General features: G+C 47.0%; 1 protein-coding gene and 1 pseudogene across 3 annotated transcripts; one reads left to right on the top strand and one right to left on the bottom strand.

Moving 5' to 3' along the window:
• LOC136656112 (zinc finger protein ZFP2-like) overlaps window positions 1–12,199 on the bottom strand; it is a 16,227-nt pseudogene extending 4,028 nt beyond the window's left edge.
• Window positions 12,200–16,050: 3,851 nt separating this feature from the next.
• Window positions 16,051–116,545, top strand: FAR2 (fatty acyl-CoA reductase 2). Of its 3 annotated transcripts, XM_066632096.1 has the most exons (13): window positions 16,081–16,158; window positions 64,221–64,267; window positions 69,891–70,111; window positions 81,478–81,653; window positions 83,799–83,978; window positions 89,718–89,895; window positions 90,773–90,817; window positions 98,424–98,542; window positions 104,083–104,150; window positions 111,017–111,188; window positions 112,358–112,487; window positions 114,273–114,400; window positions 116,043–116,545. In XM_066632096.1, exons 3-13 carry the CDS (start codon window positions 69,923–69,925, stop codon window positions 116,203–116,205), a joined length of 1,548 nt encoding a protein of 515 aa, XP_066488193.1. In that variant the 5' UTR covers window positions 16,081–16,158; window positions 64,221–64,267; window positions 69,891–69,922; the 3' UTR covers window positions 116,206–116,545. The 3 variants fall into 3 exon arrangements, with proteins under 3 accessions (XP_066488194.1, XP_066488193.1, XP_066488192.1); XM_066632097.1 differs by lacking the exon at window positions 64,221–64,267 and having other exon boundaries at window positions 16,051–16,158; XM_066632095.1 differs by lacking the exons at window positions 16,081–16,158; window positions 64,221–64,267 and adding an exon at window positions 16,800–16,900.
• Window positions 116,546–144,179: the final 27,634 nt, after the last annotated feature.

Here is a 144,179-nt window from a genome sequence, read left to right on the forward strand (position 1 = left end):
TAGAACACTCCTGGCCCTGGAATGTTGCACCGCTCGCTGTAGCTCCTGCAGCCAATCTTGCCCTTCTTTCTCACATGCCAAGCCTCTGAGCACGCTGATATCTGGCTTTTCATTTGCTATCTTGAAATACATGCATACTTGTCACATGCCAAACAAGCAAAAAAGAGCATAATATAATGTTTTAATAATGTGACATGGCTTTTGATGCACATTTTGCACCACTGCCCAGGGCAGATGTCTCTGCCAGCTCCCCTTACAGCAGAACCCTATGCATATCTACTCAGAGAGTAACAGAGCAATCCTATCTTGTGCTGGAACAGGCAGGTCAGGAGGCCTTTGCTGAATCCAGTGCAAGATTGGGGCCAGAAGGGGCTCAGTGAAAGGCAAGGGGAAACTCTTCCCCTTACCATCAGGTAAGCCACCACAGTCCCAATGGGTCTCCTTGGACTTGTGCCACCTCAGGAGGTGGCACAAGTTCGAGGAGAACAGAGTGGCTTCAAGCCGCTCCACGGTGCTTCGGAAACAGGGTTGGGATCTGGCATAACTTCCCGGTCCCAGCCCCACCTCCCACTCCCCACCTTGGAACACCACCCTCCCACCTACTCCCCACCCTCCCCAGACCCCTGCGTTGGCTGAGCTCAGCAACGTGGTCGGCGTGGAGGCTGGATTCAGCCTCCGTGGGCTGGCGTGCATCCCTGTGATGGCCCAGCAGATTCCTGAGGAGGCACAAACGAGCGCCAGCCTAGGTGCAGTTAGGATTGCACCCTTAGTCCTTTTATGTTCAGTGGGGCTTACCCCCAAGAAAGTGGGGATAGGATCGCAGCCTCAGTCACACTCACCACTTCAGTCACAACTGAAGTTTCCATTCTCTGCCCACTTGTGGATTTGACTGCCATGAGGCCATCTGCTCACTTGTACAGTACCTGGTGCTGGAGGGAGTCCCAGTCTCTCTCCAAGCAGAAGATCAGCCTGTCAGGAGGACAGAATAAACATGGTCAACTTAGCCTTCTTCCTTACGCAAACATGCCAGTCTTCTCTATACATGGAGTTCTCTGCATAGAGCGTGAGTTCTGGGGGGCTCTTACCTAAACTAGGTGTACGCTATACGCTAGGTGTAGCTCTTGTACACCTAGCCTGTACCACTTCGGACTACAGGTGGAGGACCATGTGATAGAATGCTTCATAAAGAAAAAAATCTCTGCACTCAGAAAACCAGCTCTTCAGGGAAAACACTTAGAAAATTTTCATCTGCATGACTTTCTCAATGATGGACTTAGCTTGTGGAGTGCTGCAAAACAACAGTGGTCCTGTCCTTGTCTGAGAAGATGGACTAGATACTTCTAGTATCTAGTGGGCCTCTTCTATGCATCACAGCCCAAGACGCATTCATTTGCTCCTGGCTGCTAGCATTAGGCCATAGCACGGAGAGCAGATGCAGTCTTTTTCTTGGGTTTGCAGACTTTCCATACTCTCCGGAGTTTTAGACCTCCCATAGCTATAAACTGTCCAGAGTCAAATCTCTGTGTTCGTCATTTGCTGTGCCCAACTCCAATAGGCAGTAATCTGACATTTAAAGCAGGCCAGAATAGAAAATGCTTTGCATCTTAAAATTTCATTTATATTCCTTTTCGTTCCCAAATTCCTCTTGGAATAGATGTAGCAATGAGTCATAGTCAGCTTAGTCTCCAGGCATTGTGACTCAGGGTGGCCCTGTTGCAATGAAACAGCTGGAACAGCAAAAATCCTGTATTAGTTTAGAAGACTGCTGTGTGGCAGCTAGACGCCCTCCTGAGGGTGAGAAAGAGCCCCACTGTTCAGAACAAAGCAGGAAGACGGTCCAAAGTCGAACAAATATGGATGCATATGTATGTAGCTGCATGTATATGTATGTACACATCAGGGACGAGCAGTGGGTGGAGAGGCAGGTGAGGCAGAGCCTCCCCACTGGAGTCCTTCGAAAAGCAGCAGCACTGCTGTGTGAGGCATGCAAGCACTCACAACCCATGCGCTCGGGAGATGGGCAAGCAGTGCTTGAATTATGGTCCATAATTCTGTGGCCATAATAGCTGTGGTTTCCCTTAATGAAATCTACAGGCCACACCCCCTGACTTGCCCCAGTTTTAGCACCTCTCACTGGCCCTCCTAAGCCATCGTGAATTGGCCAGAACTTCCAGCAACAGTTTAACATACATGGTGATTTCTCTCACCCCCAAACTGGATATTTCTACACATGAAGCAAGTTTCCCATTCTATTCACCTATTCACCCCGTTATCCCAGTTCACAGATTAAAATAAAATAAACTCATCTAAGAGAGAGAATGGAATAAGAGGTAATGATTTGAATTATTAGGGGTTATTCCTAGTCTGACTCCTTTAGGTAGTAACTGGTAAAATCTGGAGAGATGTAATGTGATGGGCTTTCGAGAAGACTGTTGCTGATATTCCAGGTTTTCATGGCTCAGACGCTTCTTGCTATGGAACAAGTCAGCTATTGTGCAAAAGACCTGCTGATCCCTGCTGTCCAATCAGAAGCAGCTTGGTGCGGTCATGCCTATGATTCTCTCGGTCTCCATCAGCAGTATACAGTCACAGTGTGCGGTTTGCTGTCTCAAGCCAGAGACGCACCTAGCCACTGAGAGGGTGCAGTCTTGCCAACTGGCTGGTTTGTTGCTGCCGCTAACCCTCTAAGCCAGTAGGTATATGACTTTTCACCCAACACCCTGAAGCAGTGGTATAGCTAAGACGGTGCAGGGGGTAGCAGTTGCACTGGGCATCAAGCTTTAGGGGGGGGCAACAAGCTGAGCTGGACACTAGTGACCAAAATTGTGAAAATCTTGGTATGTATGAATAACACCATCATGTTATATATCATTGGAAAGGTAATTTAATGCAGAATGCAATGAAACAAACTGCACCGGAATATCTGTTTTCTATCAAAAGTTATGGTCAGTTAACCAGAAAATGAAAATAACTGCCTTGTGGAACAAAAAGTGGATTTGCTTAACTCAAAACTGACCTGTGAGACTGATTGTTTTGAGAAACAGTGACATATTATCATGTTATTGACATGTGGCAATGACATGTTATTATGATACAGCATGAAACCAATAAGGTGTTAATACGAGTTCAGCTCTCATTTCCATGTATCATAAGACAGTTACCCCTGCTAATTGATGCTTATTGATGCTCCCCTTTTGCTACTTATGTAATTTGCACTTGTCATGTTGTGCTAGGAGGGCTTTAAGGCCACAGTTTATTTCTAGAGGAAGAAATGCATTGTGTTTGCCTTGCTCCGCTGCAGGCTATGGATACATGCAGAGCTTGGCAGGGGAAATAGTTCAAGAGCAACTTGCTTAAAATGCAAGGCAAGATTTGAAACTACGAATCTCATTCCTCTGACCTTCTGAAACCCACTCAGCCATTAAAATTGGCTTGCGCAAAGCACAGTTCCTGCAAGAGGATGACATTTTGCATTTCCTAAGAATAGAATAGTCCTCTCTGTTCACATGTTAGCATTGCCCCCTTCCACCTGATGGCATTTATGATGGGCAGATTAAAAACTCACAGTGAAACAGAGTGGGCATAGCTTTTGTCTGCCCAAAATGTCCACTGAACTCTTCTGACCCATGCCAAAGAGTTCTGTCAGGGTAGGCTACTATGTTGTTGGCAGCCTTCAGTCTCGAAAGACTATGGTATCGCGCTCTGAAAGGTGGTTCTGGAACAGCGTCTAGTGTGGCTGAAAAGGCCAATTCGGGAGTGACAATCCCTTCCACACTGGGAGCAGGTGCAGTCTGTCCCTGGTCTGTCTCCCTGGCTATGGGCCTTCCTTCTTTGCCTCTTTGCCTCAGACTGTTGGCCAAGCATCTCTTCAAACTGGGAAAGGCCATGCTGCACAGCCTGCCTCCAGGCGGGCTGCTCAGAGGCCAGGGTTTCCCACCTGTTGAGGTCCACTCCTAAGGCCTTCAGATCCCTCTTGCAGATGTCCTTGTATCGCAGCTGTGGTCTACCTGTAGGGCGCTTTCCTTGCACGAGTTCTCCATTGAGGAGATCCTTTGGAATCCGGCCATCATCCATTCTCACGACATGACCGACCCAATGCAGGCGTCTCTGTTTCAGCAGTGAATACATGCTAGGGATTCCAGCATGTTCCAGGACTGTGTTGTTTGGAACTTTGTCCTATGATGAACTTAGGCTACTATGATGATATGAATATAAGGTAGAGGGAATCTAAGATTAGTGCTGTCCCTATTTGTAGGCAACAATCCTATACACACTTCCCTGGGAGTAGGTTCTGTTGAACTCAACTTCCTTCTTGTGGGCAGCCCAATCCACCATGATTCGCCAATCAGTGGTGCTAACGTGGCATCCACTGAATCTTGCAGGGACGTTTTAGACCCCAGAGGCCTCCTTGGGGTAAAGGAACACTTGTTACCTTGCCCCAGGGCAAGCCCCTTTGGACCAGGTGAGTCCATTCAGACCTGTGCCAGTGATATCAGTGGCACAAATCCGCATTGACCCATGGAGGTGGATCAGGCTGGGGAAGGTGGTCAGGATTAAGTGGGGTGTTGCTGTTGAACCTACCCCCTTCCTGGGCCCTATGTGCCTTTCTCCCCACCCCCTGCCACCACCCCATTTTGCTCACCCCAGCTCTGTTCCACCCTTCCCCGCCTCCCTCCAGCCTTGTATGGCCTCACCTAGGTGGTGGGCAACTAGTCTGTCGCTATGTGGACATGGCTGTTTGCCACTTCTAGTGCCAGCCAGGTTCAGCTGCAGCAGCAGGAAAGCACACTATGCTTGTGGAACTCATGTTCCACCAGCATAGCACACCCTTAGGATTGGGCCCTAAACTTACTTCTGAGTAGGCATGGATCGGATTGCACTGCCAGAAAGCCAATATTGACTTGACTGAACAGATTTTATATTGTATGCTTAAAGAGTCACACACTTTCAAACCATCTTGTGTGAATGTTCTATGCTCTTGAGCATGAATGGCTATGCAAAATTTCCACATTTGGGAGCTATGGGACAAAAATATGAACTCATAAGAAAGAAAAACAGCAGACTCTGCACTGATTTTGAACAGAATGTGAAAAGATGCTGATAGTGTTGAGCTCCCTTAGGCCAGCTTGATCTACTAAGGTCACCAGCTTCCTGACCCCAAAGATGTTTCAATGATTAGATTGAGTGTAGTATAGATGATGTAGCAGGTCATGTGGGGGAACACAGAGGGTCTGCTCCTGCCATCACGTCTTCACAACCTGAAGGCAGAGCGGTGTGAGCTTTCTGAGGTGCAAATCGACCTGTCTGTTCCCAGCTAGCCTTCCAAACTCCTTCTCCAAAACCTTCCAAACCCCACGCCAAACTTCTTCCCATTGAGGAGAGCTTGATCAGCTTCTGAACACAGTATGGAGGCTGTAGTGGGCCCTTGGCTAAGACCGAGTTGTGCTGATTAAATGCCTGAACAGCTCACCGCTTTAACATTCACTTGCTATTTTGGATTCAGTTCAGCAAAGGAAAAAGGCTGTTTGGGAAAATCAAAGCCAAGGACAACTTTACCTCTCCATTAAAGTGAGAGGGGAAAAAAATTGTTGAAGTCTTCAGTTAGGGACTTTTTGTGATCATTTCTGGCCTTCAAAGCTCTTCACGGTGCGGTTCAGGAAATTGCTTGTGGCTTCCAGTCTTTAGCGGAAGTGTTTTGAAGGTATTTTTACTTTGCATTTGTCCCCAACTGTACTTCCTGGGCGTGGAATGTAAAATAGCAGTTTTTGCCCCTGCATTTTCACAGAACAAGACACCGACTGACCTGTTTGGCACACATTGAACCATATCTGTGTTGCTGTGGCTCCACCTGTACCTCAGACCTCAACACTTTTTCCTGATATGTTATCTTTAAAGCCCTCTTTCTCTTGGCAAACACAACAGTGTGGGGGAGGGGTAGGAAAACTGGGGGTCCTTCCAAGTCCTGGCATTTTTCATAAGGATAAGAAGATCTTAAGCCAGATCCAGCTTTCATACCCAAGATCCCTGTTTCTTCATTCACAGAGGTGGACTTGCCTTCCTTTTGTCCTAAATCAGTACACTCCCACGAAAAAAGTTGGTACCAAACTTTTTGGCTAAAAAGTTGGCCAGTGGAGCAGGTAAGGAATGAAAGAATGAGGAATGGGAAGGCTGCAGGAGGGGATGGATTCACTGGCAATGGCCTTCACTGGACCCTATTGTCTCATTTTGCAGCCTCACCACCAGGGCCCATGAAAGGGGACAAAGGGGTAATTTTTACCCAGGCCCAGAGTCAAAAAGGGGGGCCAAGAGCCATCGAAAGAGGTCCAGAAATCTCCTGAGATCTTATGTTTTCCTATCTCACCTGGTCTCACTACCCGCATGGGATGCCGGGTTCGCAGCTGCTACTACTGCTACTGAAAGCCATGTGTGCTGGGCCAAGGAATGCATACATGACACTCCTAAACATGGTGTCAAATCTGGGAAGAAACTGGCCTGCTACACTAGCTCTATGTCTTGTGGATCTGCTTACCACAAAGGAGTGTAAAGGACACAGCTGCTGCACAAGCAAATTTTGGCATGCACAGGACACTTTCCATTCTAGTGGGAGCCTAAATATGATGACGCTCATTTTCTGCATGGCTGCCCACCCCTACCGCAGGATGCGGTGTGTGCCCCTTTGGCACTACTGCATCCATGCTGGACATTTAGTTAGGACTTGTGTTGGCAACCTTCAGTCTCGAAAGACTCTGGTATCGCGCTCTGAAAGGTGGTTCTGGCACAGCGTCTAGTGTGGCTGAAAAGGCCAATCCGGGAGTGACAATCCCTTCCACACCGGGAGCAAGTGCAGTCTGTCCCTGGTCTGTCTCCCTGGCTATGGGCCTTCCTTCTTTGCCTCAGACTGCTGGCAAAGTGTCTCTTCAAACTGGGAAAGGCCATGCTGCACAGCCTGCCTCCAAGCGGGCCGCTCAGAGGCCAGGGTTTCCCACTTGTTGAGGTCCACTCCTAAAGCCTTCAGATCCCTCTTGCAGATGTCCTTGTATCGCAGCTGCGGACAGTTAGGACCACAGTTAGGTTAGGTTAGGTCGCAGACCAGTTAGGACTGGGCTGTTGGTAACAAGCTCTTCCAGTGTAGGGTCCCCTGGGGTGCAGCAGGCAACTGATCCCCAATCCTGGTAACAATCCTTTGAATCAAACTCTGTTGCTGAGCCACTGCTTTGCACTTGTTGCCTTCAGTTGGTAGATCTTGGGTAGATCTAATAAAACAAAACAAGAAAGATCTAACCAAGAGAATCCTGTGAGCCTGACCTCTATTCACCTCTGCCTTTGAAACATAAGACCTGGTTTAAACAATACACTTTCCTCATGGTTAGAATAGATGATTGTGCACATGCTATTTTGAATTGTTTAACTGAGTTGTCGTGTGTTATTTCCTTCCCTTTCATCTTTGATTAAATTTGATGCCCCTCCTCCTTCTGTGTGGTAATTATATCTTTTAGACCACAGACAAGGTTTGTCATCTTACAATATACTGTTCCCTGTTATTATTATTAATTCAATTTGTATTCCACCTTTCTCCCCAAAGGGCACCCAAGGCGGCTAAATTTCCCTTTTAGATTCATGTGCAGATTACAAAAAAAGATCCAAATAAAACTTGTTCATTCATTAACTTTCATTCATTCATTTATAAAACAGATTTTGTCTTCAGCTTGCAAATGTGCATAAAATATATGATGTGGCTTTTGTACTGAAACATTTGGAGACCCCTGTCTGAGATGCAAGCCCCCTTAACCCCCTCAGAAAATGAAATGAAACTTAACCAGCAACCAGAAATTCTTACATGTTTATTTTTAACGAACAAGAGATTTGGATGACTGGTGCTGAGACATCAGACAAAGCTAGACTCACACATAAGAACAGACTAGGGGGGGAGAGTCAGAATAAGCCACAGAACTATTCCTAGTACCCATTTTAGGCTAAAAACTGTTTTCTGGAAAAGGGGCCCAAAATATCAACTTCACAGTGAGGCAGAATGACCGAATTCGCAAGGTCAATTTGGGAGTCATATTGTAAGTCACAAAACACACCCTATTCCTGTGTTTTGGTAAATGGTTTCCTGGGGGGAAAAAGGAGCTGGAATATGACCTTCCCAGTGATCTGATCCCCAAAAGTAGGACAGTCAAAGGGATCAGATGACACCAATTCCACAGGTAAAGCTAAGGTAAGGCCTAGAAATTACATGAAGTGGGCGATGCATTCATTTGCCCTGGTTCATTGTCAGAAAACAGACACAGGGAGAGAGGGGACAATATCCCAGGGGCCCAGGCTTCCTGGGGGCTGGGCCATGACTATACAAACTATACAGTTCACGTTTATTACAAAATAAATGTGGGTGTCTCAGTCTTAGCCTATCCAGGGCTGTGTTTCTACTATAGCTTTAATCCACTTTCACTTCTGTTCCCCCAATGCATACTGGAGACTGTTGTTCATTAAGGGTAGCTCTACCAGCTCTCAGATTCCCTAACAGATCCCACCCCCTCCATGCATTGGGGGAACAGAAGTGTTTGAAAATGGATTAGCGCTGTGGTGGAAATGCAGCTCTGGTCTTCTCCATAAGCACCAGTATGAATTAGTACAATTCAAACAATTCCACAGTTCAAACATGGCAAAGTGAAAGGTGCACCTTCAGACCAGAACTACGAGTTTCCAACAATGGGTTACTCCCAATTTGGTTCACAGACTTCCCAGGCCCCAAGGGTCAGCTCCAGCCCTTGTCCTAGTTTAGTGTGTGCCCAGAACACATGGCCTTGGATCAAGTCTACGTGTTTTGGCATTGCTTGAAGGAGGAATTAACAGCATTGAATACAAATATAGGTCTGGAGCATAGAAATTAAAAGAGAAAAAATCAAAAAAGGCCAGACAAGTTTATTTTACCTGGGCTTTGTTTCTAAATCATTGCCTAGTAATGACAGAGATGGTGAAAGCCAGTCCTTGGGTGCCCCTGCATTATTATTAGAAAAAAAAAGCAAATGAGGAGGACTTTGCTGAGGTGGAAGAAAAGAAACGCAGTAGCACTGCTCAAAGTAAGGAAATGATCCTTTTCTGATCAATGTTTTTATTGAGTTTCAATCTTGCTCATGTTAAGTTAAAACTGCCAATTACAAACTTGTTTTTAAAAATGTAGCAACATCTGGTTTGTAGAAAAATTTAGGAAGTGGGGAAGCCCAACTGGGCATCTTGTCCCAGGCCCAACACCAACTCTCAGTGGCTCTGGCAGGAACATCAAATGCTTCTTGGGGGAGTCACCTGCCTGCCTGCCTGCCTGGTTCATGTGGTTGGAAGGACCAAGATCTTGGACCAGTGTGATTTGATTTAGGATTGGGAAATTACCCAGAAAGTCACACTCTGGTTTAGTTTTGTTTGTATCTTGACTTGCACACCATCCTTTGCCTCCCCTCCCCCCCATTTTTTGCATTTTGGGGTTTGGATGCCTTCACTGTCTGGGTTGAGCTAAGACCACAGACCAGCAATTTCCAACCCTTTTCTTCTGATAGCACACTGCCCTCAATGGTCTTCTCTATGGCCTTCGCCTCTTGTGATGTCACTTCTGACTTCTGGGAAACTCTTCCAGGTTCTGCAGTCATGTTTCTAGAGCAACTGTCTGTAGTAACAAATTGTCTGTCCCTCTTCCAGCTCGGTGAAGACAATTCGTTACTACAGTCACCCTAGAAACAGAGTCATAGAACCCAGAAGAGTTTTTCAGTGATTTTCAACTAGTATGCTCCAAACTCCCACAGCACACCTGTGAACCTTTCATAGCTATAGGCTATATAGATGCAGTGGTTCTCAAACTGTGGGTCGGGATCCGATTTCTGGTGGGTCTCAGAATGCCAATGCAAGGGAGGGCCGCTGTAAGATACAGGAAGCTGGACTAGATGGGCCTATGGCCTGATCCAGTGGGGCTGTTCTTATGGCACACCAATGTACCATGACTCACCAATTGAAAATTGCTGCAACAAGCCCTAGCCATCCCATCTGCTGGGATTGGCATGTGCCAGTCAAGTGTATTGAAGCCCTCCCAATCAGGTTAAAGCAGTGTTTCTCAAACTGTGGGTCGGAACCCACTAGGTGGGTCATGAGCCCATTTCAGGTGGGTCCCCATTCATTTCAATATTTTATTTTTAATATATTAGACTGCTATGTGACTGCATTTAGGCAAATGTTACATATCTGTACTTTTAACAGGTTACTGTGTATATATTTCTAACAATGATAGACACTCCTGGTAAGTGTGCTTAGATTCCAGCCTAGGATTGTTAAAAATTTTCCTGCTTGATGATGTCACTTCTGATAATGACATCACTTCTGGTGGGTCCTGACAGATTCTCATTCTAACAAGTGGGTCCCGACATTAAACGCTTGCAAACCATTGGGTTAAAGGGTTACTAGGGATGCCCAGATGATCTTATACCATCCGGTTGGACTCCCATTAAACCTAGGCTTTTTACAGCACCAGCTCATACACATTTACAAATCCTGGGGGCAGGAGGTTTTGTCTAGAGGGTAAAGCTGCAGTTATGCCCAAAGATATCATCTGAAAGTCACCTGTTCAAGATCATTGGAAGCCCCGGGAACATAAGAACATATCTATCTATGGCTTGTAACCCGTAATGGATTTTTCATCCAGAAACGTGTCCCATCCTCTTTTAAAGGCATCCAGGCCAGATGCCTGGGGAGCAGCAGAAACCAACCAGGGGAACCACAGAATCCTTTCAAAAAAAAAAAAAAAACCACCGCCCAATACAATATATAGTACTGTAGCCCTAATGAGGAGCTGCGGCCAATGGCCCAGTAGGTGAAGGAGGCACCAGTCTAAAAAGTTTGGGAACCACTGCCCTGTGGGCTGAACCAGCTCTTGTGGCCCTTGGCACTCCCCTTCCCAACTGAACCTAACACTCACCCAAGGGATTCAGCAACTGGGCATAAGCAATGGACGCATCTCTCAACCTATGCCGCCATGTCTGTTCAGGAAGGCGGCCATGATGGAATGGAAGAAGTCCGACCCCCAATGGAGGACTGCTTTACCTTTCAGCTTGTAATAAATGAAAAGGCAGATCCAGCTGAACCTTTGAGAAGGTTCCACAACTGTCAGGTCACTCATTCCAACTCCACCCAATCAGAACCACAGCTATCTCCAATCTTCCTAATTAAGGTGTCCTTGGACTCATCACAGCTGTGCAGGGATAGGAATGTTGCCACGATCCTGTGCAGCTGCTATCAGACTGAGATAAGACATTCCTTTCCCAGCACACTAATGACCACTTTCAGAGAGATGCAAGATGGAGCAGGATGTTCAAAATGGAGTCAGCCTAAAGCCTTCCTTGCCCCCACTAAAGCCTGATTTTTACCCACACTTGACATCCCTCTCTTATCACTGGAAAGGGAGAAGGGATCACTGACAGTACAGAATCATCAGATTCAACAGCCATCAAGCAGGCAGGTCTTACCAGCTGCTCTTTAACTGGAACCCACAAACCCTCACTGTGTCCAGTTTCCCCTTTGCTGGAGAATGAATTGGAAAAATGGGTAGATAAGAGCATAAGAACAGCGCCACTGGATCAGGCCATAGGCCCATCTAGTCCAGCTTCCTGTATCTCACAGTGGCCCACCAAATGCCCCAGGGAACACACCAGATAACAAGAAACCTCATCCTGGTGCCCTCCCTTGCATCTGGCCTTCTGACATAGCCCATTTCTAAAATCAGGAGGTTGCACATACACATCATGGCTTGTAACCCGTAATGGATTTTTCCTCCAGAAACTTGTCCAATCCCTTTTAAAGGCATCCAGGCCAGATGCTGTCTCCACATCCTGTGGCAAGGAGTTCCACAGATCAACCACACACTGAGTAAGGAAATATTTTCTTTTGTCTGTCCTAACCCTCCCAACACTCAACACCCTGGGCGCAATACTCCAGGTGTGGCCTTACCATCGATTTGTACAATGGCATTATAATATTAGCCATTTGTTCCCAGTGAATTTCTAATGATCCCCAGCATAGAATTGGCCTTCTTTACTGCCAATCCTATCCCATTTTCCAGTGCAGGTGCTGCTGTGCCAATGGGGTATGTACTGCTTCCTGTGTTGGGGAGGCAGTCACAGAGACCTCCTCAAGATGTTGTTCCCTTACCTTGGGGTTGCATTGCGGCTGCACTGGTGCTGGAAAATTGGATAGGATTGGGCCCAAAGCTGGCTCTGAAGCTCTTTGTCTGTGGGAGGAGACGGCAGCCAGAATGACCTGTGACCTGAGGTTAGAGAAGCCTGCCCATGTAACCGCCTTGAATAAAGCCAAAGCAGCAATCCAGTGGTCAGGTAGGCAGTATATAAATACTGGTGTTGTTGTTGTTTATTTGCAGAATCAAATCCTACTGGAATAAGTGGGGCATGCTCTCAGGTAAGTGCACACATAATTAAGCTTCCACGGAAGGAAGGTTTGGCTGCAATCTTATATACCAGTGGTTCTGAAATTTTGAGGGAGTTTTACTTCTCAGTAAGTTCTTGTGGGGGAGGGGCTAGGGCAGCGATGCGATCCTCAGGATCGTGTCGCTAAGGGGGGGTGCTTTGCACGTGCTTTCAGAAGGCAGGGCTGCAGCAGGCTACAGGAGGTGCAGGGAGCCCTGTGCAGCACTCCCCAAGGCTTGGAACGTTCACTAAAAGTGGGTACAAAGCACCTCCTGCAAAACGGGTGTTTGTGCCCACTTTTAGTGAACATTCCAAGCCTTGGGGAGCGCTGCACAGGGCTCCCCACACCTCCTGTAGCCTGCTGCAGCCCTGCCTTCTGAAAGTAAGTGCAAAGCACCCGCCTCGCCCCCCCCTTAGGGACGCAATCCTGGGCATTGCATCGCTGCCTCCCTCACCTTGCCCTGCCCCTTAAAGGGATGGGGGAAGCGTTACACGAACTGGTGGGTCGCGACCCACCAGTTTGAGAACCACTGCTATATACACTTACCAGGGAGGAAATCACTTTTAACATCATGGGACTTACTTTTGAGTAGGCATGCCTCAGATGCATTGCTAGTGTGTTTCTCTGGTCCAACATGACAAGTTAGAGCTGCTCCATGGGAAGGGCTCACCCACACACCCTGCAGCATCACACATGAGTTGGGAAGAGAGGGAGGAACTCGCTAGAACAGGGACAGCATTCAATTCGGGAATTTCTTGTATTTGCTGTTTGCATTTTGATCTCCTTGCCAACCTCCACCAATAATATTCTTTGTCATTTCTGTTTGCCCCTTACCTTGTTTTGATCCTCTTTATGCACACACACCTTATTGTTTTCTCCTTTTAGCTTTTGAATAAACAACTGCATTTTACTGGTAAAATATATCAGTAAGGTAAATCATTGATTTACCTGCCCAGTGGAATAGCTAGAGGGGGTGAAAAGTGCTAAGTTTTGCAGGGAGCCTCACCTCAGTGGGCAAAACAGAGGCATACTTCTGGCATTTTCTAGTGAAGGAGACCAAGCTAATTCTTAGTTCCCATTGGTATAGATCAGTGGTTCCCAAACTTTGCACCAGGACCCACTTTTTAAAGTGTTGGGACCCACCTAGCTTTACAAGCCTTAAAAAAAAAATGTTGGTTCGACTCAGTTGGGCCATTGCTTTGGCAGCTACACTGGTTGCCAGTTCGTTTCTGGGCTGATGTCAAAGTGCAAGTTTTGACTTTTGAAGCCCTATATGGTTCAGGACCAGGTTATTTGAGGGACTGCCTTCATCCATATAATCCTACCTGTCCTCTCAGGTCACCTGAGGGGACCCATCTGATTGTGCCACCACCAGTAGAGGTGAGGGGGGAGTGGTGGCTAGGAATAGAGCCTTCTTGGTGGTGGGGCCTCACTTATGGAATTCCCCTGGAATTAAGAACGATTCCCTCTCTGAAGACCTTAATAGCTGTGATCCTGGGTGTTCGTTTTAATGGCTTCAATGTTTAAATTATTTTTTTAATATACATTGAATTGTATTTTTATGTTTTTACATTGTTAGCTGCCTTGAGTTCCCTTTGGTGTGGGAGAAAGGTGGGATAAAAATACTATCTCTCTCTCTCTCTCTCTATCTCTCTCTCTCTCTCTATTTATCTAATCTATCTATCTAATCTATCTAATCTATCTATCTATGTGAATGTGCCTCAGCTCTTAGCAAAGGCCAGGTGAAGGGGAATGCAACGCTATCAGAATGGTCCTGATCCAATGCTCATAAATGCTCCAGAAGGTGGTTCTCCCTCCCACTATAGTAAAAAGAATAAAAACAGAGGCCTGAGCTGCTGGTAAAGGGTAACACTTTTTTTAGGTTTGTAAAGCTAGGTGGGTCCCAACAGAGTGTCAGTTTAAAAAGTGAGTCACAATGCTAAAATGTTTGGGTACCACTGATGGTTTGGTTGGTCTCCTTCACTGGAAAATGGGTGTTGGCCTGGAAAACAGGTTGTAGCGCAAAAGTTTTGTGGTTGTATATATCACACCCAATTAGTTCAATGGGACTTTTGATTCTGGTTGGTCCACTTCACAGAGAACTTGTGGCCCAATCCTACCCAGTTTTCCAGTACTAACAGGGTATATGCTGCATCCTTCGGTTGGGGAGCAGACTCAGGGGCCTCCTCAGAGTAAGGGAATGTTTGTTCCCTTAACTGGGGCTGCATCAGTGCTGGAAAGTTGGATAAGATTGGGCCCTGGTTGTTTCAGCTCCTTTTCCCAGCAAAACTGTTTAGAGCCCAGAACAAAGAATCTGGGGATGATTTATTCCATCCATTCTACCTAGTTTCCACCAGTCCAGCTTTGCCTGATGCCACAGTATTCCAGTCTACTGTTTGTTTAAAACACGTTCTTACTATGAAAGGAGTTGATTAAATTGTAATACTTCATGGATGTCATTTCCAAAAAGAAAAAAAAAAGTTCTCTTGTGTATCTAACATCTCAGGCTCTTGCACAAGGATACGTTGTGTCTGTTCTGGCCAGTTCCAGGTGGGTTCAGGCTGTGAAGGGGTTAATAAACCCGTAATATTGGATGGGCCCAAAGCTAAAACATGGTTCTCCTGTGTCTGTAATACATTCCACTGTTTTATGCATTTGTTTTATTTATTTAGGGCCTGTTCTGGCCCGTTCTGGTTTTTCCGTGTTCCCAGTTAATGAACATAAACACAGCGGTGTGGACAGATTTTTCCTGGGCAAGGGTTATGACTGTGGTTCTCTGTCTCCAGCTGATCTACAAGTTTTGCAACTGAGGCAAGCAGTGGCCTTCACAGTTTGGAGGCGTGTTCTCAGCCAGCTTCCCCATGCAGAAATATTGAAAGCCAGCTTTTCCAACAGTCCTAGGGAGGATTTCTTCAGAAGCTCATGGCAAACCAAAACATGGACCTAGAACTAGAACCGGGGGGGGGGGGCACCCACTGCAAGAGAGGAGATTTCCATGAGACATCAGCAAAAAAATTCCTGAGGGTCAGGGTGGTTGGGCAGTGGAAGGAGAAAGGTGGTGGACCCTCCCTCACTGGAGATATTCAAGCGGAGGCTGGACAAGCACCTGCTGGAGTTGCTCTAGTCCGGGAGGATTTCCCGCCTCAGGCAGGGGGTTGGACTAGATGAGCCCTCCCTGGACGAGTCCTCTTCCAACTCCACGATTCTCTACATTTAAATTAGGACTTGGAAGATGGTTGGAACTGCCAGGTCAGCGCCTTGGCACAGGGGGCGTGCGGCAGAAGGGGTGCAGAGCAGGGGGTTTCGCAGTGCCTGAAGGTGCTGTGCAAGCGGCCCCTCCCCTGCGGAGCCATCCTGGGTGGGGGGAGCCAAAGGAAGCCGTGGGTTCGGCAGGTGCCAGCGGCCCCTCCCCGGCAGGACTCAGTGCTTTGCCCCCTCGAGCTACGCCGCCCGGGGGATGCCGGCTCCGAAGCCAGTCTCCCTGCGTTCCACGGGCCTCCCTCCCAGGCTCAGGAGGGCCTCCGGGGAGGGGGCTGGCGGGGCGGCTCCCTGGCTGGCTGGAGCAGGAGGGCGGCGGCGGCATCCTCCTCCTCCTCCTCCTCCTCCCCCGAGCCGGAGAGGCAGAGCGCCGATGCAGGCGCAGTAGCCTCCGAGCCTCGCCCGCTGCTGGCAGGGACTGGACGCCCGGCGGGGCTGAGGGTAAGGCCGTTCTCCTGCCGCGGGGCGAGGGGGCTGCGTGCCGGGCGGACACCGCCCCCCTCCCAGGCCCGGCCTCCCGCGGGCTGAGCGGCGGGGGCAGAGCCGAGCCGAGCCGAGCGGCCGGCACGTGGCAGCCTGCGCCCCCCTGCCCGGGCCCGCGGGGACGGAGGGATGCGCAGGCAGGGAAGGGGCCCCGCTGCGGGGCGACCCTCAGGCTGGAGCCGTCGGCCAGCGGCCCGACCCCTGGGGAAGGAGTGCCCGGCTCGGCCTCGCCCGCTCCGGCTCGGCGGCGGGAGGGTCGCTCAGCCCCTCGTGCCCCCGGGAGGTGGCCGGCAGGCCTGCCGGGGCACCTGCGGATCCTCAGCAGCCCAGCGAGGGCCCGCCGTGCGGCTGCAGGCGAGCGAATGCTGGAGGGGCGCGAAGCCCCCAGACCTGCCAGGAGCCCCCTCCCCGTCGGAGCCCCCCCCCCGGGCAGGTCTTCTGCACACACCTCCCCCGCCCAGAATGGCTCCAGCGGCAGGGGCTGCTTGCCTGCTGCAGAACTCAGCGCTCTGCACCCCCTTGGCCATGCCACTGCTGGGCATCACCTTGAGGTGACCCAGCAGCCCTGGCACCGCTCGCATCCACATGCCCGCCGGGCATTTTGCAAACCTACACACACTGAGGCTGCAGCCTATCTGGGAGCAGGCCCCTTTGGACACTGTGGGACCCACAGCACGATCCTGGGCACCCCTACTCAGAAGTAAGTTCCATGCTGTTTAGTTTGGGCTTGCTCCCAGGAAAGTGTGCAGAGGGTGGCAGCCCTAGCTGTAAGGAGATACGCATGGCATTGTCCCCTGTCATATCTGCACAAACTGTTGTGAGCGCCCAAATTGAGTGAACTTTTAACCGTCCTATGTGAATGTTGACCATCCTGGTCAGATTTTATGTAAGGGTCAAAATAGGACCAGTTCCTCGCTTTTGGACACGTTCTAGTGAAGGCTGACAGTTGTGTTTGGGTGACTGCCAACATCCAGATGCTAGTAAAATTTGGCTTGGATTGTCAGCACATGTGAATGTCAACATTCACAAAATTTAAGACGCTTACTGTACTACTGTTACATAAAGTACATATATCCAAGGAGAGTTAGGGCATGATAAGGGCGCACTTGAGCAGTTTTGGGTCCTTGTGATTTCAGTGGGAGATTTAAGCATGCACCCAAAACTCTCCCATGGAAACAAATGTCATGGTTTTAAAAGTGCTTATCTTTGGTTGGATTGTGGCTTTGGTTTTGATGTAGTACGGCAAAGAAAACATAAAAGCAGCAGTGTTACATGCTTCAGCTCTCTCTCTCTCTCTCTCTCTCTCTCTCTCTCTCTCTCTCTCTCTCTCTCAGTGCAAACTGTCAACAGTGGAGGCAAAACTAAGCATTTGCAGGGAATGACTTACAGCCCAATCCTGTCCACACTTTCCTGGGAGTAAACCCCATTGGCTCTAATGGGACTTACTTCTGAGTTGACATGCATAGGCTTGGGCTGTCAATCAGGGCAAAGGTAGCCAAGAGGACAGGTGAATGCAGAGCTAAGGATGAATGCAGTGAATCTGGAGTTCTGCACCCGGTGTAGCCAGAGAGCCTGGTGTGCAGCTCATCTCATTCCCATTACTGTTCATTACTGCCTGCATAGCTGGAAATATAGCATTCCATGAAACTCTTGTTCAGAGATCTGGATTTCAGATTCCAGGTAAGATTCTGAGCAGGTTAACTTGGAAGTAAGGTTCATTGAAATGTGTTTTGGTGTTTGTTCACCACACATTTCAAGACAAAAGAGAATTATTTTATTGGCTTTAGGCAAAAGAAAGAAAGAAAGAAAACAAAACTAGCCTCTAACTTGGAAGAAACCAGACAAAATGATCACAGCCTGTACCTGGAGAAGTGCTGAATCAGCGACCTGTCTCTTGTTTGGGACTAGACCTCCCAAGGATCTGATCCACTGGGATGGAGTGGGTATTAAATGCCACCCATACCTGCTTCGGGTCCCTTGACTAGATTTGGTTCTGCCTCCTCCCCACCCACTATGCAGGAATCGAGGCAACTAAAATGGAAACAGTGGGCTCAGTGTTGTGTCACTCCATGCTTGTGCTAGCTTTCTGGGGCTCCGTGAGACTCCACACATGGCTTTCTAAGACTCCTTTTAGGAATGTAAAGGACTGTATAGGCTGAAAAGTTTGAGGACCATTGGTCCAAATAATCTAAGCGGGACCGGGTAGGTCTTTGCAATGAGTGTACAGCAGGACATGGTCAAAGAAGCCAAAGGGCCGTAAAGGAAAATGTTCACATCACAGACATATGGAGGGGCTCGCAAAATCCAAGTGTTCATATGCTTATTCTGTACTAGGCAGAACAGGAACTTGGTAGATTGCAAAACACACACAGAGAGTGAGATTTGCACTTTCCTGGATACCAACTCTCTAGAAAGGGGTATACTGCAGAAGCAGTTGTTCTGTGTGTCAGAGAGTCCCACGAAACGGAAGATAACATAGAGGCAGACTCCTTCACTGAGTCTCTGTGCGTGGCAACACCAGGCCCAAATTTAATACTAGGGACAAACTATTGCCCCCTCCCCCCATCAAAATGCTACAGGTGATCTTGTGATGGAAAAAGAAATCTGGAAGGCAGTCAGAGGAGAAAGTGTTGTAAGAATGGTTGACGTCCATCTACAGATCATCACATAGACTGAGTAAATGACGAAAACCAGGCATTCTGAAACTGTGAACAGTCTTATCCTTTCAGAATCCTTGGGGAACACACTGTCCTACCCTGTCTCTGCTGTACTCTTGTCCCACCCCCTCGCTTCCTGATTGCATTTGTCTTCACAGACACTTGCTATTTGCAGGGAGGGCTTCTCCCTATGGTTGGAAATGCACACTCACCATCGTTGGCAATCATGGGGAAAGATAAACAGTGTTTGGTTGTGCAGGTAAACACTGACTACAGGGCTAGTGAGGAGGTGGAAGTTACCATCTAAGGAGGTGGGACGCTGGTGCTCGCCGCGTGTTCTGTCAGCACAGAGAGGGAACATATGAATAGGCTGAACAGATCTAAGTTCCAGATGCTCTAAAGCAGTCGTTCTCAAACTTTTCGATCTCTGGAGTCCTTGACATCCTAAAAGAAGTTTCAAGGAGCCCTGGTGGTATATTTGGAGTCTTGAGAAGCCCCAGAGAACTGGCACAAATTGGGCAGGGGGCAGATGGCAATCACTTATGGTGTGCTCATGAAGGATTCTCAGGGAGCTCTAAGGCTCCTATGAACTTTTAGAGATGTTGCTCTAAATGACTGTGCAGTTGGTCATGAAACCAGGGGAGGTTGTGGCTTCTCCTACACTGGAGATCCTCAAGGAGAGGCTCAACAGGCACCTGTTGGAGATGCTCTAGGAAGATTTCCTGCTACAGGTGGGGGGTTGGACTAGATGTCCTTGTGGGAAACTTCCAAATGTTTGATTCTATGAAACTGCCAGAAAGAAGGCAGTCCTGAACACAGTCCTAAATCGTGCCCAGGATCTTTGTGCAATGCAAGTGTTTGGAAATGGTGACTAGAGTGCAGTCAAGCTCATCATGGAAAACAAGTGAAAAATTGTGTAGAACTTCCAATGTAGTCACATTTGACTTCAGAACTGTGTGTGTGTGTGGGGGGGGGGGGCTTCTCAGAAATGAGGGAACTACGAAAAGGAAGCTAACCAAGGAAAACAAGAAGATCAGATCTCTGCTGGATGCCTGGAACTTATTAAAAACGACAATATGAGAAGCTTAGCTGGAATGCCTGTCATAGATTAGGAAAGGTACCAGAGGTCCAAGAGCACACTTGGTTGACAAGTACAGTCAAGGAAGCTGTAAAAGCCAAGAAGTCTTGTCCAAAATAGGAGAACAAAAAGGGACCCAAACTTTGGCTTAGAAAAGGAAGCTGATGATCAAGGTTGTGGGAAAATAATTTGTGGAGTATATTGCCAAAAACATTGGCCAATAAAAGCTTCTTTAAACACATCAGAGGCAAAAAAAAAAAAAAAATGTAGCCAGGGAGAGGTTGGTGGATCACAAGGCAAGGACAGGTGTGCCAAAGGTAGATAAGACTGCAGAGAAGCTGAATGGTTTCTTTGTGTTTTCACCATAGATGCGTTACCATTTTCAGAGACAGAATCTGAGAAACCGTGTCAGACAGAGGTGACAAGCTGTGACGTTATTAGGGATTGTTGACAAATTAAAAATGAACGCAGCGCTGCTCCGAACAGCACCCACTAGAGAGTCCTTAAATAAGTCACTTGTGAAATTGATGATTTTCGAACAAAAATATGTGATTTGTCCCACCATACCAGAAGACTGGAAAATAGGCAATGCCACACCTGTTTTTAAAAGAGATACAGAGGGGAATTCAGGGAACTTCAGGTATATTAAGATAAACTAACTTAAGGTATATAGTGCCATTGTACAATTCAATGGTAAGACCACACCTGGAGTATTGTGTCCAGTTCTGGTCACCACATCTCAAAAAGGACATAGTGGAGATGGAAAAGGTGCAAAAGAGAGCAACTAAGATGATTGCTGGGCTTGAGAACCTTCCTTATGAGGAAAGGCTACGGCGTTTGGGCTTCTTCAGCCTAGAAAAGAGGTGCCTGAGGGGGGACATGATTGAGACACACAAAATTATGCAGGGGGTGGATAGAGGGATGTATCCCTCTCACAAGGAAGTCTTGTCAGAACCAGAGGACTTCCACTAAAATTGACTGGCAGGAGAATTAGAGCAGACAAAAGAAATTATTTCTTTACCCAGTGAGCAATTGATCTTTGGAACTCCTTGCCACAGTATGTAGTGATGGTACTGCATTCTTTTCCGCCCTCCAACCTGTTTCCAGTGTGCTCTTCCTGTTAGCGTTTGCAGGCCACACAGAGTCAGGGAGATAGGGGCAGGAGGCCTGCAATCAGACAAAGATGTAATTTGCACAATAGGGGGAAATTTGTGAACTGCTTCTTGTAGGGTTCATTACTGTACATGGTCTACTGAATCTGCAGTAGCAGCAGGAACCTATCCCTTGTGGATATGGAGGGACGCCTGTGTCAACCCACATAATGGTCCAGCAACTCTGAAGAAGGCAGGGCTTGCTTGCTTATGAGGCTCAGTCCACAATCCTATACAAACTTTCCTGGGAGTTGTTGTTGGCGTCCTTCAGTCTCGGAAGACTAGGAGTCACGCTCTGAATGGTGGTTCTGGAACAGAGCATCCTCTCCAGTGCGTGAAGCCTGGGTAAAATAGGTATGGAGGATAGGCTGTTACCCATGCAGCAAATCCCCCCTCTCCATGTCACTGAAATGGTCCAATGGAAAGGCAGAGGCCAATACGGTTGGTTCCAGTGGCGTCGCAGGAGTTGCCAGAACATGACTGTGTTCAGCCATGAACTGCCTCAGGGACTCCGGCTCCGGATTTTGCCTCGAGGTTGACTCCTGAAGCCTTTTCCTTAACTGGATGTAGCCACAAGGCAGTGGAGGTTTGGGATCAGAGTTTTCCTTCTCTCAGATGAGCCGCCTTCCCAGGCTGACGAGTCCCATCTACCCGGTGGCTGTTTAGTCGCCTCTTACGACAAGTACAGCCAAACTGAGGGCCTATTCTTATCCCAAGCCCCCAGGGGAAACCCCCAGGCTTCCTGGGAGTAAGCCTACTTGACCATAATGGGCCTTACTTCTGAGTAAACGTGCATAGGATTGCACTGTCAGTGTAGCAGCTTCCTCAGCTGGTGGACTGGCGCAAAATGGCAGATTGGCAGGGGGTCTGAACCTCATGCCTGACCCCACTTTCTGCAGGGCATTAGCCTGATCTGTCCTTGCCCTCTGCCAGCCGCCTCTGTTTCACCTTCTCCTTTTTCTGCTCCCTTATTTTAACATGAGCAGAAGTGACATCTACTGATACAGTGTCATAGCTAGTGGGGGTGCAAAGCACTAAGTATTGCAGGGAGCCTCACTGCAGTGTGCAAACAGCCCCTTCCCCTTCAGAGCCATTCCAGGTGGGGTGGGGGGGAGCAAAACAGGCATGTGCCTCTTCTTGGGACTTCTCTGGCATTTGCCTCTGACGGCCTACTGTAGTTTTACTAAGTTAACTTATTAAGTAAACTTAAGAGTTAAGTTTACTTGAACTTATTATTATTATTATTATTATTATTATTATTATTATTATTATTAATAATAATAATTATAATAATAATAACAACAGTATTTATATACCACTTTTCAACTAAAAGTTCACAAAGCGGTTTACAGAGAAAAATCAAATAACTACCGTATTGGCTTCTGCCTTTCCATTGGACCATTCCAGCGACGTGGAGAGGGGGCATTTGCTGCCTGGGTAACAGCCTATCCTCCATACCTTCCTTACCCAGGCTTCGCGCACTGGAGAGGACACTCCAACTTCGCCATACGGCATCGGCACAACACGGGAAGCAGCAGTTTACCGGTTATAAGTCTTTGCTCGATTGGCGTAAGGAAGGCCCATAGCCAGGGAGACAGATCAGGGACAGACTGCACTTGCTCCCAGTGTGGAAGGGATTGTCACTCCCGAATCGGCCTTTTCAGCCACACTAGGACGCTGTTCCAGAACCACCATTCAGAGCGCGATACCTTAGTCTTTCGAGCCTGAAGGTTGCCAACACACCCATGGCTCCCTGTCCCAAAAGGGCTCACAATCACAAAAGATGCAAAAAGAACACCAGCAGACAGCCATTAGAAAAGACACTGCTGGGGTGAGGTGGGCCAGTTACTCTCCCCCTGCTAAAAAGAGGAGCACCCACTTGAAAAAGTGCCTCTTACCCAATTAGCAGGGGTTATCTTTGTACTTATCTTTGTAGAACTTCCTTTATGTGCCAGCAAAATGCCTCTGAAGATTCAAAGGGAGGCAATTGGAGGACAAGCACAGGGTAGCAGGTCCTTACTGAACAAGGCTTCTCCCTCTCTCCTCCCTTACTTGGCTTGTTGTCCTCTACTGTGACCCATTTGGATCTTCATTTGTCCCCTGCTTCACATGTTCCTCTGGCTCCTTGTCCTTGTCTCACTCCATCCCCCTCTGCCTTGACCCACCTGCTGTTTTGCTTTCGTTACATGCCCTCCTTCTGCAGGGCTGTCTCCACACCAGAGCTCCCTAGGTTCTGCGAAGCATGGCTTCTACTCCATCAACTGAAAGGGCAGTTAAAACAGACGTTCCATTCCATACCTGTGACAGTTCTGTCTTCCACCCAGCAATGCTGGAAATGATTGTTGTCATGGGCAAGGTTCTTGTCTGAAGGCTGTCGAGCTGGTCTCGGATGAGATAGCTCAACCTTGGATAGTGGACAGTCCATAGGGGCTCAGAGAGTTAGCATATCAATTCGTTTGGATGTGTTGACGTGAGTTTATCATTGACTTAAACTTTCACTTATGTTTTAAGTTCACTTACATTCTTTTTTTAAAAAAGAAATGAGTTTTATACCAATTTTGGGATGGTCCCAGAATCTCATGCAAACCAGTTCCTGGATTGAAGCCTGCAGGACATGGTGAGATATTCACCACAAGCTTCTACTTCTACAGAACTGTAGAATCAACTACAGAATCATCTACAGTTGATTTTCTGTAGATGCTTTTCTTTTTCACTGGGATGCAAAACTATATTCTTCATTTTTATGTTTTGGGATCAGACCGAAATATAAAATGATCTAAGCTCCCTAAATACTAGAAGCATGTCTTTGAATTACTATTGTTTTAACTCATTATATACTATACTTTGATGGATGCATCACAATGTACTGAGAAGGGCTAATTAACATAGGATTGGTCCCTCTGCAGTATTGGAAGGCTAGACTGAGTAAGCAAGCACCAGCAAGTATATGGAGTTTTTAAAACCATCTGCTATGGCATTCCCCAAAGAATTCTGGGAACTGTAGTTTGTTGGGAATACTGAGAATTCTTGGCTAGGGATCCTTTGCCACTTTATGGAATGCCTAAGAGAAAACTACTCTGAAACCACTTTGGGTCTTTCATTTAGGCGTGTCTCTAGTAGTTGCACTTCCAGTCTGGAAAATTTATGCATGTGGGGAGAGATTGCTCTGTCTGATGTCTCATTTTGCCTTGGATCTCGTCTGTTAATATTGCTAACAGTAAGTGGTGATTAGCACACTTCCCTTTCATGGCAGGTCTTTTCTTCACATGGGGTGTCTCTGCTGTGGGTTTCTATCGTGGCTGGGGTAAGCCATGGGATGGAGCCTCCATCTCGGGTTGGAGCCTTTTTCCGTAGTGGCCCCAAAGGCTGGGGACTTGGCCCTTTCCATCTGGCAAAAACAAACCTTTTCCACTCTGTTTGGCTTGGTGTAGGATGAGTCAGCTCTATTTTGTTTTGGTTGCTGTGTGCTTTTGATCGGTTTGATTTGCTGGTTTATTTAAATATCTCTTGCTGATTTTATCTGGTTGTAAACTACCGTGGCTCCCTTTTTGAAAGGGGAAAGGCAGTACGTATTTTTTAAAAAATAAATACATAATTTGAGCCTGGATTCTGTTGGTCCCAGCACTGTCCACAAGACCACATACTGGAGTCCCTGCTCCACTTCTAACCCCACCTGGTCACACAAAGGTATATTTTCATCTGTGTAGTGTTGTGGTTACCCCTGGGGGCTGGAGATAAGAATAGGCCCTCAGTTTGGCTGTACTTGTCGTAAGAGGCGACTAAACAGCCACCGGGTAGCTGGGACTCATCAGCCTGGGAAGGCAGCTCATCTGAGAGAAGGAAAACTCTGATCCCAAACCTCCACTGCCTTGTGGCTACATCCAGCTATGGAAAAGGCTTCAGGAGTCAACCTCGAGGCAAAATCCGGAGCCCCTGAGGCAGTTCATGGCTGAACACAGTCACGTTCTGGCAACTCCTGCGACGCCGCTGGAACCAACCGTATTGGCTTCTGCCTTTCCATTGGACCATTTCAGCGACATGGAGAGGGGGGATTTGCTGCATGGGTAACAGCCTATCCTCCATATCTACTTTACCCAGGCTTCGCGCTCTGGAGAGGACACTCTGTTCCAGAACCACCATTCAGAGCATGATACCATAGTCTTCCGAGACTGAAGGATGCCAACAACAACAGTGTTGTGGTGCATGTTAATATATTCAGTAGGGAAAATTAAAAAGTCTAAGGACCTTCTAGGAACAGAACCACTGTATGGCAAGGATGCCCTCGGATATGCCCTTCTTGATTTCCCTCTGCTGATCACTAAAATATAAATCATTCTTGTTTCTGTATCCCTAGGAGGCAATGCCTTGTTCTGTTTGCAGACTTCTGTCTAAAACAGGGGTGCTCACGCTTTTTTGGCTCGAGAGCTACTTTGAAACCCAGCAAGGCCCAGAGATCTACCAGAGTTTTTTTTTACAATGTTCGCGCCATCATAACATATAACATTTATGTGTACAATGTATGTTGGTGTACCTTGAGCCCCACTGAGTATAACAGGACTTACTCCTGAGTAGACATGCCTAGGATTAGGCTGTGAGGCTGCAATCCTAGCCACACTTACCTGGGAGTAAGCCCCATTGAGTACAATGGGCCTTACTCCCGGCGTTTCCTCCCAGAGGCACCTGAAGGGGGGGGTCGGCACTCCGCGATCTACTCATTTTGCCTCGCGATCTACAGGTAGATCGCGATCCACCTATTGAGCACCCCTGGTCTAAAGTATATTTTTCCAGTAGTCATGAGTGATAGAAACTTGTTCTCTTACCCTGAATGAGGCACAAAGATGTCTTTAGCTCTTCCACAGTCAATTCCTGTGGCGCCTTCAATTTATTCATAGGCACAAACCGCTGCTTTTCATTACTGTGCCCACATTTCCTGAAGAGCTGGGTTTGAGAGCTTCTTGTTGGTCTTCCTGCTTTCTCTGAAACTCATAACTGTGATGCACCCTAATAAAATATTTCTCAGTTGTTACTGAAGACCGTTTAGTGATGAGAGCTCATTCACTGGCCAGTGTCTAAAGGGGTAAATTAATTCTCTGGTTCAGATGCTGCTTGAGTCATGAAATGGGTGACCATAAGCAAGCTACTGCTCTCACAGCTTTATTCCCACCCCATGTCATCTCTCTCTCCCCCCCCCCCCCGGATTTGGAATAAAATAGCAGATAATAAGATAATGAAATATTTTATAGGCTTGTTGTAAAGTGTTTAAATAATGCATAAAAAATACATGGAACATTCTGAAGTACAGATACATTCCATTATTATTTATTACATGTGGGGACCCACAAGATGTTTCAGAACATCCCTTAAAGGAATGTAGTCCTGTAAGTCCCGTAATTCTGTAAAGTCCTGTAGTCCTGTAATTTAGTCCCTTACAGGAATGGTCTTCTTCAGGTCTCCTTGTTGTGCTGCTCAGGGCTTCTGGGAGGGTAGGGAAGACTTTGGGGTTGGGAAAGGACACCTTTTTCCAACATGCCCCAAACCTTCTGAGTTATATACAAGTACTTTATATAACTGAGTGCCGAATCCTGTCCTCCCCCCATTGCTGCTGTAACTGCACTGAGAAAGCACACACTTTATCCAGCAGCGGGGGTCTGGAGTCTTTAGAGGGGAAAGGAGTTGTAAATCCCCTTGCCCACGCCAGCATAGGATTGGGCTGTCAGGGTTTGCTTCAATCATGGCATTGCATGATGTCTGTATTGGCAGTAACTGTAGTTAGTTCTAAACCAGGATTGCATTCAAAAGCAAAACCTGACTGTGAGGTAACCTGGATTGGCACTAGCGTGGATGTCAAGGGTTAAAACAAGCCATGATAGGAAGAGAGAAGCTCATATAGGGTGGAAGAAGCACCTAAGGCAGCAGCTCATCTCAGTTGCCTCACTGAAGAGGGTGAGGAATGCCAGTTTTGCACTGGCTCTGGCAGACATCTCTTTCTCCAGCTGACTCAGAGTGACTTGTCTCTCATTCCTGGACAGTCTCCCTTCCAAGCAGCTGTAAGAGCCAGATGTTTCAGCTTCAGGACTTGAGCTATTTCAGCCTGTACCTTGAGCTATTCTCTGTTAATTCAAAAATTGTATCCTGTTAGTATCACTGAAAATCCATCAGCCATCCTTTGGTCAGCCATCCTTTCCCTCATGTTGGCCTTCCACCTCTCAGGCAGGGACGTGCAGTGGGTGGGGAGGCAGGGGTCCTTCAGAAAGCACCACTGCCATGTGAGGTTTGCAAGTACACACAACCCACATGTGGTGCAGTGCATGGATTATGTGTACTTGCACAGTTCACACAGCAGTGACGCTTTAAAAGGACTCCAGTGGGGAGGCTCTGCCCCCCCCACCTCATGCACCTCCCTGCTCTCAGAGTAAGGTTGAGGTACACTGACTGAGAAACCGACTGTGCTGCTGGTGTTTGCCAGCACTGAGTGGTCGAAATCAAACAAATGAAGGCCTGCATTCAGAAAGAGGGTCACACTGGTGCACTGTATTGGAATCGCGGAAGATCTGGCGAGGAGGTAGATGTGGTGTCAGCAGTGGCCCCTTTAAGGGGAAGGCCTGGGCATCCAGCAGAGTGTGCTGCACAGCTGCAGCCACTTGAAGGCAATAGGGCCCTCAAGGATATAAGGAACACCTGAGGCAGGAAGGCTTTGTGGGTTGTAGAAGGAGTGTAGGTTGGAGGAGAAGATGGGACGGACGGACTTGGCTTATTGACTTTGGACTTTGCCCTGGATACTCTGACTGACTTTGTGACTAACGGACTGACAAATGGACTACTCGACCAGGCTGCGGAGAGCTGGAGAGCTGAGATGTGCTGCTATACCGGGAAGGACTGCTGCCTTAGGAACTGGGTCCCTGCAGTTTAAACAGGCAAGCTACCCTGGTGGTGGAGTCTAGCAGTGCTGCTGTAGAGAACTGGGGCCATTGTTGGGGAACGAAAGGGGAGCTAATTAGCTTAGAGTGGGCATAAGTTCCCTAAGAGAGACTTGGAGTGGGAATCTGGCAGATCATGCACTTTCCGTGTGGTAACAGAGAGCACATTCACTGCATGGTTCTGTAAGGATATGAATTATTTTTATGGGCCCAGAACTCATTGGGCAAGCTCATAAAAATTATTTAATAGCAATGCAGAATTGTTCCAGTGAATCAGCAGGAAAGGAAGACCATCGTCTTGCAAAGTAATTATTTAGCTGCTCTGAATCAACGAGGTGTCCCTTTTGACAGTGTCCTTTGAGGAGGCACTCGAAAAATGAGAAAAGTCAATGCCCTTCCGTCATGGTAACAGACGAGTAACTAGAAAAGCATCTTCCACAAATTGTGCTTCCAACATATAAAAAAGTGCCATTCCTTCTGCGCAGAGTAATGACCTAATCCCACATGCTTCACACTTACCATTCAGCAGCAGAGCTTCTTTCTCGGACAAATGACAGAGATCTCCCATTAGCCCAAGTCCAGCACTTTGCTTCTTTTGCAAGAACTATATTCTTATCCCCACCTGCTGAGATGGTGTGGTGAGAACACGTGCCCCCAAATGATTTAAAACTTTTCTAACTGGCGCTATATACTTTTAACATCTGGCACGGGAAAAATGTGTGGCTGGATGTTGAATGGATGTGGGCCTGTTTTGGTTGTCATCCTGCATAATTATTATACAAAACAACCTTCAACTACTCCTCATACGAGGAGAAAAGTGGGATGAAAATTCAGTATATGTTGTCGGCAACCTTCAGTCTCGGAAGACTATGGTATCGCGCTCTGGATGGTGGTTCTGGCACAGCATCTAGTGTGGCTGAAAAGGCCGATTCGGGAGTGACAATCCCTTCCACACTGGGAGCAAGTGTAGTGTGTCCCTGGTCTGTCTCCCTGGCTATGGGCCTTCCTTCTTTGCCTCTTAGCCTCAGACTGTTGGCCAAGTGTCTCTTCAAACTGGGAAAGGCCATGCTGCACAGCCTGCCTCCAAGCGGGCCGCTCAGAGGCCACGGTTTCCCACCTGTTGAGGTCCACTCCTAAGGCCTTCAGATCCCTCTTGCAGATGTCCTTGTATCGCAGCTGTGGTCTACCTGTAGGGCGCTTTCCTTGCACGAGTTCTCCATAGAGGAGATCCTTTGGGATCCGGCCATCATCCATTCTCACGACATGACCGAGCCAACGCAGGCGTCTCTGTTTCAGCAGTGCAGACCTGCTAGGGATTCCAGCTCATTCCAGGACTGTGTTGTTTGGAACTTTGGCATCCTGGTTTGGCATCCAACTTTGGACTGGTTGTTTGGAACTTTGGCATCTCTATATTCATAAATTTATATGAATATAAATTCAGTATAAATATAGTATAAATTCTCCCTAGAATTTCAGAATTTAAAAATCTGTATCACATTAACATTGAAAGAATCTCATTCTCTACCTCAGTGATTTTCAATCAGTGTGCTGTGGCACATTGGTGTGCCACAAAATGTCTACAGGTGTGCTGTGGGAGTTTGGAACACAGTGGCTGAAAATAGCTATTTTGGGTTCTGCAACTCTGTTTCTAGGACAACTGTCTGTAGTATCAAGCCATGGGGTCAATGCATTTTCGTTGTCAGCTACCAGCTTGTTGGTTTTGTATCCCACCAAAAATTGGGTCGTGACCCACAGTATGAGAACAAAAGGTCAGATTTATCTGGAATGCATCCGAAAGATTATGAGGCCTAGGCGGCAGTGCTGTACACAACACTTTCCTGGGAGTAAGCCTTATTGGACGCAATGAGACTTACTTCTGAGTAGACATGCTAAGGATTGTGCTGCTAGTTTGGTGCATGCTCTGAATCTGTGCCTAGATGGGTACTAGGCTTAGGGGCCCACCCTTCAGGTACCCATAGAACCGCTGTATACAAATTGTGGACTGCTAAGTGTGTGACAGACCACTCCAGTTTTTGCAGTTCCAGGCAAGTAGTTTTGTGAAGCTCGTCTGGTGGACTACTATCCATGGCTGGTAGCTTGCCTTCAGCTTGGTAGATCATAAGTTGTACAGGCTACAGCAAGAACATTCATCTGGCTTTTAAGGCAGAGGAGAGAGAGAGAGAGAGAGAGTCCGTGTGCGACACGGTTTCTCTTGTTCAAGGACAAGCTGCTGATTTGCTCGATCTGATGAATAACGCTTTCTGGTGCAGTGCCTCTTTTGAAGGTTCAGGCTATAAGCAGCCGAAAACGGAAAGCGGCCTTTGGCATGGTGTTCTTTGTGAATGCCACTGAACTGCAAATGGGCCTTCAAGACGCTCTTTGGGGCACAGTATTGAGTTGCAGAATAGTACAATTGACCCAATAGTGTTCCAGGCACGGAAGGTTTCATAAAAGAGCAACCTGGTGGGCAAGTCTTTGTCCCATGGGGTGGTTCTCAGCCTTTAGGTGGCCACAGAAATGCAGGATAATTGTCATTTTCTCTGGTTTTTAGCGGACACTGCCAATAACTATGCAGGGAATCATCCTGACAGTTGATGGGCAAAGGAGGATCCCCTGATGCAGCCCTACAGAACAGCCCCACCTTTGCCCAGAAAGCACCATCCTATGCCTCAACCCCCACTTCTCAAAGAGTTGCTGGGAATGGTGACAGGCCACATTAAGTGGGTGATCTTGTAGTTGCAAGAAGGAGGTTACTGTTAATGTTTGTTTATGCAGCATCGCCAAGTGCATGGCACTTGCCCCAGAGTGAAAATATGGGACCCTGTCCTTAAAGCTTTCAGTCTAAAAGAGAGACAAGGGAGACAACAGAGGAAGGGGAGGGAAATGGGTGCAGGGAAAGACAGGGGAAGAATATCCCATTATTTAGCATGTACTCTTTGGGTCCAATCCTGAGCTGGGCCAGCACTGACACTGACCTCCAGCGCTGGCGCTGGGTGTCGCAAACATACTATAAGACACTCCCACAAAACCCTACGCCATCAGCACCAACCCAGCACCAGTTGGCACTCAGCCCAGTGTCAGCCAGACACCACCCACTCTTGGTGGTGGTGGGGGCTCCATGGCGAGGGGAGGTGTTCCAGAGTGGGGGAAGGCGGGTTGGGACTGGTGGAGGTTCCACCAGATTCTGAATTCTATGTCTGAGTCTCTCTGGTGTGTGCCGGCAAAATAGCTGGCACCAGCTTGAGAAGGCCATTGCAGGGCTTGGGACTTTCCCCGGCAGAAGGGGATGAAAGTCCTCTTTCCCCGGTGCTGCAGGATGCAGCAATAGCTGCTTTGGCACTGCTGCACTCAGGATTGAGCTGTTACTTAGGCGTAGTTACAGCTTAGTATGGGAACAAAGCCTTCCAAAGGGAAAAAAGGTAGATTTTCAGGAGGGATTTGAAGGAAACAAAGAATGCTTGCCTGTTTCATGTATAGATTAGGGAAAAAATATTTGTTTATTACAGTATTTCTATATTGCTTTTCTCATAGACTCAAGGTGGTTTGCATCGGCAGGCTGAATATAAACCCCATTTTTCAGCGAGATTTTTACGAACATGATTCCATGAGAAATCTCGTAGGTGCCTCCATTTCTCAGATGTTTCCCTTCCCAGGGCACTCTTCATCCTGGCTGCCAGGTCTTGTGCTTTCTAAGCTCTCACAGGCAGCCACTACCAAGCTTCAGACTGGCTTCTCATGGATGTTGTCTGTTTGTTTGTTTGTTTTGCCAGCTGACTCCTCCAAACAGATCCAGTCTCTCATCCAGATACGAATATAAATGAGTATCTTATTTTAGAATAAGAGTGAAGAGGGGGTTTTGTTTATCTTTGGTGGCCTTCTGTTCACCTTGGATTGCAGTATGTTAATGAGATATTATACCTCAGCCATGAATTTACTCAAGTGGTAGTTTGACTTGGCTTTTAAAGAAAGATGCATTTCCTCCAATATTTTAAAATCTCTTGGATAATTTTCTAACAGGTTGGCAATCAGTGAATATCTGGCTGCAAAATATTGATCTTGAGTGAAATGAAAAAAGATGTTCACTCAGGAATTACTCAGGAACTTTAAGAGATGAGGAGATTATTTACAGTCTGTTGGAATAAGCAAGATTTCACTCATGTAGAATCTTATCTTTTTTCTTTCTTATAAGTGCACGGTTTATTTCTGTCTTACAAAAAGATTTCCAGTGAGGCTTCTGAAGTAAAACAAACACAAAAATGGAATAATCAAATCAGTTATTGAAATTATCAAAACAAAATCAAATTATTCCTTCTTTAATGTGCTTGTTTCAACCTTGATAAGCTGGATGTTATATGGAAATTCTGCTGTTGCAGCATCTGTTGATAGTAGAGGGCAGTGCATGAACAGAAGGACATGAAGAAGAGTCCTGCTGGGTCAGGGGTTTCATGTTGTCCAGCATTCTGTCTCCAAATGTGGTCAGACAGAAAAAAGCAGGGCATGAACAGCCCTCCCCACTCCTCTCTCCCTGCCATGATCTGGCAGTTGCATTCAGTTATCAGGCTAATAGGTGTGGATAGGTCTGCCTTCTCTGAGCTTGCCTAATCCCTCTTTAAGCCCATCTTAGCTAGTGGCCATCAACAGAGCTTGTGGAAGGGAATTCCATAAGTTAATTACTGGAATTCTATGGTGTGACAACATTCCTTTTTCCCGTCTGGATCCACTGCCAGTCAGTTTTGAATGTTCAGTGTTATCAGAGAGAGAGAGAGAGAGAGAGAGAGAGAGAGAGAGAGAGAGATTTCCTATCCACTTCCTTCACACTTCAAACAGGAAATACTTGCAACAAAATATTGCATTTTCCAAAGGCTAAATTGACCTATTGGCACAAGGACCCCAATTCCTTTTCCCTTCCCCCTACCCAGTTCAGCTGCTGTTCCCTCCCCTCCCAGTAGACCTCAACATTCTGTGATATCTGAGATTGAGGTCCTGTGTGCTTGTTCTGCATCAGGCTTTGAAAATTTTTGTTTCCTTTTTTTATCTTTTCATTCAAAAACATACCTGCTTTGTTGTACCCCAAGCAGTGGCACAGCTAGAGGAGCTGCAAAGCACTAAGTTTTGCAGGGAGCCTCACTGTAGCATGCAAGTGGCCCCCTCCCCCCTTGAAAAGCCATTCTGGGTGGGGGAGCAAAAGAGAGGCAAATGCCTCTGTTTTGCTCCCCCCAACTAGAATGGCTCCTAAGGAGAGGGGGAAGGGCCGCTTGTATGCTGCGGTGAGGCTCCCTGCAAAACTTAGTGCTTTGCACCCCCTTTAGCTGTGCCACAAACCCCAAGGCTGAAGAGAAACCTCTGCCTTATTTGTGATTGGCCCTATTTTGCATGCATAGGGCATCAACTTCTTGGGTTTGCTATCCACAAACAGAATATCTTGTCTCTCCTCCAAACTCTGTGGCCTTTCATTATAGGAAGAGGTAGGAGAAAATGGTTTTATTTTTCTGCATATTTTGGTGTTTTCCAAAGGTAGAAGGTGCAGAAAGCTGTATTATGTGTTTTTATTCAAAATTTGCATATATGTATAAATTATAAGCACTTTTAAAGTGTACTAGGTAGCGGATATAGGTGGTAGAGGGTCAGCAAATGCAGCCATAGTAATTAGCCATGCCTCCCCCATTAAACAATAAATACAAACAAAATAAAATGGTTTTATTTTTTTCAGATTTCAGTGTTTTTGTAAAAAAAAAAATTAGAAGTGTAGAAAGCAGTGTTAACATGTTTTTATTTCATTATCACTGTTCTTTCCAACCTCCACTTATAGGGTGCTTTGTTTGTTTGTTTGTTTTTACAAAATCATGATTTACCTTTCTATGTGTTCACAGCATAGACCAGGGGTGCCCAAACCCCGGCCCGGGGGCCACTTCCGGCCCTCGGGGACTCCCAATCCGGCCCTCAGGAAGCCCCCAGTCTCCAATGAGCCTCTGGCCCTCTGGAAACTTGCTGGAACCCATGCTGGCCCAATGCAACTGCTCTCAGTGTGACGGTGACTGTTCAGCCTCTCACGTGAGCTGTGGGATGAGGGCTACCTCCACTACATGCTGTTTCACATCTGTGATGCAGCAGCGGCAGCGAAGGAAAGGCCAGCCTTGCTTTGTGCAAGGCCTTTTAGAGGCGTTAAGTTACTGCAAGACCTTCATTCATTCATATAAGTTCCATCTCTAATATATTCATTTATGTAAAAAATTTTAAATGTAAATTAATTCTTTTTTTCCCCGGCCCCCAATACAGTGTCAGTGAGATGATGTGGCCCTCCTGACAAAATGTTTGGACCCCCCTGGCATAGACCATAGCTAGGAAAGCAATTGGCTTTTTTTGAGCCACTGAGGAGCTAGATCTGGGGACAAGGACCACTCCATGACCTCTTCCCAGCTTCAGCAGGCAGAACACCTGGCTGGGAAACACAGTGACCTCTAATTCTCAAGCATCATTCCAGCTGCAGAGATGGTGTGTAGCCTCTTGCCTCCTTCCTGTGTTCTCCCCCTCCACTGGCTAGAGACAGAGAGCAAGAGGGACAGCAGCGCAGAAGCAGGCAGTTCTTCCTGCTGCATTCCCTGTTTGAGGAGAGAGTGGAATGCAAAAAGCTCCAGGGCAGGAGCAGCACTATTTTCTCAGCACTGTGATCCTCATCAGTATGAACACCATTCCTGCCTCCTGACAGCCTTAGCTGGTTTGCTTGCTACATCCAATCAGACAAGAGAGGCTGGGGAACAGAAAGCAGCAGCTCCTTTCGGACAGGAGCCCAGCTGTTTGTGCTGTGATCCCGCTGGAGCACAGACTCCTAGTGAATCTCGGCTGTCATTTCAAACATAGCAAGTGGCTGCAAATGTGCATTTGAAAGCGTGCAGGCTGTGTTTTCTGAAATCTCAGGAGCTGTGGTAGCGGGGAGGACTGAATGAAATGCCTAGTGTTTGAGAAATACGACAGATTAGATTATGGTCAAAGTGCAGAATAAATGATGCAGAATAAGAAACTGCTCAATTTGCAGCCATTTTGCAGATTCTAGAGTACAGCCGTTTTGGTGTTTCCAAAATACCAAGTACCAATACTGTTCTGGCAGTTCTGGATTATCCCCACCTGGTTAGGTCATGCTTTTGTGCTTCTCACTTAGTTTGTCATGGCCTCTTCCCCAAGATCTCTCTCTCTCTCTCTCTCTCTCTCTCCCTCTCTCTGTCAAAGCCACAGTCATAGCTCATAAAAACAACCTTGTAGTGCGTTTGTTTCCTGTGGCTGGTCTCACCATAGCAACACACTTTTGATTTGGAAGGAAGGAGCCATGAACTTTGCCTGTAGAAAAAAAAAGTGCTGGAAAGTATTACTTTCTGCTGCTCATAATGCCAGATATAAGTGGGTGAAATAATTCAAGCTGTAGGCGCCGAGTAGCCCACGTTAGAAGCACTTTTCCTTGCTATTGATTTCAGTGAGAAGGATTGGTGCAAGCACTTAAATTTTGCACTGAAGTCAATGGGACTTAAAATCTCTGAATTAGGCTTCTCTGAATTAGGCTGCAATCCTGTACACACTTTCCTGTGAGTAAGCCTCTTTGAACACAAAGACCTTAATTCTGAGTAGGCATGCTATGGATTGTGCTGTTAGACTGTGGCCTGTTGTAAGCAGAGCAGAGCCATCAGTTGATTGATGATTTTTAATTATTTAAACATTAATTTAAATCTACCAAGATAAAAGCAGTTGTTGGTGATATTCTAGATGTGCTGAAAGTTTGTGGTGGGGGCAGAGACTTGCACAAGTCTAAAAACATTCTAGTGGGAAGTGTATTTTACATTGTATGCAAGAGTTTGGTTTTTTTGCTATTTTATTGTACATCATTTTGTGTGCCTTCATGATAATGGGTTTATATGCCTTAAAAACACCATTAAATACGTAATCAGTGTAATGGAACTCTTAATCCCACAGTATCTTCTCAAAATTGTGTTTATAGGGGGCTATCTGTAGAATACGTTTCTAGATCAGTGTTCCTCAAACTGGTGGGTTGTGACCCACCAGCACATGTAATTGCCCCTGTCCCTTTAAGGGGCGGGGAAAAGCAATGGCACAGGTTTTGCCTTGCGCTGTGCCAGGGGAAGGCACAGCTGCCTTGCGCTGCTAAGGTTTGTGCTGCTGTGGGGAAGGGAGGCTACTTTTAAACTTAACTTACATGCTGCTAGGGTCCTGGGGTTGTGGGGAGCCCCACAGAGTGCTCTGCAGTCTCCCTGCTGCTTGTAAAAAGTGAAAGTTGCTTGTAAAAAGTAAAAATCAAGACCCACTTCTGGTTTCATCATGATTGCAACTTTCACTTTACACAAGCTGCAGAGAGCCCTGCAGAGTACTCCGCAGGGCTTCCCCACAACCCCTCCCCGGACCCTGGCAGCACGTAAGTTGTTTAAAAATAGCCCCCTTTACCCCGCAGCGGCACAGTCATGCGGATCGTGTCGCTGCCTTCCCCCCTCCCTCGCAAAGACTTATCTCAGGAGATTTATTCCTGAGAAGTTTGAGTACCAGTGTTCTAGATAATTGAGTGCTACTAAATTTTATTCATCACTGGGAAGTTATAACTAGGATTGTGGAATTGGTACACAGACTTCAGTCTGTCCACAAAGTTGATACGCAGACCCCGACTTCAATTCCAACCCTACGCAGAATTGCCTCCGACTCTGTGACTCTCACTCCATACTCCTGGTTATAACTCAACACTGGCAGCACCCATTGCCTCCTCAGTAGATGTGACTTAGGAAGTATGGAAGGTGGCAAAAATAATTGTATTGCTTTAACTGCATGTAATAAATTAATCTGGCCTGCTGAGGGATCATTCCAGCATTGTCTCCTTTCATTTTTTGTTATGAACATCAAAGCAACGGAACAGGAAGCCTTTGCTTGTTGTGGATGTTTTTGAAAAATGTTGTGTATATCCTGTGTATGGAGAACTCATATTTTGAACATTTTCAGTATGATGAAGCTCTTCTTTGTGTATATTTAATGTTATAATCAGTGGCGTTGCTAGCGGGTAGGCAAAGCACTAAGTTTTTCAGGGAGCCTCACCACAGCATGCAAGCTGCTCCTCCCTTTCTCCTTCAGAGCCATGGGGGGGAGCAAATTGGAGGCTGGAATGGCTCTGAAGGGGAGGGGCTACTTGTGCGCCATGGTGAGGCTTCCTGCAGTGGCGTCGCTATGGGGGTGCGGGGGGTGCGGGCTGCACTGGTTGACGTGCACGGGGTGATGCGCTAAAATCAGGGTGGTTAGGAGTAACCCCATCATATTATATACCATTGGATGAGGAATTTGGAGCGGAATGCAATGCAGAAAACCAGAGTGAAATAGCTCCTTTCCTTCAAAAGATATGGCCAAAAAACTGGAGAACAAAAAATGGATGGATCCCTATGGAAAGTGAAAGTGAGCCATATCACGTGTTTACTCGCGAGTAGGCAAACATGTCTTAGTCCAGATGAAAGGGCAGGCTGAGAGGAACACAACAACACCAGAATGGTCCTGATCCAATGAATGCAGCCCCCCAAAACACCTGAGAAGGAAGTCCCTCCCTCCAAGCAGATGAATGTATTGAGCCCTATGGAAAGCAAAACTAAACCTCATGGTCACGTTTACTCGCGAGCAAGCAAACATGCCTTGGCTGGTGTGGAAGATCAGGTGAAGGAGAGTGCAAGGCTACCAGAATGGTCCTGATCCTATGCACCTGCAGCTAAACAAGAAGGCAGCCTTCTCCCCCCCCCCTCCCCACTAAAAAGGATCAAAACAGAGGCCAACTGATAAGGTTTTTGAGACTTGCAAAGTCAAGTGGATCCTGACAGTGATCTGGTTTGAACAGAAGTTCTTATATTGAACTGGGCACTGGGTAGGGCTGAAAACCTTACTGATTTTGGAGGGGGGCGGGTGTTATTGCAGGCAGGCTGCAGAGGAAATTCACTTGGTGGAACAGGGCTGGCTTCTGCTTATTTAATTGTTTTACTTTAACTATTTATACTTATTTATTTTAATTTGCCTGATGATATCACTTCCACCATGACATCACTTCTGGTGGGTCTGACAGATTGTGAGCCCTTTTGGGACAGGGAGCCAGTTAGTTATTTGATTTTTCTCTGTAAACCGCTTTGTGAACTTTTAGTTGAAAAGCGGTATATAAATACTGTTAATAATAATAATAATTCTCAGATTGACAATGACAGTTTGTCATTCTAAAAAGTGGGTCCCAGTGCTAAAAGTTTGGGAACTGCTGCAATAACGTGTTAGTAAGTTGATGCCCTGGGGCGGGTGACACCACTAGTGACCAAAATCACTAAAATCACAATTTGGAAGAATAATACCGTCATGTTACATATCAATCAATGCGTAATCTCATGCAGAATGTGTTCTATCTTTATTCTTTCAAAAGGTACAGCCAAAAAACTAGTGGGGGCAGAGTGACGGTACATCACCACGCCTACCATCTGGGGTATTGCCCCGCCCCCTGCATGGGGGGGTGACATGCTGGCATCCCGCACCGGGTGACGCGAACCCTAGTGATGCCACTGGCTCCCTGCAAAACTTAGTGCTTTGCCCCCCCTTTAGCTGTGCCACTGGTTATAGTATTTCAATAAATACATGACTGAAACCTTTACAAAAGCGTCTGAAACCTCAATTTAGGGGCTGTTTTATTCCTGGCATCTATTTTTTTTCAATCTCTGCCAGTCCTGTTGTAAGATGAGCTTGCCTGAAATTAAGCCCTGCCAAAATGATAACCTTTTGAAAAAAAGTTAAGTAACAGCCCAAGCCTATGCGTGCTTACTCGGGGGTAAGTCCTACAGCCTGCTTGCAGTTGCTTCCTGAGAGATATTTGCTAGGATGAACTTGGTGCCGAGAAAGTGCTGAAAATATTTTTCTGTGGGACAGGAGGAGATGATTGACAGAAGGATTTTTGCCTGTTGTTTGTTTTCATGGTGCAAGCAGTTTTAAATGCTAGTTCATGTGCTCACACATAGGACCGTTTGATTTCTGTAATACTCAACTCACAGCTGAATGAGCTGAGCTCATTGAAAAACTTTGCATTTGAAATGATATGGAAGTTCTAACTGTAGTGTTGTGGCTGCAATTACCTATTCATTTAACCTGTGATGAGCATACTGGGGGCCCAATCCTATCCAGTTTTCCAGTGCCGGTACTGCTGTGCCTATGGGATATGCACTGCTTCTTGTATTGGGGAGGCAGTCCCGGAGGCCTCCTCAATGCATGGGAACATTGTTCCCTTACCTTGGGGCTGCATTGCAGCTACCCCGATGCTGAAAAGATGGATAGGTTTGGGCCCTTAGGTGAAACAGTTTTCAGTAGTGAAATCCTATGCACGGTTATTTAGAAGTAAGTCCCACTGGCTTCAATGGAGTTTACTCCTAAGTAATTGTGTATAGCAGTGATTTTCAAACAGTGTGCCGTGGCACATTGGTGTGCTGAAAATGGTCCACAGATGTGCCATGGAAGTTTGGGGGAGGTTGATTTATTCGTAGGGCGACTGGGGATGTGAACCCCCCACTGGCAGTTCGGTGTGCCTCGTCAGTTGTTGAAAAGCTGAAGGTCTGCCTTGTCCATTTTAGCGCCTTGTCAGCGTTCCATGAAATGAAAAAGATGGAACATTGTTGGTGTCCTGTATAGGACTGCAGACGACAGAGTAGGAACCTGAACAAACAGTATGTCAGCTGGCTCCTGTGGGGGCTTTTTGCCTTCCCTGTAGCATATGGCACGATTTGCTTATTCTGAGCCATCTGGATATGTTGCACTAAACCTTTTCCCCTGTCCAACTGGCAACTCCAGCATTGCTCAAGGCGATATCACAGGTGGTTGCTGTACGCAGAGGTGGGCAGGAAAGACTTTGGCAAAGCAGAGGACTGGGTTAGGCAGTCATCAGATAGATCCTTTCTATCCCATTTTCTGATTTGTGAGTTTCAGTCCTCTCTCTTGGGCACATGAGAGGCCGAGGCTCTGTCCCGTTGTAAACAAGGCTCAGTAAGAAACAAGAGGCAAGGCAAGTGAAAAGCACATCCTTCTCAGGCATTCATATGGTTGGATTTACTGTGTAAAGCACTAGAGGGAAAAACAAAGGAGCAAGTTGTAGCTGCCACCTCTCAATTTCTGCTTTGAGTCTAAAAAATAAAAGAATACAGGCAGATTCCTGTGTCTGAGGATCCAGTATCCACAGTTTCAATTATTTGCATCTTCTCCCCCCCACCCCGTGCACCCATTAATATTATTTAAATGCTTGCCAGATCGAACTTGTTCTTGCTTTACTGGTCACTATAAGCACACAAGCATATAGTGAAGCGCAGGTAGGCGCAGGTAGGCTGCCGGCAGCCTGAATACTTGAAAAAATTAGAGTGAGGTTAACAGTAGTTAACGGCTTCCTGTTAACCTCAGTCTAGTTTTTTCAAGTGTTCAGGCTACCTGAATGGTTTGAGGAGACAGCAGCCTCCACCATTCCAGCTGCAGCCACTGATGGTCAGTCACTTGTCCTGCAGCGTGATGATGTGAGATGGGTTTGACAAAATATCAACGTCCGGAAAGCAGTTGGCCCAGATGGAATTCCGGGATGGGTCCTTAAACACTGTGCTGCAGAGCTGACTGAAGTTTTGCCAATATTTTCCATTTATCTCTGTCACGGTGCTCTGTCCTTACTTGCTTGAAGACATCTGTTATAGTGCCAGTTCCGAAGCAGACAGTGGTTGCTTCTCTCAATGATTATCGACCTGCGGCTCTAACTTTGGTAATTATGAAGTGTTTTGAGAGGCTGGTATTGAAACATATTAAGCCTGGTCTTCCACTCATCTTGGATCCTTGTCAATTTGCATGCAGGAGTCATAGGTTGACTGATGATGCCGTCTCTATTGTTTGACATACAGTCCTGCGTCATTTGGAACAACGGGGTACATACGTACGGCTGTTATTTGTGGATTCTAGTTCTGCTTTTAACACCATTCTAACTAGCAGGCTGTTTTTTAAAATGACTAGTTTGGGCACACAGCAAGACATTTGTCTGTGGATAAAGGACTTTTTGACAAATAGGCCACAGTCAGTGAGGATGGGCTCTTCTCATTCTTCCATTCTGATATTAAATACAGGAGCTCCCCAAGGCTGTGTGCCAAGCCCCTTCCTCTATTCCCTGTATGCACATGATTGTAACCCATCACATAACACCAATGAAATTATAAAATTTGCAGACGGTACTGCAGTGGGGGGCTTGATAGCGGGAATGATGAGTCTGCTTATAGGAAGGAGGTACAGGAGTTGTTATTGTGGTGCAAAGAAAATAATCTCTCACTTAACGTCAAAAAAACTAAAGAACTTATAATTGACTTCCGGAAAAAGAGGGATGTACACACACTGTTATACATAAATGGTGAGGAGGTGGAGAGGGTTGCTAGTTTCAGGGTTGCTGTGGGTTGCTGTGATGTATTCACATCACAGAGGACCTCTCATGGACTATTAACACCAACATGTTGATACAAAAGGCACAAAAGCGGCTATATTTTCTGAGGAGGCTTGGAGGTTGAATTTGTCACAGCAGCTGCTTGTGTCCCTAGCATGTATGCACTGCTGAAACAGAGACGCCTGCATTGGCTCGGTCATGTCGTGAGAAGGGATGATGGCCGGATCCCAAAGGATCTCCTCTATGGAGAACTCGTGCAAGGAAAGCGCCCTACAGGTAGACCACAGCTGCGATACAAGGACATCTGCAAGAGGGATCTGAAGGCCTTAGGAGTGGACCTCAACAGGTGGGAAACCCTGGCCTCTGAGCGGCCCACTTGGAGGCAGGCTGTGCAGCATGGCCTTTCCCAGTTTGAAGAGACACTTGGCCAACAGTCTGAGGCTAAGAGGCAAAGAAGGAAGGCCCACAGCCAGGGAGACAGACCAGGGACAGACTGCACTTGCTCCCGGTGTGGAAGGGATTGTCACTCCCGAATTGGCCTTTTCAGCCACACTAGACGCTGTGCCAGAACCACCTTTCAGAGCGCGATACCAGAGTCTTTCGAGAATGAAGGTTGCCAATACCACTGAGAGTGTCCTAACCTATGATATCTTGGTGTGGTATGGAAATTGTTGTGCAGGGGACAAAAAAGCTCTGCAGAGAATTATTAAGATCGCACAGTACGTCATCAACCTTCACCTACCAGCTTTGGAGGACATCTATACATCTTGCTGTCTGCAGAAGTCACATAGTATTCTGAATGACCCCTTCCATCCGGCTCATAAGTTCTTTGAACTGTTGCCTTCGAGCAGACGATACAGAACTATGAGAACAGCACCACACGACTCCTGAACAGTATCTAAACCACAGCCATAATTACGTTGAATAAGGCGATATAGTTGTTACCAGGCATTATGGTCTGTTATACTGTTTTATATTATGATGCATGTTGTATAGAACGTGTGGGTGAGTGTGTAGAGTGTGATTGTTGGGACTGTAGTATATATTTATGATTGTATCTCAAAGGTGCATAAATTTCGTTGTGCTGTAGCACAATGACAATAAAGTTACTACTATTACTACTACTACTGTCACCAGGATGCAGCCTTTGCATCGCTATAAGCTTCTGTGCTTATAGCAACCTGTCAAGCAAGAACATTTTTGGTCTGGTAACCATTTCAGTAATGTTAGGGGGTGTTGGGGCTGCGGCAACAGGGTTCCCTGTATCCATAGGGGGTCCCTGGAGTGGATCCCTTCTGGATATGGGGGTACAGCTGTACAGCAATACCTTGATTTCATTCCTTTGACTTTGCTGTTTTAGCGGTTTTCAATCCTAACCCTATTTCATATTTCGTCCACATGCTTTCTGTCTGATTTCATGCAGCCTTCCATGATGGTCATCAATGTTCTTATGTTTATTTTTCTTTTAGTCCTGTTTATTTAGGTTTCACATGCATTGCATGTGTTAAGTAGTTAGCTATTTATATTTTTCACTGACCAAAATAAATTTGCAAGCAGAGTAAGGCTCTGCTTTGACATTCATCCATTTTTGACTTTCATCCATGCTCTGGTTGCGAACCAGACCAAAGTACAAGGTTTTGCTGAACTTGCCAAGATTCTGGCATTGGTGTATTCCAGGTATGACTGTGTCAGGCCATTTTGCTGGGCATAAGAACATAAGAACAGCCCCATTGGATCAGGCCATAGGCCCATCTAGTCCAGCTTCCTGTATCTCACAGGGGCCCACCAAATGCCCCAGGGAGCACAACAGATAACAAGAGACCTCATCCTGGTGCCCTCCCTTGCATCTGGCATAGCCTACTTCTAAAATCAGGAGGTTGCACATACACATCATGGCTTGTAACCTGTAATGGATTTTTCCTCCAGAAACTTGTCCAATCCCCTTTTAAAGGCAACCAGGCCAGATGCCATCACCACATCCTGTGGCAAAGAGTTCCACAGACCAACCACACGCTGAGTAAAGAAATATTTTCTTTTGTCTGTTCTAACTCGCCCAACACTCAATTTTAGTGGATGTCCCCTGGTTCTGGTATTATGTTAGAGTGTAAAGAGCATCTCCTTATCCACTCTGTCCATCCCCTGCATAATTTTATATGTCTCAATCATGTCTCCCCTCAAGCGCTTCTTTTCTAGGCTGAAGAGGCCCAAACGCTGTAGCCTTTCCTCTTAAGGAAGGTGCCCCAGCCCCGTAATCATCTTAATCGCTCTCTTTTGCACCTTTTCCATTTCCACTATGTCTTTTTTGAGATGCGGCGACCAGAATTGGACACAATACTCCAGGTGTGGCCTTACCATCGATTTGTACAACAGCATTATAATATTAGCTGTTTTGTTCTGGATCCTTTTCAATCTGGCTTCAGGCTGAACTTCAGAACTGAAACTGCTCTAGTCCCTGGGTGGATTACTCTTGCCATCCTTGTTGATCCTGCTGGCCCTCTCAGTGGAATTCAACTCCATTGACCATTGGTCTCTCTGGGAGCCTTGGCTGGGTTGGGGGTTGGGGATCGGACACATTTGTTCGCGCAACAAATTTATCTCCATTACTATTGTGTCTTCTTCTTGACAAGTCAGTGTAGAGTATGAAGGGAGTTCTGTACAGAGGAGTCTGAAGTCCTGTGCGCCTTTCTCCCTTGCGTTCCAAAAGAACAGGAAGCAGGTTTTCAAAGAGTTTACTGTACATCATTTTACATGTGATTGAATCTATAGCATTAGCCTGGTCTCTCTTCTAAAGAAGTAAGTAATTAATGGCCATGTTTTGGTGATAACATTGACTTCTGTGGGTTTTGTTTTTTTTAACTCCAAAGCTTGATTTGTCTGTTTTGAAAATTGGTTCTGTGAGGATGTCCCTCAGCTTAAAGGGTCCAGCATGTTACTTCTGTTGATGTAGGGTTGATGTAGTCAAGAAAACTTGACTAACGGCCCGACCCGAATAGGGCCTTACTCTGCCAGAAGTAGTTTTCCAGCAGCATAAGGCCCTTTAGAACTGTTGCAAAGCACGGCACGCCATTCAGTGTGGTCTGGCTGCAGCTGCAAGCGGTGAATTCCATGCACCAGTGGACCATCCACATCCCCCGGCACAGGTAAGTCAGCCCCAGGGGTGGTGGGGAGGTGGTGAGCGGGAGGAACAGCGCAGAGATTGGGGCAGGGAGGAGGGAGGATGAAGGTCGGGAAGGAGATGGTAGTGGCAGTAGTGGTACCACCAGTATACTGAACCTGTCCCCATTCCCGGGTCCACTCAGACCTGTCCCAAGTATATAGGTGCCACAGGTCTGAGTAGACCCATTCAGGGAGTGAGAGCCTACCTACCCGCAAAGAAGCAAATGTTCCCTTACCTGGAGGAGACCTTCAGGGTCTGAAACTCCACAGTGGGATACTGTGCGTGCCCATTGGTGCAGCTGCATACCTGTGTGGGAAGTTATGCAGGGTTGGGCTGCTCATTTGTGTGCAATGTTTCCACTGCTGGAACACTGTATTTTCATTTGTCCCTGCAGCATCTGATCTTGGCTGCAGTGTACACACTTACCTGGGGATGAGTCTCTTTGAACTAACTGCAGCTTCTAAGTGGACGTGCATAGGATTGGGCTGTCAAGTTGTTTTCTAGCAAGACTTCTGTGCTTTAGAGGACATGCATGGGAAGCAGGAGTACAAGAGCTTTGCTGAGCGTTGGAGTTTGTTTTCTGTTCAGAACTGGCCTGAATGAGCCGCCAGAAGCCATTGTCAAAAACTGGACAGTATTTTCTTCCCCCACCAAAGAATTGTTCTTAATTAGTGGTGGCTATGGGAGTGTGAAACGTCCTAGAAACATTCTGTTGCTCTTGGAGCTTCCCACACATCTGGATGGTCTTTCCCAGTGATTTCATGTACAGCGACCGTCAATATCCGTGGGGATCGATTCCGGGACCTTCCGCAGATATTGAATTCCGTGGATAATTAAATCCATGGTTGGAGGGCCTCAGAATACCTCAGCTCTTCCGATGCAAATGAGATGCTTTTGTAGTCTTCCACATTGGTTCTGGAATGGTACTGAAAACCCCTTTTTAAAACTTTCACAAACATTTGGAGTGGTGGAATGGACTATTGGCTCAGAAACTGAGCTATGAATCAAGGGGGTTCTTGGATCAAATGTCTCTCCCGTGAACTCACAAGGTTGCTTGATGGTGATGATGATGAGTATTTCTTGCTCCCAGTGTGGAAGGGATTGTCACTCCCGGATTGGCCTTTTCAGCCACACTAGACGCTGTGCCAAAACCACCTTTCAGAGCGCGATACCATAGTCTTTTGAGACTGAAGGTTGCCAATGCCAATACCATTTCTTTATAGCTTTTCAACAAAAGGTAGTTCATAAAGCGGTTTACAAAGTGAAACAAATCAATAAATGGCCTCCTGTCACCGAAGGGCTTACAAATTGAGAAAAAGATGCAGAAGAGACACTGGCAACAGTCTCTCTCGAAAAGATGCCGGGCAGGGTTGAAGTGCTCTCCCCCAGCTAAATATGAGGGCACCCCTGTAAAAGGTGCCTCTTTGCCCAGTTTAGGCAGCCATGTTTCTCAGCCTTGGAATAATAATACAATGCAGAAAAGTCAGTCCGTCAGCATTACAATAATATCAGGAGCTTGAGAAGCCCTTTCAGCACTCCTAAAGCACCAGGATGCTTACATGCTGCTCTCATTTTATTGCTTTTCTCTTGTATTCTAACTTAGGATGTTAGACTTGGATTTTATAGCAAACATTTTATTGCAGACAAACATTTGAAGTGTCGACTGCTTTGGATATTCATTAGGTTGGAAAGCAGGCTAACATTAAAAAAAATTATAGGGGACATATTAAAATTCCACATTTTCCAGTTGACCTGATGTCTGTTTTCAGATCTTTTTCCGTACCTATAACTTTTCTGCTGCGTGACCCACAAGACACAAAGCCCAGCCTTCTCAACCATCAACCCTCATGAGTTCTGCATGTGCAGAACTTGCCCAGGTTGCCTTGTAATGAGGACAGAGTTCAACAAAGCTGTTCTATCCTGGCCTGTTTGTTTTCAGGGAGTGGGGCATCGGCTGTGCTTATTGCCAGGTGTGTGAAGTGGCAACAGAGGGATATTGTGAGCAGGCATATAACAATTTTAGGCAGCTTGCTGGAGGCAACACTGTTATGTTAGGAATAACGCTCCCTTTTGCTCCATGGTAATAGTTGGTTGAAACAAGGTGAGCTTTGGGGCTTGACAGTCCTAGAGGCCTGAGATCGCTTGCTGAGGCATTGTGTGTTGCCTGTCGTGGCATCTGGAGGTGAGGTTTCCCTTTCGGTGATTTTATAAGACCGCTTTAACTGTTGGTTCCCAATGTGTGAGCTGTGGCTTCCCAGGGCTCTGCAGTGCACTCGCCAGGGTGCAGGAAGGGCACCCTCCTTTTTTAATGTGCATTTTTGCTCAAGGACTCCTGACTCAAAATGACTTAGACTCGCCACTCAAAGGACATTTTCATAAGAACATAAGAACAGCCCCACTGGATCAGGCCATAGGCCCATCTAGTCCAGCTTCCTGTATCTCACAGCGGCCCACCAAATGCCCCAGGGAGCACACCAGATAACAAGAGACCTCATCCTGGTGCTCTCCCCTACATCTGGCATTCTGACTTAACCCATTCCTAAAATCAGGAGGTTGCACATACACATCATGGCTTGTACCCCATAATGGATTTTTCCTCCAGAAACTCGTCCAATCCCCTTTTAAAGGCGTCTAGGCTAGACGCCAGCACCACATCCTGTGGCAAGGAGTTCCACAGACCGACCACTCGCTGAGTAAAGAAATATTTTCTTTTGTCTGTCCTAACCCGCCCAACACTCAATTTTAGTGGATGTCCCCTGGTTCTGGTATTATGTGAGAGTGTAAAGAGCATCTCCCTATCCACTCTGTCCATCCCCTGCATAATTTTGTATGTCTCAATCATGTCCCCCCTCAAGCGTCTCTTTTCTAGGCTGAAGAGGCCCAAATGCCGTAGCCTTTCCTCATAAGGAAGGTGCCCCAGCCCCGTAATCATCTTAGTCGCTCTCTTTTGCACCTTTTCCATTTCCACTATGTCTTTTTTGAGATGCGGCGACCAGAACTGGACACAATACTCCAGGTGTGGCCTTACCATCGATTTGTACAATGGCATTATCATACTAACCGTTTTGTTCTCAATACCCTTCCTAATGATCCCAAGCATAGAATTGGCCTTCTTCACTGCCGCCGCACATTGGGTCGACACTTTCATCGACCTGTCCACCACCACCCCAAGATCTCTCTCCTGATCTGTCACAGACAGCTCAGAACACATCAGCCTATATCTTAAGTTTTGATTTTTTGCCCCAATGTGCATGACTTTACACTTACTGACATTGAAGCGCATCTGCCATTTTGCTGCCCATTCTGCCAGTCTGGAGAGATCCTTCTGGAGCTCCTCACAATCACTTCTGGTCTTTACCACTCGGAAAAGTTTGGTGTCGTCTGCAAACTTAGCCACTTCACTGCTCAACCCTGTCTCCAGGTCATTTATGAAGAGGTTGAAAAGCACCGGTCCCAGGACAGATCCTTGGGGCACACCGCTTTTCACCTCTCTCCATTGTGAAAATTGCCCATTGACACCCACTCTCTGCTTCCTGGCCTCCAACCAGTTCTCAATCCATGAGAGGACCTGTCCTCTAATTCCCTGACTGTGGAGTTTTTTCAGTAGCCTTTGGTGAGGGACCGTGTCAAACGCCTTCTGAAAGTCCAGATATATAATGTCCACGGGTTCTCCCGCATCCACATGCCTGTTGACCTTTTCAAAGAATTCTATAAGGTTCGTGAGGCAAGACTTACCCTTACAGAAGCCATGCTGACTCTCCCTCAGCAAGGCCTGTTCGTCTATGTGTTTTGAGTGATTTTCAAGTAAGTCATGACAGCCACGTGCTCTGATGCGCGAGTCAAGTTATGGGATTGGAGACTTGTGACTTGAGCTTAGTGACTTGGGCGCATCCCTGTTGTTTAGTAGCCATAAATAATTGCAACTCTTTTAATAACAGTTTTGAAGAATGGAGATCTGCCAACTTGGTGTCTCAGCATCATTACTCATTGTAGACCCTCAGGTGCTGGTGGTGGTGGTAGGGAAACACTTCATACATTAACACAAGGGGTGCTGTTTGGGACTTACTGCTTTTTTGGAACTGACTGCATCTGTGTGGCTGGGTTTCCTAAAGCAAGTCCTCTGAAGACCCCTGGGCTTGAATGGAATAGTTGGGCAAGTGCTAATCTTTCCCACCACAGTAAAAGGGATTTCAAAGTACTGTGCTTGTGCCAGAACAAATATCCCTTGCTGTGAGCTTTTAATGTTATCTGTGACATGGCCAGCGACCTGGCTTGTGTATCGGGCTCTGGCGCAGCAGCTTATCCTCCGACGAGATTGTTGGAATGAAGTTAGGGCATGGGAACATATGGCAATTTGGGGCTTATGATGTTCAACCCATATCAAAAATTGGATTAGAGCAGTGATTTTCATCCTTTTTCATCTCACAGCACGCTGACAAGGCGCTAAAATGGTCAAGGCGCATCGCCAGGTTTTTGACAATTGACAAGGCACCCCATGGTGCCAGTGGGGGCTCACATCTCCCATTGGCCGTATTAATAAATGACCTTTCCCCAAATTCCTGTGGCACACCTGTGGACAACTCGCAGCACACCAGTGTGTCACAGCATAGTGGTTGAAAATGGCTGGATTAGGGACTTGCTCAAATGTGCCAGCCAAGACTGCCTTTGTGCTGGTCCTGAATGTTTCTTCGCTGAAAGGTCATGTGTCCGCCTCTGAAGTTTCTCTGCCAGGAGTGCACAAGGCAAATAAAGGGCTTCAGTACCCAAATAGCAGCCAGGAAAAGGGAAGCCAACTCCAAACAGGTGCAGAAAAGAGAAACCGTATTATAAAATGTTCATTTCAGCACAATACCTTCTTTAGAGTGCAAACAACCTTCCATCCAGCCTTCCTTCCTTCCATGCCAGCAAGCTGCTATGACATCTCACTTATGACACCTTGCTTGTGGCATCTCACAAATATGCTAGCATTCCAAAACATTTCTGCTGCACTGTAGTTTGTGATCAAGTCTCACAATTGCTGTTATTTATGTAGTCCCAGCTGTCATGGCAGCCCATCACTCTTCTGCCGTTAGTGAATAAAGCAAGTGTGGTGCTCAGGTGACCTAGATCAAATTCTCCCCCAGTTGTGAAGTTCAACTCCTTCCTTGGCTACGCATCTGTTCTGTGCCAGGCTGGAGCTTACAGAAGTGCACCATCCAGGCATGACAGTTCAGGTTAGATAGGTTGCAAGTAGTTGGGACCACAGAAAGCTGTCTGTGGGACCAGTTACGGTTCAGGTTGAATACAAGGCAAACCAAGAAGCAGAGAGCTTGGAATGTATTGTGGCTCTGCAGTACGGTGTGTGTCTCACAGGAACATCAGAAAAAACCTCATTGGATCAGGACAAAGGCCCATAAAGGTTCAACTTCCTATAGTTCACGGGGCTTCCCCATGCTTCAGAATAACTCTGAGCATGACCAAAAGTTTCCAGCATAAACTGAAAGTGGCTTCCAGTTGCCTCCAGGAGGCCTTCTGAGAGGTCACATGAGGCTTCTGAAGGGTCAGAAGTCACTGCAGTGTTTTGCTGATCCCCTGCAGATTTCATTACCCATGGAATTAAGTAGCCACGGGAGTGCCTGGAGCAGATGCCCCTCAGATACTGAGGGCCCACTGTACTTCTCGTGGAAATTGGACCTTTTCTTGGGGGAGTTACAGTGCCATGTCCATCCTGCCTTCTGTGTCCTCCTATTGAAAGGGTGGTTTTCAGGATTTTTGTGTGTTTGTATCACCATGATATTCCAAATCCTATCTTCAGGGATCGCTGTAGCACATCGGTTTACAAGCTTTCTGGTGGGTGCACAGCACAGTGCTGAGGATGTTGTATGTGGCTTCTGGATTCTTCCTTCTCTGTGTAATTGGATACTGTAGTGTCATGGCAGTGTTTCCACACTGAAGTACACAGGTTGGATTTTTCCATGCATGCTTTCTCTGAGGACATGCCACACCCTGATTCGTGGTTGTCGCTGGTGTTGCCACACTGTGGAAGCATCTGTCAGTGTTGCTGCATTCTTCGTAATTTAAAGCAGAACTATGAGGACTTCTGCTCGGAGTCCATAGGATCCCGACTAGGTTACAATTGTTCTATAAGTAATTAAGGTAGCACATGTTCCTGGGAGTAAGCTCCATTGATGCAATGGGACTTACTTCTGAGTAAGCATGAGTAGGCTTGTGCTGTCAGTGTGGCGGAGTCTGACAAAGAGATGTGGGGAGAGGTTTATATTTGTCCCTTGGAATCACTGCATTGTTGATTCTTGAGATGTTTTTAGCACTGCTGCCTCAGCTGCCGTTTATGCAAAGAATTACAGGCTTAGACTTCCTGCGCATTTGTTTTATAGCTGACCTTGAAAGCATCAAAAAATAGTAAAATGTTCCACTCTAGCGGGTGTCATTACAGACTGCATATCTCCTGTTATTGTGAAGGGTTCAATTGAACAATGTATTTCAATCCCCCTCATTTTAAGAACTTTTTTCCCATTAATTGAAGAATTTCTCTAAATGAGCATTGGGTGCCTGATGTTAATGTGAAAGAGGAAGTGACAGGCTGCGCATGCAAGGTGCTAGGGCACATCTGAATGACACCAAGTTGGTGAAAAAATCTCACTTAACGCTGCAATGCTGCCTCCTATATAGATGCAGCAGTTAAATCCAGGAGATATTAACCAATAAGGGCCTTCTTATGCAAACATCCAGAATGTTTGACGGTAAAGACGAAAAAAATACATTACTGAGGCGGAGGGGAGACTCCAGAGGAACTAACCGTGAAAGTCAATCATGACTCTACATTCCCCTGTGTTGCAAAGCTGTACCCTTGTAATATGAGACGTTTGGAGAAAAAAGACAGCCCGGATGATGTAGTGCAGAGGTTTTCCTACGGGGGGGGGGGGTTGCTGAGAAGCCCTGCCGCTGGCCTCTTAAGGGGCAGGGGAAGGCAGCATCGTGACCCCCAGGACGGGAGGGAATTTATGCATCTCATAGTCATTTTCCAGTATGAATAGGCTACAGTGGGGAGAGGCAGTGGCCTGCTTTATTTAGGGATTGCATTTATATGGATTGCGTTTATAACATACTTGATATGGAGTGTGTGCATGTGTGTGTGTGTGTGTGTGTTGGGAAAGCTAATGGGTTGGTCTGCATCCAGCTGTTTCAGCTTCATGCTCCTCTTTTTGCACCTTGAGTTCCTGGTGATGATTTGGGGGACAGCAAGTGTCTTAGCTGTCAGTTCATTCCTCCCACGCATAGCCTTATAGTGGCTGCTGGCTGCTTGGCCCTGTGATGCATTAGTGTACCGGGGGGGGGGGCGTTGTCACAGTAAGTACTGCACGCACCGCAGCATGTCATGCAAGTGGACCTTCCCATCGCTGTTGGAGCCATTTTGGGCAGTGTCAGCAAGTTGCTGTCGTTGCCCAGAATGGCTCCAATAGCGAGTGGGAGGGGCCGCCACATAGCGGCACCTGCAGAATTTCTGACAGTGCTTCCCTGATGGCTGCACTACTGCTGTGACGGTTGTGCTTGATGAAAGCTTTGCAAGTTGACTGAAAGGCTCATCCATCCGTACAGGGCTGCTAGCATTGGGCTCAGAGCCTGCTGCCGCCTTTACTCTAGGGATGGATTATGCCATTTGCAACATTCACCCCAGCATGCACCTACACTAAAGATCCAGACCAGGGGTGTCAAACCCGTTTCATACCAAGGGCCGAACAGCATTCACGGCGCCTGCTGAGGGCCGGAAGTGATGTCATTAGGCATGAAATGATAAGAACAGCCCCACTCGATCAGGCCATAGGCCCATCTAGTCCAGCTTCCAGTATCTCACAGCGGCCCCATGAAACACCCCAGGGAGCACACCAGATAACAAGAGACCTCATCCTGGTGCCCTCCCCTGCATTGGCATTCAGTCCTCTCTGGCAGATTTGCCACCACCACTCCGATGAACAGCCAGAACAGCTGTAGGGCAGCAGCAGCCCTACAGCAGTGGTTTCCAAACTGTGAGCTGTGGGTCTCTGGGGACCACAGAATCCTTTCAAAAAAACCCACCGCCCAATAATATAGTGATATAGTGCTGTAGCCCTAATGAGGAGCTGCGGCCAAAGGCCCAGTAGGTGAAGGAGGCACCAGTCTAAAAAGTTTGGGAACCACTGCCCTATGGGTTTAACCAGCTCTTGTGGCCCTTGGCGCTCCCCTTCCCAACTGAACCTAACACTCACCCAAGGGATTCAGCCTCTGAGCATAAGCAATGGATGCATCTCTCAACCTATGCCGCCATGTCTGGTCGGGAAGGCGTCCATGATGGAATGGAAGAGGTCCAACCCCCAATGGTGGACTGCTTTATCCTTACCTTTCAGCTTGTAATAAATGAAAAGGCAGATCCAGCTGAACCTCTGAGGAGGTTCCACAACTGTCAGGTCACTCATTCCAACTCCACCCAATCAGAACCACAGCTATCTCCAATCTTCCTAATTAAGGTGTCCTTGGACTCATCACAGCTGTGCAGGGATAGGAATGTTGCCATGATCCTGTGCAGCTGCTATCAGACCGAGATAAGACATTCCTTTCCCAGCACTAATGACCACTTTCAGAGAGATGCAAGATGGAGCAGGATGTTCGAAATGGAGCCAGCCTAAAGCCTTCCTCGCCCCCACTAAAGCCTGATTTTTACCCACACTTGACATCCCTCTCTTATCACTGGAAAGGGAGAAGGGATCACTGACAATACGGAATCATCAGATTCAACAGCCATCAAGCAGGCAGGTCTTACCAGCTGCTCTTTAACTGGAACCCACAAACCCTCACTGTGTCCAGTTTCGCCTTTGCTGGAGAATGAATTGGAAAAATGGGTAGATAAGAGCATAAGAACAGCCCCACTGGATCAGGCCATAGGCCCATCTAGTCCAGCTTCCTGTATCTCACAGCGGCCCACCAAATGCCCCAGGGAGCACACCAGATAACAAGAGACCTCATCCTGGTGCCCTCCACTGCATCTGGCCTTCTGACATGGCCCATTTCTAAAATCAGGAGGTTGCACATACACATCATGGCTTGTAACCCGTGATGGATTTTTCCTCCAGAAACTTGTCCAATTCAGGCATCCAGGCCAGATGCCATCACCACGTCCTGTGGCAAGGAGTTCCACAGGCCAACCACACACTGAGTAAAGATTTTATTTTGTCTGTCCTAACCCTCCCAACTCTCAATTTGAGTGGATGTCCCCTGGTTCTGGTGTTATGTGAGAGTGTAAAGAGCATCTCCCTATCCACTCTGTCCATCCCCTGCATAATTTTGTATGTCTCAATCATGTCCCCCCTCAGGCGTCTCTTTTCTAGGCTGAAGAGGCCCAAACGCCGTAGCCTTTCCTCATAAGGAAGGTGCCCCAGCCCTGTAATCATCTTAGTCGCTCTCTTTTGCACCTTCTCCATTTCCACTATGTCCTTTTTGTCCAGGTGTGGTCTTACCATCAATTTGTACAATGGCATTATAATATCATTATATTATATGATGTAACCATTCACTAAAGATTATATGATTATATATATGATGTCATTAAAACAGTTCAAAACCAAAAATAAGCACTTTTTCTCACTTAGGAACTCATTAGCTGCAAATGACTGAAGAGAAAATACGCAAATCTTGATCATATTTCAAGATATGGGAGAGCCCAATTTTCGTGTGGGCGACTGTTTTAGTGGTAACACCTCGGCGCTGCTCAGGAGCTGAGAGCCTGAGGGCCAGATAAAAAGCTTCCGTGGGTCGTATCCAGCCCCCGGGGCCTTATGTTTGGCACCCCTGATCTAGACTTTGTTTCCAGTGGAGGTGCCTGTAGTAGGCAGTTGGCAGGAGAATGGCCCTGGAGTTTTTCTAGTACAGTATCTGCATTCTCCTGCTATCAGGACCATACAAAATGGTCTGGTGGGGCTGCAGATGACGTATCACATTCTGAGATGGGACTTGTAAATGCAGCTGCACCGTGTACTTAGCAGTTCACGTTTGGTAAATAATACACTTGCAGCTTTGGTTCCCCAGTCCATAAAACGATAATTAAATGTGTTACTCGCACAGCAAGGTCCAACCGTGACTGTGACACCAGGTTTGGGAAGGGGGTGGAAGAGGATTGCACTTGAGGGGCTTGAGCTAGACGGCATATTGAGTCTTGAACTCCTGATTGGGAGCAAGGTTCATGTAGGGTGCTGTCTTATAGGATCAGTTCAGGAGCTGAAGTACAATGGGCCCTTGGTATCCATGAGGAGTATATTCCAAGACCCCCATGGATACTGAATTCCACAGATAACACAGGCCTACAAAACTGAGGGTCAGAGAAGTTTTTCCCAAACTTTATGGTGGTTTAATATGAATTTGGGGTGCCAGTTCCAAAAATGGCATCCATTTTGCCCTATCGTGTCTAGTTTTGGAGATACAGTATAGCCTCATGAGTGAATGGTTCAAGCAGCTTCCTCATGAGGAAGCCATCGTGTAGGCATTGTGTAACAATGAAGTAACAGTGAAGCAAAATGTGTGTTGGCCTGTGTAATTAAATCCATGTCCGGAGGTGGGGGGGGGGTGTGTGCTGACAAACCAGAAGTGCCTTTTTGAAGCATGTTGGGGCTTTATTCTGTGCCTAAGCCCCGCCCTATGGACAGCTGTAAAGAGCTCGGCTCAGTCTTAATAAATGGGACAAAGATTCCTATTTGGCTGGGGGAGGAGATAAGAGGACCTTCTTTAATTGTTTTAACGAACTAGAGATCTCTAAACAGATCCCAAACTTTTAGCACCGGGACCCACTTTTTAGAATAACAATATGTCCGGGACCCACTGGAAGTGATGACATGGCCAGAAGTGACATCATCAAGCAAATTAAAACAAATAGTTACAGGATGCGGTGATGGCATCTGGCCTGGGTGCCTTTAAAAGGGAATTGGACAGATTCCTGGAGCAAAGTCCATCACAGGTTACAAGCCTTGATGGGTATGTGCAACCTCCTGATTTTAGAAGTGGGCTACCTCAGAATGCCAGAGGCGAGGGAGGGCACCAGGATGCAGGTCTCTTATCTCTTATTGTCTGGTGTGCTCCCTCAGGCATCTAGTGGGCCACTGTGAGATACAGGAAGCTGGACTAGACGGGCCTATGGCCTGATCCAACAGGGCGGTTTAGTTCTTATTATGTTATTAAATAATTAAAGTAAAACAAATAATTAAATAAGGGGAAGCCAGCCCTGTTCCAACAAGTGGATTTTCTCTGTAGCCTGCCTGCAATTATACTCTCCCCCCACACACACACACGCACAAACAAGTAAGATTTTCAGCCCTACTCACCTTACCAACTTCTGTTTTATTCTTTTTATGGGGGGGGAGGGGGCTGCCTTCTGGAGCATTTGTTGTTTCACTTTCATTAGATGGGACCATTCTGGTGGCCTTGCATTTCCTGTTGTCTGACCTTCAACAGGAGCCAAGGCACAGTTGCTTACTCGCAAGTAAATGTGACCAACTAGCTTAGTTTCACTTTCTGGAGGAACTTCCTTCTTGGGTGATTTATGGGGTTGCGTTTGTCAGATCAGGACAATTCTGGCGTCATTGGATTTGTCTCAGCCTGCCCTTTCCAATGGACAAGGGTGAACTTTACTCATGAGTAGGTGAACTTGCCTTAGAAACACAAGATATGGCTTAGTTTCACTTTCCATAAAATTCCATGCATTTGCCTTCTCAACTATCAGCTTATCAGCTAAAGCTTCATGACCCACAGTTTGAGAAACCTTGCTCTAAGACATGCTTCCTTTGATAGACTGTGAAGCTGATTCTATACTGTTCTTGCTCTGTTGCACAGCAGAGGTAGAATGAAAGAGTGCACTGAATAAATAGGCATTTTGCAGCAAATCAGTAAGAGGCTTGAACAAATAGCAATTAGCTGATACAAGAACTGTTTCCTGAATGTAATGAAACTAGGGAGTGTCTGCTGTTTGACCAGCCGGCATTGCGAATAGAAGGACTTGGGCAAATGCAGCTGCACAAAGAGCCAAGTGACAAGTTATTGCGAACAAATGTGCAGAGTCCACACAACATTCTCACTGCGCAGGAGGTGTCAAAAAAAATACTTATTCTTGGTTGTTATTGTTACTTTAAAAGGGGGGAAGGGAAATTCAAATTTGCCTCCAGTCAAGGTTAAAAAATATCTGGTGCATTGTTAGAGCATAATTACGAAAGGCAGTATCCTGAACAACTGTAAAAGTTAGTTACCTTAGTTTTAAAATATTTTTAAAAATAATGCAGAATAAAATACTGCTGCTGATACACTTACAAATGTGTATGTTACTGGGGGGGGAGTACGCGCATGCCATTATGCTGTTTGTTTCTGTTATTAAATGTGTGTTCATTTGATTTTTCATTAACTGAATCACATTTATTTCATTACTAATTCCTTATGGTTTTATTCATTTTGGTACTTCATTCCCATTTATTTTCATTTCCCTTTGCCTTCAGTAGGAGACCCGGCTAATTTTAACAGACGGCATGCGAGGAAATGGCTGGTGGGTGACAGGGAGGCGCAAAAAATAACCACTTGTGCAGACAGTCTTGCCCCAGTCAGTCCAATCCATCTCACTTTGGCTTCTTTTTTCTAACGTGGAGATAACTTGTTTGTTTTGCCGTTGTTACCAAATTCCACGTTTTTATGAGCCGCTCTTTCAACCTGAGTATTTTGGGCCACTTCCAATAATGAATTATGTAGAATTGATTATTTATTTAGCAGCAGTGAAATGTAAGCTTAATGATGTTAAGTGGTTTGGCTCAAGTAGCACAATAATTACTAGTGACCTTACAGCAAGGCCAGTCGTGGAACGCAGGAGTCCCAACAAGGCTGGCTTCATATCTGTGGCACGGTGGCTTGTCACACCAAATGCAGCCTGGTAACATGTTTCTCTGCTTCCCCGCCTTAACTCATGATACACAACCTTCCCTTGCAGGACTGGCGTGCTGCTGCCCTGCTTCTCACACTCCATGGATCAGCAATTTTCAGTGTTTTCCTTCTCATGGCACATGTAGTCTTCTCTATTATTTTTGTCTCTTGTGATGTCACTCCTGGCTTCCGAGGGACTTTTCCGGGCTCTGCAACTCTGTTTCCAGAACAAATATCAGTACTAACAAATTGTCTGTCTTTCTTCCTCCACCAGCTCTGCTGGACAGACAATTAATTACTACAAATAGTTGCTCTCGAAGCAGAGCTGCAGAACCTGGAAGAGTTTTTCAGCAATTATGTGCTCCAAACTTCTACAGCACACCTGTGAACCTTTTGTGGCACACCAATATGCTGTTGCACACTGGTTAAAAATTGCTGCTCTAGAGTCTGTTTTTCCCCCACATCGGCACTGGAACCACTGTGTAAATCTAGACTTTGCATATGGGGTCAAAGAGTCAGTACTTCATTTCTAATTTTCCCCACACTGCACTAACTTTCCTCGCTAGGTTTCCAAGTGGTGTCCCAAGATCTTGGGATGCAATGCAAAAGGCATAGGAGGGTCGCAAACATGCCATAAAGCATGTTTGCGCCTCTGTTGGCGCATTTAGATGCGCCAACGCGCGGAGGCAGGCAGAGGCCTCTGCGGCAGCTCCTGCACCGCCGCTTATGTCGGCATGCTCGTGCCAACGCAAGCGGCAGAGGTAGGCGTGGGGGGAGGGGCGTTTCTGGGTGGGAGGAGGGTGGGCGATGGGCAGTCCTGGGGCTGGGTGTGCAGGGAGCTGGGGCGGGGCTGGGACCCGGCGGTTATGCCAGATCCCAACCCCTGTCCCTGAGAGAACGGAGCGGCTTCTAGCTGCTCTGCTCTCCTTGGACTTGCGCCACCTCCAGAAGTGGTGCAGGTTTGAGGAGACCTATTGGGGCATGCAGCCCTTACCCAGAGGTAAGGGGAAGAGTTTCCCCTTGCCCGTGGCTGAGCCACTGTACCCAACAAATCTGCGTTGTATGCAGCGCAAGCCTCCTGGCTTGCCTGCCCCAGCGCAGGTTTGGATTGCGCCCTTAGTCTGTTACAGTTTCTGTTGCGTTTTTACCATGTTCTGCCTGCTTTCCCTCTCCTGATGCTTGTAAATAATCCCTTCAACAAACTGGGTTTGTTATTTTTCAGTCAGCTTTGGAACGAGTCTTGCCCTTTTCCGGGCCAGGTCTGGGATGGGCAGCAAATGTCCAGCGGTTAGTGGCATCACTGGCATTTGTGCCACTGGGGTGGGAGGCCAGTGTGTCACCCCTATGACTGACTTCCTCCCATACAGTGGGTGTCGCAGTGCCCCAGGCAGTGGGCATGGTAATGTACCATCACCTTGCCCCACTGGTTTTTTTGGCTATGACTTTTGACAGAATAGAGACATTTCAACGTGGTTTATTTCACTGCATTCTGCATGAAATTACACATTGATTGATATATAACCTGATGGCATTATTCAAAAATATCAAGATTTACAAAATTTTGCTGGGTAGTGATGTCACCCCCCCGTGCATGTCACCCATTGCGACCTGCACCCCCTGCAACCTTACGGAAGAGCCCTGCTGGATCAGGCCAAAGACCAATTAGTCCAGCTTCCTGTATCTCACAGTGGCCCACCAAATGCTTCGGGGAACACACTAGACAACAGACATAACTTGCGTCCTTGTGCCCACCCTTGTAGTGATGCCACTGCCAATGGTCACAATCCACACATGCGTCTTTGCTTCAGCATGTGCTTAGTACTATGCATATCTCTGAGCATTTGCTGTAAGTGTATAACAGGGTTTTTTGCCTCCACGTACGTTTTGGGAGAGGTCCCATTCTGCACTGAGGGGACCATCAAGAACACCAGCCTTTCAATAGTAGTTGCATTTACAATAACGTAATGAGGAGTGGGTTGGAGTTTTGCAACTGTTGGCCCTCTGTGGTTTCATGTTCAAGAATGTGGTTTTCACTTCAAAATGGGGTCAGAAATACAGGAGTACACGAGCACCTGTGTGCACGGTCGTGCAGGAGAGCTTATCGGTGCATTTCAGTGCAGAGTTTAATTTTGCAGGTTAGAATGTATTTTGGCCTGCATGCTGCCTTATGTATCTTTATGCATCTTTATGCATCCTTATAAACCAAATGTCCAGTTTAATTTGTGGAAATATTGTTGTTTGCTTGACAAGTCTGTATATTCCAGCAACCCATATTTTAATCCCAGCATACAGCGATCACAGGGCAAAATAGATTCATGCAGCTTAGTGGTGATAATAATAATAAAAAAAAAAGATTATGTGTGGATACAAACAAACTCAGCAGAGAGAAAATGAATAGCAGGAAAAGGAAAAAAAATAGTATGAAAAGAATGTCATATCCTGCATGTTGAAATACACAAAGTTCTTATGTCTTTATTTCTTTTCTCTGCCAGCCTCTTTTCTGCCAGACAAACATCAAAAGCAGAACACTGTAGTAAATCCGCAATGAAATATACATTAAAAAATGTAGTAAGATTGCAACCCTGTGCGCATTTTCCTGGGAGTGAGACCCATCAAATTACTTCTGAGTAGACATGCTCAGTAGACATTGGGCTGCTAGTTGTAGCACAAGTGTTGCGGAACAAACTGCCTCCAGTTTCCTTCTCTGACCAGGACAGAGAGTAGGTTGAGTTTCTGACACACTTGGCTGCTAGATCCAATAACGTCCAGGGGGATCAGAGTGGGCTCTTAGTGACGAAGAAATCTTGTGTACCATTTTATACTCTTCCCGTTGAAATAGTTCCAAAGAACCAAACCAGGCAACCATGCCTCTCTCCCCCCCCCCCAAGATACTTTAAAGCAATGGCCTAGCTAGAGGGGGTTGAAAGCGCTAAGTTTTGCAGGGGACCTCACCACAGTGTGCAAGCAGCCCCTCTCCCTCCCCTTCAGAGCCATTCCAGTGAAAAATGGAGGGGGAGGGGCTGCTTGCACACTGTGGTGAGGTCCCCTGCAAAACTTAGCGCTTTCAACCCCCTCTCGCGACACTGCTGGTTAAAAGAACACTCTGTCCTCTCTTTCTGTCCAGGTCTTCTATATCTGACCGTTGTAGAGACCATGTAAGAACATAAGAACAGCCCCACTGGCTCAGGCCATAGGCCCATCTAGTCCAGCTTCCTGTATCTCACAGCGGCCCACCAAATGCCCCAGGGAGCACACCAGATAACAAGAGACCTCATCCTGGTGCCCTCCCTTGCATCTGGCATTCTGACATAGCCCATTTCTAAAATCAGGAGGTTGCGCATACACATCATGGCTTGTACCCCGTAATGGATTTTTCCTCCAGAAACTTGTCCAATCCCTTTTAAAGGCGTCTAGGCTAGACGCCAGCACCACATCCTGTGGCAAGGAGTTCCACAGACCAACCACACGCTGAGTAAAGAAATATTTTCTTTTGTCTGTCCTAACCCACCCAACACTCAATTTTAGTGGATGTCCCCTGGTTCTGGTATTATGTGAGAGTGTAAAGAGCATCTCCCTATCCACTCTGTCCATCCCCTGCATAATTTTGTATGTCTCAATCATGTCCCCCCTCAGGCGTCTCTTTTCTAGGCTGAAGAGGCCCAAACGCCGTAGCCTTTCCTCATAAGGAAGGTGCCCCAGCCCCGTAATCATCTTAGTCGCTCTCTTTTGCACCTTTTCCATTTCCACTATGTCTTTTTTGAGATGCGGCGACCAGAACTGGACACAATACTCCAGGTGTGGCCTTACCATAGATTTGTACAACGGCATTATAATACTAGCCGTTTTGTTCTCAATACCCTTCCTAATGATCCCAAGCATAGAATTGGCCTTCTTCACTGCCGCCGCACATTGGGTCGACACTTTCATCGACCTGTCCACCACCACCCCAAGATCCCTCTCCTGATCTGTCACAGACAGCTCAGAACCCATCAGCCTATATCTAAAGTTTTGATTTTTTGCCCCAGTGTGCATGACTTTACACTTACTGACATTGAAGCGCATCTGCCATTTTGCTGCCCATTCTGCCAGTCTGGAGAGATCCTTCTGGAGCTCCTCACAATCACTTCTGGTCTTCACCACTCGGAAAAGTTTGGTGTCGTCTGCAAACTTAGCCACTTCACTGCTCAACCCTGTCTCCAGGTCATTTATGAAGAGGTTGAAAAGCACCGGTCCCAGGACAGATCCTTGGGGCACACCACTTTTCACCTCTCTCCATTGTGAAAATTGCCCATTGACACCCACTCTCTGCTTCCTGGCCTCCAACCAGTTCTCAATCCATGAGAGGACCTGTCCTCTAATATCTATCGCTAAGTTCAGAAGTATGCAGTCAAGGATGATGAATCAATATGAATAGACAGTTTGTGAAATTTGATCGAATTTCTGAGTTTGATTCAAGAGTTTTCAATGTTTGGCTCTTGGTTGTTCCCAGAGCCAAAAGATAAGTAATGCGTAATCTATAAACCAGCTGATTCGCAGCAAAGAGCAGTTTCATTTTATTCTACTTAGCTGAGTTTGGTTGACTCAGTGCTGAATGGATGCAAGTGCCCAATTGAGAACCATCCCTCAATGCCTTTTGTTGATTGACTTCTTGTAAAGCAGATCTGTGTTTCCATGAATAATAGATGCAGTTAGAAAAACACTGAAATAGCAATTCATGCGTCTTTGAGAGGCTGTGCAAACCTCCTACGTGACTAGTTGCCTCTCTCATTTCAGGGGGAAAGTTGTTTTCCTGGCTTAAATGATCAGTTAGGCTGCAAAGATGAAGCAAAACCCATTCTGCATTTAAAATTTGATTTAAAATTTAATGCTAACCCAAGGATATTCAATGTAAAATATATCCAGGGGTCACCTTTACCATTTTTATTTATTGGGGGAGGGGGTAATGAACGGACTGCATCAGTATATTAGCTGCAAAAAACACGTTTTTATCATTCGGGTCTCTTCTCTCTCTGTTAACCCTCTTTTTGGAATTCTCTGGGCTAAGCCCTTCTATTGCCCAGGCCTGGGGCAGTGGGGTACAAGGTCAGTCTGCTCAGCATTTTGCAGCTGGTTAGGGCAGGTGGGGGGGGCATGATGCTCTGGAGCAAAGCACGTGTTGACTTGATGTCGGGGTCAGGAGAAGGGAGGGTCAGCAACCTGCTAGTGCACACGAGGCAGACTTTCTCCAGTTTTAGTCCTCAAGGCATTTATATCCCAGTTGTCTGGCTAAACATTCTGTTTTTAGCAACTCATTCCTCCCCCTCCCCCGCTCACTGCAAGTTTCATTTTTGGCACTCTTCCCTACTCAAACTGGGGCACTTCTGGTCTGGTTTACTCACTCAGTTTGGTTGAGTTAGTGGGAAGGAGACCGGGCATTTTCTTGGTTAACCCAACAGAAAACAGATGTTAGAGTGTTCTGCAGCTGCAGCCCTTATCTGTGGACCTGTTCTGGAAGAAACTGCCCGTAATTTGTGGTTTTAGATTCTAAGGACCCAACCTTCTTTTCCAGCATCGATGCTGCCACAATGCAACCCCAAGGTAAAGGAACAAATGGCAGCCTCGCCGCCACAGGATGGGCAGCACACACCCCATTGGCATGACTGCGTCGGCGCCAGAAAATGGGATAGGGCTGGGCCCTAAGATTCAGAAGTGATTAAAATTTCTATTACGATGAGAGAGCTTTGTAGGAATGCCACTGGACTTGCAAAATCCAGTGGCAGTAGACCTGCTGTGTCACTTTTCTGGAATGGATTAAGGATTTAATCAAGGACTAAACGTTGGTATTAGAAGCACTCCCTGGGGAGGGGGCAGCCAAAATGTTACTGGAATGGCAAGTTATGGGAATTGGGAGTAAGAGGCAACACAATGCATTCCTCTGCAAATGTTTTACTAAATGTACCTACTCGTGGAAGTCCATCTTTCTTCAAGACCTGCCTTTTCTTATATTTGTATGTACTAGTTTTTTGACAAGGTGCCTGAAGCTCTGAGTAGCAGGGATATGCGCTGGGTGGAGAGGCAGGTAGATGGGTAGCCACCGGGTAGATGGGACTCGTCAGCCTGGGAAGGCAGCTCATCTGAGAGAAGGAAAACTCTGATCCCAAACCTCCACTGCCTTGTGGCTACATCCAGTTATGGAAAAGGCTTCAGGAGTCAACCTCGAGGCAAAATCCGGAGCCGGAGTCCCTGAGGCAGTTCATGGCTGAACACAGTCACGTTCTGGCAACTCCTGCGACGCCGCTGGAACCAACTGCATTGGCTTCTGCCTTTCCATTGGACCATTTCAGCGACATGGAGAGGGGGGATTTGCTGCATGGGTAACAGCCTATCCTCCATACCTACTTTACCCAGGCTTCGCGCACTGGAGAGGACACTCTGTTCCGGAACCATTCAGAGCGCGACACCATAGTCTTCCGAGACTGAAGGATGCCAACAACAAACAGGAGAGGCAGGAGAGACAGAGCCTGCCGGAATCCTTTGAAAAGCGCCACTGTGGGAGGTGTATAAGCAAACATAACCCACAGTAGAGGCGCTTTTCAAAGGACTCCAGCGGGGAGCTTCTGCATCGCCTGCCTCCCCGCCCACTGCATGACCCTGCTTCGGGACCTACCTTTTCTTTATATTTGCATATACTTGTTTTTGTTTGTTTGTTTTTTGTCAAGGTTCCTGGAGCTCTGAGCAGTTGTACAGTGTTGGACACAGAGGACAGGTGAGTGTAGCATATCAGAGCTGGCTAATTGATGTCCATGAGCGCCAGTCTTTGAAGCCTTGACAATGACCTCTGTCGCTGCTCCCCCAATTCTCTCCCCAGTTGCTCTCCCCAATTCCACTCATTGCAGCGTAGTGCCTCTCTGCTACAGGAAACAAGCACACCTTTGTTCCTGTACAGCCAGGGCTGTAGTGAAAGTTGAAATCATACACATTCTGTGGGTGTAGAATGGGCAGATCACTTTATGTTCTAGAGCAGGGGTCTCCAAACCCTAGTCCGGGGGCCAGATGCAGCCTGTGGCGAGCCTCTATCCGGCCCGCGGCCAGCCTCTTGTCCCCTGAAAGCCCCTGGCCCACTTTGCCAAACATGACTGGAACTACACTCTGGTTGCATCTGGAGGGTATTCTACGGGCCTGAGAGGTTGAATGAATGAGCCCATTCATTCATTTATTCACACATCTAAGTTCCATCTCTAATTTATTCAAAACTGTGCCAGACATTTGATGAGGCCCTCTGGCCAAAACGTTTGGAGACCCCTATTCTAGAGGCAAATAACATTGGCTCCACAGCACCAGAACAAGCAGGTCATCTTATTCAGCATTTCCACTGCCGTTTGAACATTGTGCCTTGAACATTGTGCGCACACAAGCCTAACTTACAACCCAGTTGTGAAGGGCAGGGAACATGTGTGACTGGATTTTTCTGCACTGAAGTGATGCAGTGGCGTAGCTAGAGGGGTGCAAAGCACCAGGTTTTGCAGGGAGCTTCACTGCAGCATACAAAGGCCCCCTGCCCAGGAACCAATCCAGACAGTGGGAGCAAAACAAAGGCGTATGCTTGGCTCCGAAGGGGAGGGACCCTTTGCGCACTGCAGAGAAGCTCCCTACAAAACTTAGTGCTTTGCACCCCTCTAGCTACGCCACTGAGTGTATGCACTGTGCATATGTCATAGCGAAGAGACATTTTAGGTTTGATCTGTTGGATTGAGAATGCAGAATAGGTGATGATGAAGAGCGGTCTGGCCATATCAAACCAAAGGTCTCCAACTCCAGTCAGCCAGAGATCACCTGGGAAGACAAAGGACCACCTTCCTCCCATGGGAAGCTACCTGAACATTAAATCTCTCTCAGAGGCCTTGCTTAGGTTCCTCCACCTTCTGGAAGACAGGGCTGGAGAAAGTGCCTTCTCATCATGTGGAATGGCCTCCCCAGGGTGGGTTGCCTGGCAGTCAACCTCAGAGGTGTAACTAGGGTGGAGCCTGAGGGGCACTTGCTAAGGGCCCTATGCCAAAAGGGGTGCATGACTGCCCCCAGGCAGTTATGGAGGTGCTGGCGGCTTCACCCCCCCCATTCCTTTTCCTGTGAAGAGGAGCTTCCACAAGAGGAGGAGCAGGGAGGGCTGTGAAGCCACTGCAGTGAGCACCCCTCCTCTGGGGAGGACCCAGAAGTGATGTCATGTGATGTCATGACATCACTGCTCTGGGTGCCAGGTCATCTGCACTGCCGGATGACTTTTCTGCCCCAGGCAAAGACCGTTTTATGTGCCTGGGTCTTCCAGCGTATGGCTAGGCTAATTTTAATATCTTTTAATAGGCCTCCCTAATTGATTGCTGCTGGTTTGTATTCTTTTGTTGCCGTCAAGTCTGTGCTTTGATTTTCACAAGTCTGTGCTTGTGATTACTCTGAGAATTTTTGAAGTGAAAGCTGGCATAAATTCTTCTTAAAAATGCATAAAACTGCTGTGCATGGCATGAAGACCACAGTTCCCTCTTCCTCTGCCATTTAGCAGCTGGCATGGCTACCTGGGGCTAGAGCAGCAATTTTCAATCTTTTTCATCTCATGGCACACTGACAAGGCATGAAAGTTGTCAAGGCACACCATCGGGTTTTTGGCAATTGACAAGGCACACCATGCTGCCAGTGGGGGGCTCACATCCCCCATTGGCCTTACTAATAAATTACCTTCTCCCAAATTCCTGTGGCACACCTGTGGACCACTTGTGGCACACCAGTGTGCCATGGCACAGTGGCTGAAAATGGCTGGGCTAGACTGTGTTGTATAACAAAATGGAGATGGGAGTCGGATTGAACATAGTAAGGAACTTCTGTTTAAAAAGAAAATCAGAACAACACGTAGAGAAGAATATGTATGAAACCATGCTGAACCAGGCCTCAGTAGCCAAGCAGCTATCCTTGTGTTTTTCCCTGAGGCTGGCTGAGCCGAGCTACAGTTCTCTCTCCCTGAAGTGAGGCTTCAGGGCCCAGTCTTATCCAACTTTCCAGTACTGGCATAGCCGCAATGCAACGCCACAGTAAGGGAATAAATGTTCCCATACTTTGAGGAGGCCTCTGTGACTACCTCCCCACTTCAGGATGGAGCACACAACTCATTGGCACAGTTGCACCGGCACTGGAAAATTGGATAGGATTTGGCCCTCAGAGTGGCCCAACTGAGCCCAGATTGCCATCTCTTGCAGCTGTTTATAGTCCTGCTGGCAGGACGCCTTGCCCATATTTGGTTGCATATTTAGTCAGGCCACATGTGGGCCTGTGGTATTGTGTCCCGTTCTGGTTGCCACCTCTCAAAAAGGACATAGTAGAAATGGAAAAGGTAAAAATTCATCTTGCGAAGCACGGCCATAGAAAAATTCGTCTTGCTAGTCACCAGAAAAAATCGCAAAAACGCTTTCGTCTTGCGAGTTTTTTGGTGTGCGAGGCATTCGTCTTGCGAGGCACCACTGTATCATTAACATGATCAAATTAGCCTGCAGCACTGTCCCCTCACAAGGGAAGAAAGGTCTTGGGACGTGCTCAGGATAGTGGGAAACTTCACCCTTGCAAGAAGCAAGACGTGCTGCCCTTTGAAAGTCACCTTGCCTGCAGGTTTTATTGCTTGTTTGATTTGCATTTGAAGTCTTTCTAACTCCAAATTTCCAAACTAAGTGCAACATGCCCCTTGGCTACCTAACTCCTGTCTCCCTTTCCGGTAAAGCAGAGTCTGAGACCTGGACAGGCATTTAAAGAAAAGGCCTGCAAGCAGGTTTGCAAAAGGCACTGTGCAATGTGCTCTGATGTTACAGCCAAGCTGATTGCAGTGGTAAGACTGAGAGCACGGGGAATACATTTTCCCACCTGTTTGGGCCTAATCTGAATCGCAGGCCACTCTCAGGATTTTGCTGACGCTTTAGGAAAGGAGCAGTATTTGCTAAGAGGGTGGCTTGGTACAGTCAGTGTGTTTGTACGTATGCATTACCAAAAGGTTTTAGGAGTGTTCCTTCTGAAAAAAAGGAACACCCTTAGACAACCGGTACTTTTCTATAGAAAGGCTATATAAACCTGTCAGGAATTTTGTGATAGCCTCAGCCTGGTTGACCTGGGCCTTCTCTGAGTGGAATCCTATTTCCCTTGAAGGATCGAATACGTACCTTGGAGAGTCTCCTAAATCTACCTGGCAGTCACCAGTTGGCTTTTTCCAGCTTCACAATGTGTGTCATCTGGAGCTTTTCTGGAATATGACCACTATGATACAGTATTTCCTAGAAAACCTCTAGGAAGGTTACTGCAATGCTCCATCCTCAAATCCCTGTGCATTTCCCTAAAGTGTTTCCACACACATGTAGGAACCAGTGGCGTAGCTTAGAAGGGGTCCAAAGCACTAAGTTTTGCAGGGAGCCTCACCGTGGCATGCAAGGGGCCCCTCCCATTTGGAATCATTCCAGCTGGTGAGAGCAAAATGGAGGCATATGCTTGGTTCTGAGGAGGAGGCGCCACTTGCACTTTGCAGTGAGGTTCCCTGCAAATTTAGTGCTTTGCACCCCTTCTAGCTGAGCCACTGGAGGGAACTTCCCTGTATTTATCCCTTTGTTTTTTGAAAACATGCAGCCGTGTCAAGTGACACTCATATACAGCCTCTTTTGGTGGATGTGCATAATGTGACGGGGAAAACTGTGGGACTGGTCTGTAAGCTGATTTTCCTATCATATTTCATAAGAGCCCGAAGAATCAGGCCAAGGGCCCATCTAGTCCAGCTTCCTGCATTTCACAATGGCCGACCAAATGCCCCAGGGAGCACACAGACAACAGACACAACCTGCGTCCTGGTGCCCTCCCCTGCATCTGGCAGTCAGAGGCAGCCTGCCTCTCAAACCAAGAGCTTGCACATACCTACTGTGACTTGTAACCCGTAATGAACTTTTCCTCCAGAAATTTGTCCAATCCCCTCTTAAAGGCATCTAGGCAACATGTCATCACTACTTCCTGTGGAAAAGCGTTCCACAGACTAATTGCATGCTGGGTAGAGACATATTTTCTAACTCTCCCAAAACTCAACTTTCATGGATGCCCCCTGGTTCTGGCATTATGTGAGAGGGGAACGATTGTCTCTCTATCCACCTTGTCCATCCCCTGCATGATTTTGTATGTCTCAATCATGTCCCCCTCAGGCGCCTCTTTTCTAGACTGAAGAGGCCCAAACGCCGTAGCCTTTCCTCATAAGGAAGGTGTCCCAGCCCAGGAATCATTTTTGTTGCTCTCTTTTGCACCTTTTCTGTCTCCACTATGCCGATCAAGCAATGTAAGCAGTGTGGTCATTTATGGACAGGTTGAAAAGCACTGGTCTCAGGACAGATCCTTGGGGCACACCACTTTTCACCACTCTCCATTGTGAAAATTGCCCATTGACACCCACTTCTCTGCTTCCCGGACATCAACCAGTTTGTAATCCAGGAGAGGACCTGCCCTCTATTCAACCAGAAAGCTGATGTAGGGTAGTGGCTGACAGTGCAAGAGTGTGCATCTCTACTCAGAAGTGAGCCCCTTTGAATTCAGTGGGCTTCTTCTTGAAAACTTTGTGAATCGCAGTCTAAGGGCCCAGTCCTATCCAGTACTGATGCAGCCGTGCCAATGGATCATGTGCTGCATCCTGCTTGGTGCGGGGCAGTCACAGAGGCCTCCTCAAGGTATGGAAACATATGTTCCCTTACCTCAGGGCTACATTACTGCTGCATCAGTGCTGAAAAGTTGGATAGGATTGGGCCCTTAGAGACTGAGCTGCAAATCAGGACTTTTCACTTCTCCCATTATCTTAGTTGGTGGCCTTGGGTAAACCATTTCCTCTTAGCATTAGTTCTCCAGCTGCAGTAAGGAGATAATACTTACTTACTTGATAGAGTTGTTATAAGCGCAAGATCAAGGTAATGCATGTGAAGCCCTTTGCAGCCTCAGAAAGTACTGTAGAAATATTCAGTTTTACGATGTTACAAGGTGTTCAGATTCTCTTCTTTCTGAAATCTTTCCAAAATTTCTGAGTAATTGCATGGATCTGAAAGTATTGAAAACGCTCTCTCTCTCTCTCTCTCTCTCTCTCTCTCTCTCTCTCTCTGTATGTGTGTCTCTAAACTGCAACACAGCCGAGAGGTTGGTAGTGTATCCTTGAAAATTTTATAATAGTAGGAATGTTACCTAAGAATTCTGATGGAACCAACTTTACAAAATATCTGGAGTCAGTGTCTTTTTGGCATCTTGATATACTGAGATACATTGTATAAGTGCCTGTAGGACCATTCCATATCCTGGCTCTGAAATGACTAGCATCTAAGTCTGAAACTCTTTCATCTTCCTGTTAGGTAACGCCACAAAGAAACTGGAAGAAAGCGTCATGTCTTCAATTGCCACTTACTACAATGGGAAGTCAGTACTTCTTACTGGAGCCACAGGTTTCATGGGCAAAGTACTGATGGAGAAATTGCTGCGCTCCAGCCCGGATGTGAAGGCTGTTTATATTCTTGTGAGGCCCAAGTCTGGACAATCGATGCAAGAACGAGTGGTGGATATGGTGAAATGCAAGGTAAGGAGTTTGACTTGAAACAAAAATCTATGACAACAATTTTCAGCGTTTTATTTTTGTCTCACGGCACACTGACCTCTGTGGTAAGAACATAAGAACAGCCCCACTGGATCAGGTCACAGGCCCATCTAGTTCAGCTTCCTGTACCTCACAGCGGCCCACCAAATGCCCCAGGGGGCACACCAGACAACAAGAGACCTGCATCCTGGTGCCCTCGCTTGCATCTGACATAGCCCATTTCTATCACTGCAGAGAGCTGCCCAAACAAATGATCTTTCCCTTTTTGTCCTCAGGAGGAGCATGTAGAGATTCATTTTTGTTGTTGTTGTTCTTATACTAAAGCTATGCGTGATGGAACTTCCGCATCTTTATTTTTCCCCAGCTTATTGTGCAGTCAGGAGTTACTGGAACACTTTTCCTGATTAATGACCTGAATCAGCAGGGCAATAAAATGGCTGCAAAGTCAGCTACATCATATGGCTCCCTCATCTTTCCTGCATGCTTTGGGGGATATCCCTTAAGTCTGTTTAGTTTCCGTTTCCATTCAGCTGATATCACGAAGGTATGAAAGAGGTTTTGTTCTCTCCAAAATGTTGAAAGAAAGAAAGAAAAAAGAGTCTGCCTTTAATTAAGATCATCTTGATACTTGCATGCTATAGGAGAAAAGCAAAACTATACCTCCACTGTAGTTTGCATGGAAACTGTAGCTCTGTTATCAGGGAGAAAATGGTTGCCAAAACGACATTGAAAGTAGTCTTTGTAGGTGAAACAATACTGTTCACACTGACATTGAAATCTTCTCCTGAATGTTTCTTTTACCACTTCTTTAAAAAAAACACACAAAACTCAATCTTGGTTATGTTAACGTTTAACTAGGGGCTGGTTCAGGAGCGAATATTTCTAACCATGAACCAGCTCCATGCTGTAAACGGTGTGCCTTCGTATGATGCACTCACGTCCGGGTCTCTCCCTGCTGCAGGACAGAGCACAGGTGAGGCCCAAGGAGCCCTGCTGCCTGGCCACCCAGAGAGCGCCACAGTGAGCCACCCAGCCAGAAGCAGCTCTGCAATAGGAGGCTGCGCTGCAGGAACATGCGGTGGGCGGGGAAGCAGGCGAGGCAGAGTCTCCCTGCCAGAGACCTTTGAAAAGCACCACCACTGCCATGGGAGGTGCTCAAGCACTCTCAACCCATGTGCTTTGAGCATGGGTTGAGTGTGCTTGAGCGCCTCCCACAATGGCGGTGGCACTTTTCGAAGGACTCCAGGGGGGAGGCTCTGCCTCACCTGCCTCCCCACCCACCGCACGTCCCTGCTGCACTGAGCCTAGCGGGCAGGGAGGCTGAGGCCAGAGCTCTGTGAAGCTGGCAGCGCCAGCAGTGTCTTGTGGAAGGATGGAGTGGCTGACGTCGCTCCTGCGAGATTGAAAGGAGCGTTGCTACCAGCCACAGGATTCCAAGGGAGCCAGGCAGCTGCCAGAGAAGGTCATGCCATAAGCAGCAGTGGCTGGGTGATCAGTGGAGCTGTCTCCCCACCGGAGGACCCCTGACCTGGACCACCCCTTGTCTGGAGGGAGCCATGAGGAAAGCCTTGGTCCCCAGGAAAGCCAGGCACCCTGTGAATAAGGCCCTGACCTGACCTGGCCCTTGCCCTGACAGAGCCCATGGGAGCTCCCAACACCTGGGAGGATGCATTATCCAGCCCCCACCAGAAGAGAGGCCTGCCAGGGCAAGACCCTTGACTGGCCTTCTGCAGGGGATAAGACCTAGTGGTAGCAGCTGCGAGGTCCCAGGCCTGAGCCCCTGAAATCTGACAGCAGGAGAATCATCCCATGTCGCAATCAGGCCGCGGCTCCCTGACTGTCCGAATCAGCTTCCAGGAGCCATTCTGTTCCGCAGGGGCATGTCTGTACCTGGGAAGAAAGAGCAACATATTAAAGGGGTGTTAAAGGGGGGTAGGCAGGCTCTGAGAAAGAACAGAGGTCTCCATCCCAATGAATGTACAGATACTCGCCAAAGTAAATTGCCTTTGTGGCACTTTAATCAAGTCCAAGTTGTTTTTTCTACACCAAGGGAGGCATCTGGTGGGGCAGCCACGTCGCACTGATCCCCCATAGATACCGCACTCCTCCCTGATGCGGGGACATTGGCTGCTGTGACCTTACACTCCCTTTGCCCAAATCTCTCCAGGTTCCGATGAACCACACACCCGCAAATGCAATTACAGAAAATGCTCTGAATTCCCCTGGACAGGAGGGGAGGGGTGAGCAGATGCCATTTTCAATCACAAGGCTGGAAAATAGGTTTAAGCAGGCTGCTTGTGATATTATTAGCACAGTATATTGCAATTCCCAGTGTTCCTGAGGGCTTGTGAATATGGGTGGCCTAATTCACGATTCTTCTATATTTGGCCTTAGATTCCTTCACACGCACGTGAGTGAGTGAGTGAGTGAGTGAGTGAGTGAGTGAGTGAGTGAGTTCAAAATATGGGCAAGACTTGGGCACTTGTTCAGCTTGTGTTCTGTGGCTGTGTATTTAGTATATGCAACTGTATGTAGTGACAAATGGTCTGTCCCTTTTCCTCTGCTGGCAGATCACTAGAATCAGAACAGCAGAACCTGGAAGAGATTTTCAGCATTTCTCAACTACTATGCCCCAAACTCCTGCAGCACACCTGCAGACCTTTTCCAGCACATCAGTGTGCTGCTGCACTCTGGTTGGAAATCGCTGCCTTAGAGGAAGGGTGCAGAGAAGTAGGAAGAGAGGCTCGAAAGAGAGGACAGGATGCAAGTTCTGGATAATGCCTGGTGCAGTGGTTCTTGAGTAGCAGAGCGTTGGGTGGTATGGGGGCACTTGGCACAGTACCAGTGGATAGCTGAGCAATTTGTGAGCAAGCAAGTGAATAGCATAAGAACATAAGAACAGCCCCACTGGATCAGGCCATAGGCCCATCTAGTCCAGCTTCCTGTATCTCACAGCGGCCCACCAAATGCCCCAGGGAGCACACCAGATAACAAGAGACCTCATCCTGGTGCCCTCCCTTGCATCTGGCATTCTGACATAACCCATTTCTAAAATCAGGAGGTTGCGCATACTCATCATGGCTTGTACCCCATAATGGATTTTTCCTCCAGAAACCTGTCCAATCCCCTTTTAAAGGCATCCAGGCCAGATGCCGTCACCACATCCTGTGGCAAGGAGTTCCACAGACCAACCACACGCTGAGTAAAGAAATATTTTCTTTTGTCTGTTCTAACTCTCCCAACACTCAATTTTAGTGGATGTCCCCTGGTTCTGGTGTTATGTGAGAGTGTAAAGAGCATCTCTCTATCCACTCTGTCCATCCCCTGCATAATTTCGTATGTCTCAATCATGTCCCCTCTCAGGCGTCTCTTTTCTAGGCTGAAGAGGCCCAAATGCCGTAGCCTTTCCTCATAAGGAAGGTGCCCCAGCCCCGTAATCATCTTAGTCGCAGAAATGAGGGGGGTCTGTGCCCCAGCTGTTTATTATTATCCATGATAAAGAATACTTATATACCGCTTTTCAACCACAAACTTCACAAGGCGGTTTACAGATCTTTGTTTTGTTTCTTGATGGTCCATCTCCCTGTCTGAGATGGGTGCCTGTATTGTACTATTCCCTGCAGAGGCTGCGGCCTGTGGTGGCCTAGGCCTTAATTTTCACACCACTCTTGCTTGAGTTTACAGTGAAGTTGGTGAGGGAAACCAATGTTGAAGGAACCTCTTTTGGGCTCACTAACACCTCTGTTTACTTCAGAGTCAGGAAGCTCCCAGGATGTGGCCTGCTTACAGGTTCACGCCTGCTGACCAAACAAGGTGTAGCTGGTTGTGGGATTTCCCCAAAAGAAAGACAAGGCTTGTCCTAAGCCAACCAACTTGATTAGAGAGGGGTGGCAGGTTCTCTGAAGAACCAAAGTTTGACCTGTCATCCTGTGGCTTGTGAGACCTTGCGATCAGCCCAGGCAATATGCCACAAGAGTAGCCTGGGTCATGCTCACCTTTCATGCAACCACATTCACACGCTGGCAACCTTCAGTCTCGAAAGACTCTGGTATCGCGCTCTGAAAGGTGGTTCTGGAACAGCGTCTAGTGTGGCTGAAAAGGCCAATTCGGGAGTGACAATCCCTTCCGCACTGGGAGCAAATGCAGTCTGTCCCTGGTCTGTCTCCCTGGCTATGGGACTTCCTTCTTTGCCTCTTAGCCTCAGACTGTTGGCCAAGTGTCTCTTCAAACTGGGAAAGGCCATGCTGCACAGCCTGCCTCCAAGCAGGCCGCTCAGAGGCCAGAGTTTCCCACTTGTTGAGGTCCACTCCTAAGGCCTTCAGATCCCTCTTGCAGATGTCCTTGTATCGCAGCTGTGGTCTACCTGTAGGGCGCTTTCCTTGCACGAGTTCTCCATAGAGGAGATCCTTTGGGATCCGGCCATCATCCATTCTCACAACATGACCGAGGCAACGCAGGAGTCTCAGCAGTGCATACATGCTAGAGATTCCGGCACGTTCCAGGACTGTGTTGTTTGGAACTTTGTCCTGCCAGGTGATGCCGAGAATGCGTCGGAGGCAGCGCATGTGGAAAGCGTTCAGTTTCCTCTCCTGTTGTGAGCGAAGAGTTGTGCTCTTCACTCAACCACATTCATGTTTCTGTAAAAATGTGTTAGGCAGCGCCACAGATGTTACTTCTGGATCTCTCCAGAGTTGAGGCTTCTTCTACATTTGAGTAATTTCCTAAACTGTGGAGAGGCTCTACTTGGTTCTAAAAGTCGTAGGATGTCTTCCTTACACCACCCCTTCTTACTAGTCCAATCTGTAGCACTCAACTCCCCTAGTCAGGCCTTAAGGCCACATACCTTCTTCATGTCCTCACCATTTTTCTTGCAAACAATCTGTTTAAGAAGCAGCAATAAAAGCAATTTATTCCCTCTTGCATTTCTGACTTAACAGAGTCTAATTGAGTTAATGGTTGTTTTGGAAACATTTATTTACAGGTAAAGCCCTGCTGTGGCCATCATGCTGTGCTTTAGCTGAAACAGGCCGGATGTTGAGTTCTTTGGACCTTATCCACAAACTTGTGCTAGTTGTAACTTTCCTTATCGACATTTCAGACTACATATAAAAGAGTTAGACTCTCTGGTCCTTTCCTTGTTCTTCTGTGAAACTATGAGTTTCAGTCAAGTGGCTTATCTTTTCTAGCTATCTACTGTATTTAGGTTCATTGGTTTGTTGTTTAGCTCCAGGAAATGTCCGTATCAGAGTTTCTGAATGTACAATTATGTGTACCGCCCTTCATATGTAAGTGTTCAACCTTATAAAGCTCACCACTTGCTTGGCTCTGTAATCTGGGATCATTCCCTGCAAGTTCCACGTTTCCTCTTCTATTTAAAGAGCCCCTGCAGAGGGCAAGGCAAGATCACTGCGTTCCAGTTCTCAGAGCATGGGGATCTCGCCCCTTCTCCGCGCAGGATTTTTAAACGAAGGAGTTAACACAGGGCGTGCTGGGAACAATTCCAGCTTATAGAGCAAAGTGACTGGTGATTATGGACCAGCAAGTAGTCAGCATCATGGCTGTTTTTGCCCAGCTTAGATTTCATATAATCCCAAAATTACATGTAATCTTGAAATAAATTGAGGTTGCAGTGCTCAGTCGGCTCAGGAAAGGAGACTCTAAGAGGGGAGGAGTGGCCACCCACTAGGCAGGCAGCCTCAAGCTTGTCTTGGTCTCTGGAGAAAGCCAGTCTGCCAACCATGGGGCCACTACTGAAGAGTTCCTGTTTGCAAAGCAAGATAGGATACCAAACTAAGATTCTGGTTTGTTTATAATCTCTGGTTAAAACACACTGGGATTTCTTAGTTTTGAATGCAGTAATAAATCTCCCATACGTTTCACACTTGGAGTGGAAATTGCACATTTCTTCCCATCTCGTGTGAAGGGAAGGGGAGTACAAGCCCAGAGTCTTGTGACAGTGGCACGAAACCATGGTTTAGCATGACATCGAAACCCAGATGGTATCTGTGGAAATGAAGTTAACAAACTGTGTTGTGCTAGACACCCAACTCTAAGTGAGCTTGGCTGGGATTTGTGGGTGTTCATTTCTTTCTTTCTGTTTCCCCAGCAGACTTTTATTAGTATGCGTAAGGGCTGCCCGTCTTTCTCAAGGTCATTTCTGAAAGTTTTATTTGGCAATTAAGGGTTATTATTATTATGTTTGTGTTACAGAATGTTTGATATTAGAAGATAAGATGACAAAATAAGTCAAATCAAAGCTTGCAGGAATTGTCTTTGGCAGCCATCCTGTAGCCCTCCAAGTAGTCACTGGAACTGGTTTCCATAGAAACGGTGTTGAAAATAGAGAACCGTCATATGGAATGTCAAACTTAGTCGAAAAGACATTTGTAAACAGTGTTTATTTGGACTGGGTTAGATTTGGGATGCATGTTTAAAAGCGGCAAATGATAAGATAAACATTTCTGTCTTTGTCTCTGCTGGAGGAAGCCACCTGAATATCTCATTAATGTGCTGCACATGAAACCTCATGTCTCTTAGCTCAGCTGTTTTCAACCTTTTTCATCTCGTGGCACAAGGACAGCCCAGTCCTAACCTGCACTGGCACTGCCAGGCCGAAATGGCCTGCTCTGTATCCAAAGCAGGTTAGGAGGTGGTTGGAGATCTCCTTGGGGTGAGGGGATATAGTTCCCCTTACTTAGGGTAAGGCCCCAGCCATCCCTATGGGACTTCTCAGATCCACACCAGCTATATAACTAACACAAATCTGGGAATCCTAGTGTAACACCCGGCAGGCCTGGAGGAGGGGTTAGGATAAGAACATAAGAACATAACAGCCCCACTGGATCAGGCCATAGGCCCATCTAGTCCAGCTTCCTGTATCTCACAGCGGCCCACCAAATGCCCCAGGGAGCACACCTGATAACAAGAGACCTCATCCTGGTGCTCTCCCTTGCATCTGACATAGCCCATTTCTAAAATCAGGAGGTTGCGCATACACATCATGGCTTGTACCCCGTAATGGATTTTTCCTCCAGAAACTTGTCCAATCCCCTTTTAAAGGCGTCTAGGCTAGACGCCAGCACCACATCCTGTGGCAAGGAGTTCCACAGACCGACCACACGCTGAGTAAAGAAATATTTTCTTTTGTCTGTCCTAACCCGCCCAACACTCAATTTTGGTGGATGTCCCCTGGTTCTGGTATTATGTGAGAGTGTAAAGAGCATCTCCCTATCCACTCTGTCCATTCCCTGCATAATTTTGTATGTCTCAATCATGTCCCCCCTCAGGCGTCTCTTTTCTAGGCTGAAGAGGCCCAAACGCCGTAGCCTTTCCTCATAAGGAAGGTGCCCCAGCCCCGTAATCATCTTCGTCGCTCTCTTTTGCACCTTTTCCATTTCCACTATGTCTTTTTTGAGATGCGGCGACCAGAACTGGACACAATACTCCAGGTGTGGCCTTACCATTGATTTGTACAACGGCATTATAATACTCGCCGTTTTGTTCTCAATACCCTTCCTAACGATTCCAAGCATAGAATTGACCTTCTTCACTGCCGCCGCACATTGGGTCGATACTTTCATCAACCTGTCCACCACCACCCCAAGATCTCTCTCCTGATCTGTCACAGACAGCTCAGAACCCATCAGCCTATATCTAAAGTTTTGATTTTTTGCCCCAATGTGCATGACTTTACACTTACTGACATTGAAGCGCATCTGCCATTTTGCTGCCCATTCTGCCAGTCTGGAGAGATCCTTCTGGAGCTCCTCACAATCACTTCTGGTCTTCACCACTCGGAAAAGTTTGGTGTCGTCTGCAAACTTAGCCACTTCACTGCTCAACCCTGTCTCCAGGTCATTTATGAAGAGGTTGAAAAAGCACCGGTCCCAGGACAGATCCTTGGGGCACACCGCTTTTCACCTCTCTCCATTGTGAAAATTGCCCATTGACACCCACTCTCTGCTTCCTGGCCTCCAACCAGTTCTCAATCCAGGAGAGGACCTGTCCTCTAATTCCCTGACTGTGGAGTTTTTTCAGTAGCCTGTGGAATTTTTTCAGTAGGATATGCAGAGGCCTGCTTTGCCAGTCTTGCCCCTCTCCCAGACTGGATCCAGCCCTGTTCCGCTTTTTCCCTAACAAGAAATGCCCCTTCCCAACACCCTTCCCACACCTGCACCACTCAGTGGTGGCATAGCTGGAGGGGGGCGGAGTACTCGGCCTGGCAGGGAGGTGGGCGAGCGGCCCTGTTTTGCCCCCCCACCAGGAAGGCTCCAAAGGGAGGGGCCACTCGCCCATCTCCCCGCCAGGCTGAGTGCTCCACCCCCCTCCAGCTATGCCACCGCCACTCAGCACCTTGTACCAGCAGGTGCAGGTCTGGATGCAGCACTGATCTGGCGATGCAGGCCACGCCTCCAGCGCTGCTTACTCCCAAAGTGTTGCAGACTGGCTTTATGGCATGTTCGCAACACCTTCAGCCACAGCAGTGGCCACAGCACAGCTGAAGAATAGGATTGTGCTCTGACAAGGCGCTTAAAATATCAGGACACACCATCAGTTGTCTGACAATTCACAAGGCATATCGTGATACTAGCAGGGGGCTCGCCTCTCCCAATAGCCCTACCAGTGTGCAACCCTCCCCATACTCCCACAGCGCACCTGCGGATCTTTCGTGGCCCACAAACGTGCCGCAGCACATCAGTTAAAAGTTGCTGCTTTAGAGTGTTGGGTTACAAGACACAATAGCGGTGTTGTAGATAGACTTTAAAAGGGCCAGAGCTTTTAACAGGTGTTTGAAATAAGAAGGGCTGTACTGGCACTTAAAGGAAACAGTGTGCATGACTATTTCAGAGCTCTGTGGTTGAGCCAGCTTCGCACTGACAGCTGCTGCGGTTCGAGCAAATTGGCTTATGAGAGACACCCTCACAATTGCATTCATTTAACACCAGAGCCTAAGGAGCTGTCTGTGCAGGATCCCCAGCAGTGCTGAAACCGTCATCGCCTTGTCCTCCTCCCTGCTCTTCCCTCTGCTGCAGAATAATCCGCCTCTTTGTCTCCAAGCTGTCATGCCTGGAAGTGGCATCTCCACCTTTTTGTCATGTTTGGAAGTGGCAACTCCACCTGGTGTTCAGCGCACTCTGAACACCAAATCTGATTAAAAGCTGTGCGCTACTCACTGGTGCAGAAATGTCCATGAATTCCTTCTAAGTGGGCATAATAAATTTATGCTTTGTTTGCATGTGGCGGGGAGAAGGAGGCGGCAGCAACAGCTTAGAACTAAATCCCAGGAGAAGGAGCAAAATAGAAGGGGCAGAGCGGACGGCTGAGCTTGTGCCTCTGCCTGGATTAGACGGGTGAAGCGGATACGTCACCCATAGGCTGCCCAAAGAGTGTTACTGTTGTTGCAGCTGAGGGGGCTGGTGGAATTCTCCTCCCACAGAACCTTTCATTTTTAAGAAAGCAAAACTGGCTGGAGAGTTTGTGGGTGATGCCTGCTAAACGGTTGGAGCCAGTGGCTGGAGAACACTGTCCAAGACTATGCTGGTGCTGGCAGAGCTCTTGGCCCCTTCGCATGACTATCAGAATGAGAAGAAATTCTTCAGGGGGCCATAAACAAAAATAAAGCGTAACAAATATGCATAATAAATTATGCAAAATAATTAAATATATAATGTAAAGAGACAATGCAAAATGGGTTATTTGCATACTGTATGTTGCTTACATAATTTGGTATCCTGATGCAGAATTTGGATTGACTAAGACTTTTGGGTGTTCTTGTGTGTTTGTTTTTTTAATAGAATAGCCACAGCTGTATTCTTGCAAAGTAAGTTTGCAAGTGCAGAAAATGACAACCACAGTTGATTCCTTCCATTTGAGGAAAGGCTAAAGCTAATGAGGCTTTTTAAGACAGCTAAGAGAGGACATGATTCAGGCTTTTGAGTTATGCATGGTGTGGAAAAAGTGGCTAGAGAGAAATTTTTGTCCCACTCACATGCCACCAGATCTTAGATTCACCAATTCCATTGATTGACAGCTTCGGTCAAGACAACAGAGAAAGTACTTATTCATACAACACATAGTTTATGGAATTCCCTATTACAAAACATGCTGATGGCCACTATGTCCATGTCTTTAAAGAGATATTGGACAAAGTGGCAGGTCATGGAACTGATCTTCAGAGGCAGCATAACACTGTGTGCCAAGGATTCTTGTATGTAGACTTCATAGTAATAAGGACTTCTGCTACGCTGATACCCATTGGAAGACAAATAGCACTAAGCACTGAGTCGTCAACAAATTCCTGACAGGCAATTCTGACAACTTCCTGTTTCAAAAGGCAGAGAAAGAAAGGAGGGAATTGGCCCTGCTTGGTTTGATCCTAACCAATAGGGAAGAATTGAGCAGTGAGATAAAAGTAGGGAAAAGTGATGCTGGCATTCTGATAAACAAGACTTATGAGGAAAGGTTAAGGAAGGGTATGTTGAACCTTGAGGAGAAATGGAGGATATAACTACAGATAACTATTGACTGGGAACTCCTTTGTGGGTATGTGTGTTTAACTCATCAATTGAATGCCAAGCATTGATAGCCAGCACTACCTTAGAACCTGGATAATCTAGCTACTTTTTGGACCAGGTATTGCATTGAAAGGCTGATACAGTTCACTTGGAGATGCACCAGGACTGACAGCCCAAGGTGGATTGGAAGGAAGTAGCCCTTGGGGAGGTTGGACCCAGGAGTATCCTGTTCCTGTTGAGACCATGGAGCCTCTGTATGAAGGAGGAGGATTGGAGGAGTACGAGGAAAGGAAATCTCACTTACTTGAAGACAAGTAAGAAGAAGAAGATTGAGAAGGGAATCTGCAGACTCAAGAGGCAATTGCAGGAGACGCATAAAGGAGTCTGAGCCTCTACTACCTCCTGTGAGAGCTCTTCAACAGGATTCCCTTTACCCAGCCCCCGCACTACTGAGAGTCCTTGGGGGGGGGGGCACTGCACAGGCAGAACTCCTTGTCTTGAACCAGAGCAATTGAAAGTTCATGGTTGGAAAGACCTAAATCTTTGCTCTCACTGGATGAAGAATTTACCTGCAACTTGGTGTTTGAAATAAGAGGTCACGCTCAACTGAATTATGTTGAGCGTCTTTTGCTCAACATATGGATCACATATGGATTGTCTTTTGCTAACGATGGATCACCAAGCCCATCATCACTCTTCCCTAGAATAAACGCCACCGTTTCTGTGAATATACATGAAGAATGAAATTGTTTTACGTGAAATGCCAAGGAACCTGGTCATTCGTTTTGTCTGGTTTCCTCCAGATTTACATAATGGTTGTGTTTCTTTTTCCAGGTGTTTGACAGAGTCCGAGAAGAGTGGCCCAATTTTCACGAGAAGATCAAACCAATCAATGCCGAGCTCACCCAGCCCAACCTGGCCATCACACCCGAGGACACCCAGGAACTCCTCTCTGAAGTCAACATTGTCTTCCATTGTGCTGCGACTGTTCGCTTTGATGAGCCACTGAAGTATGTTCCGCCTCCCTTGTTCTTTGTGTTTGACACCATTGTCTTCGCTGGATTTACTTTTGAGAAGTAAATCCTACTAAGCAATCACTGAGAATTGCTTCTTAGCAAGTGTGACTTCAGTCCTAGGTAGAATTTTGGTTTGAAAATGAAAACATGAAATGTTTGTTTCTTTTCTGATAAAATAAACTTAGTCCCATCAATTCACTTGCCTGCTTCCTCCTGCCCCGATTGGTGAGGGCCCATATGTTTTTAGGAGAAGCCTGTCTCATGGCAGAAAAACCACCCCTCCTTTCGACTAGAAACAACTTGGGAGAGGGACATATTTGTTGCAATTTGAAAAACAACAACAACAACCCTTTGTTTATTTCTCCAAATTGTCACGTACTGCATGTTTTAACACTACAAATGCGGGTGTATTTCCAAGTCCTGCTCCATAAGAACATCACAAGAGCCCTGCTGGATCAGGCCAACCTAGTCCCGCTTCCTGTATCTCACAGTGGCCTACCAGATAGGGGAGCACTCAAGACAATAAGGTGCCTGTATCCTGTACTCTCTTGCATCTGGCTTTCAGAGACATCCTACTTCTGAAACCAGGAGGTTGCATATACCCATCCTGGCTTGTAATCTGTGATGGACTTTTCCTCCTTCAATCTGTCCAATCCCCCTTTAAAGGCATCTAGGCTAGGAGCCATCACCACATCCTATGGCAAGGAGTTCCACATATAAACCATATGTGATAGATCCATAAATGCATACCAAAATCGTTCACAGGTTTAGCTATTTTTAATTGCAATAGGTTCAGTTTTCCATTTCAGAAGAAAGAAAAGAACGTCTCTTTGCATTCTTTAAAAAAAACAAAGCCTAATTTTTTTAAAAATTTGAATATTTCCAATGCAAGGCTTTAAATTTGGTTTTTATTAACCATTTATGCACGTATTAAAGACCCAAACCTATGCAACTTTCCAGCGCCAATGCAGCTGCAATGCAGCTCCAAGGTAGACCTCCAAGGTGGTGTAGTGGTTTGGGAGGTAGACCTGGAAGATCCAGGTTCAAATTCCCCCTCAGCCGTGAAGCTTCCTGAGGGACCTTGGGCCAGTCACTTTCTCTCAGCCTGGCCTACCTCACAGGGTTGTTGTGAGGACAAAGGGAGGGGAACAACTGTGTAAACCTCCCTGAGCTCTTTAGAGGAAGGGCGGTATACAAATGTGAAAAATAAATAAATAAAAATAAGATAAAAGAACAAATATTCCCTTACCTTGAGGAGGCCTCTGTGACAGCCTTTGCACCACAGGATGCAGCGCATGCCCCATTGAAACGGCTGCATCAGTGCTGGAAAGTTGCATAGGATTGGGCCCTAAGACACTCCTACCTTTTAGCCACACAAGGGCTCCCAAAAAGTCTTGCAGAAATCAACATAATACTGTAAAACTTAAGGCAGTGGTGTACTTAGGGGGAAGCCTTCTGTGGGCCTGGGGGCATTCTCTTCAAGTTATTTCAGCATTGCAAAGTAGGGAACATATAACACACACAGCACCAAGTGTCCAGGTGATCAGATACTGGTACAGTCTCAACTTTGCACATAACCAGTTGCCCAAAATAATGACAATAAAAAAATTGTTCCTTATGGGAACCTTGAGCAGTCCCACTGCACATACGTTAACTGCCATCTAGTCAGACTTTTGTTCCATCTAGCCCAGTGTTGGCTAATTAGAGCTGTCCGCAATCAACGTCAAAGAGAGGTCATTCTCCGCTCTGCCATCTGAGATTTTTTTACTGGAAATGACTCAGATGGAACCTGGGATCTTTTGCTTAAAAAAAAAAAGTGTTGTAGCACTGAGCTGTGCGCAGTCCCCAAGTGGCAAGAGAGGACACACCAGTGATTTTCAGATCTCGCCCATGTAGGAAGGTGTGTGCATACAGGGAGGAGTGTTTTCTCCCATTTCATGACCACATCTTCTCCTATTTGGACAAAATCCAGGGGCTTGGGGAATGAAGACCAAAGTTAACCCCCGGGGGAGGGTCTTCCCGCTCCTCTTAAATGTCTCGAGTCATTCTTTGTGGAGCCAGGAAGGTGAGCTTGAGTACGGCTCTAGAAGTTCATGCCAGCCAGACCGCTTCACAGCTGCCTTCTGCTTTCTTGGCCAGGCGCGCCCTCCTGCTGAATGTCATGGGCACCCAACAGCTCCTTGTGCTGGCCCGTCAGATGCAGAGGCTGGAGGCCTTCATCCACGTTTCCACCGCCTATGCACACTGCAATCGGAGGTATATCGAGGAAGTCATCTACCCCCCTCCGGTGGACCCCAAGAAACTCTTTGACCTTATGGAGTAAGTGGTGGAAACAGCCTTTCCTTTTGTTACTGATGCAAATGTGATGTCAAGTAGCGGGAAGCTAAATGTTGCTAACTTTGTGACTGGCAGTAACTAACTCCATAATTCCTCAGTCCTTGTATATTACAAGCATTTTCAAAAACTGCAAAACACAGGGCATATATATACCGTTTCTCTGATGTGATCTAGGATTGATATTTGGTGGGAAGTACAGATCCAATGAGTACAGATCCAACACTCTATCTGCAGAGGAAAGTTGTCAACAGTACCCTCACTCTGTAAATTTAAATGGAAAGAGCTCTTGCCAGGAGAAGGTCTGATCTGGTGAGATGCATTGGAATATCTGTATTCCATCACAAGGTACATAAGAACAGCCCCACTGGATCAGGCCATAGGCCCATCTAGTCCAGCTTCCTGTATCTCACAGCGGCCCAATAGATGCCCCAGGGAGCACACCAGATAACAAGAGACCTGCAAGGCCTCCTGGGAATTGTAGTTTAAGAACATAAGAACAGCCCCACTGGGTCAGGCCATAGGCCCATCTAGTCCAGCTTCCTGTATCTCACAGCGGCCCACCAAACGCCCCTGGGAGCACACCAGGTAACAAGAGACCTGCAAGGCCTTCTGGGAATTGTAGTTTAAGAACATAAGAACAGCCCCACTGGATCAGGCCATAGGCCCATCTAGTCCAGCTTCCTGTATCTCACAGCGGCCCACCAAATGCCCCAGGGAGCACACCAGATAACAAGAGACCTGCAAGGCCTCCTGGGAATTGTAGTTAAGAACATAAGAACAGCCCCACTGGCTCAGGCCATAGGCCCATCTAGTCCAGCTTCCTGTATCTCACAGCAGCCCACCAAATGCCCCAGGGAGCACACCAGATAACAAGAGACCTGCAAGGCTTCCTGGGAATTGTAGTTAAGAACATAAGAACAGCCCCACTGGATCAGGCCATAGGCCCATCTAGTCCAGCTTCCTGTATCTCACAGCGGCCCACCAAATGCCCAGGGAGCACACCAGATAACAAGAGACCTCATCCTGGTGCTCTCCCCTACATCTGGCATTCTGACATAACCCATTCCTAAAATCAGGAGGTTGCGCATACACATCATGGCTTGTACCCCATAATGGATTTTTCCTCCAGAAACTCGTCCAATCCCCTTTTAAAGGCGTCTAGGCTAGACGCCAGCACCACATCCTGTGGCAAGGAGTTCCACAGACCGACCACGCGCTGAGTAAAGAAATATTTTCTTTTGTCTGTCCTAACCCGCCCAACACTCAATTTTAGTGGATGTCCCCTGGTTCTGGTATTATGTGAGAGTGTAAAGAGCATCTCCCTATCCACTCTGTCCATCCCCTGCATAATTTTGTATGTCTCAATCATGTCCCCCCTCAAGCGTCTCTTTTCTAGGCTGAAGAGGCCCAAACGCCGTAGCCTTTCCTCATAAGGAAGGTGCCCCAGCCCCGTAATCATCTTAGTCGCTCTCTTTTGCAACTTTTCCATTTCCACTATGTCTTTTTTGAGATGCGGCGACCAGAACTGGACACAATACTCCCAGTGTGGCCTTACCATCGATTTGTACAACAACATTATAATACTAGCCGTTTTGTTCTCAATACCTTTCCTAATGATCCCAAGCATAGAATTGGCCTTCTTCACTGCCGCCGCACATTGGGTCGACACTTTCATCGACCTGTCCACCACCACCCCAAGATCTCTCTCCTGTTCTGTCACAGACAGCTCAGAACCCATCAGCCTATATCTAAAGTTTTGATTTTTTGCCCCAATGTGCATGACTTTACACTTACTGACATTGAAGCGCATCTGCCATTTTGCTGCCCATTCTGCCAGTCTGGAGAGATCCTTCTGGAGCTCCTCACAATCACTTCTGGTCTTTATCACTCGGAAAAGTTTGGTGTCGTCTGCAAACTTAGCCACTTCACTGCTCAACCCTGTCTCCAGGTCATTTATGAAGAGGTTGAAAAGCACCGGTCCCAGGACAGATCCTTGGGGCACACCGCTATTCACCTCTCTCCATTGTGAAAATTGCCCATTGACACCCACTCTCTGCTTCCTGGTCTCCAACCAGTTCTCAATCCACGAGAGGACCTGTCCTCTAATTCCAACAAGAGACCTCATCTTGGTGCCCTCCCTTGCATCTGACATAGCCCATTGCTAAAATCAGGAGGTTGCAAATACACATCATGGCTTGTACCCCATAATGGACTTTTCCTCTAGAAACTTGTCCAATCCCCTTTTAAAGGCGCCCAGGCCAGACGCCATCACCACATCCTGTGGCAAGGAGTTCCACAGACCAACCACACGCTGAGTAAAGAAATATTTTCTTTTATTTGTCCTAACTCTCCCAACACTCAATTTTAGTGGATGTCCCCTGGTTCTGGTATTATGTGAGAGTGTAAAGAGCATCTCTCTATCCACTCTTTCCTTCCCATGCATAATTTTGTATGTCTCAATCATGTCCCCCCTCAGGCGCCTCTTTTCTAGGCTGAAGAGGCCCAAACGCCATAGCCTTTCCTCATAAGGAAGGTGCCCCAGCCCAGTAATCATCTTAGTCGCTCTCTTTTGCATCTTGTCCATTTCCACTATGTCTTTTTTGAGATGTGGTGACCAGAACCGAACGCAATACTCCAGGTGTGGCCTTACCATCAATTTGTACAACGGCATTATAATATTAGCCGTTTTGTTCTCAGTACCTTTTCTAATGATCCCAAGCATAGAATTGGCCTTCTTCAAGGTATGGCTAATTAACCAGAAAATGAAGTCAAAAATGCCTTGTCAAACGAAAAGTGGATTTCCTTAACTCAGAACAGACCTATGAGATGATTGTTCTGAAAGCCAATGAGCTATTATTATCATACCACATGGAACCAATGAGGTGTTAAAATGAGTTCAGCTCTCATTTCCATGTATTATAATACAGTTACCCCTGCTAATGGGGTAGAGAAGCATTTTTTAAAGTGGTGCTTCTCTGTTATTTAGCAGGAGAATAACTGTCCCTCTTCATCCCAGCACAGTATCTCTAATCAATAAGGGACACACTTTTTATTGATTTACTTAATTACATTTGATTTTGTAGTGGAGGGGGAGCTACAAAATTCTCTTTGACCCCAGGTAGCAGATAGATGCCTTAGCTATGGCACTGGCTGGAGGGAGGGGGCAGAGAAAGTGGATAGTGAGCTGCTGGGGGGAGGAGATGGCTTTTTGCCCCAGTTTTGACTTTTTAAAAAACCTGAGCCTGATGTCACTTCAAGTTGTGATATCACTTCTGGGACAGCGTTTTGAGCTCATCACCGGGCTACATGATCATTAGCTGTGCCACTGGATAAGGACAGCTACACAGTGAATACCCTGGGCCCCATCTCTGTTTTTTGTAGCTATGCCATTTAGTCATGTTAGCTTTACAATATCACATATTAGTACAGAATGAAATGCCATTGGTTTGATGTTCAGAGGACCTGCAGCATCTGGCATCCACAGATTTGACTCTCCGCAGTTGCCAGCAGATACTAGGGTCCACATTTAAAGGGCTTTAAAAAAGAAAAAAGGGCACCAAACTCATGTTTCCTGCCTTTGCACAGCCATCCCGCGCTTTTTCCCAGCCTCTAGAACTATTTTTAGCACTTAAAGACCCACTTCCAAGTTGTGTGGAGGTTTCTTGCTCCTCTCAGCGTTGCCCCAGAATGCATCGCAGAATTGAACCCCCACAGATATCAAGGTCCCACCTGCATTGTATTCCCTTCATGATTAAAACCTGGATTCTGTGAACAGTAGCCATTTGTTCTGCCAGATTCCCAGTCCAAGCTCCGCCCGGAGAATTATGCCCACTTTTAGCTAATTAATTCCCCTTCTTTCCTCAAAAATGACCCTGGTTCTGCCCTGCAGTCCTGCTGGATGCCACCACCAGGGTAGCTGGCCTGTTTAACCTACAGAGGTCCTCCTTCCTGCCTGCAGCCTCCCGCCACTACAGCAGCCCCTTGGTCCTCAGCAGGTCTTGGGCATAGCAGCCAAACACCAGCCTTAGCGTCTCCAGTAGTTTCTGCTCCAGCAGCTTCCAAAATCCATTCACACATCAATCAGTCCATCAGCAGTCCATTAGCCACCAATTCCTTAGTTCTTTGTCTCCAGTCTCCCCTTCCTCAAGCTTTCCTCCTTCTGCTACCCACACCAAACTCTCCCTTCAGCAGGTGCTTTTATGCCTGAGGGCCCCATTGCCTTCAAGTGGCTGCAGCTGTGCAGCACACTCTGCTGGATGCCCAGGCCTTACCCTTCAAGGGGCCACTGCTGATACCACATCTACCTCCTCGCCAGATCTTCCATGATTCCACTACACCATTTTTGCTTTTTCTGCCTTTGCTGGGATCACACTTTTTTCCAGTTACAGAAGAGAAACAGCTTCATTTCTTCATCCGCTGCCCATATTGTTCATTTTCTTTAGGAATTAAGCTCCACTGCGGTCAATGTGCAGGGCCACTGCATCAATCTAACTAGTTAACTGCAGAGTTAACTGGCAGGGTTACTGTCACAGAGTTTGCTGATTTAGCAAGGCAGGCTCTGCCTACTTATCCAGTGCGTGACCTACATCTGGAGGTCTGAAATGCTAACTTGGACGATAACCACATACGCTGAAAAACCAGAGGAACAGGCTGCAGCTTTTAAATGTGGAAGGCAAATTTCTTACTGGGTGCAATCTTAGTTTTCGATAACAGAGAAAAACATTCATATTTACTAATCTTAAAAACATCACTGCATGCAAACTATTGTACAGAGACATTATTTCAATGGCATTTAGTTTGGGAAAAAAGATGGGGCATATTTCTAACTGTTAACTATGACTCCTGATTGTGTCCGCTGTTTGGTGGAAATGCAGGCTGAGAGTTGAAGAACAGCACAACGAATGACCGAATGCAGCCACTGTCCAGCTGTGTTTCTCAGACTTAAGGAGCTGCCTTATATAGAATCAGACCGTTTGTCTATCTGGGTCAGTACTGTCAACACGCAATGATTTCTAGTGTTCCAGACAGGGCTGTTTCACAGCCGTGCTCTGTGCAAAGTGTGGATTCTACCACTGAGCTCAGCCATCCACGGCTTTTGGCGTCTTTTGGGTCTTTGGCGTCAGCCCCCCCCCGTCTCCCTCTTCCCCCTGCTGTCCATTCCTTTTCCCCCCTGGCCTCGCCCCTCCCTCCTTTGCCCCAGCTGCTTCGGAGCAGGAGGAGGCCGGCTTTGTGGCTGTGCTTTGTGGCTGCTCAGGCAGATGCCCGAGCCTAGAGGCTTGCACCTGGCAGCTGGGGCGACGGCACACGTGCCCACAGAGAGCGTTCTGCGTGCCCTCTCTGGCACGCATGCCATAGGCGAGCCACCACTGGTCTAGAGGCACTTACAGGTGTGACGTCTGATTTGAAAGAATTAAGTGCAGTATTTCAGTAACAGTTAAGGGGACTACTTTTAAAACTACTTTTAAAACTAAAACTTTTAAAACAGTTAAGGGGAATGACAGTAGCAGAAAGGGATGGAAAGGAAGGAATTCTACCCACAAACTGGGTTCAATCCAACATACAGCATGGCTACAATAAAAACACATATAATTAATCTGCAAGTGAGAATACTGAACTGCTATCCCTGTTGTTGTTCTGGACCTTTTGCTGGTCTGATGTGCTTGTTTCCCCTTTGCCTCTCCTGTCATCGCTGATGCAGAATGTGGTTTTTCATCTCATCAGGTGGATGGACGAGTCCCTGATTCAGGAGATCACCCCCAAATTGATTGGGGATTGGCCCAACACCTACACGTTCACCAAAGCCCTGACAGAGTACCTGGTTCAGCAAGAGAAAGGTAACTTAAACGCTGCCATCATTCGACCATCCATCGTGGGAGCCAGCTGGCGAGAGCCCTTCCCTGTAAGCATGACTGCTCTTCCATTTCTGCTGAATACTCTGAAAAAAAACCCCATCTGCTGCTGTCGCTTTTGCTCCCAGCAATTGGTCTGGCAGGAATTGTCTGCTGCTTAAAAATGTTTGCTAAAAATCCTCAAGGTGGTTGCCCTGTTCAGATCATCATGCTTTTTGCCAATAAGGGCAAGGAGGGGAATTTCATTATCAAGCTTTTGTAGGAGTGAATGCATACTTGGCTGGAGGGAATAGACAGACCATGCTAGTATCTGCTGCGATATATGATGCACCAAGAGGTCACTTTTTATTACACACTTTCATTTACGTGTTTATTTAACATTGAAGTAACTGCTCAATCCAATGGTATAGCTAGAGGGAGGGCAAAGCACCAAGTTTTGCAGCTGCCTGATTGTGCCCTGCAAGCAGCCCCTCCCTTTTGGAGCCATTCTGGGTGATGGGAGCAGAATGGAGGTGTTTTGCTCTCACCACCCAGAATGGCTTCAAAGTGGAGGGGAAGGGGCCGCTTGCAGGACACACTCAGGCGTTTGCAAAACTTAGTGCTTTGCACCTCCTCTAGCTACGCCACTGGCTCAATCCTGTCCCCCACCACTTTATAGCATGCATCCTCACCAACAGTGCTGCATGCTGTGTGGGAGGGGGAGAGATTGGACAGCATGCAGCTTACACCCCCCCCCCCCCCGGCAGGCTGTCCAATCACCTGTGGGTTTCCTTGGATATACAACAGCCATTTTGCTGCCAGGCACCTCCCAAAAGGAAAAGGGAAGGCGGGATATAAATACTTTAAATAAATTAGTGCGCAGGCTGCAATGAGCCCTGCATAATTTCAAACAAAGACCCAACCACATTTTTTGTCCTTTTTTCTCAGGGATGGATCGACAACTTCAATGGAACAAGCGGTTTTTTCATTGCAGTATGTAGAGTTATAATTAAGTACTTTTTCATTGTAACTTGGGGAGGCTCTAGAGCAGGGGTGTCCAAACTTTTTGGCAGGAGGGCCACAGCATCTCTCTGACACTGTGTTGGGGGCCGAGGAAAAAAAGTATTAATTTACATTTAAAATTTGAATAAATTTACATAAATGAATTTATTAGAGATGCAACTTGTATGAATGAATGAAGGTCTTGCAGTAGTTCAAGGCCTATAAAAGGCCTTGCACAAAGTAAGGCCAGCCTTTCCTTCACTGCCACTGCTGCATCACAGACATGAAACAGCAAGTACTGGAGGGAGCTTTCGTCCCACAGCTCAGGTGAGAGGTTAAATAGTCATCCTCATGCTGAGAGCACTTGCATTGGGCCAGCATGCGTTCCAGCAAGTCTCCAGAGGGCCAGAGGCTCATTGGAGACTGAGGGCTCCCCAAGGGCCTGATCGGGAGCCCCTGAGGGCTGCAAGTGGCCCCCGGGCCGGGGTTTGGGCACCCCTGCTCTAGAGCACAGGGCTCGTGTCCAGAAGGTCCCAGAATCAGTCGCTGATCTCTCCAGCTCAAAGGGTCAGATAGCGAGTGACGGGGAGGACTCTGCCTGAGACCCTGTACAGTTGCTGGATGGAACAAGAATCCAGTTCAGTATCAGGAACCTTTCTATGTTCAAGCAGAGTTGCCACGGCTTCTGGACCCAGTAGCATAGCCGGGGGGGCACAATAAGTATTACAGATGCTGCAACATGCTGTGTAAGCGGCTCCTCCCACTCACCATCGGAACCATTGGGGCAGTGATGGCAACATGCAGGATTTCACGTTGCCATCGCTGCCCCAATGGTTCTGACATCAAGTGGGAGGGGCCACTTACACGGCACACACGGTGCCTGTAATACTTACTTTGTTGTCCGTCCGTCCGTATGTCCCCGTCTATACTACTGTCTGGGTCTCAGTCCCTAAAATGTTGGATCAGAGCCTGGGAGTCAGGAGTGACGCCTGATTGATCAGGGACTAGAATAGTGTTTCCTAAACAGTGTGCAGTTGCACCCAAGGACACTGCAGCGCACTCATAGGGGTGCTGGGGGATGCCCCTGGCAGCCTCTTTTTTCCGGTTTTCCCAGGCATTGCCAACTTGGATCATGCAAGATCTTGCGTGATCCAAGATGGCAGCATCCAGGAGAACCGGGAAGAAGAGGTTGCTGCAAAATAAGGTGCTGTGACCATGGTAGGTTTGGGAATCACTGGGCTAGAGCCTGGCAGGATAAGGCCAAAGCCTCATGTCGTCTGACCTGGGGGCTCCACGCCCCCCGGCACAGTCAGTCTGTTCCTCTGTCCAGCCACCGGACTCATTGTGTTCTGTGCTCAGTAGTTCCTTGCTAGCTGCATTTCTGTGGAAAGGGTTTCCTGACGGTACAATGTTTGAAAACTACTCATTTAGTCTACAGTATTTGCATTGGATAATATGGACACAGGTCTTGCGCTTATAAATTATTCAGAAAGTTTGTTACAGTATGGTCCTTTGACCCAAACAGCAGTTACACTAAAACAGTAGCAAATCTGATTATATACTTGCAGATCCTCTGACTGTATTCTACTCATAGAATGAAGAAAACCCCATTCAATGGCCAGTCACAGACTATTTCACATTTCCCTGTTCATTGAACTACTTTATTAGTAAACCTGGATTGATTTAATCTGAAGTCTTTGAAAATGGATTTCATTATAATTGTACTATCAGTAATGTTGATGGAGACTAATTAGCAACTGGGGAAGTTCAAAACAACAACAACAACAACAACAACAACAACAACAACTTTATTTTTACTCCGCCTTTCTCCCCGAAGGGACTCAAGGCGGCTTACAACGGGTTAAAACAGATTAAAAACATAATTTAAAGCAGATAAAAGCATATTAACACATATCATAAAAACAGCAGTCAGATAAAAAGTAGTAAAAAGGTAAAAAGAGCATAGAGCAGCAAGTCATAAAAGAATCAGGCCTGTGAAAAATATTAAAAGATGTTGAAAAGATGTTAAAAAGGCCGAGAACTCAGAAGGCTTGTTTAAACAGAAGGGTCTTCAGGCCTTGCCGAAAAGTTTCAAGAGAGGGAACAGTTCTTAAGTCAAAGGGAAGGGAATTCCATAGCGTTGGTGCCACTACCGAGAAGGCCCTATTTCTTGCCGCCGCCCCACATACCTTCCTAGGTGGTGGCACTTGTAAAAAGGCCTTCTCTGATGCCCTAAGAGGACGAGCCGGATTGTACGGAAGTAGGCGGTCTCTAAGATACCCTGGCCCAGAGCAGTATAGGGCTTTAAAGGTCAAAACCAGCACCTTGAATTGGGCCTGGAAACAAATGGGCAGCCAATGCAGCTGCTGGAGAAGCGGACTGACAGAGTCAAACCGCCTACCTCCAGTAACCACACGGGCTGCCGCATTCTGCACTAGTTGCAGTTTCCGAACCATCTTCAAGGGCAGCCCCACATAGAGCACGTTACAATAATCTAACCTCGATGTCACTGTGGCATGGATCACCGTGGCAGGTCTGCACGATCCAAGTACGGACGCAGCTGGCGCACCAGCCAAAGCTGAGCAAAGGCCTCCCTAGCCGAAGCCACCACCTGGGAATCCAGGAGCAGCTGCGAGTCCAAGTGGACCCCCAAGCTGCGGACCTGCTCCTTCAGAGGGAGTGCAACCCCATTAAGCGCAAGGCGATAGTCCAGCACCTGCATCGAGGATTTCCGAACCAGGAGAGCTTCTGCCTTATCCAGATTTAATTTCAGCTTGTTAGCCCCCATCCAGATCCTCACTGCCTCCAGACAGTGCTCCAGACCCTCAGCCACCACCCTGGAGTCTGGAGGAAAGGAGAGATAGAGCTGGGTGTCATTGGCATATTGATGGCACCCCACTCCAAACCCCCGGATGACCTCTACCAGTGGTTTCATGTAGATGCTAAATAGCATGGGGGACAGAATTGAGCCCTGTGGCACCCCGCACCTCAAGGGCCAGGGTGTCGAACAGGCATCCCCCAGCACCACCATCTGGGACCGACCCTCCAAGTAGGAGCGGAACCACCGCAAAACAGTGCCTCCAACTCCCAACTCGACCAATCGGCCCAGAAGGATACCATGGTCGAAGGTATCGAAAGCCGCTGAGAGGTCCAGCAGAACCAACAGGGACGCGCTCCCCCTGTCCAGTCCCCGGCGTAGGTCATCCACCAAGGCGACCAAGGCAGTTTCTGTTCCGAAGCCCTGCCTGAAACCAGATTGAAAAGGATCCAGATAATCCGCTTCATCCAAGACCCTCTGGAGCTGGGCCGCCACCACCCGCTCAATTACCTTGCCCAGAAACGGGATGTTGGAGACTGGCCGGTAGTTGTCTAACACAGTGGAATCCAGGGAGGGCTTCTTCAGGAGGGGGCGAACCACTGCCTGTTTCAAAGCACATGGCAATGATCCCTCCTTCAAGGAAGAGTTGACCACCCTCCCTGTCCACTCAGCCAGTCCACCCCGGGCAGCTCTTATCAGCCAAGCTGGGCAAGGGTCAAGCAGGCAGGCAGATGGCCTCACGCTCCAAAGGAGTCTGTCCATATCCTCAGGCTGTACAAGCTGAAAAGAATCCCACAACACTGGACAAGCAGTTGCCAAGGGGACATCGTCAGACATTGTCAATGTGGCATCCAAGTTGTGACGAATACAATTGATTTTATCTGCAAAATGTTGTGCAAACACGTCACAGCGGCTGACCATGTGTTCCTCCTGGTCTACTGGAGGGGCCTGATGGAGGAGGCCCCACAACACACGGAACAGCTCTGCCAGACGGTTGTCAGCAGACTCAATGGTAGCAGAGAAGAACGATCTCTTCGCTGCTACCACTGCCACGGAATAGGCTCTGTAATGAGCTCTACTCCGTGTCTGATTGGATTCATCCCAAGTTTTCTGCCACCGTCGCTCTAAACGTCTGCCCTGCCGCTTCATCATTTGCAGCTCCTCAGTGAACCAAGGAGCCGCTCCGAGTCTGCGACATGGCAGAGGTCGCTCAGGAGCAATCTCATCCACTGCCCTGGTCATTTCCCCATTCCAGAGGTCAGCCAGGGCCTCAGATGAGATGCCAGTCTTGGCAGTGGGGAAATTAACATTAACATTAACAGTATTTATATACTGCTTTTCAACTAAAAGTTCACAAAGCGGTTTACGGAGAAAAATCAAATAACTAAATGGCTCCCTGTCCCAAAAGGGCTCACAATCTAAAAGGATGCAAAAGAATACCAGCAGACAGCCACTAGAACAGACAGTGCTGGGGTGAGGTGGGCCAGTTACTCTCCCCCTGCTAAAAAAAGGAGCACCCACTTGAAAAAGTGCCTCTTACCCAATTAGCAGGGGTAATCCCCCAGAGCCCTCGAACCCAGCAAACTGCTGGACAGGGCACGGGAGATGGACTCAGGATAGACCATTGCAACTCCCCCTCCCCGTCCCTGCGCTCTTGGCTGCTGCAACACCTGGAACTTGCAAAACTAAATATTCCTTCAGTTTGAAAAACCTCACCCCACATTGCATTGCACCCACGCTCCTTCCATTTCAGACCTGCAGTAAAGAAGGCCAATTCTATGCTTGGGATCATTAGAAAAGGTATTGAGAACAAAACAGCTAATATTATAATGCCGTTGTACAAATCTATGGTAAGGCCACACCTGGAGTATTGTGTCCAGTTCTGGTCACCGCATCTCAAAAAAGGCATAGTGGAAATGGAAAAGGTGCAAAAGAGAGCGACTAAGATGATTACGGGGCTGGGGCACCTTCCTTATGAGGAAAAGCTACGGCGTTTGGGCCTCTTCAGCCTAGAAAAGAGACGCCTGAGGGGGGACATGATTGAGACATACAAAATTATGCAGGGGATGGACAGAGTGGATAGAGAGATGCTCTTTACACTCTCACATAACACCAGAACCAGGGGACATCCACTAAAATTGAGTGTTGGGAGAGTTAGGACAAGAGAAAATATTTATTTACTCAGTGTGTGGTTGATCTGTGGAACTCTTGCCACAGGATATGGTGACAGCATCTGGCCTGGACGCCTTTAAAAGGGAATTGGACAAGTTCCTGGAGGAAAAATCCATTACGGGGTACAAGCCATGATGTGTATGTGCAACCTCCTGATTTTAGAAATGGGTTATGTCAGAATGCCAATGCAAGGGAGGCACCAGGATGAGGTCTCTTGTTATCAGGTGTGCTCCCTGGGGCATTTGGTGGGCCACTGTGAGATACAGGAAGCTGGACTAGATGGGCCTATGGCCTGATCCAGTGGGGCTATTCTTATGTTCTTAAACTACAATTCCCAGGAAGCCTTGCAGGTCTCTTGTCATCTGGTGTGCTCCCTGGGGCATTTGGTGGGCCGCTGTGAGATACAGGAAGCTGGACTAGATGGGCCTATGGCCTGATCCAGTGGGGCTGTTCTTATGCTCTTATCTACCCATTTTTCCAATTCATTCTCCAGCAAAGGGGAAACTGGACACAGTGAGGGTTTGTGGGTTCCAGTTAAAGAGCAGCTGGTAATAATAATAATAATAATAATAATAATAATAATAATAATAATAATAATAATAATAATAATAAAGGTATTTATATACCACCTTTCTTGGTTGTCAGATTTCTCCTCAGACTTTATTCAAGGCGGTTTACATAGGCAGGCTGTTCTAAATCCCTGTAGGGATTTTTACAATTGAAGAAAGGTTCTATCTTTCAAGAACCACAACATTTCAGATGGATCTTTCTGATCTGGTATCACATTCCGGCCTCCAGTTTCTTCCCACGCAAGCTGGCAAGCAGCTCCTTCATCTCTCACACGGAGGGCAGCCAAGACGCTTCTTTGCACACACCAAAGAGCAGGTGGAATAACTCCACTCGGCTTGTCTGCTGCTTCAAGGTCTCACCATTCACGGTGCTGGTGGCCTCGAACTGGCGACCTGCGGATGTTATCTTCAGACAAACGGAGGATCTACCCTCTAGACCAGACCTCCTGCCCACTTTATGGGCCTGCTGCTTTATGGCTGTTGAATCTGATGATTCTGTATTGTCAGTTATCCCTTCTCCCTTTTCTGTGATAAGAGAGGGATGTCAAGTGTGGGTAAAAATCAGGCTTTAGTGGGGGCGAGGAAGGCTTTAGGCTGACTCCATTTTGAACATCCTGCTCCATCTTGCATCTCTCTGAAAGTGGTCATTAGTGCTGGGAAAGGAATGTCTTATCTCGGTCTGATAGCAGCTGCACAGGATCGTGGCAACATTCCTATCCCTGCACAGCTGTGATGAATCCAAGGACACCTTAATTAGGAAGATTGGAGATAGCTGTGGTTCTGATTGGGTGGAGTTGGAATGAGTGACCTGACAGTTGTGGAACCTCCTCAGAGGTTCAGCTGGATCTGCCTTTTAATTGATTACAAGCTGAAAGGTAAGGATCAAGCAGTCCACCATTGGGGGTCGAACTTCTTCCATTCCATCATGGCCGCCTTCCTGACCAGACATGGCGGCATAGGTTGAGAGATGCGTCCATTGCTTATGCTCAGAGGCTGAATCCCTTGGGTGAGTGTTAGGTTCAGTTGGGAAGGGGAGTGCCAAGGGCCACAAGAGCTGGTTCAACCCACAGGGCAGTGGTTCCCAAACTTTTTAGACTGGTGCCTCCTTGACCTACTGGGCCATTGGCCGCAGCTCCTCATTAGGGCTACAGTACTATATATTGTATTGGGTGGTGGGTTTTTTGAAAGGATTCTGTGGCTCCCCTGGTTAGTTTCTGCTGCTCCCCAGAGACCCACAGCTCACAGTTTGGAAACCACTGCTGTAGGGCTTCTGCTGTCCTGTAGCTGTTCTGGCTGTTCATCGGAGTGGTGGTGGCAAATCTGCCAGAGAGGACATTTCCCTTAAGGAACCCAGGCCCTTCTGTTAGCAATTGTCACAGCTAATCAGGTGGACCTTAGCTAAAAACCTGTGCTCTGAAGTTGGTTTATACATTGAGAAGTGTGCCACATTCTCTCTGATGTGATATTTCCTTCTGAAATAATGTGGAACTGTAAGAACTATTTTGGCATCAGTTGTCCTGGCTTTTTGGTGACGTCTTAAGAGCCAAGGCAGCTAGCTGGGAGCTGCACACATGATCCACTGGAGTTGAGAGAGTCCTGGCCAGGGGTGTGCCACAGAACCCGTCAGGCTTGGGGCATCTGTGAGATTAGAAGCCCCCAGTCTGTGACAGAGGGGTGTGACAGGAGAGGTGGGTGTGCTTCATTCATTTGGTTTTGGTGCGACTTTCCTTGAAAAATCCTTTGTTTGTTTCGTTGATGCTCCGAAGAACAGCTAAAAAGAAGAGTTTTTTATGCATGGTGAGAAGAGGGGAGTTCACTTGTCATGACAAAGCAATGATCAAGCCTTGAACAGGCAGAGAAATTTGGTCTCGATTTTGTGCTATTTTTTGGCTGCAATCCTATACACACTTACCTGAGAGTAAGCATCATTTAACCCAGAGGGAGTTTACCTAAGCGTAAATAGATTGCACTGGTTGTTGCTTCATAGGGCCAATTAACTTGGCAGATGACACTCATTAGGTTTGTCTTTATCATGCAGGCTGGAAAAGGGATTATCCGGACGGTCAAATGCAACACCGACGCCGTTGCTGATATCATTCCAGTAGATGTTGCCATCAATTTCGTCCTTGCTGCGGGATGGTACACCGCAGTTCACAGGTGAGCTCGTGCCTGTGCTTTCACCCCCACTTCTCAAATGGCACATTTTGCGGCTGGCTGGGGGGATTTTTCAAGACGCAACCCTTCTTGAAGCTGAGACAGGCTGGGAATTTTGCAAGGCCTGTTAGATAATGACTCCGTGGGGTGAGAAGTTTCTCACGTCACTCTGAAGAAGTGTTTCTCAGACCTGATGTTTTTGAAGATACCTCCCACATTGATTAATATGTCTGCTGACAATGCCAGTCCAGTCCCAGTCCACACCACACTGCTAACCTAATCTCAGCCTCCCAGCGCGCGCGCGCGCACACACACACACACACACACACACACACACACACACACACACTGAGGAAGGTTTGGAAGCCACTTCCCTGTAGTGCAGTGCTTCAGATTTACCTGGAGAACATGCGTCTGCTGTTGAGACATGGCCATGTTCTCCCCAGTGGCAGTGTCATCCTACTGTGACATGGTGTGTGCAGCATGGGTACTTATATTGGCGATCAGGCTGCACCCTGGAAGTATGTAACACTGAACATCACAGTGATGGGAAGAACTCACAACGGGGTTTCGTTTGATGACCTCTGCTCATAAGAACAAGAGCCAATGTGAGAAACAATGTGGGCTAGTAGTTTGACCAGAAGTGGGGAGATCTGGGTTCAAGTGTGTCCTTGGCCATGAATCTCACTGGGTGACCTTTAGGCAGTCACTCTCTCTGCCTAACTTACAGGGCTGTTATGAAGCTTTGGAAGACAAATTATGTATACTACCCTGAGCTCTTTGTAGGAGTGGGATAAAGAATATAACAAACAAGAACAACGTACCACTTTCCAAAACGTTGCATCTCCTAAGGGTCGGTGAAGGAGCAGTTTGTATAGCAGATAAGCAGCCATGGCTACAATCCTCTACATTCTTTCCTAGGAGTAAATCCTGTAGAACACAGTGGCCTTACTTCTGAGTAAACCTGTCTAGGCTTGCTGTGTTAGGCCCATAGAACTGAGTATGATTGGGGTCAGGCCAGGAGAGGCAAAAAAGAAAGCTCGGCATAGCTGCAGGGATAGTAATCTTAATAGATAGGATTACTCTGAGGCCCCAGCCCAGAGCAGAACTTCCAGATTTCCTCTAGGCAAGAACTCTCTCCTGTGACTGTGTCACTTGCAGAATGGATCATTTTAGCAGGTGAAGCTTTGTGCCTCTTAATTATGCTGTTGCACAGAAACTCACAAGTCTATGCAAAGGCCCAGAAGTGCCACCCTGTATTTAGGTCAATAACAGCTGAAGCCTCAGTCTTGGCTTGGAAAGTTGTGCAGCCTTCTGTTTGGCCCCCTCCCTCCACCATTTCTCCAAGAGTTATGCCCTGAGCAAATGCCTCCTTCGTTTCTCCAAAACCGTGTATTAGTCTGCATGCTGCATGTATTTTTAGAGTACTTGGTTAGGAGAAACTGGCTATGGAAGTACTCAACTCCAACAACCTTTATGGGCATCATAACTCGTTATGGAAATCTGGTTTAAAATATTATGCCAGGAATCGCTACCAATGGGGTAGCAGAGGTTGCTTTGACCCCCCCCCCCATTACATCAGCAATGTGAATACTCACACCATGAATCTCTGTCCAATCAGGTAGAATTTGCAGTGTTGGCTGGGGTCTTTCACGCCCAAGTGCACCATGATCGTAAGATGCACGTCCTGGCAGGATGGAAACAGGACTCAGGGTGGAGCCCTGGAACAGGAAGACAAGAGAGCCAAGCCAGAGACAGACAGAGCTGAAGATTTTCTAATATAAAGTCCTGCACATTGGGGCAAAGAATCAAAACTTCACATATAGGCTGATGGGTTCTGAGCTGTCTGTGACAGATCAGGAGAGAGATCTTGGGGTGGTGGTGGACAGGTCGATGAAAGTGTCGACCCAATGTGCGGCGGCAGTGAAGAAGGCCAATTCTATGCTTGGGATCATTAGGAAGGGTATTGAGAACAAAACAGCTAATATTATAATGCCGTTGTACAAATCGATGGTAAGGCCACACCTGGAGTATTGTGTCCAGTTCTGGTCGCCGCATCTCAAAAAAGACATAGTGGAAATGGAAAAGGTGCAAAAGAGAGCGACTAAGATGATTACTGGACTGGGGCACCTTCCTTTTGAGGAAAGCCCTCTTCAATCTAGAAAAGGGACGCCTAAGGGAGGACTTGATTGAGACATACAAAATCATGCAGGGGCTGGACAGAGTGGATAGAGAGACGCTCTTTTCCCTCTCGAATAACACCAGAACCAGGAGACATCCATGAAAGTTGAGTTTTGGGAGAGTTAGGACAGACAGAAGAAAATATTTCTCTACCCAGTGTGCAATTAGTCTGTGGAACGCTTTTCCACAGGAAGTAGTGATGGCATGTTGCCTAGATGCCTTTAAGAGGGGATTGGACAAATTTCTGGAGGAAAAGTTCATTACGGGTTACAAGCTTGTATGGGTATGTATAAGCTCTTGGTTTTAGAGGCAGGCTGCGTCTGATTGCCAGATGTAGGGGAGGGCACTGTGACACAGGTTGTGTCTGTTGTCTGATGTGCTCCCTGGGGCATTTGGTGGGCCACTGTGAGATGCAGGAAGCTGGACTAGATGGGCCTTTGGCCTGATCCAGCAGGGCTCTTCTTATGTTCATATGAGAAGTCCAACCTAGAACAACAGCAGGCAGAGAATCGGGCAGCATGTGAGACTGGGTAGAGATATCTTGGGGAAGGAGCTGCATGGCTAGAATTTGATCAATTGTCCATCAGTGACTCAGGCCTGACCTAGAAGCATTTCAGCCAGTTGAGGTCAGCAAGAACCAATTCGCCTTCAGGGGTTCAGCCTTGCTGGGGCCTTGGAGAGCAGTAACTGCCCCTTCTTCCTGCCTTCAGCAATCCAAGACAGCTTGCCACTAGGGGCATCAGAAAGCTGAACAGGAGGCTCTTAGTTCTAGTTCTGATTGGTCCTGATACATGCAGGACTTTCTGAACAAGAGGGCGCAGTTCCTGCAGTAAGCTGCTTGCATATGTTACGGCGCAATGTTGAGCCCTGCTGCATAGATGCGTTTCTTAGAAGTGGCTTCTGTAACACACAGAGAGGCCTTTTAAGGCAATAACTTCTCCAAGCCCTGAAGGGTGAATGAATTCCCATCAGCACCTCCCAAGAAATCAGGTGCCTGTGCAACAGTGGAGATTCTTCATGGGGGCGGGGGGGGGGAGAGATGGGATGGCCCCTCCATAAGCCAAGAAAAGAAAAATGCATTTAAGGAATTAATTGCATTAAATTAATCAATTAAAGATTTGTGTGTGATGGGCTAATTAATCCTGGTTTTCTTCTGGTTGTCCAAACCCATTGCTTCTCTCTCCTGCCTGAGTCCTGAGCTGCAGGCTGGCTTTTCACTCAAACATTTCCGTGGCTGTCAGGGCAGGAGGGAAGGGACTGCAGACTGCAGACTCTCACAACAAGACTCCTTTACGGCAGTCTTCCCAGTGCAGGAGAGCCCCATTGGCTTGTTCCACTTTCCAGCCTTGTCTTTAAGGATCTGTCAAAACTTTCAGCCAGTTTCTGCTGAGGTTGCTAGCGCTTGTGAGGCCACTTTCAGCACTTGACATGAATCCAGTGAGCATTGAATAGGGCCAGCCCAACTCCATAGAACTCTTGGATACCCCAGCCTTCCAGTTGGCTGATTCTATGTAGGAAGATATTGCTATACAAAGAAGAAGAAAAACTGACCCCCACCGCCAAACCTCACCAGTAGGGATGTTTGTTTCCGAGGGGGGGGGGTGAGATAGGATTACAGCCTAAGTATTTCTGAATAAAAGGAGCTTACTTCTGAGTAAAATAATAAAAACACTGTTTTCAAATACTTCTACTCACCAACCACTACTACTATGCAACTTTTGTAAGCGATGTTTTCTGTTTGTTTGTTTGTTTGTTTGTTTATACCCTGCCTTTCCTATTCCATGGGGAATACCCAAGAGTCTTACATAGTCCATACTAAAATATACCATGTTGGCAACCTTCAGTCTCGGAAGACTCTGGTATCGCGCTCTGAAAGGTGGTTCTGGCACAGCATCTAGTCTGGCTGAAAAGTCCAGTTCGGGAGTGACAATCCCTTCCACACCAGGAGCAAGTGCAGTCTGTCCCTGGCCTGTCTCCCTGGCTACGGGCCTTCCTTCTTTTCCTCAGTCTGTTGGCCAAGTGTCTCTTCAAGCTGGGAAAGGCCGTGCTGCACAGCCTGCCTCCAAGCGGGCCGCTCAGAGGCCAGGGTTTCCCACTTGTTGAGGTCCACTCCTAAGGCCTTCAGATCCCTCTTGCAGATGTCCTTGTATCGCAGCTGTGGTCTACCTGTAGGGCACTTTCCTTGCACGAGTTCTCCATTGAGGAGATCCTTTGGGATCCGGCCATCATCCATTCTCACGACATGACCGAGCCAACGCAGGCGTCTCTGTTTCAGCAGTGCATACATGCTAGGGATTCCAGCTCGTTCCAGAACTGTGTTGTTTGGAACTTTGTCCTGCCAGGTGATGCCGAGGATGCATCGGAGGCAGCGCATGTGGAATGCGTTCAGTTTCAAGCTAAACAAACGCATCGGTAAAGCAGCTACCACGTTTTCCAGACTCACAAAGAGAGTCTGGTCCAACAAGAAGCTGACGGAACATACCAAGATCCAGGTCTACAGAGCTTGCGTCCTGAGTACACATCTGTACTGCAGCGAGTCATGGACTCTTCGCTCACAACAGGAGAGGAAACTAAACGCATTCCACATGCGCTGAAAATATACAAAATGAGACAAATAAAATCATTAACAATAGTGATAAATTAAACCATTTGGGGGCAAATATTTACAGCAAAGCATTACTACATATAATATTATTGTAGAGACACAGCCATAAATCAATCACCTAAACACCAGATGAAACTAAAATGTTTTGAACCCTTGCCAAAAATCTGTGAGGGAGGGGTGGTTCTTAATTTCTCCGGTAATGTTTGTTTAATCTTAACTTCTGATTTTTCTCTTTAGTTGTCTAGTCCCTGAAGTAACTGGCTGGTGCTTGACCAATGTCTGGTGGTGAATAGGACAGCACAGGAATTCCCAAACAGAATTTGCTGCAAAAATGTTCACTGCTCAAGAGGTGTGAGGTCTTACTCAGCTCCTACTCCTCTAATTGAATTCCTTGGGGGGTGAACATTTCTGCTGCATCTCTGTGCCGGATGTGATTAGAGCACTCAGTCAATCTTGATGTAGAGATGTCGCAGAATTGCACACTCTCATAGGAAGCTTTCTGTCGCCCCCTGCATGAATCACTGCTCTGGACTTACCAGCTTCCGGTCGAGAGACACACCCAGGCCATGTTTTAAAAAAAAAAGAATGAATAAAACTTTTGTACATAAGAATGAAGTCTCCCTCCAATATCAATGTAGAGAAAGATCACATCAATCAGAAACCTGTGAAACATTTGGTTATCTCCTAAAATAGCAGCCTGTATGGATTCATTCTTGGTTTAAAACTATCTTTCATGCTCTCCTTGCTTATTTTTCAGACCCAAATCAATGTTGATATACAACTGTACGACAGGCGGGGTCAACCCATTTTGCTGGGGAGAGATGGGTAAGTTGTCACCGTGTGGGAAGTTCAAATGATGCCAGCTTGCAGGCATGGTGGAGTCCACTTTACAATCCCAAAAGTTTGCCTGCACCGCTCTGACAAGGAGCACTTGTGCTGCTGCTGTGTCACTGTGTCCAGTTGAAGCACAAGACGTCTCCCTCTGGCCGTAGGAATGCTGCAGCATTTCTGAAATCCTTACCTGTATCTTGCCTGTCGACTGTATGGGTTCTCCTTTCTGCAGTCACCGCAGAGTAGAGAGGGCGTTAAACCTGCATGGTGTGCAGTGCAGAAGGAGGTTGGAATGTGTACTAATGTACATGTTACTTGCTTTACATGTTAACCTTGCAGTATGGTGGCCGCTGAGGACTCAGGCCCTCTCCACATGGGCAGTGGCTGACTTAGCATCTGTGTTGATTGGGCCATTTATAAACATCCCAGAGAAACTCTTATTTGAGTGGTGCCAATAGCCCTGAGATGTCCCGAGTTGCCTGGGGTAGCAGCACTGGAGAAAGGGCTGATTCTGGCTTAATGATCTTGCATAGGTGGTTGCCAGAATCTCTCCCAGTTATCCTGTCGTGGGGCTTCAGGGCTGCAACGTGTCCGACGGTCATTTTAATTAACTTGGAAGAGCAAAGCTCAGTCTTTGTGCTGGGGATACTCAGTGGTTATACTCAGTGGTTATTATTATTATTATTATTATTATTATTATTATTATTATTATTATTATTATTATTATTAACAGTATTTATATACCGCTTTTCAACTAAAAGTTCACAAAGCGGTTTACAGAGAAAAATCAAATAACTAAATGGCTCCCTGTCCCAAAAGGGCTCACAATCTAAAAAGATGCAAAAGAACACCAGCAGACAGCCACTAGAACAGACAGTGCTGGGGTGAGGTGGGCCAGTTACTCTCCCCTTGCTAAAAAAAGGTCAGTTTGTGTGTTGTGGGTGTATGCCTATGCATGTCTACTCAGAAGTAAGTCCCACTGAATACTGTGGAACTTATGGCCCAATCCTAACCTCCCCCACCCCACCCCCAATGGCGTAGCTGCACCAAAAAGGAGCTTTCTGGAGCCAGCAGGAAGGGCAGATTTGGAGGTGAAAGGGGATTTAAATTCCCTTACATTTCTTTAAGCCTCCTGCTCCACAGTGGAGCTCCTCAGACCTGTGCTCAAATGCTTCCTGGTCTAAAACACAAGAAAACTTGTAGGAAGCTGTTAGTGGGTGCAAAGGAAGCCAGGCATACAAAGAGGCTGGAATGGAAAACAAAAATTTTAAAAGAACGCTTGCCTAAAATAATAGAGGTTCTTGTAACAAAAGTGGTGAACAGTGGAATTTGCTATGAAGCCAGATTGTTGCTTTCCAGCCAACTCGGGAATGAAATTCCTTGCCCTGTGGATGTGGTTCACAGCTAAAAGTGCCATCTTATTCATTGTTCTGATTTGTGGCGTACTTCTAACATTCTTCTATGGCTGGTTATGCAGCAGAAAAGTTTGAGCAGTGGCTTAGCTTGACAGGTGCAAAGCACTAAGTTTTGCAGGGAGCCTCACCGTGGTGTGCAAGGGGCCCCTCCCCCCTCCTTCGGAGCCAGTCGTATGCCTCTGTTTTGCTCCCCCTGCCTGGAATGGTTCTGAAGGGGGGAGAGGGGGGACCCCTGCACCCTGTGCTGAGGGCTCCTGCAAAATCAGTGCTTTGCATCCCCTCCAGCTATGCCGCTGAGTTTGAGCACTGTGCTAGAAGCAGCTTTTATGTCAGGCAGTACAACTTGAGTCTTCTTTATTTCATCACTGAAAAACGTAGCTAGCTCATAGATAGAAAAGCCCAAACCGTCAACTATAAGGCTGCCTTCACCGGAGGTGGGTGGTAGTTGAAGAGAGAACTTTGTTCAGAAGTGGGAGTGGGAGTAAAAAAAATATTTGCGACACCATGGGGAGCAAATGGCATTCACAGGTTTCGGGAACACCACAGAAGCTGTTTACCAGAGGCAACAATAAGATGTGTATATACCAGCAATTTTAACTGCTGTGCCACAGTGGCTGGTGCACAGGTGTGTCATGGAGTCTGGACCACAGCAGTTGAAAAATCACTAGAAAAAAGTCTTCCAGGTTCTGTGGTTCTGTTCCTAGGGCAACTCTCTGCAGTAATGAACTGTCTGTCCATCAATGTTTTCCTTCTCACAACACATTGACTTCTGTGGTCTTCTGCACAATGACAATAAAGTTACTACTACTACTACTACTACTACTACTACTACTACTACTACTACTACTACTAGGTTCTGCGACTGTTTTCAGGGCAACTGTCTGTAGTCACAAATTGTCTGTGCCAAAGGACAGACAATTTGTGACTACGGACAGTTGCCCTGAAAACAGCTCCAGAATCTGGAAGAATCTCCCAGAAATAACATCACGAGAGGTGAAGACCACAGAAAGGTTAATGTGCTGTGAGATGAAAAATGTTTAAAATTACTGGTAAATGTGCTTGGTGCAATGATCCCTCCCTCAAACCACCTTTCAGCAACCTGACAAAATCATCATCTTGCCTTCCAGCATTCTTCCCATTCATCAGCTTTATCCACTGCGCTCGGATATCACTCTAGCATCCCATCTTCCCTCATTCCAGCCAAGTGGTTACTGCTCCTTGCAAAGCATCTCTAGACATTCCAGATATGTAAGGAGCTGGTGCACTACTCTCCCCATCAGTCTAGTAAGGCTGGCCTGTTCCAGGCCTGCAGGCCCACAGCAAGCGCCTTCTTGCCTAGTTGTCTTCCTGCCATCTCTTTCGTGTCTTATGTGGAAACAAAGGCTACTGAAAAAACTCCACAGTCAGGGAATTAGAGGACAGGTCCTCTCATGGATTGAGAACTGGTTGGAGGCCAGGAGGCAGAGAGTGGGTGTCAATGGGCAATTTTCACAATGGAGAGAGGTGAAAAGCTGTGTGCCCCAAGGATCTGTCCTGGGACCGGTGCTTTTCAACCTCTTCATAAATGATCTGGAGACAGGGTTGAGCAGTGAAGTGGCTAAGTTTGCAGACGACACCAAACTTTTCCGAGTGGTGAAGACCAGAAGTGATTGTGAGGAGCTCCAGAAGGATCTCTCCAGACTGGCAGAATGGGCAGCAAAATGGCAGATGCGCTTCAATGTCAGTAAGTGTAAAGTCATGCACATTGGGGCAAAAAATCAAAACTTTAGATATAGGCTGATGGGTTCTGAGCTGTCTGTGACAGATCAGGAGAGAGATCTTGGGGTGGTGGTGGACAGGTCGATGAAAGTGTCGACCCAATGTGCGGCGGCAGTGAAGAAGGCCAATTCTATGCTTGGGATCATTAGGAAGGGTATTGAGAACAAAACGGCTAGTATTATAATGCCATTGTACAATCTATGGTAAGGCCACACCTGGAGTATTGTGTCCAGTTCTGGTCGCCGCATCTCAAAAAAGACATAGTGGAAATGGAAAAGGTGCAAAAGAGAGCGACTAAGATGATTACGGGGCTGGGGCACCTTCCTTATGAGGAAAGGCTATAGCGTTTGGGCCTCTTCAGCCTAGAAAAGAGACGCCTGAGGGGGGACATGATTGAGACATACAAAATTATGCAGGGGATGGACAGAGTGGATAGGGAGATGCTCTTTACACTCTCACATAACACCAGAACCAGGGGACATCCACTAAAATTGAGTGTTGGGAGGATTAGGACAGACAAAAGAAAATATTTCTTTACTCAGCGTGTGGTCGGTCTGTGGAACTCCTTGCCACAGGATGTGGTGCTGGCGTCTAGCCTAGACGCCTTTAAAAGGGGATTGGACAAGTTTCTGGAGGAAAAATCCATGATGGGGTACAAGCCATGATGTGTATGCGCAACCTCCTGATTTTAGAAATGGGCTATGTCAGAATGCCAGATGCAAGGGAGGGCACCAGGATGAGGTTTCTTGTTATCTGGTGTGCTCCCTGGGGCATTTGGTGGGCCGCTGTGAGATACAGGAAGCTGGACTAGATGGGCCTATGGCCTGATCCAGTGGGGCTGTTCTTATGTTCTTAACATTTGTTATTACTCTTGGTGAATAATCAGGCAGCAGAGTGGTATGCAAACTGGATCTGGTGGCGTTTTACAGGTGGAGTTCCTACATCCAGGGCATAAGGCTTTTTCTGCCCACTGCATCGTCTCTTTGTCCCCTCCCTCCAGTGGCCCAGTTTATTTTCCAGCATGCATTTTGTGGATGAACCAGCTGACAAAAAGTGAACAAACACTGTTGTGTTTTCGGCAGGAGTTGTCGTCTTCTGGCCACAGCTTCTTGCTCTCATTGCTCAGCTTTTATCCCTGCCGCCTGATGGATGAGGCCAACCTTAATGTGTGTGCAGTTCAATTTCTGTATACTTAATTTTTTCTGCTCCACTCTGCAGATCTTGATCTCTCCCCTCAGCCCTCCTCCCCCTGGCTGCACATTATGCACAAAGCACTTACTGAAGTCGGCAAGAATTTTGTTTGGAGGTGGTGTGGAGTGTGCAGTCAGAATTAGCATTGTGCATCCCAAAGCAGTTATGTTAAAGCTCTGCAGCAGCAGGGACTCAGAGGAGAGCAAGGTGCTTTAGAGATGCAGGTCATAAACCACTTATGGTCAGCTTGCACTCAGGTGACATGAAACTCACAGGGCTAAAGCTACTGGAACATAAGAAGAGTAGCCTACTGAGTTTGTGGCTTGAAGCTTTAGGACAGAGGCAAGGCCTAAGCTATATGATACGGGAGGCACAGGTTGGCAGTACCTGGGCAGTGAATCTGGGCTTAAGGAAGCTGGTGTAAACTTGCATGATTGCCAATACTGTACCGGTGATTCTGGGAATGAATTTTTGTCCATTAGTAACGGCGGGTTTCTTTGCAACTTTGCAAACTAACCTGCATGCTACAGAGAGACTAATGGGAAGCAAGAACTCCTGCTTCCTTTTAGTTGGCCTCCTAGCGTACAGGCTGATCGCCTGCATGTTCGATTCTTAAGTCAAGCGAGGCTGTTCAACAGGAAGCACCTGTCCTGCAAACACTTCTATGATTTTCAGAAAGGTAATGAAATGGGCACATGGGGCCCCCCAGATCTGCAGATCAGCAAATAACTGGATCCACAAATACAGGGACCTGCCATGGCTTGCTTTCTCTGCACTTGTTTACTCAAGTGTGTGATGAATCATGCCTAAATCACACCACTTCATTGCTGTGGTGTGGGAAAGGACAGAGGGTAGAGTTAGTGCAATGGCCTTTTTTCCTGCTGGACTCTTCTTGTTGGTCAGACTGGGCAGAAGTAGAACTGAGAGCCTCTTTGCTGCTCATGCCCACAGCTAAGAAGCCGAGGCAGAAAGAGGCTGCACTGGGAAAGCTTCTCTTCTAGAGCAATGAAGAGCCCCTGAATCCAAGGGATCAACTCAGAAAACAAGTCATGGTGGAGCACAAGGGGAGCATGGCAAACTCCCTCCCTCCCAAATGAACTTGGAAGTGAAACAGTCAGGATACCAGAAGTTTATTAAAGTGCTAAAGGAACAAAACGATGCAAGAAGGGGATTTGTGAAATGACACTAATTTCCGAAATACATTTTACATTTACAAATTACTGAGAGACATTTCAGTCTATCTAATTTTCATTTGGTCGACCGTGCTTTGTAAAAACTGTTTCTGGTTTTCTCTCGAACTGTGAAAGGTAAAGTTGGCTTGCACAGTTAGCTTTCCCTCTGCAGCCCAAGCCGCGGAAGGACGAAAAGCAAAAACTCAGCTGTTCCACTTCAGCAGACTAGGAGGCAGGGGAATAATTTGACAGCTGGCTCCTTCAGCAGTGCTCAAATTTATATCTCTGGCTTCAGTCAACCAGACAACGGGCATATTTACACAGCACAGAGTTAAAGTGGTTTAATTATCATTTTCTGCCTGCCAGAAACCCTGCTCCTGTTGTGCCGTGAAATTCTCGTTATGCTTCCGAGGGTGAAGGAGCAACCATGCTGCAGTCCTGCCACCCATCCTACAGCATCTGTGCAGCTCATGGGTGGCAGGCAGAGTGCTTTGTTTTACTGCACAGGATGAAATAAACCAAGCTACCCCAGGGGGAGAGAATGCCCCCCAAGGTACTTTGGTCAATGAGATAGAATAGTGAAGGCACAGCAGCAGATATCATACACGGGATGACTCAATCTCTCTCTAATTTTACAGTCTTTGGATGCATCAATAAGAGTAAACACAAACCCTTAATATTTTTACTGATGAATATACAGAGGTGTACCAACAGTGCATCTCCCATGACAGTTACGAGTCTGTTCTCTTCTTGTGTCTGAACAAGCCCATGTGATTCTACAACCCCGAAGTCAGGGGAGTTACAAAAGATCAAAGAAGGAAGAAAACAATTTCCTCTGAATCTAACAAAAGGCATCCATGCATTCATTAGAATGCCAGCAGCTCTGCTGTTGTGCTCCGAGTTGATATGACGAAAGATGGAAATTCGAGTGATATTTCTGCATTATGTGACCCCTGGACTGCCCAAGTCTTCACATTTGAGATTGGGACAAATATAGAAAACTGACTCTTCACGCACATTGTACACATTCAGAGAAATGTGTACGACAGCTGGACTTGAACTGATCAGCGTACAGGCTTGCTATTCGGAATCCATAATGACATGAGTGCCCTTATATATATGCAAACAATGGAGGCCATTCATGAGATGGAAAGAAGCTTCCCTCCTCTCTCAGCTGGATTTCTGACTGTGCAAAAAATGTAATTGCAGCCATTTCCCAGGTGCCTTCTGGAAATGTTAAATTAACGCACACATTTCTGTATGTTCCTGGAAGCATGTTTTTCAACATGACTCTTTAGATGACAGTATCTATTATGTATTGCAGAATATCACGTCATATCCACCTACAAGAGGAATCCCCTGGAGAAGGCCTTCAGAATACCCTGTACAAACATGACATCAAACTACTTGATCCACCAGTACTGGACAGCTGTCAGTCACAAGGCCCCAGCTTTTCTCTATGATTTGTACCTGAGGCTAACTGGAAGAAAGCCACGGTGAGGAAAGGACTGCACACTGGGGCCCACTACCAGGGCATTATTTTCTAGCATGAGTGAGGAAATTAGACTTGTTCTGTGACTTGCTATGGAGATCAAAACAGAAGAAGCAGTGTGGGGCTCTGAAAAATCACAGCAGATACAGTCAGTTCCTGTTTTCTGTTAGAATTTGGTTCCTGGAAACCCAAGTGGATAGCAGTTTCCTAGGGGATCAATGGGATTAGGTACAAAGGGTACCCTGGGAGGAAGAAGGGGTACCTTACCTGCAATCAGAAGAATCCAGCAGAGACCCTCAGGAAGCTAGCAGAGTGCAGCAGGTAGTGCCAAAATATCTCTGAATGCTGCAGAGACCTTCCAGAGGCTGCAAGGACCTTCAGAATGTCACCTGCGACCAGCAGAAGCTTCCATCGGCCATTTTAAAAGGGTATGCGCTGGTCACAGTCACCATTCTGAAGGTCCCTGCAGCCTCTGGAAGGCCTCTGCATAGCAGCTAACAAGAACAGAGGTGCGGATAATGAGAGAAGGTAGCAATTCTGCCCCCCACAAAGTGAATTTGCATATAGCAAATTTGCATATAAAAAGAACTGACTGTATGTCATATTCTGATAAATATGGAGAGGTGTGATTCATGTGGAGGGGCAAACTTTGGTACTTTGCAAGGAAGAAAGTTGTGCCACATTATAGACAATATGACCAGATATCTTCTTGCACTACTTAAAAGACTCTGTTTATACTTTTTTTGCTTTAAGGCTCTAGAGCAGCGATTTTCAACCAGTATTTTCACAGCACACTGGTGTGCCACAGATGGCCCACAGGTGAGCTACGGGAAATTGAGGGAGGGTAATTTATTAGTAGGGCCACTGGAAGATGTGAGGCTTCCCACAGCGGCAGCACAGTGTGTCTTGTCAATTGTTAAAAATCTGATAGTGTTCCTTGACCATTTTAGCGCCTTGTCCATGTGCCATGAGATGAAAAGGGTTGAAAATTGCTGCTATGGAGTAACTGAATAATTGATTCCCTGCGCATAACTCTCAACTTCTGACAGCAGTTTTCTAAATGTGTTACCAGAGCAAGCTTAAGTGGCTCTGGAGCAGCTGTGGAATCAAAGTGGACCTTGAAGGAGAGCGCATTCACAAATCATCCTGACCCATCTCCATTCTGCTTTTCAGGATGATGAAGATCTTCAATCGCCTGCACAGGTCCATGATGCTCTTAGAATATTTTACCAGCCGTTCCTGGGAATGGAGTTCAGATAACATGACCATGTTGATGAGTCAGCTCAGTCCAAAGGACAAGAAAGTCAGTATCTTACTAAACCAAATAATTATGCTTGCAGATTGTCATTGCTGTGACATTTCTTATTTGTGGCCTGGGTTGGTGATTTCAGAATGGGAGGGGAGAATTCAAATTTCTAGTAAGGCAACACCAAAATCTAACCTGGCTTCAGGAAGGGGCCAACTGGGCAGGAGGTCTGGTCTAGAGGGTAGAGCCTCCGTTTGCCTGTAGATAATATCCGAAGGTCGCCAGTTCGAGGCCACCGGCACCGTGAATGGCGAGACCTTGAAGCAGCTGACAAGCAGAGCCAAGTTATGCTGAGTTATTCCACCTGCTCTTTGGCCGCTGTCAGCCTGTGTGGGAGGAAAATGGAGGCCAGAATGTGAAACCAGATCATTCAAGATCCATCTGAAATGTTGTGGTTCTTGAAAGACAGAACCTTCTTCAACTGTAAAAATCCCTACTGGGATTTAGTATTGCCTGCCTATGTAAACAGCCTTGAATTAAAGTCTGAGGAGAAATCTGAAGACCAAGAAAGGCGGTATAGAAATACCTGTATTATTATTATTATTTTCAACACATTGATGTTCTAATTTCTGATGAAATCCAGGTGGAAATATCATGTGCAACCAAGCATTTCTCAGGCCAGCCGTGGCTACTCTGTGCATGGTTAGAGGCCCCAGAATCAGTTCCAGATCCAGTCCAGAATTAGGGATAAACTAGAAAGAATGTTTTCCAACTGACCAAAATAATCTGGAATAGAAGTGGGAGGTTTCACGCTTTCTCTGGTTTTTAGGTGTCGGTGTCAAGTATCAAATATCCAGAACCCAACCCTTAATCTGTAGGAGATTGGCCCTGGCCATATCATTTGCCTGGCACCTCACAAGTCCTGGTTTGTGCCAATACATTTACCAGTATAGGCTTTCTCTAGTTCCTTTTGCTTTCAGTAGGTAATATGTGGAGAATCTTGTATCCTTGGAACAGTAGGGTTTCAGGTGACTGCTAGATCTTATTGCATTACTAAAGAAGGATACTGATGTATTAAAAACTGCTCTGGGGATGAAGGGGGGGTTTATTGGTGACATCAGGCATCAGCCAGTCAGCATTGTGCACAGCTTGTTTCTGCAGTAAACCTGCAGAACTGTTTTTTTTTTTTTTTGCCCCCTGGGGCTTGGACCTGGAGATGAAAGACCTGTTTGGATTGGCTATGGCAAGGGTGCCCAAACCCCGGCCCGGGGGCCACTTGTGGCCTTCGGTGGCTCCCAATCCGGCCCACGGGGAGCCCCCAATGAGCCTCTGGCCCTCCAGAGACTTGCTGGAGCCCGTGCTGGCCTGACCCAACTACTCTCAGCATAAGGACGACTGTTTGACCTCTCACCTGAGCTGTGGGACGAGGGCTCCCTCCACTACTTGCTGTTTCACATCTGTGATGCAGCAGTGGTAGCGAAGGAAAGGCTGGCCTTGCTTTGTGCAAGGCCTTTTATAGACCTTGAACTACTGCAAGACCTTCATTCATTCATACAAGTTCCATCTCTAATATATTCATTTCTGTAAATTTATTCAAATTTTAAATGTAAATTATTTTTCCCCAGCCCCTGACACACTGTCAGAGAGATGATGTGGCCCTCCTGCCAAAATGTTTGGACACCCCTGGGCTATGGCAAGAGTGGGTCCAGATTGGTCCCTCTGCTCTAAAACTGTCACGGCCCTTTACTGTCTGCCTCTGTGACATTATTCAGTATAACATTCAGTGCAGAAACGTTGCATCTCTGGCATGTAACTGGCATTCTTCCTTTTCCCCAATTCCAGTTATTCTGCATTGATGTCCGTCAGCTGCATTGGTCAGAATACATAGAAAACTACTGCTTAGGAACAAAGAAATACTTGCTGAATGAAGACATGGCTGGAATTCCTGCCGCAAAACAGCACTTAAGAAAGTAAGGCGCATGTGATCTTAGCATATTGTAAGAACCGTCTCCTTCATACAAGCATTGTTGCCTAAAAATTTCATTCCACTCCTTAGTTCAGATTCTTTCATTGTCAAATGTGCACTGGTGAGGGGGTGGGCAGCAGAGACGGGGCCTTTTCAGAGGTGGCACCCAGAATCTGGAATAGCCCTCCTCAAGCAGTTTGCTTTGCCCTGTCATGGCTCACTTCAAGACAAGCAACCAACAGTTGAAATTCAGCAGGCTTTTCTTGCATTCAGTAAGTTTCTCGAGAACCACTGCTTTCAAAATCCACCTTTGTTGTAACTCTGTGTTCAGAGTAATTAATGTTGTTTGTTGCTGTTTTACTGTTGCCAGCCAAATTGCTGTATTTTTAGAACAGTAAAGTAGAAACATTAAATGATGACAATAATATTGTTGTCATCATGGATCCAATGAACCGCCAGTAGACAAAGAAAACACGTGGCTGTTGTTCTGTGAACTCCTGATTAAAGGCTAGTGGAAGATGCAGTACAACAGCACAGTGTGTCAGGAGCACAAGAAATACAGTGAGTGAGGAAAATCCAGGTTGTCATATATCAGCTTTAGTGCAGTGATTTTCAACTGGTGTGCTATGAAAGGTCACAGTTGTGCCGTAGGAGTTCAAAAAACGCTGAAAACCCTTCTGGGTTTGGCAGCTCTGTTTCTGGAGCACCTGTCTCTAGTAATGAATTGCCTGTCCTTCTTCCTCTATATGGACTCTGCCAGCAGAGACAATTCATTACCATAGCTAGTGGCCCCAGAAACAGAGTTGCAGAACCCAGAAGGTCTCCCAGAAGTGACCTCACAAGAGGCAAAGGCCACAGAGGTCAGTGTGTGCTGTGAGAAGAAATTGCTGCTCTGGTGGTCATAAAAGGTCTTAAAAGAGCTTGTGCAAAGTCTTGCAGTAAACAGAAGTGTTTTTCTAGATTCAGAGTCACTTTTCTTGGGGAGGCTTTTCCACTAACAGCTATTTCATGACCAGAAGAGGCTTTCTGCTAACAGTTCCAAGCTGTTTTTCTTAATGAATGATTTTGGAGTCCACGGACAGGATCTTTTCAAGATGATTCCATTTCAAATAAAAACAGAGAATTCTTGCTTTATGGTAGCATAGCAGCTCCCAAACCTTTTAGAGGCCCTAGAGGCTGCTGTCTGATTTATAAATGCCCAGGGGTATGGCTGTAATGGTGATTGGGTAGCAGTGTTCTCTTCCCCCCGCTCCCATAGTAGGTTTTTAATTCTTGATGCAATAGCCTAATCTGCTGTAATCATGACCCACTAATGGCTCATGGACCCACAGTTTGGGAACCACTGCATTAGCTGATACAGTATTACATCAGAGGAGCAGTGGAGTTACCATTCCAGCTTGGCTTCATCTCACATCATTCCAGAAAGCAGCAACCAATGAGAGGCGAGGAATAGTGCCAGCTTTGTTCCCCTCACACATGGCCTGCCTACATTACTACATGAATGATGCTGTGGAGTGGCAGTCACGTTACTCTGGCATAAAACGGAACGGGAACTAGGGCCGCACCCGTTTTGTAGGCCACCTTTAGAATCTGTTTGCCACTGAGCAGGGGTTTAGTTACCTTTCTTTGTCTTCTCCTTTCATCAGGCTGAGGAACATCCAGTACGCACTCAACACCACGCTGCTCGTGATCATCTGGCGCATTTTCATTGCAAGGTCGCAGATGGCTCAGAACATCTGGTACTTCGTGGTGAAGCTCTGCTTCAAGTTCCTTAGCTACTTCAGGGCTTCCAGCACCCTCAGGCATTGAGGATACCTGTCCGGTTGTCAACCACCATCTTCTGGAAGGACTCCACCTCCTCGAAACAACAACTGAGGGTGTTTGGGTTTGAAAGTAGCAGGGTGTCTCTCAGCTGCAGTAGCATTGAGTGTGCATTCAACATGCATCATGATAGGTGCACTGCTTTATTTTTTTACTAATGCTTTAATGCACCACCATCTTCCCTCTTTAGGTCTTCTAGGCTCATTTCAAAGCCATAAAGGAAGATTTGGACAGAAGTCACTTTGAAACACCTTTCCCCCTCGTGATGGGCTGTGGATTACCAAAGTTGCCATATTTCGCCTTCAACATAAAGAGCTACCTAATTCAACTCCCTCTTGTCTCTTTCTGTGCTGCAGCTGAAATTTATCCAGGGCCATCACAAAACTATAAATGATCAAGAGCCCAATCCAAGGAATTTTTCCCAAGACCTTTTATAGTTGAATTGAGACCACTTTGCGGTAGTATATTCTGCATTTGTAAAGGTCAAAAACACACGACACAGACGCCATGAAATCCACAGAAGACAGATGGACGAGTTCAATTTTTCTTTCCTCTCCCCATGTGCCCACGGTCACATACTTTCAAGCTACACATGGATTTAAGCACACTTTAAAGTGTACAGACCCACACGCAGGAGCTGTCTATGCCACAGACTTAAATTTACAGCGCAAGCCTGTTGGGGCTAACTGTGGCTCAGCCCAAGGCAAGGAGAAACTTTTGCCCTTACAAAAAGCGGCAGCAGCCCCAGTGGATCTGCGTCAGCAGACGAGGTGGCGCAGATCTGAGCCAAACGGAGCAGCCCCCAGGAACACCCACTCCCTGCCCTCCTTGTCCCAGAACACCTCCCTCCTGCCTCCTCCGCACACACCCCCAACCCCTGCGGTGGTCAAGCTCAGTCGGTGCAAATTCACCTGTGGCTGCAGCTGCAGTGGCTAGATCTGGCATCCAGAGGCTCACATGCCTCTTGTGCACTGGCACAGCTTACTCCCACGGAGGTGCAACCCTCCCAGGTTGGCGCAAGAGATTTGTGCCGGCCCAGCACACAGTTAGGATTGTGCCTCTCCCCAGGGAACCCTGGAAATTCTCATGTCAGAGATCCCTTCACTGAACTGCAGTTCCCACAGTTCTTATAGTGCTCAATATACCACAATCCCCAAAACACTGGGGGGAGCTATTACAATTACCCTCCTATAAATCCAGTGTGTTTGCAGTGTGGATGTTCTTGGGCACACACAAGCCAGGGTACTATGAAGTGGAAAAGACTGTGATCCCGATGATCAGTTTATAGCGCCAGTTTATGTCTGCCATTAGGCCCCAGTGCCTTCTGACTGCAAAGCATACTGCTAACTGGTCTTTCTAAATTGCACTTAAGTTTCCAGTGGCGCTGCGCTGTTTTCTCGTGTTTTGGATGTTGGCCTCCAGATTAGTACATCTGCCACAGCCGAACAGGTGACTGAAAAAGTGCTCTCCTCTTTGAATGTTGCCCAATTTCAGTGCTGCTGTTTCCACAGGTGCTGCTTTTGCTCAGTGCCACTTTTCTCCTTTTTCTTGGTCCTCACTGGCCTTAGCCCCATTTGCCCACACTGTCACATCATATGATTGGTTCTGGTAACCACATGATTCATTTACAGTATTGGTAATGTCACCATGTCAGACAAACCTGACAAGACTGACAATTTGGCACCACACTGCCGAGACCGTCCAGGGACGCGATACTTGCCAAAAGCAAACTCAAAATGTGACACATCATTTCTGCCCAACCTAGTCCCCGTTGAAGAAAGGTTAACAGTGGCATGCCAAGTGTGGGCTTCCAGCCTACAGGGCTCTGTTCATGGAAACAGGCACTGCTTACAAAATCAGAAGTAGTTTTAAGCCTTAGGCATAAGATCGTACCTCCAACAACTGAGCATCTCTACAGAGTGTTTCTCATGAACAGCTGTTGCTTTGAGCTTGCATGCAGTGGCCGATTTATATCCCTGTGAACATGGGACTGATGCATTCATGGCAGGTTCATGCCTTACCCACCAGTTGATGCTGCAGATTGAACACATTGCAGAGGAAAGGTGGTGAAAGTTTTGGCTGAGTTCTGATGGGAACGGTTCCATCCAGGATAAAAACTGAAAGATTAACAATGACAAAATGGTGTGCATTTACACACACACACACACACACACACACACACACACACACACACACACACACACACACACACACACACACACACACACACACACACAGACACAGAGAGAGAGAGAGAGAGAGAGAGAGAGAGAGAGAATAGAACTAGGGTATCCATAAGTTTCTGAACAAGCAAACCATTGAACTGCATCAGACAGTTGCCATTTGTCGCTGTGAGCAGCTCTGGTGCTCCTTTTACACTCTAAGGGCATTTTAGGTCTGGATTAGCACCACTACAAACCCTATTCCCTTTCTTTGACAACAGACTGAATGAGATTTAATAAGAAAGACAAATGGACTCTCAAGAGTGGTTTTCTTGTATGCTCCTAACTGAAACATCATTTCCACACCACCTCTTATTGCAGGCCTTTAGACATCCCCCAAATTTTACATCCCCTCTTAAAGATACGCCAGCTCAGGCTACTGAATTCTGTGGCTGGTGGCAGCCACCACTGCTCTCTGAGCTCTCAGTGGGCATTAGGGATGCTGATGGACAAGCCAGTCATGCCACCTAAGCGCCCTTAAAGTCAGACTTCTAGGGCTGTTGTAAACATTTGAGAGACGATGTATGACAAGTCCTTTGAGTACTTCAAAAATGCATTCTATTTAAATGCTAGCAGCCTAGCCAACTTTCCAGCCCCAATGCAACCACAGTGCAGCCCAGAGGTGAGGGAACAAACATTCCTTTACCCTGAGGAGGCCTCCGTGACTGGCTTCCCACCACAGAATTCAGTGTGCGCACCATTGGTAGGGCTGCACTGGTGCTGGGAAATTGGTTAGGATTGAGAGGTAAGTGCCAAAGGTAGGGGCTCAGAGTGGCATTTTCCATCATCACTGTACTTACAGAATACAGGAGAATTCAAGAAAGCAAAATAGGATTCCTCTAATCCAGTGGTTCTCACACATTTAGCACCAAGACCCACTTTTTAGAATGAGAATTTGTCAGGACCCACCGGAAATGATGACATGACCAGAAGTGACATCACCAAGCAGGGAAATTTTCAACAATCCTAGGCTGCAATCCTACCCACGCTTACTCAGGAGTAAGTGCCATTGACTATCATTGTTAAAAGATTATACAGATTAGCCTGTTAAAAGTACAGGTCTGTAACATTTCCCCAAACGCAGTCACAGATCATGGTAGCATCAAGTCTAATATATTAATAAAATATTGACATGAATGGGGGCCCACCTAGTGGGTCCCAACCCACAGTTTGAGAAACACTGCTCTAATCAGATGGGCAGTGCTGAAACAAGGGATTTTCCATGTTACCTAGAGAGTTACAAGAACAGGATTATTGCAAGTTACTATTTGCATCCATTGCCACTCCTACATTCCCAGAAAACAGATTGTTTATGTTTATATAACATATATCTAAAATAACATCTAAGAGAAATTCTAATCACCTGGCATGTTTCCATCCTTTATCTGAAATGGTGTTCACTTTACTGTGGCTGTTTCCATGCGTCCTTAAAAACAAAAATCTAAATGATTGGAAGAACTCGCTTTCAACAAATTGGGGTACAATCCACAGCCAAAGGTTGGCCACATTTCACCTGGGGACATCACAGTCTGACCCTTTGCATGCCTGCTTAGAAATAAGCCCCCTGGAATTTAGTGGGGCTTATTCACAGGTAAGTGCACACAGCATTGCTTGCTCTGATGAACTGATTGCTTAAATGGCTACAGCTTGCAAACACATTAGCTGTAGTTTAGAAGTTGCACAGTTAAGAGTTTAAAAGATTTGCTGGGATGCTAAAGGGAATTTTCAGGCTCAGCTAATTAGCTGCTGGGCAGACAATATGCAAACCTGCCTAAATTTTACAGGCAGACTTTACATCACAAATCTGAGCCTCACAGGTGATGAGGGCTGTTAGTTCGGCTTCCAGGCTGCATTTCCTTTTCCCACTGCCACTTAATACATACTTGCTCGCCTGTTTGCCTAACCTGCCAGATCTCTTCCTCCGTTGTCTGTAGGGTTGCCAGCCTCTGATTTTAAAAATACCTAGCTTGTGGGTAGAGACAGGAGCATCTCAGGGGCCCAGGCCTGGAAGACCTTGGCTTATTAGAGTCGTGAGTCAACAGGGGGAAAAAAAGAAGCTTCTTCCCCACTCTATGTTTGGTTTATTCCAGAAAATATCTTAAATCAACCCCAAATCTGAACTACCAAACATTCAGCTAAAATACCAAATGCTTGCCACCCTACTTTACCTGGAAAGGTGGACTAGGGTTAATCCTGTTGTGTTCTGGATTCTGGGCCCAGATTTCATTGCCCAGGGCAGCAAAGAGACTTGGCCTGGGATGTTTTCTGGAGACCGGTTCTGGCACATGGCTCAGGGCAGAGTCCCGTTAGCTTACCCTTGACCCATGTTCTAAGCAAACCACGTGGTCCTGAAGAAGTTCTGTTCATGTTGTCACATCGCTATTTCTAAGAACTCATTTGTACACATTTGTGTATGTGTGTGTACATGCATGTGTCATTTGTCTGTTTTCCAGACCAATTCATCTCATACACCCTAATGAACCATTGTGAATCTGTCCAAAATTCCAGCTTATAATCACTTGTTCCTATGAGAGCCCAACATTTCAGTTCTAGAGGTCAGCAACTGTGAATGACCACAGGAAGGCACAGCACCTGGTGCTCTAATTATCCTTCTGCATCTGGGAAAGGGTGGAGGAACATTTTGGGCAAACTTTGCAGCTTCATGATTTAATTAAGACAGTGTTTTTCCAGCATCAGGGAAACCTTCCCAAACTGAAAACTGCCAACACATCTGTCATGAAACCCCAGTGCTTCCTGAGGCAGATTCTCGGGCACACAGTTCATGTAGGGCCTCAGCCTCAAGCTCACCCTACATGAGGTCACCACCTATCCTAGGTCACATCCACCACTCCCTGCCACTATCTATTGAAAGGGAACATTTAAGCTGAGGGACTGTTGTCTTTCAGGGAAGTGTCTTCACCCTTGTTGATCTTAGCAGAGGACTCCAGGGTTTCCTGGAAGACAGTTTGAAAACTACCAACTTTCACAGTGCATTCCTTTACAAGTCTACTTAGGAGAAAGCCCTCTTGAGTTCAATGTGACTTACTCCCAGGTCAGTGTGTACAGAATTGCATCCTAATGCATGTTTCAGTTTCTGTATTGAAGCAGTGATGAGCTTGGGCCTAATTATAGGGCAAAAGGAAGGAAACAATGTACATTCCCAGCAAAGAAATGAGCAGCTATCCTGCTATATGGTGCTAAATCTTGGTAAGAACAAGTGAAAGGACAATACATGCCCCTTTATCGCAGGTGGTGCAGTTTAACCAGCTGAAGGCATGCCATTCATGTTCCTGTTGCTAAAGAAAATCACTTGCATATTGATCCAAAGGTTACTGTGGAAAATGGCAGTGTTTAGAATCCCTTTCTTCATTTAGGCACAATCCTGAACTTTGTAGCAAGATACTCAACCTCCCACTGCCCCAAGTGTCGTAGCTAGGTGGCATGTAAAGCACTAAGTTTTGCAGGGGCCTGAACATGCCATGCAAGCAGCTCCTTCCCCTTGGAGGTGAATGCCTCCATTTTGCTCCCACTGCTGGGAATGGCTCCAAAGGGGGGGGGCATTTGCACAATGCATTCAGGTACCTATAAAATTTAGTACTTTACACCCCCTCTAGCTATGCCCCTGCACTGCCCAAACTTTGTCAGGTGAAACTGATCTTTCTATACATTTGTTACGTACCAGACAAACTCCCTGCTGTCCAGGCTACAAATCAAATTTGTGGTTGTAGGGTCTTCTGTTGGTCTGTCAGTCCTCCTCTTGGATGAACTGTAAAACTGATGCGAGAAGCTCTGCAAACTTATTAACCTGTAACTAATGTTATTTTCAACACTTAATAAATAATATTTTAAAAATGGTGTTCCAAAGCATTAGTATACTGATGGTGCCCAGGGAAGGAAACTTCAAAGGGATGGTGATATATTCCTCTTGCCTAGTTCACTCTGAGGGTAAAAAAAAAAAATCTACAAGGTGGTGGGAAAACTGAGCACAATGCACATTGTTTAAGAATTTAACATGGGAAGGTTGGGTTAAGAAAGCCAGCGGTGTTATGGATTGGGGGCCCAATCCTATCCAGCTTTCCAGCACCGGGAAGACAAGGGAAGAAATGTTCTGTTACCTTGCAGAGGCCTCCATCGCTACCAGGATGAAGTGCACATCTCATTGGCATGGCTCCACCAGGACAGGAAAGTTGGATCAGATTTGGCCCTTAGTGTTCAGCAAAATGAAGCACATTTGTGATCTGGATCTGTGGTGGAAGAAGGCCTTGCGCAATTTTTTCAGCATGAACTGCTAAACCCACCCAAAAGCACAAACACCCAATAACAGAATTTGGGGGGGGGGGGTTCTTTTCTTTCTTTTTTTTTTTTAACCTATTAGCTACTCTTGGTACTCTGGATATGGGCATTAGCAGTTGGGGAAATGGGGAAAGCATTTTGGTTTTAGTCGCACTTGTTCCTTCTCTTAACAGCAAATTCAGGTGGGTGAAGGACTTCGGTCTGGCCATAAAATGGGTCCACCCAAAAATAAGGTAGTGGTTTCTACCTATTCAGGGAACTCCCTCAACATGCAGCTACAACCCATAATCCAAAAAAGGAAATTTTTAAAGGAACCGTCTTTGCAGCTGCCAGAACCCCCAGGGTCAAAAACAGGTTTGAAAAAAAGAAAGAAAAGGTCAGGGGGCAGGCATACACAGTCTTGGCCAGCTCAAGCCTCAGGCTTTAAAAGGGGGGGTAGTGTGTGCTTCGAGATTAAACATTCCCTCCCTGCAGTACCAGGGATTGCTTCAAGAAGACAAACACCTTTTTCCTTTCCTGATCCTCAGCATCATGTCCCCCTTCCCACCACAATAAAACCCTCAGGTTTGGCCCTAAACCTGCCTGCCCTGCACTACAACAAAAGGAAGCCTCAAAATATGGGGGAAAGTGCACTCTCCCCCCTCCTGAGACCACCTGCACCTCAAGGGCCTGATCCAGGCTGGCAGAAGCTCTGAATAAGAGTGCTCTTTTCAGTTGCTGCAAATACATCAATGTTCCTGTATGCCCCACTTCTGGGCAGGTGTGTGTACCCCCTCACTAAGCTGGCATGCTAAGGGTACCACCTCCTGCACACACCCTGGCTTGCTCTCAGGTACAAATCAGCACACCTGAAAACAAAACAAAACCATGAATGGTTTTTTCAGCCTCCAATGGGAAGAGCTACAAGCAGGACTCGTGTATTCTCAACTCACTGCTGCCCTCATATGGCATCTGCATTTTAGGCATGTATAACGTAAATCTCATCTGAAACATTTCCCTCTTTATCTGCCAAGTCTAATTTGAGCCATCTGCTAAGATAAGAGTTATTGGGTGGGAGCAAATGCAGAATCCCCAAACAGTCTGTCCCACTGTTCTGCCAAATCCTAATCCACTGGGCCTTGTGCCCGCTTAAGGCTAATTAGCTTCCCTTGTTAAACTCACAAGTGCAGCAGGCAAAAGTCAGGGTCCAGTCCAAGTCCAAGGTCAAACTCCGGTCAGGTCAGGTCTCCTCTGGATCAGGTAGCGTCTCCCTCTGGGTCAGGGTAGCCTTTGGTCCTTCTGAAGCTGCCTTTTATCCTTTGGATGTCTCATCATCCAAAATGCAGCTCAGCTGTGAGCTACCTTGCTAGCCTCTTGTTAAGTCCAAATTAGGCTCAGCTGAGCCATCTCTTCAGTCCATGTCCATTCAAAGTCCCATCAAGGTCAAATGAAGCTCAGGTGTCCATCAGAGGCCCATTGGTCTTGATTGATTACAGCTGTGGAGCCAGCCCTTCCCTTCCCAGAGCTGTCAACCAGCTGTCAAAACAGGGAATCACTGTCAACACCACAGCATCCACCTGATGATCTTCTGATCTTCCATTACACCCACCAAGCATCACAAGGCTTGGGTTTTTAGGGGCACCATATATAGGGTTGTGCTACACCTTTACAGCCACTGTTATGAGGGGGCACTGAAGACTGAGCAGCCAAGAAAACACTAAAAAGCACATCACTGTGGAACAAGATCTCTACTGGGAGCAGTCAGAGATACTCCCGAGTTGCAGGACTGCAAGCCTCCCGTTGGCTGCCTTTCCTCTCTCTTTATAACATCCATTATAGTTCTACCATCTCTCACGTGAAGCTACCCAACTATCATAAGTCTGAAGGAAAGCATGAATAATGGGAAAAATGCTTAGTTAACATAGGTAGAAAACTGATTTTGCAATAAAAACCTCTACACATTGTTTTGTTTACAATATACTTAAAATACAGGTTTTTCTGCTTCCAAAAGGCTAAGAATACCATGCAAGGCTTGGCGATTGAACTGCACTTTATCAGATGACCTTGCAGTAAGAACATAAGAGTCCTGTTGGATCAGGCCAAAGGCCCATCTAGTCCAGCTTCCTGTATCTCATAGTGGCCTACCAATTGCCTCAGACTGTACACAAGACACAGCCTGCATCCTGGTGCCCTCCCCTGCATCTGGCATTCTGAGGTAGCCTGCTCCTAAAACCAGGAGCGTGCACATACCTATCATGACTTGTAACCCGTGATGGACTTTTCCTCCAGAAATTTGTCCAATCCCCTCTTAAAGGCATCCAGGCGAGATGCCATCATCACTTTCTGTGGCAAGGAGTTCCACAGACCAACCACACGCCGAGTAAAGAAATATTTTCTTTTGTGTGATCTAACTCCCTCAAACACTCCATTTTAGTGGATGTCCTCTGGTTCTGGTGTTCTGTGAGAGGGAAAAGAATGCTTTTAGAGGTGCCAGGGTCCCTGTTAAGATTTAAGTTAGTGATTGAGAAGATGATTAGGGGTGCAAGACCATGTTTATTCAGTGATCACACATTTTGGATATCCATTACAACAGAAATATATCTTAAAAGAGTGAATATACTGTTACCTGGTGTTCACAGACCACATAGAAGGGAGCAACTGCTTTTCATCTCTGCAATATCACTGTCAAGTGGAAGGCAGCCAGGCCCAGAATAAACTTCTAGAAATCAAAATGGGAGGTACAACTTAATAGGATCCTTAAAACTAAGCAGTTCACTGTGGGGATCGCAGCTTGAAGCTGCTGAGAAGATAAGCCATAAAGCCCATGAGGAGGAAGGCCGTAAACAAACCATAGCATAGTACACAGCTTTGGAGACAAGATTAGATACTTCCAGCAGAAGGATCTGTGCCTTCTAGACTGGTGGCCAGCCCATCAATCCAGGACTCTGATGTAGCTGGCCAACTGTTAGGCCTGAAGCAACATCACAATACAACTCAGATGGAAGGCAATACATTGTAAACAATAGAAGACGCAATGGATGCAGTGGCGTAGCTGGAAGGGGGGCAGTGCTCAGGCTGGCATATGGCTCCATTTTGCTCTCCCTGCCGGGAATGGCTCTGAAGGGAGGGGCCACTTGCCCGCCTCGCTGAGGCACCCTGCCAGCCTGAGCACTCCACCCCCCTCCAGCTATGCCACTGAGTGGATGACAATCTCATGTGTAACCCCAGTGTTACTGATTGATCACTCATCGCTTGTTCTCTGCCGTTCACTCCCCCACGAATTTAATATACGCCAACTTGAACCAGATGTCTGATTGTCATTACTCAGTGGCAGAGAAGAGTTTGCATTAAGGGTGCCCTGTCCCTACCTCGTTTAGCTAGGCATTTCATAAACCAGCAAGGAGGAGGAGAAGGAATTGCTCCAGCAAGTTTTCAGGCACAGTTTTAGGTAATCTGAATTAGACAATTTAGCAGATCCACATTATACTCAAGTGTTTCAGATATTCTAGCCTCTTAAACATGAGGAGGGCAATCATGTGTCCCATTTTTTAAAAGCAGCTCTTGGGTATGGCATACATTACATGTCTATAACATCAGAAAAGAGAAATCATATAGGAAAATTATGCTTGTGTTTTGTGAACACCAAGAAGTCTGGCCCCATCATTAGGGCACAGGAGCAAGACTCTGGGGACCTAAACCCAGATGACTCAGAACTGTTTCAGATAAAGGTGACTGGGAGCAAACTTGGGAAGAGAATGGGCGTGCATATTCTGGAAGGAGGCTGCTGGGATTGAAGAGGAGGGGGAGAGAGGACAGCCCTGTGGACACGGCCTGCCGGCGTAGCAGAAGACCCAGGCTGTACACATTGGAATTAATGAGATCATTGCCAGGTAGGATGACACCGAGCTGCTTCTGGATTTCTTGCAGAACCTGGAGCTGACTCTGCTGGTTCAGGAGAAGCATGTCAACGTTCTCTCTCATCTTCCTCACTGTGTGGAAAGAGAAGAATGTGATTTTCTGTCCTTGTATCACGGTCCAGGTAAGTCTGCAGAATTCTCCCTATACTTACGTTCCTCAAGCATCTGTCCTAAAGGAGCCACAGGCTGTGCCTCTGTATCGCCCTTTTCTTCCACAGAAGGACATGCTAGAAGTTAAGAGGAACGCCGTCAAGTTCTGGCATTTGAGACATGAAGTTTTAGGATTTGGCAGCAGCTAGTTGGTTAGTGCTTTGGGCAGTCCATTTTTGGCTTCAGCAAGTATCTTGAAGCAACTGCCATATTTGGAAAGACTCCCAAACACACTCCATGCTTACCTAACCCAGGCAGCATGCTACGAGTTTGAAGTTCTCGGGCTTAAGATGCAATGTCTATTTTTCAGATGTTTATATTGCCCGTCCCCGAGCAAGGTGCTCAGGGTGGTGAACGTAACTCCTCTCCCCTTCTATGCTCACAACAACCCTGCGAAATGCGCAAGGCTGAGATAAAGAGTGACTGGCCCAACATCACCCAAGAAGCTTCATGGCCGAGTGGTGATTTGAACCTGGATCTTCCAGCTCTGAGTACAACTCCCAAACCAGAAGGATTCAGAATAAAGCGCCCTACAGGTAGACCACAGCTGCGATACAAGGACATCTGCAAGAGGGATCTGAAGGCCTTAGGAGTGGACCTCAACAGGTGGGAAACCCTGGCCTCTGAGGGGCCCGCTTGGAGGCAGGCTGTGCAGCATGGCCTTTCCCAGTTTGAAGAGACACTTGGCCAACAGTCTGAGGCAAAGAAGGAAGGCCCATAGCCAGGGAGACAGACCAGGGACAGACTGCACTTGCTCCCGGTGTGGAAGGGATTGTCACTCCCGAATCGGCCTTTTCAGCCACACTAGACGCTGTTCCAGAACCACCTTTCAGAGCGCGATACCATAGTCTTTCGAGACTGAAGGTTGCCAACATGACTAGTAAGCAAAGATTCTGTGCCCTGAGGTCACAGCCTCCTATCAACACTCACCCTAACATCTCCATCTGATCTACAATCCCACCTGTTGAAGTTTGCTCTATAAGCAACAAATGCTTATATAAGCAACAAATGCCAATTGGCACTTTCATAGTGCCATAGTTGCTGATCCAACTCAGCAAAACGCGCACACACACACACAGCGGAACATTTTCAATCCCAATTATATTTCATTCAGGTGAAGACACTACCCTGCCCCTTGCTTGCAAGAAACAAATGATACCTGATTCAGGACTGTGTGGTGCCTCTTTCACGTGCATTTTCTGATGCTTCATGAAGTTTTTGTATAGAACAAACGTCTTCCTGCACTCCAGACATTTGTAGGGTTTTTCATCCGTACGCTTTTTCGCACACTTTGAGACACAGTCCATCTTTCTCAGACCATCTGCCTTCTTCTGCGTGTGGGTTTTGCTGTGGACTAGAAGGCTGGACCTCTGGCCAAACGTTTTCCCACATTCGTTACACGTAAAGGGTTTTCTTTCAGCATGGCTTTGCTGATGTATCATAAGACTTGATTTCTTACTGAAGCTCTTCCCGCAGGCCCCACATTTAGAAGTTCTCTCCCTTGTATGAACTGTCAAGTGTTTCACATACGCAGATTGCTCTTTAAAGCTTTTCCCACACTGTTTGCATTTGCAGGACTTCATTCTTACCGGCACATCTGAACGCTTCAGAACCACCTTCAGTATCCGAGGAGTTTTTGCCTGACAGGCAGTTTTGCTATCTTGCTGCACCTCCTTTTCTCCAGGATTTCTAGAAGTTTTCCTGCAGTCAGCATTCAGGAGTTCGTTGTTTGATAATGTCATCCACTCAGGAGTCTCCAAATCAGGCTTCCTTTCCTTGCTATCACTCATGACTCTGCCATCAGCTAGAACTAAAAAAAAAAAAAGGTAACTGCTGTCACATTTTCCATACTCTGCAAGAAAGGAAAACCTTGATATGGTAACCCAGTCTTGATCAATCCCATCCTTTAAAAAGACTGAACAAGGAATTTTCAGGCAGAAAGAAGAAGTGTGTCTATAGACAACAGTAATACACAAGTCTACATTGAAAGTTACTAACTTCCTAGTTCTCTCAGAAGCTAGCTAATGTTTTCATTTCTGACTCTTCTGATCTACAAGGAAATGGGATACCTTACTACCCACCCACCCCCCAAAATACACAAACACCTACTTAAGCACATTAAAAGGCAATGTAACACATCTAATTTTTAGATGATGCCTTTATACCAGCTTTTTAAATACCCCTGGCCTATCAGTGCATTCAAGCCATTCCAAAATGGAAAGGAAATTCACTTTGTTCACATAACTATAATTATATTTTGATCTTTAATCCACAATATTCATTTGTTGAATTTATATCCCACCTTTCCCCCAAGTGAGGGCAATCAAGGCAACATTAAATGCAAAGCAGGTCCTAAGGATTACACACAACAGTTAAAATTGCATTTGGTTAAAAAAAATTGCATTTGTTTACCTACAATTGAATTTGGAGACTAAAAATGGAGGAGGAAAGAACCAGGGTTGCAATCCTAGGCATACTTTCCTGGGGGTTATCTTTTCCAGGACTTACTGGGAGGACAGTGGGAGTTACACATGTGCAGACACGCATAGGCTTGTGCACTAGGGATCAGGCAATCAAGGGGAAAGCATTTGTTATCACTACTGAGATCAAAAATTAAGGGCACAATCCTAACCAGGTCTACTCAGAAGTAAGTCCATTTTGTTCAATGGGGCTTACTCTCAGGAAAGCGTGGTTAGGATTGCAGCCTGAGTCTCGCACATAGCTGGTGTTGCAGAACCACCTTTCAATTTCACTGCAAGAAGCAGCTTCCCAGTGACTTGGGCCAGCCACAAGAGACTTGACTACCCCCTGCGGATACCATCAGCAGCTGAATCTCATTGCAGGGTTTTCTTTGGGTCTTGAAAGAGTGTTTAAGAGTCATTCCCCTTCCCACCACCTTTTGCAGAAGGGAAGTAAAGCCTCTTTAGAATAGTCTGTATTTCCATAAACACTTGATTTCTACAGTGAAAGAAGTAGCAGAAGTTCCTCACTGAACAAAACATCCAAGAGTGCAGGGAAGGAGAGTGGAGTTGTCGGTTTTGGAGCCAACCCCAATAGCTGGGCCTGAAAAAGCAGCTTCATGGGGCAGAGGGCCACATGTCTCTCTCCTTGCTGTGTGGAGTCATCACTGGCCATTTTTAGTATATCAAATTGCTAAGTGCAGCTCCTAGCCCTAGAGCCATTTGGCTGGGACTAGGAACGCCACTTGGGAGGAAGGAGGCGCACAGGCCTGAAGAGCAGGAAACATTTCAGAACTTCTGCATGAGTGAGATATCAAAAGGACCTTCAGCTTTGAGCCAAAGCTTCTCAGGAGAGCTCCGTGAACTCCAAATGCTTGCACTCCAAAGCTGCACAGCTGCAGCCTTTTCCATAGCATTCCACAACATGCAAATGCTCACATGCAAGGTCACTGGGAAGCCTGCAGAAGGCAGAGAGATTGCACACCCCAGAGGAAGAGCAATAGGAAGAACAGAGAAGTCCAGGAACCCAAGTGCAGCAACTGAACCTGTCTGTTTCGTGCCTTCCACTTCCCCAGAACTGTTTCCCCAGCTTTAAACCATGACAGTGAAAGTTAAGAGCTAGAGGACAGAAGTGTGTTTGATTCATTAAGTGGCACTTGGGTGAAAGCTCAGACCTTACCAGGCTCCACAGGGAGAAACAGGCCATATATACCATTTGACACTGACTAACCACCATCCTCCACTGCAATGGAACAGGTTCAAACTAGTAACCACAGCAGCTGCAAGCAGAGCAATACGCACCACTTTACACCTACTTACCAGTGCAACTGCTCCACCCTCCTCACACACACGCATGGCCTTTGTCTCCCTTCATATAGACCATCAATGCTCAAGCACAAGAGCCTCTCATCTGTTTAACGAAAAATGGCTGCTCCCCCTCTTGGCCCAGGCTGCCCAAATGAGCTGCACCTGCTGCATCTCATTGCATATGCAAAGGACCTGTCTGAACAAATAAGGGACCTGGAATTCCAAGCCCCCCATCCTACTCCAGAGAAAACCAGCAAGGGATGTAATCAGGCTCCATGAAATCAGGAACTCTGCTTTCATCCCATGGTAATAGGGTCATTAGATATAAAGTGCAGCAGGATACCTATCCCTTTAACCATTGCAGAGAAGAGGGGATTTGGGCAGTTGTAGCTTTTTCAACCCTTCCAGGTTGAGCCGGCCGGCCAGAATTCCCTCTTCTGTGCAGTGTTTAAAGGTACAGGCGCTCTGTTCCGCTTTCTATCCGGACACCCTACACAAGAAGCAGTCACAAAATTGCACCAAGTGAACTGTTCCCACTCCCACATGGGAAGCTGTACTACATGATGGAGGCCTGTCTCCCTGCACATTTGGTAACTGTAAAGTAGCATATAGTGTTATGATGATTAGCCATGGGATTGGGAGGCACGATGGGATAGTGTAGTGATTTTGGAGTTGGACTTAATCCTTGAAGATCCAGGTTCAAATCCCTACTCAGCCATGAAGCTTCCTGGGTGAACTTGGGCCAACGCATTCTTTCTCAGCCTACCTCACAGGGTTGTTGTGAGGACAAAAGGATGGGAGCTCCTTGGAGAAAGAATGGTATAAGAATTCAATGAATAAATAACGCAGGCCCATGCACATTTTGCTGTCTTAAAAGTTAGACCTATTCTTGGGTATAGCTGCCTTGGGTCCCTTCAGAGAGAAAGCAGGGTAGAAATACAGTGAATAGTATATTTGGGGTGCTGAATCCAAAATGGCATCAGGTTTGCCTAATTGGCACTGGTTTTGGGGGCACAGTATAGCCACCTTAATGTGTTGATTCAAGCAGCTTCCTCATGAGGAAGCCATGGTGTCAGCTTCTTTGCTAAGAAGTTGCTTGAAATATTTTAGTTTTTTGGTAGGCTTGTGTAAATATTGTGATTTTAACTCTTCAGTGAGAATCTTTGTGGTCAGCTTTGATAGGCAATCTGTATACTTGCTGGGTTTGCATCTCTCTTTGTTCGATTGACTATGAGCGGCTTATGGCAATTTTTCTGCAAACGGTAGTTCTATCCCCAAGAGATCAAAGGCTATAAAAAGTAATGGTTTGGTGGGATAAAAGTGGCCAAATGAAATTAACCCAACACTGTAAGCATAAAATGTATTTTAAAAGAAAGAAGAAGTGCTTAGTCCTAAAGAGAGGGAGTCTCTAGGATCTTCCCCAGGAGGCCAGGCACACAGGAACCTAAAAATTCTTCCTCCACCACCTGTCAATGGCAACTGTGGAAAAGGTGCTGTCAAAATGATGTCTTCCTGCCACAGAGCACTGCTGGACCGGCCACACTGGCTCCTGGGGGGGAAGCACCTTCCCCCCACTGATCCACACAGTCAGTCCCAGCATTGAGTCCAAGGCCCACCGGGGTGCTCCCTCTCCCCTCCTTTTCCCAGCGGTCAGCAGGGTTTGCTGAACAGACCCTGTGCTATCCTGGCTCCACGATGGACTTGGAACAAAGGGCAGCCGCAATGAAATTCATTACCCTGCGTAAAAAAAAATGGAACAATTTCGTGTTTATCTGAATATTTGGATGATTATTAATTTTGGTGTGAGGATTTCAAAAACACTGCTATGTTGGCATTGCGTACAATGGCATACAATGGCATAGTTGGGCCACAATTTACACTATGCAGCTGTATGATGTGTTATACAAATAGACAAACACACAAAATTTAAGATAACTAAAAAAGTTTAGATGAGACAAAAAAAGCTAAGATTACATTTGGAATCAGCAACTCTGAGTTGTCAAAGAAACATTTAAAATTCAACATAAACCATTTTTGTGTTAGAGCTTGTTCTCTGCAGCAGAATTGCAAGGTGGGACAGAAGCCTTCTCTCAGTACTCCAGTCAGTGGCATAGCTAGAGGGGGTGCAAAGCACTAAGTTTTGTAGGGAGCCTCACCATGGTGTGCAAGAGACCCCTCCCTCTCTGTTTTGCATACCCCTTTGTTTTGCTTTAGAGCAGCTCCAAAGGGGAGGGGCCACTTGCACACCAGGGTGAGGCTCCCTGCAAACTTATAGCTTTACCTCTCTCTTTAGCCACTGACTCCAATTAAGGCTTTTCTGCTAATGGGGTAGGTAGCCGCCCCAAAATGTGGGTCTGTGGTTTATGATGCATGTCTCCTGCACACCTTGATTTCAACAGAAATATTTATCACGTAACATAATGTAGTAGCAAGAAGGCGCAAACCACATGAGTGTCCATCCAATGAGCCGCTTAAGCCCCTTTTCAACAGATTCAGACTTAGTGAACAACATACAGTACACGCCTTCATTTTCTTGATGTTCTTTTACTGCAGTTATAGATCAGGACTACAACTACTACTGCCGTACAGATCCACAGAAAACCCCATACATTTGGCTGGCTCCTCTGTCCAACATGCATCTCTGGTGAGTGTCTCAACATGATAAAAAAGAATCAGGCAAGGTCTGTTAGGATTATAGAAGTTGTGCTTGAGCTGTTGACTGACAGGTTTTCACTGGAAACGGAGATGGATTCCTTCCCTTGTCCTGCCAAACTTCTATACTTCTTGACTGTTCCAGTGGGCTGTTAGAAATGATCAAGCTATGTGAAGGAGATAGATGTCCTCTTCTTTTATTGCCACATCACGGCCTTTGGCAGTTACATGTACTGTTGTCTTGGTGGTCAAATTTGCTGAAATGATGTGTTTATAGCAATCCTTTCTTATGGGCCCACATTCTTCAAATACCCACAGCCACAGGATCAGAAAGAAACTTGTAACAGATTAGGAAATAAGGGTAGCACTGACTCCTGTTGAGCATCACAAACACCTTTGGGTGCTCCATGTTGTCAACACAAGATTCATATGTTGTCTCCTGAGCAGGCAGAAGTTTCTTGGTCTGACGGTAGTGCTCCTCTCCAGAAACAGTCCTGCCCACCAGGACTTTAGCCAGAAACATGTAGCGTAGCTTGTCCTTATCCAGCTGTGTATATCTGTGTGCTTGTGCTGCATCCACATGGAAATAGGTACCCTGGCCATAGATAGGAGGACACAGTCCTGGGAGGCAGGGGTCAAAGTTCATCCTGCTGATGGCACTGTTTCTTTCAGCCCATGTGCCATAGAACAGGTGTTTCTCTAGCTGGAGATCTTTCACTTGGGAAAGGCTCTCAGACATGGATTTCTTCTTTCTAGTTAAAAAAAAAAAAGTAAACAGATAAGTAGGGGTTAGAACTGCATATGATAGTCCATTTTAAAATCATCAGGGCACACCATCAGTTTTTTGACAATCGACAAGGCACACCATGTTGTTGGTTGGAGGTTCACATTTCCCAATGACCCCACTAATAAATGATCCTAACCTAAACTCCCATAGCACACCTGCAAACCATTTGTGGCACACTGGTTGAAAATGGCTGATCTAACTGATTAATTACTAAAAGTCAATTCTCCTTTGTGGGGCTAAGATTTAAAGGCTGTTTTGGTTCTGGTGTGTCATTGTCAGATGCAATTAAAAATATTAAGGTTGTTTTTCCTTCTAATCATGAGTGGCATCTTTTGTTTACTAAATTGCAAGTTACGCATCCTTCAGTATCACCAAAAGGCAGCTATACTGACATTCTGGCAAATACGCAAGTGTATTTAAATTATATTGGTTAAAAATCAGATGAGTAGTAGACTCAGAGCCCAATCCTATGCATGTCTACTCAGAAGTAAGTCCCATTATAGTCAATGGGGCTTACTCCCAGTAAAGTGTGAATAGGATTGTAGCCTAAGGGCCCAATCCTATCCAATTTTCCAGCACTGGTGTAGCCAAAATGCAGCCCCAAGGTAAGGCAAAAAATGTTCCCATACCTTAAGGAGGCCTCTGTTATTGCCTCCACATCACAGGATGCAGCGCATGCCCCACTGGCACAGCTGCACCAGCACTGGAAAACTGGATAGATCCAATCCAAAGATCCAGCTTTCCATGCCTATGGGGTATGCACTGCACCCTGCACTCTGGAAGGCTGGATAGGATTGCGCCCTAAATGTTCTCTAATTTCTTGATAACCAGTTACTTTCAGAAGCTACACCTAGTTTTTAAGTGCTCTCTCTCTTCTTCATTAACTTTACTCTGGATTTCACTGCATGGCCCTCTGCATTTGGATTTGCCTGAAACTCTGCCTGCCTAAAGGCTGCTAAAGACAGATCTGGTACCACCTACAGCTGACCAGATGGTCAACACCGAAACACATTAAGGTGCCTCATTTATCCTAGATAGTTAAAATGTGGATACGATTTTGATCATCAACATGTACATTTCGTATTTCCAATATTGTCTGCCAAGTTTCTAGTCATTTCCAGTGGAAGCAGGAAGCTGGACTTGATGGGCTTTTGGCTCTTTTGATGTTCTTACTGATGGCCTGCTTCTGAGCTTCTAGAGCCTAGTGGTCCAACACGCAGGCTGCATGCGGCCCCCCGAGGCCAGTTCTGGCAGGCCTTGGGTGGTAACCAGCCCCCCCCCCCGCTCCCCCCTAGTTCCTCTCTGTATGGCCTCCCTGCTTGGAATGCCTTCATGCTCATCTTCTGGAGAAAGCCGCAGCCATGCTGCGGAAGGAAGCTTTCTTGAGGCTGGACAGCCTTGTGAGACCTCCCCCAGAATGCCCAGCTCCACTCCAGCTGATGAGCGCCAAGGCTTGAGCTTGTCAGCTGGAGTGGGGCAGGGCATGCTGGTGGCTTTTTGGTCTCCCTGCCACACAGTTCCAGCATTTCCTTTGGAGAATGCCAAAATCAGAACGTGGCAGGCTCAGAACATGGAAATAATTGGCCCAGCCGGGGACTCACAAGGCTCTTCTTGAGCTTGTCCAATTCTTGTCTTTTCACCTGATATAGTTTTGCCAGAGAACTTCATTCCAGATCCTGTATATTCCCAGCACCAGCGCCTCGTTCTCCAAGAAGGAGTCGTGGAAAAGGGCACACGTGGAGCGATAAGCAGCCTCCCGTGGGTCCACTTCAAGCTGCACAAACTGGTTGCTGGCAGGGCCCACTGATGGGAAGAGCAGCCTCGCAGGGTAAGAGCCGTAGTACTCGTCTGTGGGATCCTCCCCGGAGATGCCCGGAGCAGAAGTCTGAAGCACTTTGCTGTGCGTCTTCCAAACTGTCCTATGGAGAGGGGTCGAGGCAAGGCGCTTACTCAACAGTGAATAAACACTCTGAGAAATGAGCACTGCCTGGGCCGTTTGATCCCCCAATAGCTTCTTGTTCTAAGAGTCTAATCAATTAATTGTTTAAACATTTCACTCTGCTTTTAAATACATTTCTTATTTGCTATTTACCATGTTGGGGTCCCAGTTGGGATTAAAAAGGATAAAAATGGGGGAAAAACAAATAGGAATAAACTGTACAAGGAGCTACCTGGAGTTTCGGCTCTTGCAGTGGGTCTAGTGAATTGTCCAGCATAAATCAGGATGTGGGGGGCTCACAGTAATGCAGTTCAACTTTTGCGAACAGGCAGTTTTGTGAACAGTCCAGTGGCGTAGCTAGCTGAGTTGGCAACCTTCAGTCTCGAAAGACTCTGGTATCGCGCTCTGAAAGGTGGTTCTGGCACAGCGTCTAGTGTGGCTGAAAAGGCAGATTCGGGAGTGACAATCCCTTCCACACCGGGAGCAAGTGCAGTCTGTCCCTGGTCTGTCTCCCTGGCTATGGGCCTTCCTTCTTTGCCTCTTAGCCTCAGACTGTTGGCCAAGTGTCTCTTCAAACTGGGAAAGGCCATGCTGCACAGCCTGCCTCCAAGCGGGCCGCTCAGAGGCCAGGGTTTCCCACCTGTGGAGGTCCACTCCTAAGGCCTTCACATCCCTCTTGCAGATGTCCTTGTATCGCAGCTGTGGTCTACCTGTAGGGCGCTTTCCCTGCATAAAGGTTATAAAGGTTATATTTATAGCCCCTTTATGCAGCTGTATGACTGAAGGTGTCTGGGGTGGGCCAATGGCGTAGCTAGAGGGGGTGCAAAGCACTAAGATTTACAGAGCACCTCAGCACAGTGTGCAAGTGTCTTCTCCGCTTTGGAGCCATATGTTGCGGCGAGGCGCCCTGCAAAACTTAGTGCTTTGCACCCCTTCTAGCTTCGCCATTGGCCCACCCCAGACACCTTCAGTCATACAGCTGCATAAAGGGGCTATAAACCTGCCCTGCACATGCTCAATCTTGTCTGATCTCGGAAGCTAAGCAGGGTCAGGTCTGGTTAGTACTTGGATGGGAGACCGCCTGGGTGCTGTAGGCTTATACCATAGTCTTTCGAGACTGAAGGTTGCCAACCAAACCTGCTTTAAAAATCAGAATTCAAACGGGAGATGGAAATCCAGCACTTTGAGGCCCACCGATTCTGTAAAAAGCTGTGGCCTCTGGTAGAAACAGGGAAGAACCATCTTGTAAACATGCTGAAGTGGGAGCTCATTATTATCGTTTTGCTTTAGAGCAGGGGTGCCCAAACCCTGGTCCTCAGGGACTCCAGCCCGCAGGGAGCCCCCAGTCTCCAATGAGCCTCTGGCCCTCCAGATACTTGCCGCAGCCCTTGCTGGCCTGACACGACTGCTCTTAGTGTGAGGATGGCTGTTCGACCTCTTGCGTGAGCTTCAGGCTGAGGGTTCCCTCCACTGCTTGCTGTTTCACATCTGTGATGCAGCAGCAGCAGCAAAGGAAAGGCCGACCTTGCTTTGTGCAAGGCCTTTTATAGGCCTTGAGCTATTGCAAGACCATTCAGTCACACAAGTTCCATCTCTAATATATTCATTTATGTAAATGTATTCAAATGTGAAATATAAATTCCTCTTTTTCGCTGGCCCCCGACACAGAGAGATGATGTGGCCTTCCTGCCAAAAAGTTTGGACACCCCTCCTTTAGAGTAAAGCTCCTAGTTAAAGAGTTGCCAGTTTATATTGCCTACTGAAATAAAAGCTGTTTGCGTGGAGCTGCTGTGCCCTGTCATACTTGTGTTGCTGCTCTTACTGCAGGAAAGGCGCCATAGACAGGAGCGAGCGATAAACTGGGCGGTGCTGGATGGTGCGCTGGTGGCGGCCCATCTCTGGGCTTTGCTCCAGGTCCTTTGGCCCTACAACGGGTGTCTCGCACTGGATCTCTGCATGGTCACTGTGCAGGCCTTTCTCAAAGGCAAGCAGCTGATCAGAAGAGAGGGGCTGAAAGCAAAGCAAGACAGACGCTGGAGGTGAACAAGGTCATGCCACCATTCACTAGCCCACAGGCTTGCGTTTGAAAACTTGCAGCCTAACTACCCTGAAGCAGTGGCGTAGCTAGAGGGGGTGCAAAGCACTAAGTTTTGCAGAGAGCCTCACCACAGCATGCAAGTGGCCCCTCCCCCTCAGAGCCAGGCATAAGCCTCTGTTCTGTTTACTCCCCCTGCCCGAAATGGCTCCAAAGAGGAGGGGGAAGGGCTGCTTGCATGGCACGTTCAGGCACTTGCAAAAACTTACTGCTCTGCAGCCCCGTCTAGCAACGCCACTGCCTTGAAGAGCTTCAGAAATAACCTCTTGCATGTCATAAAATAATACATGTTGCTCTTGAGATATGGTAAGAGCCAGGGTGGTTTAAAACAACCTCTCTCATTAAAGGAAAGACCCTTCCTCATCTGGCAACCAGGCCTAAACTAAAGGACTGCTGGGACTATCCAGAAGTCAGGAAGTTGACAACTGTTGCTGGAAACTAATTAAAAAAACCCTGAGTTTTGTACCCATCATCCATTCCAAGACTTTTTCTGGCCAACCATGGAATCAGAGCAGAGCCTCAACTGCAATCATGTGTAGCCATTAAGAATATAAGCCCCTCTGGATCAGGCCAAAGGCTCACCCGGTCCAGCTGCCTGCATCTCACAGTCACCCACCAGATGCCTCAGGGAAGCGCGTAACAGCACAGTCCTATCTTGCACTGGAACAGCAGGCCTGGAGGCCTGCGCTTGCATCCAGCGCAAGATTGGGGCCAGAAGTGGTTCAGCTGGAGGCAAGAGGAAACTCTTCCCCTTACCCCCGGGTAAGCCACCACAGTCCCAATGGATCTCCTCAGACTTGCGCCACCTCAGGAGGTGGCACAAGTGAGGAGAACGAAACACCTTCAAGTTACTCCCCGCTGCTCGGGGAACAGGATTGGGATCTGGCATAACAGCCATATCCCAGCCCCGCCTCCCGCTCCCCGCCCACCCCGGAACACCTCCCTTCTGGCTCCTCCCCACCCTCCCCGGACCCCTGTGTTGGCTGAGCTCAGCCGACACAACCCTCCCTCCCCAAGTTGGCGCAGAGGCTGGATAAAGCCTCTGTGGGCAGGCATGCGTCCCTATGCCAGCCTAGCCGACTCCTGAGAACGCGCAAACATGCTTTGTGGCACATTTGCGACCCTCCTGGGCTGGCACAAGGGACTTGCACCAGCCTAGGGTGCAGTATGGATTGCCCCCTAAGACAACAAGATACCTGCATCCTTTTGCCGCTTCCAGGAGGTTGCACATACCCATCGTGGCTTGTAACCTATGATGAACTCAGCTGAACCCAGAAATCAGCTCAATCCCCTTTTAAAGGCATCCAGACCAGATGCCATCACCACATTCTGTGCAAGGAGTTTTACAGATTAGTTACAAGCTGGGTAAAGAAATATTTTCATTGGAAAGACATGGAGGTTAGGAGCAGAATGAGATCTTTTCAATTCCCTGAACTAATTGCAGTCTACAAAAGCTTATGAAACAATAAGTGTGTTAACTTTTGACATGACTCGGGACTTTTGGATAGCATAGATGGCTCCTCCAGAACGCTTCACCTCATCAGACTTCATCCAGTCAGAGTCACTCTTCCAGTACCAGGTCCACTTGGTGGGTAAGTGGGGGTTTGTTTGTGGGCTGCAAGTGTTGGAAAGCCGCCGTATGCCATTGTAAGACCCAAAAGATTCAACCCGCATGAGATCAAAGTGAAGAATCCCAGAGATGCCTTGCCTGTGGAGAAAGCACACACAGACTGTGGGAAGTGTTGGCCATCGACTCACTGACACTGTAGAGGCTCTGTCTCCTTAACAACACCATCCTCCATCCACCTGCAGAGAGGTCAGGAATTACGTTTCTCAAAGCCCCAGCCCTACAACTGCTACTGCTTGAGTCGAAGTCATGGAGAATCACAGAGGTCAAGTGGAAGGCTTTGAGGGTAGTCTATGGATCCACAACATTTGCTGACCATGTCAAGCATGTGCTGCAAATGTACTGGGTACATAAGTAATGCAAACTGTGTCATGGTCAGCATTTTCATTTCCTTTGATCTTTGCCTCTCCTCCTGCTTTCCCCAGGACTCCACTGTGTGCGATTCTGAGCTGTAGAATTTCCCACCTAGGGTAAATTAGGTCCAGCTTCCAGGAGACTCTTTGGGGCTCTGTTTCTAGGACAACTGTTGGTAGTAACAAAGAGCCGGCAAAGGGACAGGCAATTTGTGACTACAGCCAGTTGCCCTAGAAACAGAGCTGCAGAACCCAGAAGGGTTTTTCAGCTGTTTTCAACCCTTGTGCTTCAAACTCCCACAGCACACCTACAGACCTTTACTGGCACACCAGTTGAAAACAGCTGCCTTAGATTAAGGCAATTCAGGTGCCGATCCCCACTCAGCTACCTATCTCACGGTCTTGTTATGAGGATAAAAGGGAAGGAGAGGGCTTTGAGCTCCTTGGAAGAACAGTGATAAAAACTAACATTCCTAAGTTAGTGATAAAAGCTAACAATAGTAAGGAAAAACTAACAATGTACAATGTACTTCTGTTTCAGCTAAAGCCTACTCACTGAAGTAGTGCCAATTCCAAGACCCCAGACTGTTGCAAGGGTTTACTCACGGCTGCAGAATGGAGCTCTGTCCTCACTTACTTGTCCACCAGGGTGACGTGCACCTCAGCAAAGTCACTGTAGAGCTTCTCCAGCTGCTGCTGGGCCATGTCACTCAGACTCTGCCACCCTTGACACTCCTTTTTCTTTAGCTGCCAGTGGTATGGGTAGCGGGTGTGGTGGAGTCGGCAGCTCTGTCCTAGGGGGCAGTTCCCCAGAAGAAAGCTGTCACAGATCTTGACCCCATTTCTCTGGTGGACGTGGAACTTGAGCCCATCCTTGTCTTCCCAGCTTTCTGGAAGGGCCACGTGATCCAGGGAACTGTCTGCTGCCGGACTACGGTTCCTCTTTGCAGGTATGGCGGGTGGACTTCTGGGAACACCATTGCCGCTGGCTGAAGGAGAGGCTGCAGAGGACACGGAGCTCTCCCGCTTAGTGGCACGCAAGCCCTAGGAGGACAAAAGTTTCACACAGTTTCATATAGATTCCCAAGCAAATGTTTCTTATAGATTCACTAGATTCTGACTGGAGAAACACTCCGTTTGAAATCTGGCCCCTTGAGAATGTAAGATTTCTTTCTTGCTTATAGCAGGTTTCTTGACCGCATGGTTAAAGAAAATATCTTGTAAGTGTTTTGAGGATGAGAAACTAGATGAACTTCCAGCAATGGGTACAGCTTCAAAAACCTTTCATGGCTTCTTGTCCTTCTCTTAATGTTAACTTTCCCCACAACCTACTTGCCCTCTCTTACTTTTGATTTTGCCAAAATACGCAGGATATAATCATAAGTACCAGAATTCTTCCACGGCTTCCAGAAGTGAGATCCATGTTGGCTTGTTTCTTCTCCATCATAAGTCACATTTGAACCTGTGGGTGTGATGAAGATGGGTCGTAATCCAGGAAGCAGACACTTAACATTCAAACAACAGTCCCTGGAGACGTAGCTCTTTAACCTGAATTATTTGAATGGATTGTTCTTGTGGCTGCTAATTGGAGCAGTTGAACAGACATTCGCTGTTGGCCAAGCATTGGTTAAGAAATGGATCAATTGCCACTGGAGGCACTGCTTTGGCTCTGGTCCTTCCAGGAGGGGAAGGGTCTAGAAGGTGGGGAACTTCTGCTCAGTGGCACAGTCTGTGACTTGTGTTGTTCTGATCACCATGCTCTTTAACATTATTAAAATTGCTGAGAGACATTTGAATGAGGTTTTGTTGGGGGGGATCATTAATATGCAGGTGATTCCCAGCTTTATATCGCTCTGACCTCCTGAGCTGGAGAGGCTTATGCAGGTCTGAAATCAGTGAGCCAGTGAAGGGCTGGATGTGGGCAAACAAGCTGAAATGAAATCCAGGCAAGACAGAGACTCTTCTGGTCAGGAGATTTCCTGGTTTGAAAACTGTGCCAGCCTGCTTTGGACAGGGTTGCACTCCCCTTGAAGAACCACATTTGCAGTTGGGGAGAACTCCTGGATCCAGCCTTGCTCCAGGTGACAGCTATGGTCTTGGGTGTTTTTGCCCAGTTGCACCTGGTTATGTCTCAGTTCGACCTGGCTTAAATCACACTCACCTTGATCATCTCACTTGCGGCAACATCCTTTATGTAGAGTTGCCCTTGAATCCCTCTGGAAGCATCAAAGGAAGCAAAAGGCAGCTGCAAAAGGGCTGAACTACTACAATAAATCCACACCTTTGCTGTTTTGTCTCCATGGGTTGCCCTCTGGGCACAATTCAAGGTGCTGGTTGTGATTTTTAAAGCCCTCAATGGTCTGGGGTCAAGGTACCTGAACTCCATATGAATCTACCCATTCTTGATGACCTTCTGGAGGGACTTTCTTCCAGGACCCATTGTTGTCCAAGGTGTAGCATGCAGGGCATACAAGGGGGACTTTCCAATGATGGAGACCTTCCTATAGAATTTGCTCCTCCATTGTGGTAGAGCCTGTTCCCTCTCCATCCCAAATTTTTGGAGGAAGCTGAAGACTTTGTTCATTTCAGCAGGCCTTCTCTGATCCCCTGTGCCTTGTAACGATTTCTTTCTTTTGTTTGCATTTGATTTTCACTGCTTTAAAATTTCTCAAATGTTACTGTATGACGAGTTTTTGCCAGATTTCATGTGAAAGATGGGGCATAGTTTAAGCAATGAAATAAACTCCCCTTTCTGAGAAAATAGCTTCTTCGTGTACTAGAAATTATGAACACCACACTGTTAATAGTTCAAAGTTCAGGAGACACTACCAGGCAGACACAACACATTCAAAAAGGAATTTAAATGTGCTGGGGGGGGGGGAATTATTCATGACCAATTCCAGATTTAAAACTATTTTGAGATTTGAGAACTATTTTGTCAGCCTGTGTATTATATTGCCAGCAAGCTGTATAGCAGCTTCTAGAAACTATTGTCTCCTTTATCACATTCTATTAAAAATTATGAATGGGCTCCACAAGATCCTGCCATTCAGGCAGGAGAGAAACTGGGCTGGACCGCAGGACATGGCATCGTGCAGGGCTTACAGTCTGCCCACAAGTTCCTCAGATTTCCAGCACTGGATGCATCCAGACCACACTGGAAGGGCCCCCCCAAGGGCATCTAGTCCACCCCGCCTGTAAGCAGGAAAGCCAACTCATCCTGGTGCTTACCCGGGGGAGAGCATGAGGAGGAGGAGGAGGAGAGGTAGGAGGTCGGTGGTTTATGGAACTGGACGACACATGCTGGCCCATCCCGTGCCAGGGAGGCAGGCGAGTCGGGCGCTGCTGCCCAGCGCTCTGACCAAGTCTGCGGCTGGCTCTATTGCTAACAAAGCAGCGTGCCGGGCGAATAGAAGGGCGAGCTGCGCGCTGATTGGCTGGGCGGGAGCATGGCTGTAACACAGGAGCCAATGGCAACGCCTCGCTGGGTGCGCGAGGAGAGCCGCGGTTCCCACGCTCGCTGAGCCTTCGCTGGTCCAGCTCCCACCGCCCTCCCCAAGGACCGCGCGAGTGAGCCCGAGTGCTTCAAGGAGACTTTACTCCTGCCTACAGCCCAAGCCCAAGCCCGCTCAGAAGGAGTCCCCTTGTGTGGCTAAGACTGCAGCCTTGGAGCACGAGCCTTTGCAGGTCTACTCAGAAGGAAGTCACATTGTGTCCAGTGGGGCTTACTCCCAGGAAAGTGTGGCTAGGACTGCAGCCTTGGAGCACAATCCTATGCATGTCTACTCAGAAGGAAGTCCCATTCTAACTCATCACATTGAGTTAGAAAAATCTGTGGATAATTAGGTTATACCTGTAATCACTTGCGTGACTGTCTTTCTGCAACAGTAAAAAGCAGTTTTTTAAACTGATTTTAAAGGAGTGCATTTTTCCCCTTCTCCAGGGATCAGCACATTCCTTCTCATTTGCAGGGGCCATTTGTGTTGAGCCAAATCCGTGTATAACAAGGTTGGACCTGTACAGATTAATTACATGTGTACTCTATGGGCAGGAGGTAAGAGGGGGGCCGCAGGCAGGCAAGCTCCCCCTCGGCACATTTCTCGCAGCTTTGCTGCTTCCATGTTTGCCAAGCAAGGTGGAGCACTCCATGGGGTCAATGTGGTGAGATTGCAGGACTGGGG

Source organism: Tiliqua scincoides, chromosome 6, assembly GCF_035046505.1.
Source record: "Tiliqua scincoides isolate rTilSci1 chromosome 6, rTilSci1.hap2, whole genome shotgun sequence".
NCBI lineage: Eukaryota > Metazoa > Chordata > Lepidosauria > Squamata > Scincidae > Tiliqua > Tiliqua scincoides.

Coding starts and splice junctions, on each gene's coding strand:
- FAR2 (XM_066632097.1), top strand. CDS start 69,923: ATGTCTTCAATTGCCACTTACTACAATGGGAAGTCAGTACTTCTTACT. Junction 98,543..104,082: donor TGGTACACCGCAGTTCACAG/GTGAGCTCGTGC, acceptor CTTATTTTTCAG/ACCCAAATCAATGTTGATAT. Junction 111,189..112,357: donor CTAACTGGAAGAAAGCCACG/GTGAGGAAAGGA, acceptor TCTGCTTTTCAG/GATGATGAAGATCTTCAATC.